Source organism: Oncorhynchus clarkii, chromosome 25 (assembly GCF_045791955.1).
Source record: "Oncorhynchus clarkii lewisi isolate Uvic-CL-2024 chromosome 25, UVic_Ocla_1.0, whole genome shotgun sequence".
Classification (NCBI taxonomy): domain Eukaryota; kingdom Metazoa; phylum Chordata; class Actinopteri; order Salmoniformes; family Salmonidae; genus Oncorhynchus; species Oncorhynchus clarkii.
The window spans coordinates 44,288,027-44,393,870 of record NC_092171.1 but is presented as its reverse complement, the minus strand read 5'-3'; the positions used below and the strand labels follow the sequence as shown (position 1 = coordinate 44,393,870).

Below are 105,844 nucleotides of genomic sequence, written 5' to 3'. Positions count from 1 at the left end.
GACCAACCAAGACCCGTGGGGCTCCAACCAAGACCCGTGGGGCTCCAACCAAGACCTGTGGGGCTCCAACCAAGACCTGTGGGGCTCTGGTCAAAAGCAGAACACTATACAGGGTATAGACCACAGGGCACAGACAGGGTACAGACAGGGTACAGGATAGGGTCTCTCAGTGTCAGTATACATCTCTGAGGGTAGTAATGGTTACATCTCTGAGGGTAATGATGGTTACATCTCTGAGGGTAGTAATGGTTACATCTCTGAGGGTAGTGATGGTTACATCTCTGAGGGTAGTGATGGTTACATCTCTGAGGGTAGTGATGGTTACATCTCTGAGGGTAGTAAGGGATACATCTCCGAGGGTAGTAATGGTTACATCTCTGAGGGTAGTGATGGTTACATCTCTGAGGGTAGTAAGGGTTACATCTCTGAGGGTAGTAAGGGTTACATCTCTGAGGGTAGTAAGGGTTACATCTCTGAGGGTAGTGATGGTTACATCTCTGTGGGTAGTAAGGGTTACATCTCTGAGGGTAGTAATGGTTACATCTCTGAGGGTAGTGATGGTTACATCTCTGAGGGTAGTAAGGGTTACATCTCTGAGGGTAGTAAGGGTTACATCTCCGAGGGTAGTAATGGTTACATCTCCGAGGGTAGTGATGGTTACATCTCTGAGGGTAGTGATGGTTACATCTCTGAGGGTAGTAATGGTTACAACTCTGAGGGTAGTAATGGTTACATCTCTGAGGGTAGTGATGGTTACATCTCTGAGGGTAGTAAGGGTTACATCTCTGAGGGTAGTAAGGGTTACATCTCCGAGGGTAGTAATGGTTACATCTCCGAGGGTAGTGATGGTTACATCTCTGAGGGTAGTGATGGTTACATCTCTGAGGGTAGTAATGGTTACAACTCTGAGGGTAGTAATGGTTACATCTCTGAGGGTAGTGATGGTTACATCTCTGAGGGTAGTAAGGGTTACATCTCTGATACTGCTCGTTCTGCTGCACCTTTGGCCTGAGAGCAGAGGACATTACGTCAGTCATATGCCCTGTCCAGAAACAACCCCGATATATTAATGACGACTCGGGTCCTTTCCACTCGACAGTCAAAGCGTTTGTAGTACACTTTGTCTCCAGTCGCAGACTTCTCATCTATGGGGCAAAGTTCTTTACGCGGAGCTCCGAGAATTCTCTCTGAACATGCTGCTTCAGTGAACGCTTTTCTCGTTGCATGTAGTGCTGAGCGGCTCGGGTCCCCCCCAACACTGCATCCGGGAGAACCATGTTGTACTCGCGCATTCTTTTGTACCGCTGTTCAAAGTCAATTATGTCCTCAGCCATTGCAACCGGAAATGTCTCTCATAACTCTGTCAAAGTTTGAATACGCCTCGTAAACACGGTCTTTCTCCTCTTTAGGAAACACCAAAATCCAGTGCTCTGGTCCAGTGGCGAACCGTCATTCCACCTGTTTGGGCCTGTTTTACATGTTATTTTGGCATTAATACGTGTCACATATCAGTTTGAAAACAATGTCAAAAATAAATAAAACATTGATTTAATAAAGCCGCGTATAAACATGAGCTGTGTTTGGATACCCATACTCACTACATACTTAATGAGTTATTATACTACATACTATTAGTTCATTTTAGTATACTGTAAACAAACGGTATCCTTTCAGTTGAGCGTACTAGCATCCTTTCAGTTGAGCGTACTAGCATCCTTTCAGTTGAGCGTACTAGCATCCTTTCAGTTGAGCGTACTAGCGCTTCATCTGTCTACTGGAAGTTGATGTTGTTGCTATTCAACCTCTTGCTAGCTTGTTAGCATAACAAATGACTAGCTAGATATTTTATGATTTCGGGTGTGTTCGTAAATTAAATGGGGAGTGCCAGAGTGCCTTCAGAGTGTGCTCTGGGTGTTTGCAAATTAAATGTGGAGTGCCAGAGTGCCTTCAGAGTGTGCTCTGGGTGTTTGCAAATTAAATGTGGAGTGCCAGATTGCCTTCAGAGTGTGCTCTGGGTGTTTGCAAATTAAATGTGGAGTGCCAGAGTGCCTTCAGAGTGTGCTCTGGGTATTTGTAAATTCAGAGCAGTATCAGATTGTCCTTTTGTAAATTCAGAGCATTTCGCTCTGGGAGCGCTCTGGCCGAGGAGTAGGGTTTATCTGAGAGTTCTGACCTAACAAGCGTTTCGCTCTCGGAGCGCTCTGGCCGAGGAGTAGGGTTTATCTGAGAGTTCTGACCTAACAAGCGTTTCGCTCTCGGAGTGCTCTGGCCGAGGAGTAGGGTTTATCTGAGAGTTCTGACCTAATGGCCGAGGAGTAGGGTTTATCTGAGAGTTCTGACCTAACAAGCGTTTCGCTCTCGGAGTGCTCTGGCCGAGGAGTAGGGTTTATCTGAGAGTTCTGACCTAATGGCCGAGGAGTAGGGTTTATCTGAGAGTTCTGACCTAACAAGCATTTCGCTCTCGGAGTGCTCTGGCCGAGGAGTAGGGTTTATCTGAGAGTTCTGACCTAACAAGCGTTTCGCTCTCGGAGCGCTCTGGCAGAGGAGTAGGGTTTATCTGAGAGTTCTGACCTAACAACGGCAGTCAAGCACCCAAGCTATCTGGCTAACTTGCTAGCTACTTCCAGACACAACACCTCACTCTGACCATTTTACTCCCCCTGTCAGAGCTGGTTAGGCTTCTTCATGTTATCCAGAGCGTTGGTGACTTGTAACTGTGCTGCTGGCAACAATTTAATTACGCTTTTTTTGCCATCGTTTTACTGACACCGGCGTATTCAACCGGTGTTGAGCGTTCGTAAATTCATCATTCTGCGCTCTGGCACACTCAGATGAGAGCGCTCTGAAATCGGAGTAGATAGCCAGAATTAACCATGTCCATTGAGAACTCACACCAACTACACCACTTAGCTAAGAATGACATGAATAATCAAGTCAATAAACATTGGGCATTTAAACAAATAAATATATATTTCACCTTTCTTTCTTTTAATTTAACCAGGGAGGCCAGTTGAGAACAAGTTCTCATTTGCAACTGCGACCTGGCCAAGATAAAGCAAAGCAGTTCGACACAAACAACAACACAGAGTTACACATGGAATTAACAAACATACAGTCAATAATACAACAGAACAAGTCTATGTACAGCATGTGCAAATGAGGTAGGATAAGAGAGGTAAGGCAATAAATAGGCCATGGTGGCAAAGTAATTACAATATAGCAATTAAACACTGGAATGGTAGGATGTACAGAAGATGAATGTGCAAATTAAGATACTGGGGGTGCAAAGGAGCAAGATAAATAAATAAATAACAGTATGGGGATGAGGTAGATTGGATGGGCTAATTACAGATGAGCTATGTACATGTGCAGTGATCTGTGTTAGTTATATTAAAGTTAATACACTGCCTGGCAAGTTAGATGTATTAGTAACCAGCTAACGTTAGGTAACTAGGTAACATAGCGGAACACACTGCTGTAATGCTATGCGGATCGTAAGGATAGCTAGCGTAGCTAACAAATTGTCAGCCAACAAAACGTGTGACGTAACTTATTTGAAAATTCATTACTTTATTATTCAATTTTCTCAACATTTTGTCACAAAGCAATGAATTTGTATCAGTTCTCGTCGGATTTCGGCTACATATTTTCCTGGCATTTTCTTCAAATCTGAAAACGTTGTGAAGCCACGCCCATTTTGTGAAGAATTGCATTAAAAGTACAGAAAGAGTGTCCTCTGTTTTTATACTTCGTATTTAGGGAACTTTTGGCACACTTACTATATCCATACTATGGCCAATAAGCCGACTACATAGTCAATTTACGTCCCACATAGTGCAGTTTAGTATGAGTATTTGAACGCAGCTACGGTCTCTCTTTGGTTGGTAATGTTCTCTAGTTGCGCCGTGATTGGCTCAGTGTCCTGTCACTCATGGGGACACTCCATCACTGCAAAATCTACGGGGAGAGCTCGAAAATTCAAGCCCCTTGGATGCTGCCATAGTTACATTAAAAGTGCCCATCCAAGGAGGCTCAATGTAATTTGATGTGAAATCACATTATACCTACAAATCACATTATATCTACCGTAGCTTTGATTGGACTGATCATGTCAACATCACACTTTCAAAATCTTAGCTAGCAAGCTAGAAGTCATTGTGAATTAAGTCGACAATCTACTGGCAAATCCTATTCAATCCATCAATCTCATACGAAGAGAAATAATGAAGAGAAATTATAGATAAAACACATTGGTGCTCTTCGGCCATTGGACATAAACATTACACAAGTTGGAAATTAGTGGAAGGACCCAGTCTCTAACTGCAAGCATTGCAAAGCAATCCCTAGCCTGCTATTCAGTGGAGTGGATGTGTGGTCCAAGTCTGGGTTTAAGGGTCTCTTTTCCAAGTTTAAAAGGATAAACATTTAACATTGGCCATGCTTTCAATCCAACATGACTTCTTCCGCACTCAAAACAACTGGAAAATCTCAGACTTCAGTGAATTCAAGACATCTGGGAACTCGGAGGAAAAAAACGAGCTCCGACTGGGAAAATACGTTTTGAACGGTCATCCAACTCGGAATTGCAAGTCGGGAACTCGGACCTCCTTCTAGAGCTCCGACCTGAAGATCACTGACGTCGTCATGATTCCAAGTCGGGAACTCGGGCCTCTTTCTAGAGCTCCAACCTGAAGATCACTGACGTCGTCATGATTCCAAGTCGGGAACTCGGGCCTCTTTCTAGAGCTCCGACCTGAAGATCACTGACGTCGTCATGATTCCAAGTCGGGAACTCGGGCCTCTTTCTAGAGCTCCAACCTGAAGATCACTGACGTCGTCATGATTCCAAGTCGGGAACTCGGGCCTCTTTCTAGAGCTCCAACCTGAAGATCACTGACGTCGTCATGATTCAACGTTGTTTTTTTTTCTTCAGAATTTGATGACAAAAATTTTCCCACAAGAAGGACCGCCGTGCCACCTTCCTGTTCAAGTAAACACAGCACAACAAGGTGAGTCCCAAAATGTATTGTATGCTGCTGCATAAGTGATGTAATATGCCAGGGAGATATGTATACTGTAGCTAAGAAAGTAATACTAAGTGTATGTTGTGTAGTAAGCTGTTAGTAGCCCATGTGCCTCACCCTAATAATTTGGTCCCTTTCCCCCTCATAATTTAGCTTACTGTTCTGACTTGGTGGTGCACATGTAGCCTATAGCATGTTTTAGAGAAACATATTCAAATATTGTAAGCGCTTTCATTGTCTGCTTATATATACCCCCTTTATTTATCCTATGGTTCTGACTTGTACAGGGAGAATACTGTAAGGGCCCAGTGGCGATTTTAGCACGTAACTCTTCGTATGGCAAAGCCACTACACAACACTAAACAATACATTATTTGAACTAAAATGGTGTGGGCCCACAAACTGTTAGGGCCTACATAAAGCTGTCCCAACACCTTACCACTGCTACACCTGGCTATCAGCAGAGACTTGTCTGGCAGCGAAACAGTTAATTCAGCCTCATTTACTGCCTTTAAAAGAAACAGAGCTGATATGGCTGACTTGCTTGAACAAATATGGGTTCTCCTGACAATTGATATGTACAAACTATGGCATAAGACAGGCCTGAGCAAAGGTCGGCCCGGGGGCCATATGCGACCCGCGACCTGATTCAATACGGCCTGCGGTCATGCTCAGAACACATAAGGAATTTGCGCTAGTAAAGTTGTGAAAAACGTATTTGTTATTCAAATTAAAAACCCAATGAATACTCTTCTTTGTGAAATGATTTTAACTCCCACCAATTGTGGGACATTTATTTTGAAAGCACGTATAAATAACAACTGTGTAGTGAATAGAGCACGGCAGGTGTTTATTTCACCTTGGCAGAAGGCAGGAATCGTGGTCACAGGCAGGCAATGGTCATACACAGGTGGACAAACAGGCAGATGAGTCACAACTAGGACTGAAGGCTATAACTGGTTTTCACAAACGAGCTAGGAAAAGGCTTTGTAGAGTCAAAACGAACAATACCTCAAAGGCACAAACAGAATGAATTGAACTAAATAAGGAGATGATGAGACCAGGTGAGTAACTAACACAGGTGAAATCAATGAACAAACATGAAAGACAGGGATACGTTCAAGAACACATAGAAACAGGGCTACGTTCCAGAACACAAAGAAACAGGGCTACGTTCCAGAACACAAAGAAACAGGGCTACGTTCCAGAACACAAAGAAACAGGGCTACGTTCCAGAACACAAAGAAACAGGGCTACGTTCCAGAACACATAGAAACAGGGCTACGTTCCAGAACACAAAGAAACAGGGCAACGTTCCAGAACACAAAGAAACAGGGCAACGTTCCAGAACACATAGAAACAGGGCTACGTTCCAGAACACAAAGAAACAGGGCAACGTTCCAGAACACAAAGAAACAGGGCAACGTTCCAGAACACAAAGAAACAGAACACAAGGTTGACTAAGACAATAAATACAGAACCTTACAAACTGCACAAGGACAGACAGTGACTGACAGGTTGACACACACACCACAGTTACAAATAGTAGCTAGCTAGAAATTCTGTAAAAAAAAATGTTTTTCAAAGATTTAAAAGAAAATGAAAGTAGATAATGAATGTAGGTTGTTCCAGCGAGAGTGGACATCAAAATATTTATTTATTTAGGTATCAGGGAAAGCTGTGTGCTTAGTGTCCAAAGAGAGCATCGCTGTCTTGAAAGACTACAACTTGTCCCGACACTTCCAGACGAGGCATGCAGAGAAATATAGGAATAGCAGAGGGCAAGTGCATCGAAAGAGTTGCTTCCTCAGTTGCAAAAGCAGCAATGACTTTTCACAAATATTCTTACGAGGTCATAACCCCAGACATTGAAATGACAGAGGAGCTTGCTTCAGTGCAGTCAATGAAGAGCACAACCACGGGGAAAGATTTATTGGAGGAGGTTAATACGTGTGTGGCAAAGCTGAGACTTTTGAGTTTTGAAATGTTATCCAGTGTGACCTCTGATGGGTGACCAAACTTGACAGGAAAAAAACCATGGCCTTTTGAAAAGGATATGAGATCAAGAAGCTGGGCTGAACCCAGATCAGAAAATTTGATCAGATCAGAAAATTATTTTCCTGCATTGCATTATTCATCAAGAGTTGCTCTGTCAATGTGTTCTAAAAATGAGCCATGTTGTGGATACAGTGGTCAACTTCATAAAGAGCAAAATCTTAAAACCACAGGCAGTTTGTCTCACTGTCGGAAGAGAGAGTCGGGTCATGCAGATCTCCCCTTACCACACAAACGTGAGAGATGGCTGAGTTTGGGGAAGGTGCTTAAAAGGGTGTGGCACCTGAAGTTGGAGATTGCTGAGTTTTTGCAAATGAAAAGAAAATTTGGATTTCCCTCAACTGCAAGATGAAGAATGGTTGGTTGGTTGATTTTGCCTTCCCAGTGGACATCATGGCCTCATGAATGAACTGAACTCCAAACTACAAGGGAAGGACCTTTTTACACATCAGATGTACAACCTTGTCAAAGCCTTCAAGGGAAAATTACTCCTCCTGACCCGCCAAGTAGAAGCCAACAATCTCACCCACCTTCCGACACTACTAGTCTGTTCCCTATCAGATGACCTTCTGACACTACTAGTCTGTTCCCTATCAGATGACCTTCTGACACTACTAGTCTGTTCCCTATCAGACGACCTTCTGACACTACTAGTCTGTTCCCTATCAGACGACCTTCTGACACTACTAGTCTGTTCCCTATCAGATGACCTTCCGACACTACTAGTCTGTTCCCTATCAGATGACCTCCCAACACTACTAGTCTGTTCCCTATCAGACGACCTTCTGACACTACTAGTCTGTTCCCTATCAGATGACCTCCCAACACTACTAGTCTGTTCCCTATCAGACGACCTTCTGACACTACTAGTCTGTTCCCTATCAGATGACCTCCCAACACTACTAGTCTGTTCCCTATCAGATGACCTCCCAACACTACTAGTCTGTTCCCTATCAGACGACCTTCTGACACTACTAGTCTGTTCCCTATCAGATGACCTCCCAACACTACTAGTCTGTTCCCTATCAGATGACCTTCTGACACTACTAGTCTGTTCCCTATCAGATGACCTTCTGACACTACTAGTCTGTTCCCTATCAGACGACCTTCTGACACTACTAGTCTGTTCCCTATCAGATGACCTTCTGACACTACTAGTCTGTTCCCTATCAGATGACCTTCTGACACTACTAGTCTGTTCCCTATCAGATGACCTTCTGACACTACTAGTCTGTTCCCTATCAGATGACCTTCTGACACTACTAGTCTGTTCCCTATCAGATGACCTTCTGACACTACTAGTCTGTTCCCTATCAGATGACCTTCTGACACTACTAGTCTGTTCCCTATCAGATGACCTTCTGACACTACTAGGTTGTTCCCTATCAGATTACCTTCTGACACTACTAGTCTGTTCCCTATTAGACGACCTTCTGACACTACTAGTCTGTTCCCTATCAGATGACCTTCTGACACTACTAGACTGTTCCCTATCAGATGACCTTCTGACACTACTAGTCTGTTCCCTATCAGATGACCTTCTGACACTACTAGTCTGTTCCCTATCAGATGACCTTCTGACACTACTAGTCTGTTCCCTATCAGATGACCTTCTGACATTACTAGTCTGTTCCCTATCAGATGACCTTCTGACACTACTAGTCTGTTTCCTATCAGATGACCTTCTGACACTACTAGTCTGTTCCCTATCAGATGACCTTCCGACACTACTAGTCTGTTCCCTATCAGATGACCTCCCAACACTACTAGTCTGTTCCCTATCAGACGACCTTCCGACACTACTAGTCTGTTCCCTATCAGACGACCAATGGGAGAAGTATACATCACTGCTGCTGAGTCTCTTTGAACGGTGAGATTTCTCGTCGTTTTGGGGATTTCAAAGTGTTGGAGAATGACATGCTGTTGGTTTCCTCTCCTTTCACCTTCAATGTGGACCACGCTCCCACTGACCTGCAACTTGAGCTTATCGATCTTCAGTCTGATGCAGTGATTGGAGAACTATTCAAAACAACGTCACTGACGAGGTTCTATGCATCTCTCGATGAACAAAACTTTCCAAAGATTAGGAGTCGAGCTCAGAAGATGTTTGTACTGTTTGGGTTAACCTATGTATGTGAACACACATTTTCAGTGATGAAATATAACAAGTCATCTCTTACCGACTCTCACCAATCCTGCGCATAGCGACGTAGGAAACTATACTTGACTTCACTGCTCTAGAGACTTCAACGCCCATCAGAGACTTCACTCCTCACATTGATTGAGTAGTTTAAATGTAATGTTGAGCTCTCTCTCTCTCGTGTTTTTGTGCATACCCGTTAACAAGAGTTCAGACAGACGTTAATTAACCGGCACAACAGCCTAGTAACGTTAATTAACCGGCACAACAGCCTAGTAACGTTAATTAACCAGTGTAACGGATGTGAAACGCTAGCTTAATAGTGTTTCACTAGTGGAGCGGTGGGTAAACAGCCTAGTAACGTTAATTAACCGGCGCTACAGCGTGATTATGCTGCGTGTCATTATTGTAACTTTTATAACGTTTCCACGTCATTATTTGACCCTTTATCTTTTTTGACACGCAAAGACCCAAACCGCGTTCGATAGATACGCGAGATGATTCTCCATCATGTTTGCCCCTCTCCATAACCCCAATGATGACAACGGACAATTGGACCCACCAATATTTAGTAAGCGTAAATAACGGGTAAATTACCCATGCCTATAATGCACGTTAAAACTAACGTTAATGCTAACGTTACTTCACAACAATGTTACCGTTATCAGGCCCGTTTCAGCAGGTTGTTCTCCGAGGAACTTGCTTTGGTCTCTCCACAGTAGTTATGCTGCCATGTTATCAATTAAACTACCTCAAGTGGCAGTTTAGAATTAATCTCCAATCTAATTTTATATATATATATATATATATATATATTTAAACTTTTTTTAATTAATTGAGCAACAGGTTTACAATTAATCTAGGTTTAAAGTGAAAACTACATTTAGAAAAGAGGAATTATTTAATTTAACTAGGGTTCATTTAAAACTAGGTTTAAAATTTGGTGCAACAAGATTAATAGATCAACCTTGATTTGACCCGGTTTAAGAATCAATCGGTGTTGGTGCAACCCACTCTGTCTGTGTTTACAGGAAGTAGTAACAACATTGACTTTAGATCATAACAACACATTCACCAAAATGGATTTCTGAAAATATGTAAAACACCACAGGAGTCCTCTTACATTTGGGAACTTTACGGTCCTATTGATCAAACAACCATGAATGAAAAGGTCGGCTATATTTCTCCATATGCACATCAACAAGATCAACAACACTAACTCAGGGCATGCCCACTCCAGCATGCATTTGTAGTCTACTTGTGTGCTGCTATAGCCCCTTGCTTTAGCTACTGTTAGAGCTTCCATATCTGTCATGTCTTAGGAGATAGAAGCAGAGCTTCCATATCTGTCATGTTTTAGGAGATAGAAGCAGAGCTTCCATATCTGTCATGTCTTAGGAGATAGAAGCAGAGCTTCCATATCTGTCATGTCTTAGGAGATAGAAGCAGAGCTTCTATATCTGTCATGTCTTAGGAGATAGTAGCAGAGCTTCCATATCTGTCATGTCTTAGGAGATAGAAGCAGAGCTTCTATATCTGTCATGTCTTAGGAGATAGAAGCAGAGCTTCTATATCTGTCATGTCTTAGGAGATAGTAGCAGAGCTTCCATGTCTGTCATGTCTTAGGAGATAGAAGCAGAGCTTCCATGTCTGTCATGTCTTAGGAGATAGTAGCAGAGCTTCCATGTCTGTCATGTCTTAGGAGATAGTAGCAGAGCTTCCATGTCTGTCATGTCTTAGGAGATAGTAGCAGAGCTTCCATATCGGTCATGTCTTAGGAGATAGAAGCAGAGCTTCCATATCGGTCATGTCTTAGGAGATAGAAGCAGAGCTTCTATATCTGTCATGTCTTAGGAGATAGTAGCAGAGCTTCCATATCTGTCATGTCTTAGGAGATAGTAGCAGCGCTTCCATATCTGTCATGTCTTAGGAGATAGAAGCAGAGCTTCCATATCTGTCATGTCTTAGGAGATAGTAGCAGCGCTTCCATATCTGTCATGTCTTAGGAGATAGAAGCAGAGCTTCCATATCGGTCATGTCTTAGGAGATAGTAGCAGAGCTTCCATATCGGTCATGTCTTAGGAGATAGTAGCAGAGCTTCCATATCGGTCAGGTCCATCTTATTCCATTTGTAATTGAAATCTTACTGGATTTCAATAACTTTACTATTTATGTATTAAAAATGATTCTTAACACTTAAAAAATTCCTCATAATGTATCATTTATATCCTGTTTTTAGAAGTTCATTGCCGTGTTCATGATAAAATGTTTCTGCATGGCAATCATTTGAGTCACAGTTTTGGTAATTGATTAAGCATTAAAGGCATCGTTGTTGTTGAGTAAAACACAGTGTGTTTGAGTGAGAGGGAAAGAGAGAGATAGTAATGACACCGTAAAATAAGTCATTTGGCTCAACCAGTGTTTTTAATGTTAAAAAAACAGCATTATTTTGTATCAGAAATGCAGAGACGCTCAGTCTATAAGAGAAAAATACATGTTTTGTTAAATTTGATACGGTTTTCATTTGTCTAGAGAAGTCGTAGTTGACAATCATTCAACATGAGAGATTGTCCAGTTCAGATGTGTTATACTGTAATTGTTTCCCTCTTTGATGTTGAATCCTTGAGACCATGAACATATTCATGTTTTACTCTTCTTTGCTTTAAATAACGGTCAGAATATTTGTATATTTTTTTTTTTTTATTCTCCCCACATTATTATTATTATTATTTTTTTTAGGAGGTACATTTTAACAGTCAAAATGTTTTAAAAAATTGGGCGACAAACACTGAATATGCATAGGGAACATACAAAAGTGTTTCAAAATTAATATTTTTCAGCTTAATTTTTTTTTACTTTTGAAAATCTTATTCATCATTGACCCATACAGAATACCGCCCAGCCTTAATCTATAATTGTGCATTTCATAGATATCATTTCTTATCTTGGGTTTTACATGTTTGCCCCTAAATCCAATCCAGTACACACACCATTAATTAAATAACGAAATAAACACATGTATTATCAGACTGCCAGCTGAAAGGTAGGACATTAGTTTTCCAACGTTGTTTCACAAAAACAAGGCATTGTGGGGATTTTCAGTGGACTTCACCACTTCGCTAAGGTACTGTTGTGACGGAGTCCCTCCTCCTCTGTTCTGTTGTGACGGAGTCCCTCCTCCTCTGTTCTGTTGTGACAGAGTCCCTCCTCCTCTGTTCTGTTGTGACAGAGTCCCTCCTCCTCTGTTCTGCTGTGACGGAGTCCCTCCTCCTCTGTTCTGTTGTGACAGAGTCCCTCCTCCTCTGTTCTGTTGTGACAGAGTCCCTCCTCCTCTGTTCTGCTGTGACGGAGTCCCTCCTCCTCTGTTCTGCTGTGACGGAGTCCCTCCTCCTCTGTTCTGCTGTGACGGAGTCCCTCCTCCTCTGTTCTGTTGTGACGGAGTCCCTCCTCCTCTGTTCTGTTGTGACGGAGTCCCTCCTCCTCTGTTCTGTTGTGACGGAGTCCCTCCTCCTCTGTTCTGTTGTGACGGAGTCCCTCCTCCTCTGTTCTGTTGTGACGGAGTCCCTCCTCCTCTGTTCTGTTGTGACGGAGTCCCTCCTCCTCTGTTCTGTTGTGACAGAGTCCCTCTTCCTCTGTTCTGCTGTGACGGAGTCCCTCCTCCTCTGTTCTGCTGTGACGGAGTCCCTCCTCCTCTGTTCTGCTGTGACGGAGTCCCTCCTCCTCTGTTCTGCTGTGACGGAGTCCCTCCTCCTCTGTTCTGCTGTGACGGAGTCCCTCCTCCTCTGTTCTGCTGTGACGGAGTCCCTCCTCCTCTGTTCTGCTGTGACGGAGTCCCTCCTCCTCTGTTCTGCTGTGACGGAGTCCCTCCTCCTCTGTTCTGCTGTGACGGAGTCCCTCCTCCTCTGTTCTGCTGTGACGGAGTCCCTCCTCCTCTGTTCTGCTGTGACGGAGTCCCTCCTCCTCTGTTCTGCTGTGACGGAGTCCCTCCTCCTCTGTTCTGCTGTGACGGAGTCCCTCCTCCTCTGTTCTGCTGTGACGGAGTCCCTCCTCCTCTGTTCTGTTGTGACGGAGTCCCTCCTCCTCTGTTCTGTTGTGACGGAGTCCCTCCTCCTCTGTTCTGTTGTGACGGAGTCCCTCCTCCTCTGTTCTGCTGTGACGGAGTCCCTCCTCCTCTGTTCTGCTGTGACGGAGTCCCTCCTCCTCTGTTCTGCTGTGACGGAGTCCCTCCTCCTCTGTTCTGTTGTGACGGAGTCCCTCCTCCTCTGTTCTGCTGTGACGGAGTCCCTCCTCCTCTGTTCTGCTGTGACGGAGTCCCTCCTCCTCTGTTCTGCTGTGACGGAGTCCCTTCTCTGTTCTGTTGTGACGGAGTCCCTCCTCCTCGGTTCTGTTGTGACGGAGTCCCTTCTCTGTTCTGTTGTGACGGAGTCCCTCCTCCTCTGTTCTGTTGTGACGGAGTCCCTCCTCCTCTGTTCTGTTGTGACGGAGTCCCTCCTCCTCTGTTCTGTTGTGACGGAGTCCCTCCTCCTCTGTTCTGTTGTGACGGAGTCCCTCCTCCTCTGTTCTGGTGCTACTGCGTATCCTAGATCTCTGTCGCCGGGTAGATTTAACATCCCAGGGCGTGTCCAGTTCTGATTGGCTTTCATCCTGCTGTGCATGTCCACCATCTAGAGTGTGTGACCGTGGTCGTCCCCTGTGTTCACGGATCTGTTGGGTGACGTCTCCTATCCCGCTCACACTCTTAGACCTTGAGGTCTTTCTGGTTGTTGTCCCTGACATAGGTCCACATTGATTTTCTCCTACAAGGTTGTTCTCAGTCCGGCAGTTCTCTCTAGCCCCATTCATTCTAGTCAATACTCTGCCATTCTGCTCTTTGGGAGCAGATTGCACCAATAGTCCTTTGATCGTGTAGTCAACCCCTTCACTGTTGTACCTGTTGGTAGGATGAGCTCCATCCCAAGGCTCCAGGTTCTGCTTCCCTGGACTAGGACTACCCCCAGAAGAGCGTGGGCTGACGAAGCCTACAAAGTCCCCAGTGGAGCTGAAGTGGAGATCCTGGACAGGTTTCCTAAGTGGGCGTCCCGTTCTGTCCTCTCTATCTGAACCACTGGTTCCCTCTCCCAGGCTCTCTGTCCCTTCCTGCTGATCTGGGGAGCCTGGGGACGGCAGGTCAGCTGGGGGCTGGTGTGTGGCGTCCCTGACTGGAGTCTGATCTCTGGAGCTTCTCCTCTCCTCTACCCGGCCTGGCCCAGTACCTCTAGAGGGCAGAGGAGCAGCCTGGAAGTCTCCTGCCGCATGGGCTGGGGCTGGCGGGGTGGGGCGGACGGCCTGGTGGCACATGGGGCAAGTCTCCTGGACGTAGAGCCACTTACGCAGGCAGTTTCCATGGAAGAAATGTCCGCAGTACGTCAGCACGGCTGAGCTCATTTCCTGCAGAGGAAGAGATGTGGTTATTACTCAAATGAACTAACAAAAACGAACCAAACTCAAAACCCTCTCCAAGCTCTAATAGAAACCTCTTTAACCAACTCTCTGAACCAGGGCTGGTCCTGGCTGTTCTGCTGCCCCAGATAAGACGACAACAACAAAAAGACGTCTAAAATACGTATTTTCTCAGACGTTGAAATTATGTTATTTTATGTTCCGAATGAAAGTTGAACAGACGTATTTTCCGGACGTTGGGAATCAGGTTCATTTTTGGTTCTGAATGAAAGTTGAAATGACGTAATTTATAGAAGTCTATGTTTGAGCCAAATCAAGGCTGGTTCCCGACCGGACTAAATCGCAACCAAACATAGACATGGAAGTCGACCTAGAAATCAAGGGTAGTCTGGACAGGACAACAACAAAAAAGACGTCGGCCCGTGCTTTCTGAGGTACAGCCTACGGTGTTGACTGAAAATACATTTTAGGAATGTCCATCTATGTGTTAGGCCGACCTTTGGTAAAACACCAAAAAAATATGTCCAAAAGACATCGGCCGTGCTTACTGGGGTACACCCGTACATGTGGCAGGCCCATCCATGTCGTAGGCCCATCCATGTGGTAGACCCATACATACATGTGGTAGACCCATACATACATGTGGTAGACCCATACATACATATGGTAGACCCATACATACATATGGTAGACCCATACATACATATGGTAACCCATACATACATATGGTAACCCATACATACATATGGTAACCCATACATACATATGGTAGACCCATACATACATGTGGTAGACCCATACATACATGTGGTAGACCCATACATACATGTGGTAGACCCATACATACATGTGGTAGGCCCGTACATGTGGTAGACCCATACATGTGGTAGACCCATACATGTGGTAGACCCATTCATATGGTAGACCCATACATACATATGGTAACCCATACATACATATGGTAACCCATACATACATATGGTAGACCCATACATACATATGGTAGACCCATACATACATGTGGTAGACCCATACATACATGTGGTAGACCCATACATACATGTGGTAGGCCCGTACATGTGGTAGGCCCGTACATGTGGTAGGCCCGTACATGTGGTAGACCCATACATGTGGTAGACCCATACATGTGGTAGACCCATACATGTGGCACTACTTTTGACCAGGGCCCATATAGAGAATAGGGTTGACATGTAGGACACATCATAGAGCGTTTTATGACTGACTGACCTGGAAGCAAATGGCACAAACGTCGTTGTGTTGCTGCAGCTGATTGGCCGTGGCCCGGGGGAGGGAGTTGATCTTCTTGGCTGCTTCCTGTCTAAGCAGGAAGCTCCTCCAGCCGGTCTGGGCTCTGAGCCACACGTTGAAGTAGCAGTGTATGATGATGATTGAGGCACCCATCCAGCTCCACTCCCCAAACAGAGATTCCCAGGTCCCGTAAGCCACCACGCAGAGAGCCACAACGAACTCCAGCACGCGGCTGACTGGGAGTCACATTTGAGTCATTTAGCAGACTCTCTTACCCAGAGGGCCTTTACATACTGTAGCTCAGTACAACAACCACATCTCAGTCACAGTAAGTCAAACTTTCCACAATAAAGCAGCTATTAGCAAAGTCAGAGCTAGTATAACAAAGACAAGTGTTAGGACAGGTACAACAGGACAGGACAGGACACTATAGGACAGGTAAGTACAGGACAGGACACTACAGGACAGGTAAGTACAGAAGGATATAGGACAGGTGACTACAGGACAGGAGAGTACAGGACAGGTCCCTACAGGACAGGTAAGTACAGGAGGGTACAGGACAGGAGGGTACAGGACAGGTGTCTACAGGACAGGAGAGTACAGGACAGGACACTATAGGACAGGTAAGTACAGGACAGGACACTACAGGACAGGTAAGTACAGGACAGGACACTATAGGACAGGTAAGTACAGGACAGGACACTACAGGACAGGTAAGTACAGGAGGGTACAAGACAGGTGACTACAGGACAGGAGAGTACAGGACAGAAGAGTACAGGACAGGAGAGTACAGGACAGGTGACTACAGGACAGGTGACTACAGGACAGGTGACTACAGGACAGGTGACTACAGGACAGGTGACTACAGGAGAGTACAGTACAGGAGAGTACAGGACAGGAGAGTACAGGACAGGAGAGTACAGGACAGTGGACTACAGGACAGGTGACTACAGGACAAGAAAGTACAGGACATGTGGTTACAGGACAGGAGGGTACAGGACAGGAGGGTACAGGACAGGAGAGTACAGGACAGGTGACTACAGGACAGGTGACTACAGGACAGGTGACTACAGGAGAGTACAGGACAGGAGAGTACAGTACAGGAGAGTACAGGACAGGAGAGTACAGGACAGGAGAGTACAGGACAGTGGACTACACGACAGGTGACTACAGGACAAGAAAGTACAGGACATGTGGTTACAGGACAGGAGGGTACAGGACAGGAGGGTACAGGACAGGTGACTACAGGACAGGAGTGTACAGGACAGGTGACTACAGGACAGGAGTGTACAGGACAGGTGACTACAGGACAGGTATTTTGTGTTACCTGCATTGACCCAATAGATGATCTCATCCAGGCTGTCTATAGGGTCGCTACAGGACAGCTCAACCATGAAGAGGGAGTAGATCAGCAAGGTACCTGTCACCTGGGAGACCAGCCAAACAACAACAAAAAGTCTAGCATTCATTTCTAGACTGAGAAAAACGCGGTTTACTTCAGAGAAAAGGAGCCTGTTAAGAGATGACTCCTACAGTTATGTGAGTTACCTGCAGAGAGGTGAGCATGCAGCTGGAGACCAGGATGAGGAGCCAGAAGTCCATGTGGAAGAACTGGGAGATTTTATATGCCATGTATCCTGGGAACACCAGCAGGACCAGACACATACTGAGACCTCTGAAGTGTTTCCATAGACTCCTACAGGGAGAGAGAGAGGTAGAGAGAGAGAGAGAGAGAGAGAGAGAGAGAGAGAGGTAGAGAGAGAGAGAGAGAGAGAGAGAGAGGTAGAGAGAGTGAGGTAGAGAAAGAGAGAGGTAGAGAGAGAGAGAGACAGAGAGAGAGGCAGAGAAAGAGACAGAGAGAGAGAGAAAGAGAGAGGGAGACAGAGAGAAAGAGAGAGGCAGAGAGAGAGGCAGAGAGAGAGAGGCAGCAAGAGAAAGAGAGAGGCAGAGAGCGAGAGAGAGAGAGAGAGAAAGAAAGGGAGAGAAAAAGAGAAAGAAAGGGAGAGTGAGGAGAGAACGGAGACGGAGAGAAAGAGGTCATCACCATAAACTCCTATAGGCACAGAGCGAGAGAGAGGAAGGGCATCACTGGTCTCTTACCATAACTACAGAGCGAGAGAGAGGAAGGGCATCACTGGTCTCTTACCATAACTACAGAGCGAGAGAGAGGAAGGGCATCACTGGTCTCTTACCATAACTACAAGGACAGCAACCCTGAGTTGGTATAGAATGGCACTTGCAGGGTTGTGGGTTCGATTCCCACGGGGGATCAGTATGAAAGATGTATCACTCACTACTGCTAAATGACTAAAAATGTGTGGATATTGACAGAAGTCACTGTTGACAGACAGGAGTCTTGATCCACTGCCGTAGGGTCAACACAGAAAACGGTATAATATGAACCTGTTGGCCGTGACTAGTTGTTCTCAAACAAATCTAATCTAAATGAGTCACATGTGCCGAATACAACAGGTGTAGTAGACCTTACAGTGAAATGCTGAATACAACAGGTGTAGTAGACCTCACAGTGAAATGCTGAATACAACAGGTGTAGTAGACCTCACAGTGAAATGCCGAATACAACAGGTGTAGTAGACCTCACAGTGAAATGCTGAATATAACAGGTGTAGTAGACCTCACAGTGAAATGCTGAATACAACAGGTGTAGTAGACCTCACAGTGAAATGCTGAATACAACAGGTGTAGTAGACCTCACAGTGAAATGCTGAATACAACAGGTGTAGTAGACCTCACAGTGAAATGCTGAATACAACAGGTGTAGTCGACCTTACAGTGAAATGCTGAATACAACAGGTGTAGTAGACCTGACAGTGAAATGCTGAATACAACAGGTGTAGTAGACCTTACAGTGAAATGCTGAATACAACAGGTGTAGTAGACCTTACAGTGAAATGCTGAATACAACAGGTGTAGTAGACCTCACAGTGAAATGCTGAATACAACAGGTGTAGTAGACCTTACAGTGAAATGCTGAATACAACAGGTGTAGTAGACCTTACAGTGAAATGCTGAATACAACAGGTGTAGTAGACCTTACAGTGAAATGCTGAATACAACAGGTGTAGTAGACCTCACAGTGAAATGCCGAATACAACAGGTGTAGTAGACCTCACAGTGAAATGCTGAATACAACAGGTGTAGTAGACCTCACAGTGAAATGTTTACTTACAAGCCTTTTAACCAACAGTGCAGTTCAAGAAATACAGTTAAGAAAATATTTCCCAACTACAGTAAAACATTCTAAAAAGTAACAGAATAAAATAACGAGGCGATATACAGGGGGTACGGAGTCAGTGTGCAAGGTTATAGGTTAGTTGAGGTAATTTGGTGAAGTAACTATGCATAGATAATAAACAGCGAGTAGCAGCAGTGTACAATGTAAATTGTCCGGTGGCCATTTGATTCATTGTTCAGCAGCCTTATGGCTTGGGGGGGTAGAGAATCAGTGTACAACGATACATACCATTTTGAGCCAGAACATGTGTGACTGCTCTTAAGCTATTGACTGTACCTGTTTCTAGACACCACCCCCCCCCCCCCCCCTGTTTCTAGATACCCCCAGGGCCAGGGGTTAGACTGTACCTGTTTCTAGATGCCCCCAGGGCCAGGGGTTAGACTGTACCTGTTTCTAGATACCCCCAGGGCCAGGGGTTAGACTGTACCGGTTTCTAGACGCCCCCAGGGCCAGGGGTTAGACTGTACCTGTTTCTAGACACCCCCCAGGGCCAGGATGATGGGGTTAGACTGTACCTGTTTCTAGACACCCCCCAGGGCCTGGGGTTAGACTGTACCTGTTTCTAGATGCCCCCCAGGGCCAGGCTGATGGGGTTAGACTGTACCTGTTTCTAGACACCCCCAGGGCCAGGGGTTAGACTGTACCTGTTTCTAGACACCCCCCAGGGCCAGGGGTCAGACTGTACCTGTTTCTTGACACCCCCAGGGCCAGAATGATGGGGTTAGACTGTACCTGTTTCTAGACGCCCCCAGGGCCAGGATGATGGGGTTAGACTGTACCTGTTTCTAGACGCCCCCAGGGCCAGGATGATGGGGTTAGACTGTACCCGTTTCTAGATGCCCCCCAGGGCCAGGGGTTAGACTGTACCTGTTTCTAGATGCCCCCCAGGGCCAGGATGATGGGGTTAGACTGTACCTGTTTCTAGACACCCCCCAGGGCCAGGATAATGGGGTTTAAACTGTACCTGTTTCTAGACACCCCCAGGGCCAGGGGTTAGACTGTACCTGTTTCTAGATGCCCCCAGGGCCAGGGGTTAGAATGTACCTGTTTCTAGACACCCCCAGGGCCAGGGGTTAGACTGTACCTGTTTCTAGATGCCCCCCAGGGCCAGGGGTTAGACTGTACCTGTTTCTAGACACCCCCAGGGCCAGGGGTTAGAATGTACCTGTTTCTAGACACCCCCAGGGCCAGGGGTTAGACTGTACCTGTTTCTAGATGCCCCCCAGGGCCAGGATGATGGGGTTAGACTGTACCTGTTTCTAGACACCCCCCAGGGCCAGGATAATGGGGTTCAAACTGTACCTGTTTCTAGACACCCCCAGGGCCAGGGGTTAGACTGTACCTGTTTCTAGATGCCCCCAGGGCCAGGATGATGGGGTTAGACTGTACCTGTTTCTAGACACCCCCCAGGGCCAGGATAATGGGGTTAGACTGTACCTGTTTCTAGACACCCCCAGGGCCAGGGGTTAGACTGTACCTGTTTCTAGATGCCCCCAGGGCCAGGATGATGGGGTTAGACTGTACCTGTTTCTAGACACCCCCCAGGGCCAGGATAATGGGGTTAGACTGTACCTGTTTCTAGACACCCCCAGGGCCAGGGGTTAGACTGTACCTGTTTCTAGATGCCCCCAGGGCCAGGATGATGGGGTTAGACTGTACCTGTTTCTAGACACCCCCAGGGCCAGGGGTTAGACTGTACCTGTTTCTAGACACCCCCAGGGCCAGGGGTTAGACTGTACCTGTTTCTAGACACCCTCAGGGCCAGGGATTAGACTGTACCTGTTTCTAGACACCCCCAGGGCCAGGATGATGGGGCTAGACTGTACCTGTTTCTAGACGCCCCCAGAGCCAGGATGATGGGGTTAGACTGTACCGGTTTCTAGACACCCCCAGGGCCAGGGGTTAGACTGTACCTGTTTCTAGACACCCCCAGGGCCAGGGGTTAGACTGTACCTGTTTCTAGATGCCCCCCAGGGTCAGGGGTTAGACTGTACCTGTTTCTAGATGCCCCCAGGGCCATGATGATGGGGTTAGACTGTACCTGTTTCTAGACACCCCCAGGGCCAGGGGTTAGACTGTACCTGTTTCTAGACACCCCCAGGGCCAGGGGTTAGACTGTACCTGTTTCTAGATGCCCCCCAGGGTCAGGGGTTAGACTGTACCTGTTTCTAGATGCCCCCAGGGCCAGGATGATGGGGTTAGACTGTACCTGTTTCTAGACACCCCCAGGGCCAGGGGTTAGACTGTACCTGTTTCTAGATGCCCCCAGGGCCAGGATGATGGGGTTAGACTGTACCTGTTTCTAGACACCCCCCAGGGCCTGGGGTTAGACTGTACCTGTTTCTAGACACCCCCAGGGCAAGGATGATGGGGTTAGACTGTACCTGTTTCTAGACGCCCCCAGGGCCAGGATGATGGGGTTAGACTGTACCTGTTTCTAGACGCCCCCAGGGCCAGGATGATGGGGTCTGTGATCTCTATCATGGACTGCAGAGTGGAGGTGACGACGATGAAGAGGATGATACTGAGGAGGAAGGTGCGTTGCAGAGCCTGCATGTCTAAAAGACCCGTCTGAAGAGCCAGCAGCAGCAACGTTACCCCTTCAGTCACACCTCTGGTGGGGAGAAACACAACGTTACCCCCTCAGTCACTCCTCTGGTGGGGAGAAACACAACGTTACCCCTTCAGTCACACCTCTGGTGGGGAGAAACACAACGTTACCCCCTCAGTCACTCCTCTGGTGGGGAGAAACACAACGTTACCCCTTCAGTCACTCCTCTGGTGGGGAGAAACACAACGTTACCCCCTCAGTCACTCCTCTGGTGGGGAGAAACACAACGTTACCCCCTCAGTCACTCCTCTGGTGGGGAGAAACACAACGTTACCCCTTCAGTCAAACCTCTGGTGGGGAGAAAAACAACGTTACCCCCTCAGTCACTCCTCTGGTGGGGAGAAACACAACGTTACCCCCTCAGTCACTCCTCTGGTGGGGAGAAACACAACGTTACCCCTTCAGTCACTCCTCTGGTGGGGAGAAACACAACGTTACCCCCTCAGTCACACCTCTGGTGGGGAGACACACAGACTCAACGTTACCCCCTCAGTCACTCCTCTGGTGGGGAGAAACACAACGTTACCCCCTCAGTCACACCTCTGGTGGGGAGACACACAGACTCAACGTTACCCCCTCAGTCACTCCTCTGGTGGGGAGAAACACAACGTTACCCCTTCAGTCACCCCTCTGGTGGGGAGAAACACAACGTTACCCCCTCAGTCACACCTCTGGTGGGGAGAAACACAACGTTACCCCCTCAGTCACTCCTCTGGTGGGGAGACACACAACGTTACCCCCTCAGTCACTCCTCTGGTGGGGAGAAACACAACGTTACCCCTTCAGTCACACCTCTGGTGGGGAGAAACACAACGTTACCCCCTCAGTCACTCCTCTGGTGGGGAGAAACACAACGTTACCCCTTCAGTCACACCTCTGGTGGGGAGACACACAGACTCAACGTTACCCCCTCAGTCACACCTCTGGTGGGGAGAAACACAACGTTACCCCCTCAGTCACTCCTCTAGTGGGGAGAAACACAACGTTACCCCCTCAGTCACACCTCTGGTGGGGAGAAACACAACGTTACCCCTTCAGTCACACCTCTGGTGGGGAGAAACACAACGTTACCCCCTCAGTCACTCCTCTAGTGGGGAGAAACACAACGTTACCCCCTCAGTCACACCTCTGGTGGGGAGAAACACAACGTTACCCCCTCAGTCACACCTCTGGTGGGGAGACACACAGACTCAACGTTACCCCCTCAGTCACTCCTCTGGTGGGGAGAAACACAACGTTACCCCCTCAGTCACACCTCTGGTGGGGAGACACACAGACTCAACGTTACCCCCTCAGTCACTCCTCTGGTGGGGAGAAACACAACGTTACCCCCTCAGTCACACCTCTGGTGGGGAGACACACAGACTCAACGTTACCCCCTCAGTCACACCTCTGGTGGGGAGAAACACAACGTTACCCCCTCAGTCACTCCTCTGGTGGGGAGAAACACAACGTTACCCCTTCAGTCACCCCTCTGGTGGGGAGAAACACAACGTTACCCCCTCAGTCACTCCTCTGGTGGGGAGAAACACAACGTTACCCCCTCAGTCACACCTCTGTTGGGGAGACACACACACACACACAACGTTACCCCCTCAGTCACACCTCTGGTGGGGAGAAACACAACGTTACCCCCTCAGTCACTCCTCTGGTGGGGAGAAACACAATGTTACCCCCTCAGTCACTCCTCTGGTGGGGAGAAACACAACGTTACCCCCTCAGTCACACCTCTGGTGGGGAGAAACACAACGTTACCCCCTCAGTCACTCCTCTGGTAGGGAGAAACACAATGTTACCCCCTCAGTCACTCCTCTGGTGGGGAGAAACACAACGTTACCCCCTCAGTCACTCCTCTAGTGGGGAGAAACACAACGTTACCCCCTCAGTCACACCTCTGGTGGGGAGAAACACAACGTTACCCCCTCAGTCACTCCTCTAGTGGGGAGAAACACAACGTTACCCCCTCAGTCACACCTCTGGTGGGGAGAAACACAACGTTACCCCCTCAGTCACACCTCTGGTGGGACACACACACACACACACAGACACACACACAATAATACTTGTAATGGTGCTCCTGAGAGAAATTCAACCACATAATGAAACAGAGTCAAGAAGTGGGGTGGCAGGGTAGCCTAGTGGTTAGAGCGTTGGACTAGTAACCGGAAGGTTGCAAGATCAAACCCTCGAGCTGACAAGGTCTGTCGTTCTGCCCCTGAACAGGCAGTTAACCCACTAGGCCGTCATTGAAAATAAGAATTTGTTCTTAACTGACTTGCCTAGTTAAATAAAGGTAAAACATTTTTTTTTTAAAGTATGGCTGATTCTGTATTCCCTCTATAGTGCACTGCAAAAGAGAATAGGGTCCTGGTCAACAGTAGTGTTCTATATAGGGTCCTGGTCTACAGTAGTGTACTATATAGGGTCCTGGTCTACAGTAGTGTTCTATATAGGGTCCTGGTCTACAGTAGTGTTCTATATAGGGTCCTGGTCTACAGTAGTGTTCTATATAGGGTCCTGGTCAACAGTAGTGTTCTATATAGGGTCCTGGTCAACAGTAGTGTTCTATATAGGGTCCTGGTCTACAGTAGTGTTCTATATAGGGAATAGGGTCCTGGTCAACAGTAGTGTACTATATAGGGTCCTGGTCTACAGTAGTGTACTATATAGGGTCCTGGTCAACAGTAGTGTTCTATATAGGGTCCTGGTCAACAGTAGTGTTCTATATAGGGTCCTGGTCTACAGTAGTGTACTATATAGGGTCCTGGTCTACAGTAGTGTTCTATATAGGGTCCTGGTCTACAGTAGTGTTCTATATAGGGTCCTGGTCTACAGTAGTGTTCTATATAGGGTCCTGGTCAACAGTAGTGTTCTATATAGGGTCCTGGTCTACAGTAGTGTTCTATATAGGGAATAGGGTCCTGGTCAACAGTAGTGTACTATATAGGGTCCTGGTCTACAGTAGTGTACTATATAGGGTCCTGGTCAACAGTAGTGTTCTATATAGGGTCCTGGTCAACAGTAGTGTTCTATATAGGGTCCTGGTCTACAGTAGTGTACTATATAGGGTCCTGGTCTACAGTAGTGTTCTATATAGGGTCCTGGTCTACAGTAGTGTTCTATATAGGGTCCTGGTCTACAGTAGTGTTCTATATAGGGTCCTGGTCTACAGTAGTGTTCTATATAGGGTCCTGGTCAACAATAGTGTTCTATATAGGGTCCTGGTCAACAGTAGTGTTCTATATAGGGTCCTGGTCTACAGTAGTGTTCTATATAGGGTCCTGGTCTACAGTAGTGTTCTATATAGGGTCCTGGTCTACAGTAGTGTTCTATATAGGGTTCTGGTCTACAGTAGTGTTCTATTTAGGGAATAGGGTCCTGGTCAACAGTAGTGTTCTATATAGGGTCCTGGTCAACAGTAGTGTACTATATAGGGTCCTGGTCAACAGTAGTGTTCTATATAGGGTCCTGGTCTACAGTAGTGTTCTATATAGGGTCCTGGTCTACATTAGTGTTCTATATAGGGTCCTGGTCAACAGTAGTGTTCTATATAGGGCCCTGGTCAACAGTAGTGTTCTATATAGGGTCCTGGTCTACATTAGTGTTCTATATAGGGTCCTGGTCAACAGTAGTGTTCTATATAGGGTCCTGGTCAACAGTAGTGTTCTATATAGGGCCCTGGTCTACAGTAGTGTTCTATATAGGGAATAGGGCCCTGGTCAACAATAGTGTTCTATATAGGGCCCTGGTCAACAGTAGTGTACTATATAGGGAATAGGGCTCTGGTCAACAGTAGTACACTATATAGGGAATAGGGTCCTGGAATAGGGTCCTAGACACCTGCCTTGTGTAACCCCACCCCCCAGCCCACCTGTGCATGACGTTGTCATTCTGTACTGCAGTGTAGCCCCCCAGGTAGAACTTGGTGAGGTTGAGCAGCCCCAGGCCCAGGTAAGACACCACCGACGTCAGGCCCAGCAGGGAGTAGGGCGTGACACAGCACTCAGAGACACTGAGGAGAGAACACAGACAGACACAGCACTCAGAGACACTGAGGAGAGAGAGAGGGCGGGCGGACAGACAGGCGATAGATAATATGTTGATCTTCTTTATCTTCAGAGCCTTCAGAAAGTATTCACACCTTTTTACACATTTGGTTGTGTTACATAGTGGGATTAAAATGGATTCAAGACATAGTGGGATTAAAATGGATTCAAGACATAGTGGGATTAAAATGGATTCAAGACATAGTGGGATTAAAATGGATTCAATACACAGTGGGATTAAAATGGATTCATACATAGTGGGATTAAAATGGATTCAAGGCATAGTGGGATTAAAATGGATTCAAGGCATACATAGTGGGATTCAAATTGATTCAATACATAGTGGGATTAAAATGGATTCAAGGCATACATAGTGGGATTAAAATTGATTCAATACATACATAGTGGGATTAAAATGGATTCAAGACATAGTGGGATTAAAATGGATTCAAGACATAGTGGGATTAAAATGGATTCAATACATAGTGGATTAAAATGGATTCAATACATAGTGGGATTAAAATGGATTCAAGACATAGTGGGATTAAAATGGATTCAAGACACAGTTGGATTAAAATGGATTCAAGACACAGTTGGATTAAAATGGATTCAAGGCATAGTGGGATTAAAATGGATTCAAGGCATACATAGTGGGATTAAAATGGATTCAAGACATAGTGGGATTAAAATGGATTCAATACATAGTGGGATTCAAATGGATTCAAGACATAGTGGGATTAAAATGGATTCAATACATAGTGGGATTAAAATGGATTCAAGGCATACATAGTGGGATTAAAATGGATTCAAGGCATACATAGTGGGATTAAAATGGATTCAAGGCATACATAGTGGGATTCAAATGGATTCAATACACAGTGGGATTAAAATTGATTCAATACACAGTGGGATTAAAATGGATTCAATACACAGTGGGATTAAAATGGATTCAATACACAGTGGGATTAAAATGGATTCAATACATAGTGGGATTAAAATGGATTCAAGACATAGTGGGATTAAAATGGATTCAAGACACAGTGGGATTAAAATGGATTCAATACACAGTGGGATTAAAATGGATTCAATACACAGTGGGATTAAAATGGATTCAATACACAGTGGGATTAAAATGGATTCAATACACAGTGGGATTAAAATGGATTCAAGACACAGTGGGATTAAAATGGATTCAATACATAGTGGGATTAAAATGGATTCAAGACACAGTGGGATTAAAATGGATTCAAGACACAGTGGGATTAAAAATGATTCAAGACACAGTGGGATTAAAATGGATTCAATACACAGTGGGATTAAAATGGATTCAAGACACAGTGGGATTAAAATGGATTCAATACATAGTGGGATTAAAATGGATTCAAGACACAGTGGGATTAAAATGGATTCAAGACACAGTGGGATTAAAAATGATTCAAGACACAGTGGGATTAAAATGGATCTCATTGTCATTTCGTGTCAACGATCTACACAAAATACTCTGTAATGTCAAAGTGGAAGAAAAATTCTAAATTTTCTAAAAGATGAAAAATAAAACACTTTCTTGATGACATAAATGTTCAACCCTGAGTCAATAGATGTTAGAAGCACCCTTGGCAGCGATTACAGCTGTGTCTCTAAGTCTCTAAGAGCTGTGAGTCTTTCTGAGTAAATCTCTAAAAGCTGTGAGTCTTTCTGGGTAAGTCTCTAAGAGCTGCGAGTCTTTCTGGGTAAGTATCTAAGAGCTGTGAGTCTTTCTGGGTAAGTCTCTAAGAGCTGTGAGTCTTTCTGGGTAAGTCTCTAAGAGCTGTGAGTCTTTCTGGGTAAGTCTCTAAGAGCTTTGCACACCTGGATTGTACAATATTTGCACTTGATTAATTTTACAATTCTTTAAGCTCTGTCAAGTTGTTTGTTGATCATTGCTAGACAGCCATTTTCAAGCCGATTTAAACCTGTAACTTTTTGGGGCGACCGGACCAAATGCACATAGAAATGTGTGTTATAGATCAGTCATTCTCATTGAAAGCCAGTCTAAGAAGCTGTAGATCTGTTCCATGTACGTTATTTCTATGCTTCCCGTTCTTAAACTTAGTTTTCATGTCTTTTACTTTCAGTTTTGTACACCAGCTTCAAAGAGCTGAAAACAAAATCTTTTTGGGGGTTATGGAAAATATATTTCACAGCGGTTTAGATGGTACACTGATTCTCTACAACATATTCGTTTATATTTGTCACATAAACTGAAATTAGGACAAACTATTTTTGGAGCAATTTAGTGCATCTCTAAGTCAAAACTGTAACTAGGCCACTAGGGAACATTCAGTGTCGTCTTGGTAAGCGACTCCAGTGTAGATTTGGCCTTGTGTTTTTAGGTTATTGTCCTGCTGAAAAGTGAATTTCTTCTCCCAATGTCTGGTGGAAAGCAGACTGAACCAGGTTTTCCTCCAGAGTTTTTTTTTTCCCCCCTCACCTTAACTCCAGTATGTTTATGTTTATCCTTAAACTCCCTAGTCAACAAACATGAATGACATCACACTTGCTCAGACCCACACGTTCCCACAATATCAACACCAAATGTTGTTTCTAATAACTTGTAAGACTCTGCCCCATATCACTTCAGATTGTGTTACGTTGTTTCTGTCGCTAGACAGATTTTTTACATTTTTATATTTCAATAAAAAATCTGTTATGTTATTAATGTTTGTTGAAATGTATGCATGTAAATGTTACATTGTCTATTGTTTTTGTCGATGTATGTTTGTGTTTATTGTAAAAATATAAGCAAAAAAACTCACTAGTCCTTGCCGTTGACAAGCATACCCATAACATGATACAGCCACCACCATGCTTGAAAATATAAAGAGTGGTACTCAGTGATGTTGTGTTGGATTTGTCCCAAACATACAGTACACGCTTTGTATTCATAAAGCCATATGTTTTTCAGTAATACTTTAGTGCCGTGTTGGAAACAGGAAGCATGTTTTGGAATATTGTTATTCTGTACAAGATTCATTCTTTTCACTCTGTCATTCAGGTTATCATTGTTGATTAATTATCGTAGCCATTAAACTCTGTAACTGTTTTAAAGTTAACATTTGTCTCATGATGAAATCCCTGAGCGGTTTCCTTCCTCTCCGGCAACTGAGTTAGGAAGGACGCCTATATATTGAGACACAGCTTAGCCTTTTGTTAATCACCCTGTCATCTCAGATTTTCAAAATATGCTTTACAGCCAAAGCTAGACAAGCATTTGTGTAAGTTTATCGATAGCCTAGCATAGCATTATGCCTTGCTAGCAGCAGGCAACCTTGTCACAAATCAGAAAAGCAATCAAATTAAATCGTTTACCTTTGATGAGCTTCGGATGTTTTCACTCACGAGACTCCCAGATAGATAGCAAATGTTCATTTTTTCCAAAAAGATTATTTTTGTAGGCGAAATAGCTCCATTTGTTCTTCACATTTGGCTGAGAAATCGCCCGGAAATTGCAGTCACGAAAACGCCGAAAAATATTCCAAATTAGCTCCATAATATTGACAGAAACATGGCAAACGTTGTTTATAATCAATCCTCAAGGTGTTTTTCAAATATCTATTCGATAATATATCCGCCGGGACAATTAGTTTTTCAGTAGGACCGATTGGAAAAATGGCTACCTCTGTATTTTAAGCGAGAGTCACTCTGGGAGCCATCAGGTGACCACTTGTGCAATGTAGCCGCTTACAGGTATTCTTCAACATAAATGCGTAAAACTACGTCACAATGCTGTAGACACCTTGGGGAATACGTAGAAAGAGTAATCTGGTTGATAGCCCATTCACTGCTCAATAGGGACGCATTGGAACGCAGCGCTTTCAAAACATGAGGCACTTCCGGATTGGATTTTTCTCAGGCTTTCGCCTGCAACATCAGTTCTTTTATACTCACAGACAATATTTGTACAGTTTTGGAAACTTTAGAGTGTTTTCTATCCTAAGCTGTCAATTATATGCATATTCTAGCATCTTGTTCTGACAAAATATCCCGTTTACTACGAGAACGTTATTTTTCCAAAAATGAAAATACTGCCCCCTAGTCACAAAAGGTTAAAGCTAACATTAGCTGACTGGCTCACTAGCTAACATTACCTGTATGATCTGTGTAGTAATATTATTTGTATCTCAGAGCCATTTGCATTGCTAGTTACAGCCTAATGTTAGCTAGTTAGCTAACATTGAACCTGTTTTGGTTAGCTACCTACAGATTCATGCAGGGTAGTAACGTTATGAGTTGGGATTATGGTTCATTGTTTAGCTAGCTAGCTACATGTCTAAACAAAAGACTCCACTATGCAAGTAACCATTTCGATAGAATGTTCATGGTGTCATTTCGACAACTGTTGATAGACGTAGCTGGTAAATTCACTCTCGTCTGAGTGCCACAGCGCAGACTAACTGACACATTTACGAACGCTCGACACCCGTTGAATACGGTCGGTGTGGGTAAACGTTGGCAAAGAAAAATGTTTTATTAAATTGTTGCCGGCAGCACAGTTACAAGTCACCAACGCTCTGGATAACATGAAAACAGCCTAACCAGCTCTGCTAGGGAGAGTAAAATGGTCAGAGTGAGGTGTTGTGTCTGGAAGTAGCTTGCAAGTTAGCCAACGTTAGCCAGTTAGCTTGGGTTCTTGACTGCTGTTGTAACTAATCCTCGGCCAGAGCGTCCAGTGTGAGCTCTGAACGCTCCGAGAGCAAAGCGCTCTGAATTTACGAATGGACAATCTGACACCGCTCTGGGTTTATGAACGCCCAGAGTGCACTCTGGCACTCCAGATTGAATTTATGAACACACCCGTAGTATAAACCAGCCTTTAGTCTTGGTTGTTTAGTACATGGCATCCGATGTGAATCCTTAAAGAGACGGGTGGGGCTAAAGCTTAAGAGGGTGTGAACGATGCTGAATGGGTGTAGACAAAGAAGAGCTCTCCAGAAAGGTGTACCAAAACATTCAAGGGCCATTTTCTCAAAAGTGTGTTTACAAGTTAATCAACTTTCAAAGCAGAATTACTTTCCCATTGTTCCTCAACTGTAGTATATGATATACCATTTTCTAGCTCTGAGTCTCTACTTTTATCCAATGTAAAAAACACAATTTCAAATGTTACTAGATGAGACCGAATCGTGCCAGTCAGTCACATGTTTACTCCTGAACTTATTTAGGCTTTGCCATAACAAAGGAGTTGAATACTTATTGACTCAAGACATTTCAGCTATTCATTAATTTGTAAAAATGTCTAAAAACATAATTCCACTTTGACATTATGGGGTATTGTGGTGACACAACATTTCAATTGAATCCATTTTAAAATTCTGTCTGTAAGATAACAAAATGTAGAAACACTTAAGGGGTATGCATACTTTCTGAAAGCACTGTAGATACACGTACTGGTATCATGGATCTACAGGAGACTCAATACACATTTCTACCCAGAGTACGAGTGGTTGAGTTAGTGTACCAGAGAATTACATGCATCTCTAATGACTGTACCAGTCAGGGGAAGTCTACAGAGACCATGGCCCAGAGAGTCTTAGGAGCCAGGCGGTGAATTACCAGTCAGGGGAAGTCTACAGAGACCATGGCCCAGAGAGTCATAGGAGCCAGGAGGTGAATTACATGCATCTCTAATGACTGTACCAGTCAGGGGAAGTCTACGGAGACCATGGTCCAGAGAGTTTTAGGAGCCAGGCGGTGAATTACCAGTCAGGGGAAGTCTACAGAGACCATGGCCCAGAGAGTCTTAGGAGCCAGGAGGTGAATTACCAGTCAGGGGAAGTCTACAGAGACCATGGTCCAGAGAGTCTTAGGAGCCAGGAGGTGAATTACCAGTCAGGGGAAGTCTACAGAGACCATGGTCCAGAGAGTTTTAGGAGCCAGGCGGTGAATTACCAGTCAGGGGAAGTCTACAGAGACCATGGCCCCGAGAGTCTCAGGAGCCAGGTGGTGAATTACCAGTCAGGGGAAGTCTACAGAGACCATGGTCCAGAGAGTTTTAGGAGCCAGGAGGTGAATTACATGCATCTCTAATGACTGTACCAGTCAGGGGAAGTCTACGGAGACCATGGTCCAGAGAGTCTTAGGAGCCAGGCGGTGAATTACCAGTCAGGGGAAGTCTACAGAGACCATGGCCCAGAGAGTTTTAGGAGCCAGGCGGTGAATTACCAGTCAGGGGAAGTCTACAGAGACCATGGCCCCGAGAGTCTCAGGAGCCAGGTGGTGAATTACCAGTCAGGGGAAGTCTACAGAGACCATGGCCCAGAGAGTCTTAGGAGCCAGGTGGTGAATTACCAGTCAGGGGAAGTCTACAGAGACCATGGCCCAGAGAGTCTTAGGAGCCAGGAGGTGAATTACATGCATCTCTAATGACTGTACCAGTCAGGGGAAGTCCATGGTGGTGGATGTGGAAACGCAGGTTTAAGTGTAGCGTCGTACATGTATCAAGGGGTTGCAGCTTTCCCAAAAAATCCCCGTTGGAGGATTCCTGAATTTCATGCTTATTGCCTTCTGATTCTATGGAATCTTCCAACCAGGATTTCTGGAAAACCTGTGAATCTTGGGAAAGTTAACTGAATTATATAACCCTTCATGTATCTCTATGGAGTGTACCTTGTGAGGAGGAAGAACAGCACCCCCTCATGGTTGCCTGTTGTATTGTTGGTCATGGAGTAAGAACACAGCTGGACCACAAACAGCACAGACCAGAACACACTGAACAACACTGGCACTGCAAACTGATTCCAGAGAGAGATAGTCACCGCTAGGAGTCTATACAGCTCTATCACCTGAGAGAGACAGAGAGAGAGAGGAAGTGGGTTAGTAATGTGTGAACAGAGACGGGTAGATGGTAGAGGGGGTTAGTAATGTGTAAACAGAGACGGGTAGATGGTAGACTGGGTTAGTCATGTGTGAACAGAGACGGGTAGATGGTAGACTGGGTTAGTCATGTGTGAACAGAGACGGGTAGATGGTAGACTGGGTTAGTCATGTGTGCACAGAGACGGGTAGATGGTAGACTGGGTTAGTCATGTGTGCACAGAGACGGGTAGATGGTAGACTGGGTTAGTCATGTGTAAACAGAGACGGGTAGATGGTAGACTGGGTTGGTCATGTGTGAACAGAGACGGGTAGATGGTAGAGGGGGTTAGTCATGTGTGAACAGAGACGGGTAGATGGTAGACTGGGTTAGTCATGTGTGAACAGAGACGGGTAGATGGTAGACTGGGTTAGTCATGTGTGAACAGAGACGGGTAGATGGTAGACTGGGTTAGTCATGTGTCAACAGAGACGGGTAGATGGTAGACTGGGTTAGTCATGTGTGAACAGAGACGGGTAGATGGTAGACTGGGTTAGTCATGTGTGAACAGAGACGGGTAGATGGTAGACTGGGTTAGTCATGTGTGAACAGAGACGGGTAGATGGTAGACTGGGTTAGTCATGTGTAAACAGAGACGGGTAGATGGTAGACTGGGTTGGTCATGTGTGAACAGAGACGGGTAGATGGTAGAGGGGGTTAGTAATGTGTGAACAGAGACGGGTAGATGGTAGACTGGGTTAGTCATGTGTGAACAGAGACGGGTAGATGGTAGACTGGGTTAGTCATGTGTGAACAGAGACGGGTAGATGGTAGACTGGGTTAGTCATGTGTAAACAGAGACGGGTAGATGGTAGACTGGGTTAGTCATGTGTGAACAGAGAGGGGGGGTTAGAGGGGATATCACTGTGGTGAGGGGGTTAGAGGGGAGGGGGTTAGAGGGGATATCACTGTGGTGAGGGGGTTAGAGGGGATATCACTGTGGTGAGGGGGTTAGAGGGGAGGGGGTTAGAGGGGATATCACTGTGGTGAGGGGGTTAGAGGGGATATCACTGTGGTGAGGGGGTTAGAGTGGAGGGGGTTAGAGGGGATATCACCTCCAGTTGAAGCAGTTCAGAGTAGGCTGCCCTGGCCAGCCGGTACGGCACGAACAGATTGGACAGGAGGAACATGGCCACACCTATTCCAGTCAGGGCCGTGGAGAAGGAGTTGACCAATAGCAGGGTGTTATGGGGCATGGCACAGAGACGGGCCAATAGGGGCAGAAGGTGGGCAGAGAACAGCCACACCTTCCTGGTCTTCATGAGGAAGGCACACAACGTACTCAATATGACCTGACCTACACACACAGGGGCACATAAACACAAACCAACGAGAGGGAGAGGGAGAGAGAGAGAGAGAGAGAGAGGGAGAGGGAGAGGGAGAGGGAGAGGGAGAGAGGGAGAGAGAGAGACAAAAAGAGAGTTAAAAAAAGAAGCTATATTATGGTTTGTACAGAGAGTTGTCATGGACAGTAGCCAGTGTTAACTATGGGAAAACAAAGGGATATAGTGCAAGTGTGTGTGACTTACTAGTCAGGGAAGAGACAAAGCGGTTGAAGGCCTGAGAGTCGAGGTACAGGGCTCCGTCATACCCATACTGCACCTCTCCATGGACATAGTCCCTGTGGAAAAAAACACATCAACGGTCACTCACCATGTCAACAACAGCAAAGGGAAAACCTCTTTCAAATCGGGTTTTATAAAGATGGACCAAAGAGGAAAAACAGCCAACTGAAGACAGGAGGGTTAGCCTCTCTATCGACATGTGTATTTAGTCATAAATAAGCTTTTATTACCAATTAAGCTCTACTAGCATTCTGGGAAGTGTAGTTGTTCTCATAAGATTGACCCAAGTCGTACAGACTATCATAGAAGACGTCACACTCCGTATAGCTATAGAAAATCTATTTGCATTCTGGGAAGTGTAGTTGTTCTCATAAGAACTGTGAAGTTATAACAGGAGCGTTAGCTGTTTTAGTACTCAGTACATGGCAGCCATTTTGGGGTTTTGTGACTAACCAGTCTCTCATAATAACAGCCTTAGCTGATTTGATTCTGTGTTGCTGAAATCTATCTGTATGGTTTTTGTGGCAATGTCTGAAAGTGTAGACACTCACTTGGAGATCTGGTGTCCCACGTAAAAGAGCAGAGTGGTGAGGATGTAGAGGTAGAGCTTGATGATGTGTCTCAATGGTAAAAGTAACATCACCACGTTGATCACGTGACCTGGAGGAGGACAGAGACTACAGCACTGATAGTGGTATTCACACACACACACACACACACAAAGGTGGGTATAATTTGTGGAACGTTCCAAAAAAACTTTGTAAAATAACAAGGTTGCCAACTAACAACGCATACAAAATAGCATGATCAATTCACCTAGCTAACTAGCTGCCGAATAGGCATCAACTCACCACCTAGCTAACTAGCTGCCGAATAGGCATCAACTCACCACCTAGCTAACTAGCTGCCGAATAGGCGTCAACTCACCACGTAGCTTATTCTTAACGTTTGTCCATAGGCTATCAGAGTGAGAAGACATTTTTCGGGAATAAACGGTGATGAGTGGGAAAACTTAATGAAATGGCCCACTCTCTACCCCGGTATCTTATTCGGCCGCTATACAACTTTTCCACAGGGTTTTCAACCGTGTTGTTCGTTGGCTACCTTGCTATTTACAACGTGTTTTTTTTTGGAACAGATTCATGTTGGAACGTTCCAACAGATTCAAACAGACCCAAGACACACGCAACAAAAAAATTTTGCAACGTAGCTACCAACAGAAAATGTTTCTCAACAAAACTTGAGTTTCTATTGGGCAAATTCAGGTAAGTCCCTCCCTGTTATGTTCCACTTGCTTCTGTTTGGTTCCTAGTGAATACATCCCTGGTTTTCCTCTACGGTGAAATGGTGTTTCAGGAAAGACAACACAAATGGTTAAAGTCACATTGGAGAAATATGTAATGATATGGTGATGGTTCTGTCTCAAATGGCACCATATTCCCTATATAGTGCACTACTGTTGACCAGGGCCCTATTCCCTATATAGAACACTACTGTTGACCAGGGCCCTATTCCCTATATAGAACACTACTGTTGACCAGGACCCTATTCCCTATATAGTGCACTACTGTTGATCAGGACCCTATTCCCTATATAGTGCACTACTATAGACCGGAGCCCTATTCCCTATATAGTGCACTACTGTTGACCAGGGCCCTATTCCCTATATAGAACACTACTGTTGACCAGGGCCCTATTCCCTATATAGTGCACTACTGTTGACCAGGACCCTATTCCCTATATAGTGCACTACTGTTGACCAGGGCCGTATTCCCTATATAGTGCACTACTGTTGACCAGGGCCCTATTCCCTATATATAGTGCACTACTGTTGACCAGGGCCCTATTCCCTATATAGTGCACTACTGTTGACCAGGGCCATATTCCCTATATAGTGCACTACTGTTGACCAGGGCCATATTCCCTATATATAGTGCACTACTGTTGACCAGGGCCCTATTCCCTATATATAGTGCACTACTGTTGACCAGGGCCATATTCCCTATATATAGTGCACTACCGTTGACCAGGGCCATATTCCCTATATATAGTGCACTACTGTTGACCAGGGCCATATTCCCTATATATAGTGCACTACTGTTGACCAGGGCCCTATGGTGCCATTTGGGACGTAGCTGACGTGTATGAATGTTACCTAGGCAATAGAGGTTCCAGATAACATATTTGTATTTGAAGAGCATGTCTTCGTTCTTCGCCCTGAGGTGCTCTGTGAAGCTATCAATGTCACATTTATAGAGCAAGTCCAGTACCAGGATGCTTGGCACTCTCAGAACAATGTTGGCGACGTCTTCCAACCGAGGCATCTTGAGATAATTCGTCCCCTTTTGGCGTGGTAGAAAAATGTTTGGTGAGCAGAATACTTTTGTCACATGGTTAGAGAAGAGAGGAAGGTCTGTCCATCTGACTGGTCCCTCTTCATGGTCGGTTATTCACCTGCCACACACACACACACACACACACACACACAATACCATTGACATTTACTGACATGATCAACATCAAAGTTGACAACAACAAAAAACTATCAATATGTCTACCAATGACCGTCGTCCTACTGGTGAAATCTATTAGTTGGCTTTGAAAGCGACGGCCTTGTTTTCTGCCACAAGTATCCACATTACATAATGGGACTATTGACATTGAAGGTGCACAACCCGAAGTGACCCCTTGATAGTTAACTGCTTTACGTTATACGTTCCTTAGTAATGACACGTTTGTCAGCAAACTACATCTCGGTCTATTTATGTCGGAGGACAACAGCTAAACCACAGCATTTAATTGTAGCTAGCTAGAACCAGATGTTATTACAACATGCTAAGACGTTAGCATTGTAGCTAGCTACTTTTGATTCTGATATCACGCTTCTGTCATAGTGACAACATTTCAAAATAAGTCGTACCGGTTGTACAACCACGAACGATATCCAACGAAACGCATATGATACTGTAAATGAAGCTAATATCCTTCTTCTGACAGCATGTTGTAAATGAAAATGGACAATTATCTAGCTAGAGTTGTTATGGTTCTCCAAACAGTCCAGTCGCTTGCGTGGCCATTTCCGGGATAAACGTCATTTGCCGATGACGCAGTAGTTTGCTGCCTTGAGATTATGGCAAATTGTTTTTTTTTATTTTTACCAAATTAGATGTGTCTCTTTCAAAATTAAAAGTCAATCATTGAAATAAAGCTATAATCAAATAAGACAGTGTGACTCGCGTGTGCTCTCTTTTTAAAAAACTTTACATATACCCGTACTGTAGGTTTTACGGTAATGTGTGCAGTTTATTGATATATTACGGTTTTATAAATACGGAGCGCTTGTGGGTTTAAGTGGACAGCTCTATGTTTCAAGCACAGAAAGAGAATGGCCAAGATATTGTGCATTTTGTCTGCAATAGTTTTTGTCGTGAAAACTGACGATGTCAGCGAATTTAATGCAACTATCACAGCCGTTAACATGACATTGAACTCTACTGTTAACAGAACGATAGCTTTTAAGACGCCCGTGTTCTCATTATTATCCACCAACACCACCACAGCCAATAAACCCGTTTTGGGAAAGAAAAATATGCGGAAAAAAAATGCAGATGACAAGCGCATCGATCAAGACGAGGATGGAAAACATGAAACCAAGAATGGCACAGCAGACGCAAAGAAAGAACCTGGTAAATGTATAACCTAGTCCTTTGCAAAGGAATTTATTCTGACATTTACATACGTCAGCATTTAACTGTATGACATTGTGCATGCCATGGAGGGATTTTCTCAACTTTTTTTTTGTTTGTGCACGGATAGATGTTCTCTACTTTAATAATGGTTTATTTAGTTCATACGTTTTTTTTTTGTGCGTGTGCGTTTCACAGTTGCACGGTAGGCTATTAGCATTCTGTAGCAGAAGGTTTTCAGCAGGATGACTGTCTCAGTAATTGGTTCTGTATGTGCAGGAGTAACCTAGTAGCCTGTAATTAATGCGTTTAATAAAAGGGTCAGACAAGGCTACAGCGGCAGTCATGTAACAGTCGGTCTAATACTGTCATTCTGCCAGATACACTACTTCCTTTCCTTCTGTATATTACACATATATATATTGATTTTACACATTCTTGTTCTTGATATAAACTTTGAAGAAAATAAAGACTTGCCGGTATCACTTAGGCTTATTAAGCTGTAATTGATGTAAAGCATGAATTTCTAGCTAAGTCCTTATAACTTAATAAGAATTAATTTGATAATATAATTATAATACTTGTGTAATATAATTATTTAAAGTAACTGCCCAGTGTTTCCAGATTTCAATGAAATAGGACCTATAATTACTTACAAACCAGTCATTAAAAATAATAACGTTAATAGATTGCTGATTGTCTCGCGCATCCTCCTCAAGACCGCTGATTGGTCAGTTTATCCTCCCGAGGAGTATTTCCATATGAGGAAATAGCAAGCATTTTTCAAACGTCTGTTTGAGATACAAGTTTGAGGTGGGGTTTTTGAAGTGGTTTTTTTTCTTCTTCTCCAATGTATGCTTTGGCCACAAATACGACTAAGGACGAGTCAACAACATTATTTGGATATGAGTTAACAGAATATGAACTTTTAAACGTGAGATTTTCACAGTGCAGTTACTTTAATAATGTAATAACATAATAATAATCATATAATTACAAACAAAAAAACATAATAATCGCTTGAATACAGCCCCTTTGGCACTCCTCCTTACAGGCTGACTACATCGCTCGCATCACGTACACTGCAGAATACATCTAGAAATCCATGTTATTCAATTATTGCACCCACACTACTCGCGCACGTCAACGAGCCTCTGCGTTGCCAAGGGCTAAAATACAAGTCCTTTCTATTTCTGACGCAGATCGTGCTGCAAGTCCTGCCTCTCCCATCTTCTCATTGGTTTATAGAAGTGGGTACCCAGGTGCCATCTCCTCATTATGTAAATCACATTTACATAAGTATTCAAACCCTTTACTCAGTACTTTGCACCTTTGGCAGTGATTACAGACTCGAGTCTTCTTGGGTATGACGCTACAAGCTTGGCACAGAACTGTATTTGGGGAGTTTCTCCCATTTCTCTCTGCAGATCCTCTCAAGCTCTGTCAGGTTGGATGGGGAGTGTCACTGCACAGCTATTTTCAGGTCTCTCAAGAGACGTTCGATTGGGTTCCAGTCCGGGCTCTGGCTTGGCCACTCAAGGACATTCAGAGACTTGTTCCTAAGCCACTTCTGCATTGTCTGAGGTCCTGAGCGCTCTGGAGCAGGTTTTCATCAAGGATCTCTCTGTACTTTGCTCCGTTCGTCTTTCCCATCGATCGTGTTTAGTCTCCCAGTTCCTACCGTTTAAAAATCCCCACAGCATGATGCTGCCACCACCATGCTTCACCGTAGGGATGGTGCCAGGTTTCCTCCAGACGCTTATCATTCAGGCCAGATAGTTCAATATTGGTTTCATCAGACCAGAGAATCTTGTTTCTAATTTTTCTGAGAGTCCTTTAGGTGTCTTTTGGTAAACTCCCAGCGGGCTGTCATGTGCCTTTTACTGAGGAGTGGCTTCCGTCTGGCCACTCTACCATAAAGGCCTTGATTGGTGAGGTACTGCAGAGATGGTTGTTCTTCTGTAAGTTTCTCCCATCTCCACAGAGGAACTCCAGAGCTCTGTCAAAGTGACGATTGGGTTCTTGGTCACCTCTCCTTATCCCCTTCTCCCCTGATTGCACAGTTTGGCTGGGCGGCCAGCTCTGGGAAGAGTCTTCGTGGTTCCAAACTTCTTCCATTTTAGAATGATGGAGGCCACTGTGTTCTTGGGGACCTTCAATGCTGCAGACATTTTTTGGTACCCTTCCCCAGATCTGTGCCTAGACACAATCCTGTCTCGGAGCTCTACGGACAATTCCTTCGACCTCATAGCTTGTTTTTTTCTCTGACATGTACTGTCAACTGTAGGACCTTATATAGACAGGTGTGTGCTTTTCCAAATCATGTCCAATCAATATCATTTACTACAAGTGGACTGCAATCAAGTTGTAGAAACTTTTCAAGGATGATCAATGGAAACAGGATGCACCTGAGCTCAATTTAGAGTCTCATAGCAGGGTGTCACGTTCTGACCTTAGTTCTTTTGTTATGTCTTTGTTTTAGTATGGTCAGGGCGTGAGTTGGGAGGGTTGTCTATGTTAGTTTTTCTATGTTGTGTTTTGTGTTTGGCCTGGTATGGTTCTCAATCAGAGGCAGGTGTCTCTGATTGAGAATCATACTTAGGTAGCCTTTTCCCACTGGTGTTTGGTGGGTGATTGTTTCCTGTTTTGTTGTTTGTGTCACCATTCAGGACTGTTTCGGTTTTCATTTCCATTCACTTTGTTATTTTTGTATTGAGTCGTGTTCAGTTATTATTAAAGTATCATGGACACTTACCATGCTGCATATTGGTCCGATCTTTGCTACTCCTCCTCAGACGAAGAGGAGGAAATCTGTTACAGAATCACTCACCACCAAAGGACCAAGCAGTGTGGTATCGGGAAGAAAGCAGAAATCTCTGGACTCATGGACATGGGAGGAGATTCTGGACGGAGAAGGACCCTGGGCACAGGCTGTGGAATATCGCCGCCCCAAGGCAGAGCTGGAGGCAGCGAAAGCTGAGCGGGGGTGGTATGAGGAGGCAGCACGGCAGTGCGGCTGGGACGAGAGGCACACGGGGAGTGTGGCTAAGTCAGGTAGGAGACCTGAGCCAACTCCCCGTGCTTACCGTGGAGAGAGGTGGACCGGGCAGGCACCGTGTTATGCCGTGAGGCACATGGTGTCCCTGGTGCGCAGGCATAGCCCGGTGCATTGCAGCGCCTCGTATCGGCCGGGCTAGAGTGGGCATCGAGCCAGGTGCCATGAAGCCGGCTCAGCGCATCTGGTCTCCAGTGCGTCTCCTTGGGCCGGGGTACATGGCACCAGCCCTACGCACGGTGTCCCCGGTTCGCCAGCACAGCCCAGTGCGGTCTGTTCCACCTCGCCACAGTGGCCTGGCGACGGGGAGTATCCAGCCAGGTAGGGTTGTGCAGGCTCGGTGCTCGAGACCTCCAGTGCGCCTCCACGGTCCGGTCTATCCGGTGCCTCCTCCACGCACCAGGCCTCCGGTGGCAGCCACACGCACCAGGCTGTCTCTCCGTCTCCTTCCTCCAGGTGCTCCCTCCTGTCCAGCACTGCCAGAGTCTCCCGTCTGTCCTGAGATGCCAGAGTCTCCCGTCTGTCCTGAGCTGCCAGAGTCGCCCGTCTGTCCTGAGCTGCCAGAGCAGCCCGTGAGTCAGGAGCTGCCAGAGCAGCCCGTCAGTCAGGAGCTGCCAGAGCAGCCCGTCAGTCAGGAGCTGCCAGAGCAGCCCGTCAGTCAGGAGCTGCCAGAGCCGTCCGTCAGCCAGGAGCTGCCAGAATCGCCCCTCACTCCGGCGCTGTCCGAGTCGCCCTTCACATCAGAGCTGCCAGAGTCTCCCGCCGGTCCGGTGCTGCCGGAGTCGCCCGGGGACCCGTTGCTAGGGTCCCCAGTCCGAGGTCGGCGGCGAGGGTCGCCGCTCAAAAGGCACCACGGAGGCGGGTTAAGAAGCGGGTAAAGACTATGATGGAGTGGGGTCCATGTCCCGCGCCAGAGCCGCCACCGCAGAGAGACACCCACCCAGACCCTACCCTATAGGTATAGCATGGCGGATGTGTTGTTACCTACCCTTAAGCATGGGGGCGGCCCGTCAGGAAGTCCAGGATTCAGTTGCAGAAGGAGGTGTTTAGTCCCAGGGTCCTTAGCTTATTGATGAGCTTTGAGGGCACTATGGTATTGAACGCTGAGCTGTAGTCAATGAATAGCATTCTCACATAGGTGTTCCTTTTGTCCAGGTGGGAAAGGGCAGTGTGGAGTGCAATAGAGATTACATCATCTGTGGATCTGTTGGTGCGGTATGCAAATTGCGTGGGTCTAGGGTTTCTGGGATGATGGTGTTAATGTGAGCCATGACCAGCCTTTCGAAGCACTTCATGGCTACCGACATGAGTGCTACAGGTCGGTAGTCATTTAGGCAGGTTATCTTAGTGTTCTTGGGCACAGGGACTATGCTGGTCTGCTTAAAACATGTTGGGAGAGGTTGAAAATGTCAGTGAAGACACTTACCAGTTGGTCAGCGCATGCTCGCAGTACACGTCCTGGTAATCCGTCTGGCCCTGTGGCCTTGTGAATGTTGATCTGTTTAAAGGTCTTACTCACATCGGCTGCGGAGAGCGTGATCACACAGTTGTCCGGAACAGCTGGTGCTCTCATGCATGTTTCAGTTTTATTTGCCTATTTGCCTCGGAGGGTATAGTTGGATTACTTCTAAGCTTCCGGGTTAAAGTCCCGCTCCTTGAAAGAGGCAGCTCTAGCCTTTAGCTTAGTACGGATGTTGCCTGTAATCGATGGCTTCTGGTTGTGGTATGTACGTACGGTCACTGTGGGGACAACATCCTCGATGCACTTATTGATAAAGCCAGTGACTGATGTGTTGTACTCCTCAATACCATCGGAGGAATCCTGGAACATATTCCTGTCTGTGATAGCAAAACAGTCCTGTAGCTTAGCATCTGCTTCATCTGATCACTTTTTTATTGACTGAGTCACTGGTGCTTCCTGCTTTAAATTTGGCTTGTAAGCAGGAATCAGGAGGATAGAATTGTGGTCAGATTTCCAAATGGAGGGCGAGGGAGAGCTTTGTACACGTCTCTGTGTGTGGAGTAAAGGTGGTCTAGAGTTTTTTTCCCTCTGGTTGCACATTTAACATGTTGATAGATATTATGTAGAACTGAATTAAGTTTCCCCTGCATTAAAGTCCCCGGCCACAAGCGCGCACCGCCTCTGGGTGAGCGTTTTCTTGTTTGCTTATGGCGGAATACAGCTCATTCAATGCTGTCTTAGTGCCTCTGACTGTGGTGGTATGTAAACAGCTACAAAGAATACAGATGAAAACTCTCTTGGTAGGTAGTGTGGTCTACAACTTATCATGAGATGCTCTACCTCAGGTGAACAAAACCTTGAGACTTCTTTAGAAGTGCACCAGCTGTTGTTTACAAATATACATTGTCCGCCTCCCCCTTGTCTAACCAGACGCCGCTGTTCTATCCTGCCGGTACATCGTATAACCAGCCTGCCATATGTTGATGATGTCGTCGTTCAGCCACGACTCTGTGAAGCATAATATATTGCAGTTTTGAATGTCCCGTTGGCAGTTTAATCTTCCGCGTAGGTCTTCGATTTTATTTTCCAATTATTTTATGTGAGCTAGTAGAACGGAAGGAAGTGGGGGTTTATTCGATCGCCTACGAATTCTCCGAAGTCAGCCCGACCCCCGTCCTCTCTTCACGCAAATGACCGGGATTTGGGCCTGTTCCCGGGAAAGCAGTATGTCCTTCACGTCGACCTCGTCACACTCGTACATTTTTTAAAATTAAAAGCTTGCGCCAGTTCGTGGTGAGTAATCTCTGTTCTGATGTCCAGAAGTTATTTTGGTCATAGGAGACGGTAGCAGTAACATTATGCACAAAAGAAGTTAAAAAGAGAAGAGAAAAAAAATAAGTTACAAACAACGGGAAAAAACGAAGAAAAAACAACCACGCTTGGTTAGGAGCACGTAAAACGTCAGCCATCTTCTCCGGCGCCGTGATACACACTAAGTCTCAGTTGACTCCCTTTTCTGCGTCTCACATGGCACCTTGTTCCCTTTCTAGTGCACTTCTTTCCTATAGGCTCTGGTCAAAAGTAGTGCACTATATACCTCCTGGGCTCTGGTCAAAAGTAGTGCACTATATAGGGAATAGGGTGCCATTTGAGATGCACTCCTGACTAACCCTGTCTGAGTCCCATATTACATCCCAGCTCTGCCCTGACTATAACCCTGTCTGAGTCTCATATTACATCCCAGCTCTGCCCTGACTATAACCCTGTCTGAGTCTCATATTACATCCCAGCTCTGCCCTGACTATAACCCTGTCTGAGTCTCATATTACATCCCAGCTCTGCCCTGACTATAACCCTGTTTGAGTCTCCTATTACATCCCAGCTCTGCCCTGACTATAACCCTGTCTGAGTCTCCTATTACATCCCAGCTCTGCCCTGACTATAACCCTGTCTAACTGAGTCTCATATTACATCCCAGCTCTGCCCTGACTAGAACCCTGTTTGAGTCTCATATTACATCCCAGCTCTGCCCTGACTATAACCCTGTCTGAGTCCCATATTACATCCCAGCTCTGCCCTGACTATAACCCTGTCTGAGTGTCATATTACATCCCAGCTCTGCCCTGACTATAACCCTGTCTGAGTCTCATATTACATCCCAGCTCTGCCCTGACTATAACCCTGTCTAACTGAGTCTCATATTACATCCCAGCTCTGCCCTAACTATAACCCTGTCTGAGTCTCATATTACATCCCAGCTCTGCCCTGACTATAAACCTGTCTGAGTCTCATATTACATCCCAGCTCTGCCCTGACTATAACCCTGTCTGAGTCTCATATTACATCCCAGCTCTGCCCTGACTATAACCCTGTCTAACTGAGTCTCATATTACATCCCAGCTCTGCCCTAACTATAACCCTGTCTGAGTCTCCTATTACATCCCAGCTCTGCCCTGACTATAACCCTGTCTGAGTCTCCTATGACATCCCAGCTCTGCCCTGACTATAACCCTGTCTGAGTCTCCTATTACATCCCAGCTCTGCCCTGACTATAACCCTGTCTAACTGAGTCTCATATTACATCCCAGCTCTGCCCTGACTATAACCCTGTCTGAGTCTCATATTACATCCCAGCTCTGCCCTGACTATAACCCTGTCTGAGTCTCCTATTACATCCCAGCTCTGCCCTGACTATAACCCTGTTTGAGTCTCCTATTACATCCCAGCTCTGCCCTGACTATAACCCTGTTTGAGTCTCCTATTACATCCCAGCTCTGCCCTGACTATAACCCTGTCTGAGTCTCCTATTACATCCCAGCTCTGCCCTGACTAGAACCCTGTTTGAGTCTCCTATTACATCCCAGCTCTGCCCTGACTATAACCCTGTTTGAGTCTCCTATTACATCCCAGCTCTGCCCTGACTATAACCCTGTCTAACTGAGTCAAGTATTATGTAACAGCTCTGCATGATGCTCTGTTCCTTCCTGGTTCACTGATATCCAGCCCAATGCTCTGCACTCCCACTACACTGACTCCCCCATACGAGGAGTGGGGTGTGTATGTGAGGGAGGGAGGGAGGGAGGGAGGAACGGGTTCTCCTCAACTTCCAGGGAAGTTTTTTTGTCACACACACACACACACACACACACACACACACACACACACACACACACACACACACACACTACAAGGGGAAGGGGGCTGTGAGTTCCTGTACACTTCCACAGAACTGACTAAGAGGAGAATTAGACATATTTCAGATCCTGGGGGGAACGTAAGGCACTCAGGAACTCAACTTCTTCTGCAACTTCACATTTCTACATTATCTCTGACAGCCGGGGGGTTTGTCTCTCAAAACATACATGACTTTCTCTCCTGCTGCCATTGAACATAACTGCCTTCTCCCGAACCCTGCAGACACACCGGGGCAAAGACACACACCGAGGCAAAGACACACACCGAGGCACAGACACACCGAGGCACACACACACACACCGAGGCACAGACACACTGAGGTACAGACACACCGAGGCACACACACACACACTGAGGCAAAGACACACCGAGGCACAGGCACACCGAGGCACAGACACACCGAGGCACAGACACACCGAGGAACACACACACCGAGGCACAGACACACTGAGACACAGACACACAGAGTCACAGACACACGGAGGCACAGACACACCGAGGCACAGGCACACCGAGGCACAGGCACACCGAGGCACACACACACACCGAGGCACAGACACACTGAGGCACAGACACACTGAGGCACAGACACACACCGAGGCACAGGCACACCGAGGCACACACACACCGAGGCACACACACACCGAGGCACAGACACACCGAGACACAGACACACGGCATCACAGACACATGGAGGCACAGACACACCGAGGCACAGACACACCGAGGCACAGACACACTGAAGCACAGGCACACCGAGGCACAGGCACACCGAGGCACACACACACCGAGGCACAGACACACCGAGGCACACACATCCTGCTTTGAGATAGTGGGTGCATTCCAGGTATTCTGTGCAGGTCTGTGCAGGTAATAGGATTGTTTGTGGTTCCTGAGATGTTAAACACTTCTCCAGTTAAGATCTGATCATCTACACGGATCAGAGACGTCTGTGTGTCTAGAACACAGCCCTGATCTAGCCTGGTCCCAGATCTAGTTGTGCTATCATTTCAACTCCATGTTTGCGGCAGGGTAGCCTATTGGTTAGAGTGTTGGACCGGTAACCGAACAGTTGCTAGATCAAATCCCCGAGCTGACAAGGTAGAAATCTGTCGTTCTGAACAAGGCAGTTAACCAACTGTTCCTAGGCTGTCATTGTAAATAAGAATTTGTTCTTAACTGAATTACCTAGTTAAATAAAGGTTAAATATATGGTTTTTTTTAAATGCCATACATGACAAGATGTGGCAAGGAGTGGCATGATGGCTATCCCTGATCCACCATGTGTTGTAACCTCTCCAGACTGTCCCCCTGCCAGCACCCCTGCTTCTCCTGGTCCCCCTGCCAGCACCCCTTCTTCTCCTGGTCCCCCTGCCAGCACACCTTCTTCTCTTAGTCCCCCTGCCTGCACCCCTTCTTCTCCTGGTTCCTCTGCCAGCACCCCTTCCACTCCTGGCCCCCCTGCCAGCACCCCTTCCACTCCTGGTCCCCCTGCCAGCATGATGGCTATCCCTGATCCACCATGTGTTGTAACCTCTCCAGACTGTCCCCCTGCCAGCACCCCTTCTACTCCTGGTCCCCCTGCCAGCACCCCTTCTTCTCCTGGTCCCCCTGCCAGCACCCCTTCTTCTCAGGTCCCCCTGCCAGCACCCCTTTTTCGCCTCGTCCCCCTGCCAGCACCCCTTTTTCTCCTGGTTGCCCTGCCAGCACCCCTTCTTCTTCTGGTCCCCCTGCCAGCACACCTTCTTCTCTTAGTCCCCCTGCCTGCACCCCTTCTTCTCCTGGTCCCCCTGCCAGCACCCCTTCCACTCCTGGTCCCCCTGCCAGCATGATGGCTATCCCTGATCCACCATGTGTTGTAACCTCTCCAGACTGTCCCCCTGCCAGCACCCCTTCTACTCCTGGTCCCCCTGCCAGCACCCCTTCTTCGCCTTGTCCCCCTGCCAGCACCCCTTCTTCTCCTGGTTGCCCTGCCAGCACCCCTTCTTCTTCTGGTCCCCCTGCCAGCACACCTTCTTCTCTTAGTCCCCCTGCCTGCACCCCTTCTTCTCCTGGTCCCCCTGCCAGCACCCCTTCTCTCCTGGTCCCCCTGCCAGCACCCCTTCCACTCCTGGTCCCCCTGCCAGCATGATGGCTATCCCTGATCCACCATGTGTTGTAACCGCTCCAGACTGTCCCCCGCTGGGTCTGAAGTCACTGAGGGTTGATGACAGCCAGTTCCAGGCTTCATCCTACCTGCGGATGGGACTTGGCCCTCACAGGGCAAGACTCAATATACAGGTGGGTCTATAGTCTAGATATTAATATATTATAGCCACCAAGTACTTAGTTGTTATTCTCCTTGTGATCTGCTTCCTAAATACAATGATACGTTTACCGGTAAGTTTATTGCAGAATGCTTCCTGAAAAACACTTTGAGCTATTTTGTGTGTGTGTGTGTGTGTGAGTCCAGTCAGGTATCGAGGACGGAGACATGTATGATGGCGCGTGGTGTGCTAAGTATGAGGACCAGCACCAGTGGCTGCAGGTGGATGCTCTGCGCCCCACGCTGTTCACAGGAGTCATCCTGCAGGGACGCAACTCCATCTGGAGGTAGGTCAGACAGGCCGGGTGCTGGGAGGGGGACCAGGAGAAGAAGGGGTGCTGGCAGGGGGACCAGGAGAAGAAGGGGTGCTGGCAGGGGGACCAGGAGAGAAGGGGTGCTGGCAGGGGGACCTGAGGAGAAGGGGTGCTGGCAGGGGGACCAGGAGAAGAAGGGGTGCTGGCAGGGGGACCAGGAGAAGAAGGGGTGCTGGCAGGGGGACCAGGAGAAGAAGGGGTGCTGGCAGAGGAACCAGGAGAAGAAGGGGTGCTGGCTGGGGGACCAGGAGAAGAAGGGGTGCTGGCAGAGGAACCAGGAGAAGAAGGGGTGCTGGCAGAGGAACCAGGAGAAGAAGGGGTGCTGGCAGAGGAACCAGGAGAAGAAGGGGTGCAGGCAGGGGGACTAAGAGAAGAAGGTGTGCTGGCAGGGGGACCTGAAGAGAAGGGGTGCTGGCAGGGGGACCAGGGGGTGCTGGCAGGGGGACCAGGAGTAGAAGGGGTGCTGGCAGGTGGACCAGGAGAAGAAGGGGTGCTGGCAGGGGGACCAGGAGAAGAAGGGGGCATCACAGGAGTCAACCTGCAGGGACGTAACTCCATCTGGACATAGGTCAGACAGTCCGGGTGCTGGGTGGGGGACCAGGAGTAGAAGGGGGCATAGCCTACACCTAGAGACACATAGTCGTGACTGGGATCTATGAATTTAGAGACGACCTAGTTAAAAAGGTCTGAATATTTATTAGGGTTATCCAGAGATATACTGTATATATATATATATATTACGGTATACTGTATATGTATATGATGGTATTGAAAATCATACCGTGAGTACAGTATGTCTAAATACTCCACTATACAGTATATCTTGTATGTCTATATACTCCACTATACCGTATATCTGGTATGTCTATATACTCCACTATACCGTATATACGGTATGTCTATATACTCCACTATACCGTATATCTGGTATGTCTATATACTCCACTATACTGTATATCTGGTATGTCTATATACTCCACTATACAGTATATCTGGTATGTCTATATACTCCACTATACCGTATATACGGTATGTCTATGTACTCCACTATACCGTATATCTGGTATGTCTATATACTCCACTATACCGTATATCTGGTATGTCTATATACTCCACTATACAGTATATCTGGTATGTCTATATACTCCACTATACCGTATATCTGGTATTTATGTATTTTCCCCCGTATTCTATTTTATCTAGATTCATAATAATTAAAGTCGGTTAAGTTGTTTTTTGACAATGTGTAAACATTAATAAAACATCAACAGAGCCTTTACAATACATTTACTATACGTTTACTATACCTTTACTATCTGTTTACTATACATTTACTATCTGTTTACAATACGTTTACTATACCTTTACTATCTGTTTACTATACATTTACTATCTGTTTACAATACGTTTACTATACCTTTACTATCTGTTTACTATACATTTACTATCTGTTTACAATACGTTTACTATACCTTCACTATACATTTACTATACATTTACTATACCTTTACTATACTATTACTATATGTTTACTATACCTTTACTATACTATTACTATATGTTTACTATACCTTTACTATACGTATACTATATGTTTACTATACCTTTACCATACGTATACTATACATTTATTATACGTATATTATACATTTACTATACATTTACTATACATGTAATATACATTTACTATACCTTTACTATACATGTAATATACATTTACTATATGTTTACTATACCTTTACTATACCTTTACTATACTATTACTATATGTTTACTAAACCTTTACTATACCTTTACTATACTATTACTATATGTTTACTATACCTTTACTATACTATTACTATATGTTTACTAAACCTTTACTATACCTTTACTATACTATTACTATATGTTTACTAAACCTTTACTATACCTTTACTATACTATTACTATATGTTTACTATACCTTTACTATACGTATACTATATGTTTACTATACCTTTACTATACGTATACTATATGTTTACTATACCTTTACTATACGTATACTATACATTTATTATACGTATACTATACATTTACTATACATTTACTATACATGTAATATACATTTACTATACCTTTACTATACATGTAATATACATTTACTATATGTTTACTATACCTTTACTATACCTTTACTATACTATTACTATATGTTTACTAAACCTTTACTATACCTTTACTATACTATTACTATATGTTTACTATACCTTTACTATACTATTACTATATGTTTACTATACCTTTACTATACTATTACTATATGTTTACTATACCTTTACTATACGTATACTATATGTTTACTATACCTTTACTATACGTATACTATACATTTACTATATCTTTACTATACCTTTACTATACTATTACTATATGTTTACTATACCTTTACTATACGTATACTATATGTTTACTATACCTTTACTATACGTATACTATACATTTATTATACGTATACTATACGTATACTATACATTTTCTATATGTATACTATACCTTTACTATAGTTTAGTATACCTTTACTGTATGTTTACTTTACATGTATTACATAGTAATAAGATTTTACAAAGCATTAATGTGTTGTGTAATCCTTGTTAATGTCTTTGTAGCTGGGACTGGGTTGAAACCTACAAAGTGCAGCTGAGTAACGACTCCGAGACCTGGAAGACCTGCATGAACGGAACAGAGGAGGCGGTGAGCCGTTCTGAAGGGTTGTGGCGTTTTGACGTTACAGATACTGGAGGGTCAAGGAAGCTGCTTAGTTAGTCCATTTGAGGAATATAAAATGTGTTCACTTTCCAAAAGTGATTGTAGGTTAAAAGAGTGATGAGTGGAATGATATGGATTCTAGCATGGCGTGTTGGCGTAGATCAGGGGAATTCAAATCCAAGCCTGAAGGGCCAGAATACCACTGGTTTTCTCTCTGTTCGCCCTCATGGTGTCCCAGGTCTAAATCAGTCCCTGATTAAAGGGGAAGAATGAAAATCAGACGACGAACTGGCTTAGAGGTCCGGACTTGATTTGGCATAGATAAATCAGCATGTGGTCCAGAAGCCCAATTGATGTCAGTCCATTTGAGAAGTAGAACAGGAGTTCATTGACTGTTGAAGGGTAGACCGGTAGGATATAGATTTAAAAAAAATGCCAAAGCACTCTTATGCCTTTATTTATTGGGCATCTCCATCTTAAAACAAGGAAAACAAGTTCAAAGGTGAAATGTGTGTGTTGTTTCTGTAGATTAAAGCTGAAACGTGTGTGTTGTTTCTGTAGATTAAAGCTGAAACGTGTGTGTTGTTTCTGTAGATTAAAGCTGAAACGTGTGTGTTGTTTCTGTAGATTAAAGCTGAAACGTGTGTGTTGTTTCTGTAGGTGTTTGTTGGATCCCGAAATGAACCTGAGACACCCTATCTGGCCCTCTTCCCTCAGCCCGCGGTGGCTCGTTGGATCCGCATCAACCCCCAGACCTGGTACTGGAACGGGACAATCTGTCTCAGAGCAGAGGTACTGGGATGCCCCCTCCCAGGTGTGTTGTAATGGAACGATTGATCTGGCACACTGGCGTATATTTAGTTCGGCCTGACTTCAGTGTCATGTAAATGCGTCAAAATTCAGAAACCTCAATGCTATGGGAGCCTGTATATGTTCTGTATATGTTCTGTATATGTTCTGTATATGTATATGTTCTGTATATGTTCTGTATATGTATATGTTCTGTATATGTTCTGTACGTGTATATGTTCTGTATATGTATATGTTCTGTATATGTTCTGTATACGTTCTGTTCTGTATATGTTCTGTATATGTATATGTTCTGTATATGTTCTGTATATGTTCTGTGCAGTAACGCTAGAGCAACGACACTACACTTGGAAGACGGGTTTACTACAAAGCAGGATCGATGATTTAGCCAGCTAACTTTTATAAACATCCAGAAATAATTATTGATTTTCTGGTTAATAAGAAAGATAAACGCGGATCTGTGTTTTTAGGTCATGCTCGTTGTGTTTTTAGGCCATGCTCATTGTGTTTTTAGGCCATGCTCATTGTGTTTTTAGGTCATGCTCATTGTGTTTTTAGGCCATGCTCATTGTGTTTTTAGGCCATGCTCATTGTGTTTTTAGGCCATGCTCATTGTGTTTTTAGGCCATGCTCGTTGTGTTTTTAGGCCATGCTCATTGTGTTTTTAGGTCATGCTCATTGTGTTTTTAGGTCATGCTCATTGTCTATTAGTTGTTCGAGTCAATTAGACCATGCTCATTGTGTTTTTAGTTGTTCGAGTCAATTAGACCATGCCCATTTCAAGATTATCTTTCAAAAAAATATTAAGTTATTTCAGAATATTTAGGCAAGTTAGTTGGCTAACTCATCAAACATGCTTTGTAGTATACCCATCCAGGTAGTGCATTCTGGTAGGATTATCCCCTTGTAAAGCAACTACTGTCATGGTATCAACAGCCTGGTAGGATTATCCCCTTGTAAAGCAACTACTGTCATGGTATCAACAGCCTGGTAGGCTTATCCCCAGGTACAACTACTGTCATGGTATCAACAGCCTGGTAGGCTTATCCCCTGGTACAACTACTGTCATGGTATCAACAGCCTGGTAGGCTTATCCCCTGGTAAAACAATTACTGTCATGGTATCAACAGCCTGGTAGGATTATCCCCTGGTTAAACAACTACTGTCATGGTATCAACAGCCTGGTAGGCTTATCCCCTGGTAAAACAACTACTGTCATGGTATCAACAGCCTATTTAAACCAGTGTGTTGTCATTTATCTCTACACACTGGGCTTGTAAAGTAGCATGTTACAGGGTTTGGGTCAATTCCATTTCAAATCCAGTCACTTCAGAATTGTAAACCATTGAAAATAATTGAAGTTGTAAGGTCAGTGTATGTCCTGAATTGACTGGTACCCCACACCCTGGCATGTCATCTTGACCCTGGTCAAGGACACACAGAGATCTTATCAACCCGGCCTTCATTCTCTTAGATCCGGACAACGTTTGGCAACACTTCTCTGAAAAACTGTCTGGCTCTAAAGATAACCTGGACTTCAGACACCACAACTACAAGGAGATGAGGAAGGTGAGATCTCACACACACGCTCTCTCTCTCACTCACTCACACACACACACACACACACAGACACACACACACACACACACACACACACACAGCTGTCCTACCTGTACCTGTCCTCTGTATGTGTAAGTGCTTATCCAATATCTCTTTATTTAAAAACACCTATTTAGTGCTTATCCAATAAAAACACATCGTTTTACTGTCCAATGAGGTCCCACCACTGATGTGTGTCTGTCTTCTCTGCAGCTGATGAAGGCTGTGAATGAAGAATGCCCTCGTATCACTCGTATCTACACCATTGGAAAGAGCTACACCGGACTGAAGCTGTACGTCATGGAGATCTCTGATAACCCAGGAAAACATGAACTAGGTCAGAAAGATGTCTTCAATGGCACCCTATTCCCTATATAGTGCACTACTTCTTCTTTTTTGTTCCCAGGGCTCATGGGACCACACTGGGACTAAACAGCTCTGGGGACAGGGCTTCATGAACAGCTCTGGGAACAGGGCTTCATGAACAGCTCTGGGTACAGAGCTTCATGAACAGCTCTGGGAACAGGGCTTCATGAACAGCTCTGGGGACAGGGCTTCATGAACAGCTCTGGGGACAGGGCTTCATAAACAGCTCTGGGAACAGGGCTTCATGAACAGCTCTGGGAACAGGGCTTCATGAACAGCTCTGGGGACAGGGCTTCATAAACAGCTCTGGGGACAGGGCTTCATGAACAGCTCTGGGGACAGGGCTTCATAAACAGCTCTGGGGACAGGGCTTCATGAACAGCTCTGGGGACAGGGCTTCATGAACAGCTCTGGGTACAGGGCTTCATAAAGGGTAGAAGTCAACCCCTCTGGCTGTGTGTGTGTGTGTGTGTGTGTGTGTGTGTGTGTGTGTGTGTGTGTGTGTGTGTGTGTGTGTGTGTTACTGTGTGTGTCTGGCATGCCTGACAAAGCTGTTTATCCTCAGACAGTCTGCCAAGTATTTCTGCAGGGTTCTGTGGGTTATTGGAGCCGTTTTCAGAGAGAAAACACACACACACTGCTGTTTTCAGAGAGAGGAGGCCTCTCTTATATCAACAAATGGATAATGATTTCAAGTGAAGACCAAGCAGCACAAGACAGATTCCTCGGTCACCATCGTTTGTATTGGTAGAAATGTCCCTCCCTAGTCAGTTCTAGTTATATTCACAGTCTCTTTTTACTTCTGCAAAAATATACAAGTGAAAAACTACTTTTTAGCTATTCTTGAAAGACGAGTTATATAAACAGATTGTTTTAGAAAAGGAAAAGCTGCTCTCTCTAGTAGCTCCGATGCTTTCGTTTATTCACCAACGTTACAGCAAGCTGTCTTCAACAGGGTTTCACGTCAACAGATTGGGAAATATCTACACTCTTAGATAAGAAAAGGATTATAGGCAGAAGCATACAGGGTTCTTCAGTTTGTCCCCATAGGGGATCCCTACATGGTGCTGGGTAGAACCCTCTTCCTAGAACCCTCTTCCTAGAACCCTCTTGCTAGAACCCTGTATAAATGGTTTTTACCACGAACCATTTTATCATCTTGAGTTCCACCAGCCTTTTTACCCTTTAAAATTGTAACTCTTTATTTAAAAGAAAGAGAGAAAAAAATACTACAAAATGTTTATTCGGATTCAGAAGAGTTGAGTTACCTTTTCCTAAGAATCATCAAAGAACCATTTCTTTAAAAAACTAAAAAAACAATTCTTACGATAAAAAAGGTTCTAGGTGGAACCCTTTACGCTACAAAGACACCTCATTTTCCAGAAAGGGTTCGTCCAATGAAAAGAGTTATTGGTAGAACCCTATCCATCTGCGAAGAGCCATTTTGGAAGAGCTGATATTGTTTTTTTTTCAGTTTGAGTTTCAAGGGTCATTTGATTCTCTACACTGGAGCCTGTTGTTTTGAATCAGGGCAGAGAAGAGAAGAGATCCTCATGTGTTTTTCATTAGAATCAGGAAGGACAGAAAATGACAGGGAGCTTTAACAATAAGTACCTTATGATAGAAGGTAGAATACGAGAGCTGATGATACTTAATAAGGAGTGTTGATCTAGGATCAAATCACTTCCTGTCAATGTAATATTAATTCATTGTTCTGAAAGCCTGAACTGATCCTTAAATGGCCTTCCAGTCTGAGACACTTGATACATACAGCCCCCTTGGTTTAGTTTCTTTAGGTCTCTCTTCTCCCATCTGTACAGGATGTGTGTTGTTCGGCCACAGTGGTCCATTTTGTACACTTTGGCAGCCATAGCTGTAGCACACTGATCACTAGGAAACACACAGTGATTTCAGGACGTTTGAAAAGATCCCCAGAACGTCAATATATGCCTTCCTCAGCACGATTAAAACTATTCCCCAGCACTGGGTGCCAACTCGTGATGCTCGCAGATGGAGAGCGCTGCTCAGACCACCGCGCTAGCCGCAGTTCACAGAATACCTCATGGTATTAGCGTGTCATTTTTTATTATTTTGTTTTAAGCCTACGCCAAACTATAGCTCTAATCTTAACCACTCAGAATGAATACCGAAACTTAACCCTTTGAGTTGTTTCTGTTTTAAACCTGTAACCAAGCAGAATTAACCCTGTAACCATGGAGAATTAACCCTGTAACCAAGCAGAATTAACCCTGTAACCATGGAGAATTAACCCTGTAACCATGCAGAATTAACCCTGTAACCATGGAGAATTAACCCTGTAACCATGGAGAATTAACCCTGTAACCAAGCAGAATTAACCCTGTAACCATGGAGAATTAACCCTGTAACCAAGCAGAATTAACCCTGTAACCATGGAGAATTAACCCTGTAACCATGCAGAATTAACCTTGTAACCATGGAGAATTAACCCTGTAACCATGCAGAATTAACCCTGTAACCATGCAGAATTAACCCTGTAACCAAGCAGAATTAACCCTGTAACCATGGAGAATTAACCCTGTAACCAAGCAGAATTAACCCTGTAACCATGCAGAATTAACCCTGTAACCATGCAGAATTAACCCTGTAACCATGGCGAATTAACCCTGTAACCAAGCAGAATTAACCCTGTAACCAAGCAGAATTAACCCTGTAACCAAGCAGAATTAACCCGGTAACCAAGCAGAATTAACCCTGTAACCAAGCAGAATTAACCCTGTAACCAAGCAGAATTAACCCTGTAACCATGGAGAATTAACCCTGTAACCATGCAGAATTAACCCTGTAACCATGGAGAATTAACCCTGTAACCATGGAGAATTAACCCTGTAACCAAGCAGAATTAACCCTGTAACCATGGAGAATTAACCCTGTAACCAAGCAGAATTAACCCTGTAACCATGGAGAATTAACCCTGTAACCATGCAGAATTAACCTTGTAACCATGGAGAATTAACCCTGTAACCATGCAGAATTAACCCTGTAACCATGCAGAATTAACCCTGTAACCAAGCAGAATTAACCCTGTAACCAAGCAGAATTAACCCTGTAACCATGGCGAATTAACCCTGTAACCATGCAGAATTAACCCTGTAACCATGGCGAATTAACCCTGTAACCATGGCGAATTAACCCTGTAACCAAGCAGAATTAACCCTGTAACCAAGCAGAATTAACCCTGTAACCAAGCAGAATTAACCCTGTAACCAAGCAGAATTAACCCGGTAACCAAGCAGAATTAACCCTGTAACCAAGCAGAATTAACCCTGTAACCAAGCAGAATTAACCCTGTAACCAAGCAGAATTAACCTTGTAACCAAGCAGAATTAACCTTGTAATTAACCCTGTAACCATGGAGAATTAACCCTGTAACCATGCAGAATTAACCCTGTAACCATGCAGAATTAACCCTGTAACCAAGCAGAATTAACCCTGTAACCATGGAGAATTAACCCTGTAACCAAGCAGAATTAACCCTGTAACCAAGCAGAATTAACCCTGTAACCATGCAGAATTAACCCTGTAACCATGGCGAATTAACCCTGTAACCAAGCAGAATTAACCCTGTAACCAAGCAGAATTAACCCTGTAACCAAGCAGAATTAACCCGGTAACCAAGCAGAATTAACCCTGTAACCAAGCAGAATTAACCCTGTAACCAAGCAGAATTAACCCTGTAACCAAGCAGAATTAACCTTGTAACCAAGCAGAATTAACCTTGTAATTAACCCTGTAACCATGGAGAATTAACCCTGTAACCATGCAGAATTAACCCTGTAACCATGCAGAATTAACCCTGTAACCAAGCAGAATTAACCCTGTAACCATGGAGAATTAACCCTGTAACCAAGCAGAATTAACCCTGTAACCAAGCAGAATTAACCCTGTAACCATGCAGAATTAACCCTGTAACCATGCAGAATTAACCCTGTAACCATGGCGAATTAACCCTGTAACCAAGCAGAATTAACCCTGTAACCAAGCAGAATTAACCCTGTAACCAAGCAGAATTAACCCGGTAACCAAGCAGAATTAACCCTGTAACCAAGCAGAATTAACCCTGTAACCAAGCAGAATTAACCCTGTAACCAAGCAGAATTAACCTTGTAACCAAGCAGAATTAACCTTGTAATTAACCCTGTAACCAAGCAGAATTAACCTTGTAACCAAGCAGAATTAACCCTCTAATCAAGCAGAATTAACCTTGTAATCATGCAGAATTAACCCTGTAACCAAGCAGAATTAACCCTGTAACCTTGCAAAATGAATGCGTCAAAAATAGACATTCATCCATAATGCGTTGAATTTTGAAGGGGAAACTATGAGATCTTGTTGAGCTGGAGTCACTGCCCAACACAATAATGAAAGCTTGGAAGCTTTATCAAGTAGAAAGAATGCATTGCTGATGTTGACATCATGACAACAAAACCCTGCCTGGAGCAGAAGGCAAATTTCCGTTGTTCACTGTAACATGGACAATAAAGTTGTATCGTATTCACATTGTAGAAACATCCCCTGTTCCCCTGCAGGTGAGCCAGAGTTCCGCTATGTGGCAGGTATGCATGGCAACGAGGTGGTTGGCAGAGAGCTGGTGCTGAACCTCATGCAGTACATCTGTCGGGAGTTTAGACGAGGCAACCCACGCATCGTCCGTCTGGTGACCACCACACGTATCCACCTACTGCCGTCTATGAACCCTGATGGATATGAAACAGCCTTTGAAAAGGTAGGATAAGGGGTGGAGCAGGGGATAAGGGATGTATTGATTGATTGAATTATTGACTGGTTAATTGACTGGCTGACTGTGTGGTAATGGGAGATGTCGAAAAACTGCATTTCCTCACTGGTTGAAATCTGCCTCAAAGGACCATGGAAAGAGCACCACCTTGTGGTCAGAGAACTCTAGAGAGAGGACTCAGAACGTCCTCGTGATGACTTCATATTAGAACTCTAGAGAGAGGGCTCAGAACCTCCTCGTGATGACTTCATATTAGAACTCTAGAGAGAGGACTCAGAACCTCCTCGTGATGACTTCATATTAGAACTCTAGAGAGAGGACTCAGAACCTCCTCGTGATGACTTCATATTAGAACTCTAGAGAGAGGACTCAGAACCTCCTCGTGATGACTTCATATTAGAACTCTAGAGAGAGGACTCAGAACCTCCTCATGATGACTTCATATTAGAATAAGGAAGGGATGTAGGACATATTGATTGATCGATCGACTGACTGATCGATCGATTGTGTGATATTGAAAATAGCTTTAAACATGCATCTCAACTTAACTTCTCTCCAGGGTTCAGAGCTGGCAGGTTGGGCTCTGGGGCGCTACAGCTACGAATGGGTCGATATGAACCACAACTTCCCCGACCTGAACAATATCATGTGGGACGCCAAGGAGAATGACACAGACATGGTTAAAACAGCCAACCACTACATCCCCATACCAGAGTACTACACTAAAGAGGATGCCTTCGTAAGTACTGTACACTACACATCAACTCCACCACAGAGTCTGACTCAACATTATGTTTTCAGTTTTATTTTTCCTGGTTTTACATTTGTTTTGTTTTTCCACTCTTAAAATTCCAATTGTGCATAGAGAAACAATGAAATTGGACGTGCTGAGTCAATGATTAAATCACACCTGAAAGGGAAAAAATAGTCCTGGCAGAAAACTGTGTAATTCCCCTCTTAAGGATCGGAACCCTTTTTTTCCAATTTCATCCTAAAATGACATACCTGAATCTAACTGCCTGTAACCCAGGACCTTGAAGCAAGGATATGCATATTCTTGATACCATTTAAAATGAAACACTTTGAAATGTGAAATGAATGTAGGAGAATATAACACATTAGATCTGGTAGAAGATAATACAAAGAAATAAACCATGCGTTTTCACATTTTCTTTTCTCCATCAGCTTTTGAAATGCCATACATTAAGATAGGATCCTAGGTGTAATTTAAATGTTGTCCACCAGATGGCAGCAGTGTGTGTACAAAGTGTCAGACTGATCCAGTGAAGAATTACATTACTACTCAATATTTCGGATAAAGTCTGCCAGGAGTTTGCCCAAATGTGCCGAATTGGTCAATATATTCATTTTCAACTACATAACTATAGAGAACATACATAAATGCTATGGTAATAAAAAATGTAAGTTTACACACTCCCAGAAATGTAATACATGATGGATCATTAGCTTATACATAAACTATCACACATCTAGATGTCCGGATGGGATGGGTTTGGAGCCAGAGACAACAGTGGGGTCAATCTGTAGAATATAAAACTGGATTTTATCAAACAAAACTATTATACATTTTATCTCTGGGAGCCTCAGGATGACACATCAGAGCCAGATTATTGAATGTAAGTACATTATTTACCTTCAGAGGTGAATGTATCAAACCAGTTACCGTGACAAAAGTGTTTTGTTCCTCAAACAATAGCACAGTATTATTTCACTGTAAAAGCTACTGTAAATTGGACAGTGCATTTACAGTAACACGAATTTAAGCTTTCTGCTCGTATAAGACATGTCTATGTCCTGGAAAGTTGGCTGTTGTATACAACATAATTCTAGTCACATTATCGCATATTGAGCAACAACCGTAGAAGTGTAAAAAGCCCGGACAATTTAAATTCTGCATAATGGCACAACATTTCATCAACTTTCCTGCTTCAGTTTGCTGCCATATGACTGGTTTCACATTTGTCTCCAGAGATTATAAGGTAAACTATAAATAAAATAATTGTCATTTATATTTACAATTCCCTTCTCCAAACAAATTACTAATTGACCTAGTTCTTATCAATAGTTCTTATCAATAGTTCTTATCAATAGTTCTTATCAATAGCTCTTATCAAGAGGTAAATGACAGTCCATGGAGAAGGGTGTTATTTCTACAGTGAAAAATGAAGTAGGTGCTTTTTCCACGTGGAACCGGAAGGTTCTCTAGACCTTATTCATGGTTTTGTTGGTCATAAAGGTGGAGGCCTTATCAGGGAATTAAGGCAAGGTCAGAATACGACGTGTCTGTAGACCAGTGGAGGCTGCTGAGGGGAGGACGGCTCATAATAATGTCTGGAATGAAGTCCATTCCTATGAGCCGTCTTCCCCTCAGCAGCCTCCACTGTTGTAGACACACCTCCATTAATACAGTGTATCAGTAGACACACCTCCATTAATACAGTGTATCTGTAGACACACCTCCATTAATACAGTGTATCAGTAGACACACCTCCATTAATCCAGTGTATCAGTAGACACACCTCCATTAATACAGTGTATCAGTAGACACACCTCCTCCACACCTCCATTAATACAGTGTATCTATAGACACACCTCCATTAATACAGTGTATCAGTAGACACACCTCCATTAATACAGTGTATCTGTAGACACACCTCCATTAATACAGTGTATCAGTAGACACACCTCCATTAATACAGTGTATCTGTAGACACACCTCCATTAATACAGTGTATCAGTAGACACACCTCCATTAATACAGTGTATCAGTAGACACACCTCCATTAATACAGTGTATCAGTAGACACACCTCCTCCACACCTCCATTAATACAGTGTATCTATAGACACACCTCCATTAATACAGTGTATCAGTAGACACACCTCCATTAATACAGTGTATCAGTAGACACACCTCCATTAATACAGTGTATCAGTAGACACACCTCCATTAATACAGTGGATCTATAGACACACCTCCTCCACACCTCCATTAATACAGTGTATCTATAGACACACCTCCATTAATACAGTGTATCAGTAGACACACCTCCATTAATACAGTGTATCAGTAGACACACCTCCATTAATACAGTGTATCAGTAGACACACCTCCATTAATACAGTGTATCAGTAGACACACCTCCTCCACACCTCCATTAATACAGTGTATCTATAGACACACCTCCATTAATACAGTGTATCAGTAGACACACCTCCATTAATACAGTGTATCAGTAGACACACCTCCATTAATACAGTGTATCAGTAGACACACCTCCATTAATACAGTGGATCTATAGACACACCTCCATTAATACAGTGTATCAGTAGACACACCTCCATTAATACAGTGTATCTGTAGACACACCTCCTCCACACCTCCATTAATACAGTGTATCAGTAGACACACCTCCATTAATACAGTGTATCAGTAGATACACCTTCACCACACCTTTGATCTCCACCCCAAACAAATACCAGGTGAATAGCAGGTGAATAACAGGTGAATAACAGGTGAATAGCAGGTGAATAGCAGGTGAATAACAGGTGAATAGCAGATGAATAGCAGGTGAATAACAGGTGAATAGCAGATGAATAGCAGGTGAATAGCGGGTGAATAACAGGTGAATAGCAGGTGAATAGCAGGTGAACAGGTGAATAGCAGGTGAATAACAGGTGAATAGCAGGTGAATAACAGGTGAATAGCAGGTGAATAGCAGGTGAATAGCAGGTGAATAGCAGGTGAATAACAGGTGTATAGCAGATTAATAACAAGTGAATAACAGCAGGTGAAGAAAAGTTCATAAAAATTGAATTAATTACAAGCACTTAACTCTGTATGGAATTGGCCCCTTGCTGAACACATTGAAAACAGAACATTCAGTGTATGAAGGACAGCTGATCTGTAGGAAGGTATGTACTTCCTCTCAGTGGGCCTCCGTCTCTCGACAGCCTAGTGGGCCTCCGTCTCTCTTCAGCCTAGTGGGCCTCCGTCTCTCGACAGCCTAGTGGGCCTCCGTCTCTCTACAGCCTAGTGGGCGTCCGTCTCTCTTCAGCCTAGTGGGCCTCCGTCTCTCTACAGCCTTGTGGGCCTCCGTCTCTCTACAGCCTTGTGGGCCTCCGTCTCTCTACAGCCTAGTGGGCCTCCGTCTCTCTACAGCCTTGTGGGCCTCCGTCTCTCTACAGCCTAGTGGGCTGTGGGCCTCCGTCTCTCTACAGCCTAGTGGGCTGTGGGCCTCCGTCTCTCTACATCCTAGTGGGCTGTGGGCCTCCGTCTCTCTACAGCCTAGTGGGCTGTGGGCCTCCGTCTCTCTACAGCCTAGTGGGCTGTGGGCCTCCGTCTCTCTACAGCCTAGTGGGCCTCCGTCTCTCTACAGCCGAGTGGGCTGTGGGCCTCCGTCTCTCTACAGCCTAGTGGGCTGTCAGTACTGTCCCAGGCTGTCTGTACTGTTCCAGGCTGTCAGTACTGTCCCAGGCTGTCTGACATGTGCGTCTGTCCCTTTCCCAGGTGACCCCAGAGACACGTGTTAGTAACATGTTATTCTGTCCCAGGTGACCCCAGAGACACATGCTACTAACATGTTCTTCTGTCCCAGGTGACCCCAGAGACACGGGTTACTAACATGTTCTTCTCTCCCAGGTGACCCCAGAGACACGTGTTACTAACATGTTCTTCTGTCCCAGGTGACCCCAGAGACACGTGTTAGTAACATGTTAGTCTGTCCCAGGTGACCCCAGAGACACGTGTTAGTAACATGTTATTCTGTCCCAGGTGACCCCAGAGACACGTGTTAGTAACATGTTCTTCTGTCCCAGGTGACCCCAGAGACACGTGTTACTAACATGTTCTTCTGTCCCAGGTGACCCCAGAGACACGTGTTAGTAACATTTTCTTCTGTCCCAGGTGACCCCAGAGACACATGTTACTAACATGTTCTTCTGTCCCAGGTGACCCCAGAGACACGTGTTACTAACATGTTCTTCTGTCCCAGGTGACCCCAGAGACACGTGCGGTCATCAGCTGGATGCAGGACATCCCCTTTGTCCTGAGTGCCAACCTCCACGGGGGGGAACTGGTGGTTACCTACCCCTTCGACTGCACCCGGGACTGGGCCCCTCAGGAAAACACCCCTACAGCTGACGATAGTTTCTTCCGCTGGCTGGCCACGGTCTACGCCTCCACCAACCTGGTCATGGCCAACCCTGATAGGAGGATCTGCCACTCTGAAGACTTCCAACAGCACAACAACATCATTAACGGAGGAGCCTGGCACACCGTCCCTGGGAGTCAGTAGTTCTCCTATATATATATATATATACAGTGGGGAGAACAAGTATTTTATTCACTGCCGATTTTGCAGGTTTTCCTACTTACAAAGCATGTAGAGGTCTGTCATTTTTATCATAGGTACACTTCAACTGTGAGAGACGGACTCTAAAACAAAAATCCAGAAAATCACATTGGATGATTTTTAAGTAATTCATTAGAATTTTATTGCATGACATAAGTATTTGATACATCAGAAAAGCAGAATTTAATATTTGGTACAGAAACCTTTGTTTTCAATTACAGAGATCATACGTTTCCTGTAGTTCTTGACCAGGTTTGCACACACTGCAGCAGGGATTTTGGCCCACTCCTCCATACAGACCTTCTCCAGATCCTTCAGGTTTCGGGGCTGTCGCTGGGCAATACGGACTTTCAGCTCCCTCCAAAGATGTTCTATTGGGTTCAGGTCTGGAGACTGGCTAGGCCACTCCAGGACCTTGAGATGCTTCACTCCTTACTTGCCCTGGCTGTGTGTTTCGGGTCATTGTCATGCTGGAAGACCCAGCCACGCCCCATTTTCAATGCTCTTAATGAGGGAAGGAGGTTGTTGGCCAAGATCTCGCGATACATGGCCCCATCCATCGTCCCCTCAATATGGTGCAGTCGTCCTGTCCCCAAAGCATCCCCAAAGAATGATGTTTCCACCTCCATGCTTCACGGTTGGGATGGTGTTCTTGGGGTTGTACTCATCCTTCTTCTTCCTCCAAACACGGCGAGTGGAGTTTAGACCAAAAAGCTCTATTTTTGTCTCATCAGACCACATGACCTTCTCCCATTCCTCCTCTGGATCATCCAGATGGTCATTGGCAAACTTCAGACGGGCCTGGACATGCGCTGGCTTGAGCAGGGGGACCTTGCGTGCGCTGCAGGATTTTAATCCATGACGGCGTAGTGTGTTACTAATGGTTTTCTTTGAGACTGGTGGTCCCAGCTCTCTTCAGGTCATTGACCAGGTCCTGCCGTGTAGTTCTGGGCTGATCCCTCACCTTCCTCATGATCCTTGATGCCCCACGAGGTGAGATCTTGCATGGAGCCCCAGACCGAGGGTGATTGACCGTCATCTTGAACGTCTTTCATTTTCTAATAATTGCGCCAACAGTTGTTGCCTTCTCACCAAGCTGCTTGCCTATTGTCCTGTAGCCCATCCCAGCCTTGTGCAGGTCTACAATTTAACCCTGATGTCCTCACACAGCTCTCTGGTCTTGGCCATTGTGGAGAGGTTGGAGTCTGTTTGATTGAGTGTGTGGACAGGTGTCTTTTATACAGGTAACGAGTTCAAACAGGTGCAGTTAATACAGGTAATGAGTGGAGAACAGGAGGGCTTCTTAAAGAAAAACTAACAGTTCTGTGAGAGCCGGAATTCTTACTGGTTGGTAGGTGATCAAATACTTATGTCATGCAATAAAATGCAAGTGAATTACATAAAAATTATACAATGTGATTTTCTGGATTTTTGTCTCTCACAATGGAAGTGTACCTATGATTAAAATGACAGACCTCTACATGCTTTGTAGGTAGGAAAACCTGCAAAATCGTCAGTGTATCAAATACAGTGCCTTGCGAAAGTATTCGGCCACCTTGAACTTTGCGACCTTTTGCCACATTTCAGGCTTCAAACATAAAGATATAAAACTGTATTTTTGTGAAGAATCAACAACAAGTGGGACACAATCATGAAGTGGAACGACATTTATTGGATATTTCAAACTTTTTTAACAAATCAAAAACTGAAAAATTGGGCGTGCAAAATTATTCAGCCCCCTTAAGTTAATACTTTGTAGCGCCACCTTTTGCTGCGATTACAGCTGTAAGTCGCTTGGGGTATGTCTCTATCAGTTTTGCACATCGAGAGACTGAAATTTTTTCCCATTCCTCCTTGCAAAACAGCTCGAGCTCAGTGAGGTTGGATGGAGAGCATTTGTGAACAGCAGTTTTCAGTTCTTTCCACAGATTCTCGATTGGATTCAGGTCTGGACTTTGACTTGGCCATTCTAACACCTGGATATGTTTATTTTTGAACCATTCCATTGTAGATTTTGCTTTATGTTTTGGATCATTGTCTTGTTGGAAGACAAATCTCCGTCCCAGTCTCAGGTCTTTTGCAGACTCCATCAGGTTTTCTTCCAGAATGGTCCTGTATTTGGCTCCATCCATCTTCCCATCAATTTTAACCATCTTCCCTGTCCCTGCTGAAGAAAAGCAGGCCCAAACCATGATGCTGCCACCACCATGTTTGACAGTGGGGGTGGTGTGTTCAGCTGTGTTGCTTTTACGCCAAACATAACGTTTTGCATTGTTGCCAAAAAGTTCAATTTTGGTTTCATCTGACCAGAGCACCTTCTTCCACATGTTTGGTGTGTCTCCCAGGTGGCTTGTGGCAAACTTTAAACGACACTTTTTATGGATATCTTTAAGAAATGTCTTTCTTCTTGCCACTCTTCCATAAAGGCCAGATTTGTGCAATATACGACTGATTGTTGTCCTATGGACAGAGTCTCCCACCTCAGCTGTAGATCTCTGCAGTTCATCCAGAGTGATCATGGGCCTCTTGGCTGCATCTCTGATCAGTCTTCTCCTAGTATGAGCTGAAAGTTTAGAGGGATGGCCAGGTCTTGGTAGATTTGCAGTGGTCTGATACTCCTTCCATTTCAATATTATCGCTTGCACAGTGCTCCTTGGGATGTTTAAAGCTTGGGAAATCTTTTTGTATCCAAATCCGGCTTTAAACTTCTTCACAACAGTATCTCGGACCTGCCTGGTGTGTTCCTTGTTCTTCATGATGCTCTCTGCGCTTTTAACGGACCTCTGAGACTATCACAGTGCAGGTGCATTTATACGGAGACCTGATTACACACAGGTGGATTGTATTTATCATCATTAGTCATTTAGGTCAACATTGGATCATTCAGAGATCCTCACTGAACTTCTGGAGAGAGTTTTCTGCACTGAAAGTAAAGGGGCTGAATAATTTTGCATGCCCAATTTTTCAGTTTTTGATTTGTTAAAAAAGTTTGAAATATCCAATAAATGTTGTTCCACTTCATGATTGTGTCCCACTTGTTGTTGATTCTTCACAAAAAAATACAGTTTTATATCTTTATGGTTGAAGCCTGAAATGTGGCAAAAGGTCGCAAAGTTCAAGGGGGCCGAATACTTTCGCAAGGCACTGTATATAATAACCAGCACCGTCCCTGGGAGTCAGTAGTTATATATATATATATATATATATATATATAAATTCAGGCCCTTATCAAAGACTATTTGTTTTTCATGTGTTTTGTTACCATATTTTTGTCCCCCAGGTATGAATGACTTCAGCTACATGCACACTAACTGCTTCGAGGTGACGGTGGAGCTGTCGTGTGACAAGTTTCCTCATGCCAGCGAGCTTCCTACAGAATGGGAGAACAACAAGGAGTCTCTGCTTGTCTACATGGAGCAGGTCTACTGTTCTTTACATGGATTATTTACCAAAGTTATACTGTATCGGAGTTATTCAAACTACTGGAAATGGCCCCAATTGGAAAGACTTCACTTGTAGAATACTGTCCTACTGCATATCCCAGCTCTCTCTTACCAGCTCTCCAATTTGTAGATATTTCCCTGATCATCTCTGTTTCTGATGTTTCCTGATCATCTCTGTTTCTGATGTTCCCTGATTATTTCTGTTTCTGATGTTCCCTGACGATCTCTGCTTCTGATGTTCCCTGACGATCTCTGCTTCTGATGTTCCCTGATTATCTCTGTTTCTGATGTTTCCTGATCATCTCTGTTTCTGATGTTCCCTGATTATCTCTGTTTCTGATGTTCCCTGACGATCTCTGCTTCTGATGTTCCCTGATCATCTCTGTTTCTGATGTTCCCTGATTATCTCTGTTTCTGATGTGCCCTGATCATCTCTGTTTCTGATGTTCCCTGGTCATCTCTGTTTCTGATGTTCCCTGATCATCTCTGTTTCTGATGTTCTGTCCTTGCCTCTACCAGGTTCACAGAGGCATCAAGGGAGTGGTGAGAGACAAGATGACGAAGAAAGGCATTGCAGACGCCATTGTGAAAGTGGAAGACCTGGACCACGACATACGATCAGGTAGACATAAGATTCTAGAACGATTTACATGATGCACTACACTACACAGAAGAAACAGAAAAATAATCAGCCATTTTTTCTGTTTACCTCGCACTGCTTGTATGTCAAATTCCTGCCAGCACCAATTTCTAACTGCTTGTAGTAGCAGACACAATGCTCCGTGCTAGGGATTTACGGTGTTACCGGCATAGCACACAAGGGGGTGCTGAAAACACAAGAAAAGCCCATTGGGCCTCTAGTAACAGAATGCTAACAAAATGTGCACAATCTAATAGCGAAATCTCAGACGCTGAGATGCTAAACTAGCGAAAACTAACATAAACAAATTGCAAAGACGGGCAAATCCAGCTCATGAAGTAATACAAGCATAGTTAGTAGCTACAGAATGTAAAGTTATACAAGCATAGTTAGTAGCTACAGAATGTAAAGTTATACAAGCATAGTTAGTAGCTACAGAATATCATTTTTTTTAGGTGTGTGTTCAATTACAAGGGAAAGTAAATGAGAGAAATTGTGCAAATGAACAAAGTTGTGATGCTTTTCTGAAGGAAGAGCAGCTTGTGTCCACGGAGCAGAGGGGAGAAGAATGGAGGGAAAACACGCTAACAGGAAGCACAGGGAAAAAATGACAACTGTACAGAACTACTGGCAGAAAGCCATTATAAGATATCTGATAACTTAATAATCATAATATAACAGTTCTGGGGAACTACGGTAAACTTCATGTTAAATAATGAGACTGGCTGAACAGTTCTGGGGAACTACAGTAAACTTTATGTTAAATAATGAGACTGGCTGAACAGTTCTGGGGAACTACGGTACGCTTCATAATGTGACAGACTCAACTGTCCTGGGGAACTACGGTAAGCTTCATAATGTGACTGTCTCAACTGTCCTGGGGAACTACGGTAAGCTTCATAATGTGACTGTCTCAACTGTCCTGGGGAACTACGGTAAGCTTCATAATGTGACTGTCTCAACTGTCCTGGGGAACTACGGTAAGCTTCATAATGTGACTGTCTCAACTGTCCTGGGGAACTACGGTAAGCTTCATAATGTGACTGGCTCAACTGAACTACGGTAAACTTCATGTAAAATAATGAGACATGAAAAACGCAATCTTCTTTACCTCCTGACGTATTGCACAAGTTGACTGCAGGTACTTAAAAAGTAGCTACAAATATTCAAATTTATTGGAAAAACATCTAAGAAATATTTGACGGTAATTGAAAAACCATCCTGTGGCCTTTTCCAAATCAAATGAAATCAAATTTTATTTGTCACATGCGCCGAATACAACAATGAAATGCTTACTAACACTCCCTAAATTAACCATCAATGCAGTTAAGAAAAAATTAGTGTTAAAGTATTTACTAAATAAACTAAATGTTAAGGGCTACTACACCTGTTGAATTTGTACGCACCGTCACTGTGGGGACGACGTCCTCGATGCTCTTATTGATTGACCAATAGACCTCCACCCTTTGTCTTACCAAACTGATGCTGGCACTAAGAGCTGTATAGATGAAATAGAGGAAACAAGAGGAAACAGGAAAACGCCGGGCAGCTGTTTTATCTTGCTGATGGAACTAAAACCCAGCCGGCTGTTATTGACCAATAGATACAGACCTCCACCCTTTGTCTTACCGGAGGCAGCTGTTATTGACCAATAGATACAGACCTCCACCCTTTGTCTTACCGGAGGCAGCTGTTATTGACCAATAGACACAGACCTCCACCCTTTGTCTTACCGGAGGCAGCTGTTATTGACCAATAGACACAGACCTCCACCCTTTGTCTTACCGGAGGCAGCTGTTATTGACCAATAGACACAGACCTCCACCCTTTGTCTTACCGGAGGGAGCTGTTTTATCTTGCCGATGCAGCATAAACCCAGCCAACTGTATATTATCCATGTCGTCGTTCAGCCACGACTCAGTGAAACATAAGATATTACAGTTTTTAATGTCCAGTTGATAGTCTTGATCGGCGCTGTTATGGTGTTATCCAATGATTGCTCGTTGGCTAATAGGACTGATGGTAGAGGAGGATTATCCACTAGCCGTCGGATTCTTACAAGGCACCCTGACCTACGACCCCTATATATCCGACTCTTCTTCATGTGAATGACGGGGATTTGAGCCTTGTCGGGTGTCTGAAGTAAATCCTTCGTGTCCTACTAGTTAACGAAAAAATCTTCTTCCAGTACGAGGCGAGGAATCGCTGTTCTGACATCCAGAAGCTCTTTTCGGTCATAACGTATGTACAAAATAAGTTACCAACAACGTGAAAAAACACACACGATAACACAATTGGTTAGGAGCCCCAGTAAAAACGGCAGCCATCTTCTCCGGATCCGTTATTACAGCAAATACGGTACATATACAATACACCGCCAAAACACAGTCCGTGCTCTCTCTCGTATCTTCATTTAATTTACCCCTGGCTTCCATTTATTTTATTCTACTCCCAAGATGCAACAGTATCTTTAAAAAAACGGATACTTTACTGTCTTTGTTACACAATTACATGTATCTCTTTAGTTTCAAGCCATGTATTTTATTCTACTGTAAACATCAGTTTGTATCAGCTAGGTCCCCATCCCCCTTTAATTGTGGTATTATCGACAAAATATTTTTGATACATTTTCTGAATGAATGATCTTGAGACTCTCCTGTGTATCTCCTTTAGCGGCTGATGGGGACTACTGGCGTCTGTTGAACCCCGGGGAATACAAAGTGACAGTGTGGGCGGAGGGATACCTTCCCTCCATGAGGCGGTGCAACGTCGGGACCGAAGCACGCCCCACCATCTGTGACTTCATCTTGATCAAGACTCCACGGCAGAGGATGAACGAGATCCTAGCTAAAGGGGGGAAGTTACCCCAGGATCTACAACTGAAGCTGAGAGCACTGAGGCTCCGGAAACTAAGAGCCTCCACCAAGGCCATCAACCAGCGGAGGGAGCACAGCCGCAAGGCCAGGGGAACACGGTTCGCTAGGGCACCACGCCCTCTCACACCCCTGGCCTGAGAGACAGGGGACAGACTGTGTCTCTAATGACACCCTATTCCCCACATGGCTCTGGTCAAAAGAAGTGCACTATAAAGGGAATAGGGTGCCATAGTCTCTGATCTAAAGTAGTGCACTATGTAGAGAATAGGGTGCCATAGGGCTCTGGTCTAAAGTAGTGCACTATATAGAGAATAGGGTGCCATTTGGGACTCAAACTTGAGGCTTTGAAACGACCGGGGTGTTTGAGATGGACTACATTGTAGTCAGCGACGACAGACAGACTGAAATACAAAACGTCAATGAGAAGTCATTTTTAGGAAGGTGATTTGTAAATCCGACTGCAATGTAGTCGATCTGAAACAAGACACAGCGGCTTCAACACAAGTCTGTATTCCCAGTGAATGTTGCCATTTCAGATTTGAATAGCAGAGTAGTACAGGGAGATTTAATGTGTTCTAACTAGCTTGTTGGGACACTGGTCAACATGTCAGTTGTTTGTTAAAAAGGTAGAGAGATAATGTAGTTGATGAGGCTGTATCTTTACATTGGTAGGAATATTTCATACCTTCATAACTAGTTGTTTGGCTTGTTGGGAAAGTGGTCAACAGTAGCTAGGTTTCCATCCAATTGGCGACAAATTTTCATGCGAATATATTTTAAAAAAAAATCTGCATAAAAAAAATCTGCATAAAAAAAATCTGCATATTTTCCCACCAGTGGTGTTTCCACCAAACTGGATTTGTTGCGGATAAAACATCAGTCCGTGATGACGTAGTGCGCACAAATAGTACTTCTTCACTTAAAAGGTTTTCACGTTACCGAATTAAAATGTTTTTTCCATCGCATTTTCAACTCGTATTGATAGTTTGTTGCGCTGAATAGCACACACGTGCGTACTCTAGCCAACAGCTCGGGTAAAGCCATCTATCTACATGATCAGATTATTATGGATCAGAGAGAAGATATGTTTGTTGTTGTCGACCCGGCAGTCAAGCATCGATCATCATGTCACCAGACCAAGGAACGTCCAGCTCACAGCATCCATTCACCACCCTGTGATGTTCATCATAAATCAGTTCATCTGTAGCCTAATAAACTACATGGTTTCCCCGTAGTGAGAGGACCACACGCCAATATCATCTCGTGACTCCCAACTTTACTTTGATACGGTTCGATAGCAATTATATCAATATTTGCGCATAAAATACGCCATTTCTCGCATAATTTAAATTTTCCCGACAAAAAAAAAAAAGATGTTTGAACGAAACAAATTGTCTGTCGACATTTATAAAATTGTACTGAAACGACCTGTTTCCATCACAGTTTCCATTTGTCCATTTTTTTGTTTTTATACGGTATGACTTTACTGAAATAGACACTGTGAATGGAAACGTGGTTAATGACAACAGGACGGCACAAATAGATCTGGGACCAGGCGTGTGAATATTCAGTTTAGTTTATCCTCGCCACTGGTCTTTAGTACAGCTGTTTTTACACTAACTATGAACAATATAGAAGAAGACCTTTTATGATGACGAGGGGAGGCCACGGCAGTATCAGCTGGCCTGATACGTTGTATATCATTGTGTGTTTTGACTATTTCATTAAAGGACAATTTGGGTAGAAAGAGTCGGGGTCAATAATGTACTTGTTCAGAACCAGGAGAACTGTGATGAAAACGTGTGTTGTTTCCTCTTTTGCCGCGTAGGACCTGCTGTCAGTTTGAGGTTAAGGTTAGTATATGTATACGCACACACACACACACACACACACACACACACACACACACACACACACACACGTGAAAGACAAACATAGAGGATTTTTTAAAAACAAGGTAAAAAGGCAGGGCAAGGGGACTTAGAACTCCAGAGAAGAACAACGTATACAAAACAGATTGTTCAATTAATGTTAAGCTTCTAATACCCCTGAAGGAGAAGGTATCACACACACACACACACACACACACAGGCTCATTCCCCTAACTAATATGATCGTGTGGAGTGAATGTGATTGAACTCAAATGCTGATATAGTGGGAAATTATTTGATTTAAAATACATTAGCAGAAGAATCAAAACTGAAAGAGCTTTGTCTTCCAGCACCACCTAGAAACACCCTGTGGGTATTACATCCTGTACCAACACCACCTAGACACCCTCTGGGTATTACATCCTGTACCAGCACCACATAGAGACATCCTCTGGGTATTACATCCTGTACCAGCACCACCTATACACCCTCTGGGTATTACATCTTGTACCAGCACCACCTAGAGACACCCTCTGGGTATTACATCTTGTACCAGCACCACCTAGACACCCTGTGGGTATTACATCTTGTACCAGCACCACCTAGAGACACCCTCTGGGTATTACATCCTGTACCAGCACCACCTAGAGACACCCTCTGGGTATTACATCCTGTACCAGCACCACCTAGACCCTCTGGGTATTACATCCTGTACCAGCACCACCTAGAGACACCCTCTGGGTATTACATCCTGTACCAGCACCACCTAGACCCTCTGGGTATTACATCCTGTACCAGCACCACCTAGACACCCTCTGGGTATTACATCCTGTACCAGCACCACCTAAAGACACCCTGTGGGTATTACATCCTGTACCAGCACCACCTAGAAACACCCTGTGGGTATTACATCTTGTACCAGCACCACCTAGAAACACCCTGTGGGTATTACATCCTGTACCAGCACCACCTAGAAACACCCTGTGGGTATTACATCCTGTACCAGCACCACCTAGAAACACCCTGTGGGTATTACATCCTGTACCAGCACCACCTAGACCCTCTGGGTATTACATCCTGTACCAGCACCACCTAGAAACACCCTGTGGGTATTACATCCTGTACCAGCACCACCTAGACCCTCTGGGTATTACATCCTGTACCAGCACCACCTAGACCCTGTGGGTATTACATCCTGTAACAGCATCACCTAGACACCCTCTGGGTATTACATCTTGTACCAGCACCACCTAGACCCTCTGGGTATTACATCCTGTAACAGCACCACCTAGACACCCTCTGGGTATTACATCTTGTACCAGCACCACCTAGACACCCTCTGGGTATTACATCCTGTAACAGCACCACCTAGAGACACCCTCTGGGTATTACATCTTGTACCAGCACCACCTAAAGACACCCTGTGGGTATTACATCTTGTACCAGCACCACCTAGATACACCCTCTGGGTATTACATCCTGTACCAGCACCACCTAGAAACACCCTGTGGGTATTACATCCTGTACCAGCACCACCTAGAGACACCCTCTGGGTATTACATCCTGTACCAGCACCACCTAGACACCCTCTGGGTATTACATCCTGTAACAGCACCACCTAGAGACACCCTGTGGGTATTACATCTTGTACCAGCACCACCTAGAGACACCCTCTGGGTATTACATCTTGTACCAGCACCACCTAAAGACACCCTGTGGGTATTACATCTTGTACCAGCACCACCTAGAGACACCCTGTGGGTATTACATCCTGTACCAGCACCCTCTGGGTGTCTCCAGGAACAGGGTTGGAGTTCAAACCTACAGGAGGGTATTTCTCCAGGGACAGGGTTGGAGTTCAAACCTACAGGAGGGTAGCTCTCCCCAGGGACAGGGTTGGAGTTCAAACCTACAGGAGGGTTTCTCTCTCCAGGGACAGGGTTGGAGTTAAAACCTACAGGAGGGTATCTCTCTCCAGGGACAGGGTTGGAGTTAAAACCTACAGGAGGGTATCTCTCTCCAGGGACAGGGTTGGAGTTCAAACCTACAGGAGGGTAGCTCTCCAGTAAAATCACTCTGGAGCAGGTTTTCATCAAGGATCTCTCTTCTCTGTACTTTGCTTCATCCATCTTTCCCTCAATCCTGACTAGTCTCCCAGTCCCTGCCACTGAAAAACATCCACACATCATGATCAAATCAAAGTTTGTCACGTGAGCCGAATACAAGAGATAGACCTTACAGTGAAATGCTTACAGATGCTGCCACCACCATGCTTCACAGTAGGGATGGTGCCAGGTTTCCTCCAGATGTGAAGCTTGACATGCAGGCCAAAGAGTTAAATCTTGGTTTCCTCATACCAGAGGATCTTGTTTCTCATGGTCTTGGAGAGTCCTTTAGTTGCTTTTTGGCAAACTCCAAGCAGGCTGTCATGTGCCTTTTACTGAGAAGTGGCTACCGTCTGGCCACTCTACCATAAAGACCTGATTGGTGGAGTGCTGCAGAGATGGTTGTCCTTCTGGAAGGTTCCCCCATTGCCACAGAGGAACTCTGGAGCTCTGTCAGAGTGACCATCGGGTTCTTGGTCACCTCCCTGACCAAGACCCTTCTTCCCTGATTGCTCAGTTCTAGGAAGAGTTTTGGTGGTTCTACATATCTTCCATTTAAGAATGATGGAGGCCACTTTGTTTTTGGGGACCTTCAATGCTGCAGAAATGTTTTGGTATCCTTCCCCAGATCTGTGCCTCGACACAATCCGGTCTCAGACCTCTACGACATTACCTTCGGTCCCACTGTCAACTTGTGGGACCTTATATAGACAGGTGTGTGCCTTTCCAAATCATGTCCCATCAATTGAATTTACCACAGGGGGACTCTAATCAAGTTGTAGAAACATCTCAAGGATGATCAATGGAAACAGGATGCACCTGAGCTCAATTTCATGTCTCATAGCAAAGGGTCTGAATACTTATGTAAATAAGGACTTTTTTTCTTTCTTTCTTTTTTGCAAAAAGATCTAAAAACCTGTTTTCGCTTTGTCATTATGGGATATTGTGATGTCATTATGGGATATTGTGATGTCATTATGTGATATTGTGATGTCATTATGTGATATTGTGATGTCATTATGGGGTATTGTGATGTCATTATGGTGTATTGTGATGTCATTATGGGATATTGTGATGTCATTATGGGATATTGTGATGTCATCATGTGATATTGTGATGTCATTATGGGGTATTGTGATGTCATTATGTGGTATTGTGATGTCATTATGGAGTATTGAGATGTCATTATGGGGTATTGTGATGTCATTATGGGGTATTGTGATGTCATTATGGGATATTGTGATGTCGTTATGGGGTATTGTGATGTCATTATGGGGTATTGTGATGTCATTATGGGATATTGTGATGTCGTTATGGGGTATTGTGATGTCATTATGGGGTATTGCGATGTCGTTATGGGGTATTGTGATGTCATTATGGGGTATTGTGATGTCATTATGGGGTATTGTGATGTCATTATGGGATATTGTGATGTCGTTATGGGGTATTGTGATGTCATTATGGGGTATTGTGATGTCGTTATGGGATATTGTGATGTCGTTATGGGGTATTGTGATGTCATTATGGGGTATTGCGATGTCGTTATGGGGTATTGTGATGTCATTATGGGGTATTGTGATGTCATTATGGGATATTGTGATGTCATCATGGGGTATTGTGATGTCGTTATGGGGTATTGTGATGTCGTTATGGGGAATTGTGATGTCATTATGGGGTATTGTGATGTCATTATGGGGTATTGGGATGTCGTTATGGGGTATTGTGATGTCATTATGGGATATTGTGTGTAGATTTTGATGAGGACATTTTTTTAATTTAATCCATTTTACAATAAGGCTGTAACATAACGAAATGTGTGGAAAAGTCAAGGGGTCTGAATACTTTCCGAATTCACTATATGTTGTGGTTGGTTTGGTAATTGGCGTGTCCTGTGGGTTACGGTACCAAAAGAGGTGCACTCAATTTACTCCGTTTGGGGCCCGTTCAGTCCTCACACACACACACACACACACACACACACACACGAGGCATCATGCCCCCTCAGATTTGTCCTGTTAAAAAAAAAATAATAATAATATGTTGTTGTTTCTCTGTCATACTATTAGCTACCCAGCACTTTGATGAAGAAGTCTTTAGCTAGCCCAGATAGGTTCCCTACCTCCCATCCTCATAACTAGTTACCCAGAAGCCATTTCAGGCCAGAGTCCAGTTAGAGTAGCTAGCTTGTCTAACTATCTTAGTTGCCTCCCCTGCTGGCAATAACTAAATGTACTAAATAAGACTCACATTCCTTTCCGCCTTTATTTTAGCAGAGAACCCCCCCACCCCTCATAATATTGAGTTGAGCGTAAAAAAAAAACGCAGCAGCATTATCAGCTCAAACCGGTGTGCCTGGCACCTACCACCGTACCCTGTTCAAAAGCACCTACCACCGTACCCTGTTCAAAAGCACCTACCACCGTACCCTGTTCAAAAGCACCTACCACCGTACCCTGTTCAAAAGCACCTACCACCGTACCCTGTTCAAAAGCACCTACCACCGTACCCTGTTCAAAAGCACCTACCACCGTACCCTGTTCAAAAGGCACCTACCACCGTACCCTGTTCAAAAGCACCTACCACCGTACCCTGTTCAAAAGCACCTACCACCGTACCCTGTTCAAAAGCACCTACCACCGTACCCTGTTCAAAAGCACCTACCACCGTACCCTGTTCAAAAGCACCTACCACCGTACCCTGTTCAAAAGCACCTACCACCGTACCCTGTTCAAAGGCACCTACCACCGTACCCTGTTCAAAAGCACCTACCACCGTACCCTGTTCAAAAGCACCTACCACCGTACCCTGTTCAAAAGCACCTACCACCGTACCCTGTTCAAAAGCACCTACCACCGTACCCTGTTCAAAAGCACCTACCACCGTACCCTGTTCAAAAGCACCTACCACCGTACCCTGTTCAAAAGGCACCTACCACTGTACCCTGTTCAAAAGCACCTACCACCGTACCCTGTTCAAAAGCACCTACCACCGTACCCTGTTCAAAAGCACCTACCACCGTACCCTGTTCAAAAGCACCTACCACCGTACCCTGTTCAAAAGGCACCTACCACCGTACCCTGTTCAAAAGGCACCTACCACCGTACCCTGTTCAAAAGCACCTACCACCGTACCCTGTTCAAAAGCACCTACCACCGTACCCTGTTCAAAGGCACCTACCACCGTACCCTGTTCAAAGGCACCTACCACCGTACCCTGTTCAAAGGCACCTACCACCGTACCCTGTTCAAAAGCACCTACCACCGTACCCTGTTCAAAAGCACCTACCACCGTACCCTGTTCAAAAGCACCTACCACCGTACCCTGTTCAAAAGCACCTACCACCGTACCCTGTTCAAAAGCACCTACCACCGTACCCTGTTCAAAAGCACCTACCACCGTACCCTGTTCAAAAGCACCTACCACCGTACCCTGTTCAAAAGCACCTACCACCGTACCCTGTTCAAAGGCACCTACCACCGTACCCTGTTCAAAGGCACCTACCACCGTACCCTGTTCAAAGGCACCTACCACCGTACCCTGTTCAAAGGCACCTACCACCGTACCCTGTTCAAAGGCACCTACCACCGTACCCTGTTCAAAGGCACCTACCACCGTACCCTGTTCAAAGGCACCTACCACCGTACCCTGTTCAAAGGCAGTACCAGGATTAAGAAACACGACTCTGGGCCTTTCTGTTTTCACTTCACTTAGTAAATACATGAAAGCACCACAAGGTGGTAGCAGAGGATAAGGAATGACTGACTGTTCAGCTGTTTGATTATTTGTTGACTACTGCGTTGGGACTTTGGGGATTGGATTGAGAGACACAAGAAATCCAGCCGGGTGAAGTGTACCCATCCACGGGTGTAAACTACATCAGCCTCTGGCCCTGACCCTGACAGACCTCCACCTCCTTGACCTGCCTCTGCCCCTTCCAGACCTCCACCTCCTTGACCTGCCCCTGCTCCTGACAGACCTCCACCTCCTTGACCTGCCCCTGACCCTGACAGAACTCCACCTCCTTGACCTTTCTCTGCCTCTGACCCTGACAGAACTCCACCTTCTTGACCTGCCCCTGACACTGACAGACCTCCACCTCCTTGACCTGCCCCTGACCCTGACAGAACTCCACCTTCTTGACCTGCCCCTGACCCTCACAGACCTCCACCTCCTTGACTTGCCTCTGCCTCTGACCCTGAGAGAACTCCACCTTCTTGACCTGCCTCTGACCCTGACAGAACTCCACCTTCTTGACCTGCCTCTGACCCTGACAGAACTCCACCTCCTTGACCTGCCTCTGACCCTGATCCTGACAGACCTCCACCTTCTTGACCTGCCTCTGACCCTGACAGACCTCCACCTCCTTGACCTGCCTCTGACCCTGACCCTGACAGACCTCCACCTCCTTGACCTGACTCTGGCCCTGACAGACCTCCACCTTCTAGACCTGCCTATGACCCTGACTCTGACAGACCTCCACCTCCTTGACCTGCCCCTGCCCCTGACAGACCTCCACCTCCTTGACCTGCCTCTGCTCCTGCCAGACCTTCACCTCCTTGACCTGCCCCTGCTCCTGACAGACCTCCACCTTCTTGACCTGCCCCTGACCCTGACAGAACTCCACCTCCTTGAACTTTCTCTGCCTCTGACCCTGACAGAACTCCACCTTCTTGACCTGTCCCTGACCCTGACAGACCTCCACCTTCTTGACCTGCCTCTGACCCTGACAGACCTCCACCTCCTTGACCTGCCTCTGGCCCTGACAGACCTTCACCTTCTTGACCTGCCTCTGACAGACCTCCACCATCTAGACCTGCCTCTGACCCTGACCGTGACAGACCTCCACCTCCTTGACCTGCCCCTGCCAGACCTCCACCTCCTTGACCTGCCCCTGCCCCTGACAGACCTCCACCTCCTTGACCTGCCTCTGACCCTGCCAGACCTCCACCTCCTTGACCTGCCTCTGACCCTGCCAGACCTCCACCTCCTTGACCTGCCTCTGCTCCTGACAGACCTCCACCTCCTTGGTCATGGGCAGGCCATGACAGACCTCCACCTCCTTGACCTGCCTCTGCCCTTGACCCTGACAGGCCTCCACCTCCTTGACCTGCCCCTGCCCCTGACAGACCTCCACCTCCTTGACCTGCCCCTGACCCTGACAGACCTCCACCTCCTTGACCTGCCTCTGACCCTGACAGACCTCCACCTTCTTGACCTGCCCCTGACAGACCTCCACCTTCTAGACCTGCCTCTGCCCCTGACAGACCTCCACCTCCTTGACCTGCCTCTGCCCCTGACAGACCTCCACCTCCTTGACCTGCCCCTGACAGAACTCCACCTTCTTGACCTGCCCCTGACCCTGACAGACCTCCACCTCCTTGACCTGCCTCTGACCCTGACAGACCTCCACCTCCTTGACCTGCCCCTGACCCTGACAGACCTCCACCTTTTGACCTGCCCCTGACCCTGACAGAACTCCACCTCCTTGACCTGCCTCTGACCCTGACCCTGACAGACCTCCAGCTCCTTGACCTGCCTCTGGCCCTGACAGACCACCTTCTTGACCTGCCTCTGACCCTGACAGACCTCCAGCTCCTTGACCTGCCTCTGGCCCTGACAGAACTCCACCTCCTTGACCTGCCTCTGACCCTGACAGACCTCCACCTCCTTGACCTGCCTCTGACCCTGACAGACCTCCAGCTCCTTGACCTGCCTCTGGCCCTGACAGACCTCCACCTTCTTGACCTGCCCCTGACAGACCTCCACCTCCTTGACCTGCCCCTGAGAGACCTCCACCTCCTTGACCTGCCCCTGACAGAACTCCACCTTCTTGACCTGCCTCTGACCCTGACAGAACTCCACCTTCTTGACCTGCCTCTGACAGAACTCCACCTTCTTGACCTGCCTCTGACTCTGACAGAACTCCACCTTCTTGACCTGCCTCTGACCCTGACAGAACTCCACCTTCTTGACCTGCCTCTGACCCTGACAGACCTCCACCTCCTTGACCTGACCCTGACAGACCTCCACCTCCTTGACCTGCCCCTGACAGAACTCCACCTTCTTGACCTGTCCCTGACCCTGACAAACCTCCACCTCCTTGACCTGCCTCTGCCTCTGGCCCTGACAGACCTCCACTTCCTTGACCTGCCTCTGGCCCTGACAGACCTCCACCTTCTTGACCTGCCTCTGACCCTGACAGATCTCCACCTCCTTGACCTGACCCTGACAGACCTCCACCTCCTTGACCTGCCTGCTGTAGATGAATCCTATGATCCAGAATGTGTCCTTTATATCCGCAACTGTTGCGTAGAAGAATAAAAAAATATATAATTATAATACTATATTATCCAGACATGACAGAAATACACACACAAGTTGGAGAGGCTGGATCAGCAGCCAAATTAACATACCTATGGGGTTGGCTTGGTTAGATGAATCTGACTATTATTTAATAACAAGCTTCATCAAGTTTTCAAGCTGATAGGTCTTTACATCAAATGATGTAGATGTTGGAGGATGTCCAACCATGTTTAAAGTTTGAGTTGGAGTGTCTGGCTTCTGTCAGTCTGCTAAACCAACTCTAGAAGGCACAGCCTGGTCGCAAGCAAACTGTCCACGTGTTACGGTTTGAGACTGTGGGGGGTTAACCGTGGTCGCATGTTACGGTTTCAGACTGTGGGGGGTTAACTGTGGCCACATGTTACGGTTTGAGACTGTGGGGGGTTAACTGTGGCCACATGTTACGGTTTGAGACTGTGGGGGGTTAACCGTGTCCACGTTACGGTTTGAGACTGTGGGGGGTTAACCGTGTCCACGTTACGGTTTGAGACTGTGGGGGGTTAACCGTGTCCGCATGTTACGGTTTGAGACTGTGGGGGGTTAACCGTGTCCGCATGTTACGGTTTGAGACTGTGGGGGGTTAACCGTGGCCGCATGTTAACAGATCTCAACATCTGGATCTGGTTAACCAGCGCCGTGGTAACCAGCGCCATTGTATTGGAGTAAACTGTTGCCATGGTATTGGGGTAAACTGTTGCCATGGTATTGGGGTAAACTGTTGCCATGGTATTGGGGTAAACTGTTGCCATGGTATTGGGGTAAACTGTTGCCATGGTATTGGGGTAAACTGTTGCTAGCTAGCTGGCTTCATAAGAAGCCTGTTTTGTGCCGTTTTGGTTGCTCTGATGAAATTAAATTAAACATCAATTCAATGTGTTATAGTTTCTCTTAGTTTTAGTTATCCCAAGAGTTTACATTGTATTTTAACATTACATAGCTTCTTTTTTTTTTTTTACCTATTCTAGCTAGCTAGCTAACATTACCCCCTATCCTGCATTCCACTTAGCGTTGCGAGTGATCAAAGTATGACTGACCATAATAAATTACCAGTGACAGTGGTGGTACTGAATGTGTGCATTAAATTCAATATCCTAACACAAATTTCTAAATGACAAGATTCTAATACAATTTCTGTTGGCACTGAAATCGTAGAAGAGAAGTGGTAAAGATTAACAATATTTAAATGGGACGTTTGCTGAAGATGAGGTGATTAGTTGAATCAAGTGTTAGTGCAAAAAATGTGCCCTAATTGGGTCGCCAGGGACCAAGATTGGGAAACACTGATTTAGGTCTGTGTGGCCCAGTAACTCACTGGTCCTGGAGGTTACAGAACTTCTACCCCATCTGACCAGACTCTGCTGTGACCAAGGAGGCTCCTCTCCCAGACTCTGCTGTGACCAAGGAGGCTCCTCTCCCAGACTCTGCTGTGACCAAGGAGGCTCCCCTCCCAGACTTTGCTGTGACCAAGGAGGCTCCTCTCCCAGACTCTGCTGTGACCAAGGAGGCTCCTCTCCCAGACTCTGCTGTGACCCAGGAGGCTCCTCTCCCAGACTCTGCTGTGACCAAGGAGGCTCCTCTCCCAGCCCTCATGCTGTGTTCATAAACAAATGGGAAGGTGGTAATTACCCGTTGTGAAGTCGTAAATACGAGTTAGATGCATTCAAGTGCTTTGAACTCGTTGAGAAACGCTGATTGGCTAATGGCAAACAAGCTGCGTCAACCATGAACTAAAAGTACAGCTATTATGCTCGCAAATAAATGATAAGTGTTCAAAAACCGTAGTATTCTATATTTATTTTTTAAATAAATGACTGTTTTGTTGTTGGAGTTGGATGACTATTAAAAAAATATGAATAATCCCAGTCGGAGCCGTTTTCCCAGTTGTTTTGAATGCAGCATTCCCAGTGGGAAACTAGTCCGTCATCCGTAGCTCCCACTTCTCCCACATGCTGACCTCTGACGTCCCCTACTAAAGCAAATGACCTCAACAGGATTTTCAGCAGTTAAAACGCAACAAAACATTTATTAAAAAAACGATCTATTAATTATTGTTTTTTTTTAACACTAAATTTTAAGTTTACGGCTTCACAACTGGTAAATTCTCAACCTCTCACTGGGTTACGAATGCAGCATAAGGGGAGGTTGATGTTACGTGGGACTGCAGGAGAGAGTTAGAGGGGAGGAGTTGCCCCTTAGGCTATAGGCCAAGGTCTCGTTCAACAGGACTCAATGGCGTGCAACTTTTAATGGAAACTGTGCTGTTCTGAACAACCAGTTGAAGAATGTTGTACTCATGGGCAGCGTTTACACAGGCAGCCCAATTCTGATCTTTTTTTTTCACTAATTGGTCTTTTGGCCATATCAGATCAGCTCTGAAAAGAGCTGATGTGAAAAAAATATTTTGCGATTAGTCAAAAGAACAATTAGTGGGGGGAAAAAAAGATGAGAATTGGGCTGCCTGTGTAAACGCAGCCACAGTGGCCCCAGAGCGTGTGTGTGTTTTGATCAGGCCACACCCCTCCACACACACCAAATTGGAGAAAACAATACCTCAAGGCTGTTGAAAAAATGGTGCGCAAAAAAAAAAAACATCACTGAATGTAGCAAAAAACGTTTATTGAACTGAACGCACCCCGGTAGACTTGCCCTCTCAGCACTAGCACTGTTTGATTGGTTCTTTTCCTTTCCATGATAAACATTTAAATTTTCAAGCTCATACAGAACACACATTAAAACCAACTACAAAATGTTCTCAATCATAAAAAAAGGAGATTTTTTTTTTTTAAACAAATTCCTATTTTTCCCTTCATATAATCTCATAATCTTCAGCCTACTTAGAAAGAATGATTTAACTGCAAAATATGAAAAGCGCATTCTGTTCTATTTGTTATTTTGTGACTTTCTAATAATCTATGCCATCACACTACTACATATAAAGCATATATTATAGTAGCTAGTCTTCCATCCATCTCAGTGGCTGGTCTTGTACACCACATCTCCAACCTGGAGTACCCCTGTCTTGCTGACGATATACATCTGTCCAAACAGTGGTGCTGCCTTATAGATGTTCTTCTGGGATGGGTCACACATTCGATAGCTGAGAAGCAAATCAAACCGTAGGAGTTAATACCTTCTATAAGCAATTACTTGTTCTAGTTGTTCTATAACAGAAGTCACATTGTGCTTGATCACAGATGGCAGTTTTTCGAGAGAATCAAATTTGTAATGCATTGTGGGTAAATTGTGACTGACTGATCTTCAAATAATAATGAGTAGTTATTTATGATGCAAGGTGATTTGTAGATCAGTCCGTCGGCAGTTACTTGCACTATCGAGCTGCAATATCGAACAAACCCAAAGACAGACAAATCCCACACTGAACAAAAAATATAAAACGCTAAGATTTTACTGAGTTACAGTTCATATAAAAGAAATCAGTTAATTGAAATAAATAAATTAGGTCCCTAATCTATGAATTTCACATGACTGGGAATACAGATATGCATCTGTTGGTCTCAGAGCTTGGGGTGTGGATCAGAAAACCAGTCAGTATCTGGTGTGACCACCATTTGCCTCATGCAGCGCGACACATCTCCTTCACATAGAGTTGATCAGCAGCCGAAACGCGTCAGATTTTTTAAAACCTTGCTTCTATTGAACATGCCATACAAATAAAGGAATTGTTATTAATTATATGAAGAGTGCCTTGGTCCTCCTTTCGTTTTGTTGATCAGGCTGTTGATTATGGCCTGTGGAATGTCGTCCCACTCCTCTTCAATGACTGTGTTTAGATCTTGGATATTGGCGGGAACTGGAACACGCTGTCGATCCAGAGCATCCCAAACATGCTCAATGGGTGACATGTCTGGTGAGTATGCAGGCCATGGGACATTTTCAGTGTCCAGGAATTGTGTACAGATAGATCCTCGCGACATGGGGCCGTGCATTATCATGCTGAAACATGAGGTGATGGCGGTGGATGAATGGCACGACAGTGGGCCTCAGGATCTTGTCACGGTATCTCTGTGCATTCAAACTGCCATCGATAAAATGCAATTATGTTTGTTGTCCATAGCTTATGTCTGCCCATACCATAACCCCACCGCCACCATGGGGCACTCTGTTCACAACGTTGACATCAGCAAATTTCTCGCCCACACAACGCCATACACGCTGTCTGCCATGTAGACAGGATGAGATGCCATCTGCTCGGTTCAGTTGAAACCGGGATTCATCCGTGAAGAGCTCACTTCTCCAGTGTGCCAGTGGCCATCGAAGGTGATCATTTGACCACTGAAGTCAATTACGATGCTGAACGGTTGGATGACCAAATTCTTTAAAAAAAAACTACGTTGGAGGCGGCTTATGGTTGAGAAATGAACATTCAACAATCTGGCAACAGCTCTGGTGGAAATTCCTGCAGCCAGCATGCCAATTGCACACTCCCTCATAATTTGACATCTGTGGCATTATTTTGTGTGACAAAACTGCACATTTTATAATGGCCTTTTATTGTACCCAGCACAAGGTGCTCCTGTGTAACGATCATGCTGTTTAATCAGCTTTTTGACATGCCACACCTGTCAGGTGGATGGATTATCTTGGCGAAGGAGAAATGCTCACTAAAGGGGATGTAAACAAATTTGTGCACAAAAGTTGAGATTAATAAGCTTTTGGTGTGTATGGAACATTTCTGGGATCTTTTTCTTTCAGCTCATGAAACACGAGACCAACACTTAACATGTTGCGTTTTATATTTTTGTTCAGTGTATATATAGTGCCAGCTACTCTTGTTACCTTTTGAGTGTGTCCAGTGGTTGTTTCCTGCTGATGACTCCTGTTTCAGGGTCAACCGTGGTGGAGATGCATCTGGTAAGGATGACAAATGAGGATGACATCCTTTACTTAACACCTTAATAGTAATTTTATATAATGTTGGGTTCTGAGGTCCTGAGAAAATGAAAATATACAGTGGGGAGAAGAATAAAATGCTAATTAATTACTTAAAATCATACAATGTGATTTTCTGGATTTTTGATTCCGTCTCTCACAGTTGAAGTGTACCTATGATAAAAATTACAGACCTCTACATGCTTTGTAAGTAGGAAAACCTGCAAAATCGTCCGTGTATCTAATACTTGTTCTCCCCACTGTACTTATTCATGTTACTGGGGGAGTGCTGAGGTTTAGAGGGTCGACACTAGAAGTTAATGGTTGTAGGAGGAAGGTAGTGCAGGGAAGCGAGTACATGTGGCAGGCATTGATAAGCGGAGAGAGCCATAGATTAGTGGTGAAGGGGGGGGGTTGAGGTCAAGTCAGGTCACGTTAAGGGAGAAATAAAAGTTTATGGCCCGTATCACTTAGTGTCCTGCCTAGCAGTAAAGATACAATGTTTGTACAGATGTGTAGGAGGAGACTCAGCCTAGGAGGAAAGGTTAAATATCAGGGCTTGTGTGAAAATGCTTTGTCTAATGGAGCTGTATTGATCCTCTGGGGATGAATAAACTTGGTTAAGCTTTCATAGTGTCTGTTGAGTTTTTACTCTGAGGAATAGAACCTAACAATAATATAGTGACCCTGTGTTTATATAATATAGTGAGTGACCCTGTGTTTATATAATATAGTGACCCTGTGTTTACATAGTTTATATAATATAGTGACCCTGTGTTTATATAATATAGTGATCCTGTGTTTATATAATATAGTGACCCTGTGTTTATATAATATAGTGACCCTGTGTTTATATAGTTTATATAATAGGGTCCCTATATTATATAAACACAGGGTCCCTATATTATATACAACTATATAAAACACAGGGTCACTATATTATATAAACACAGGGTCACTATATTATATCCATCTATATAAACACGACAATAGCAAACCTTGCTTGTGCCCGTAGCAACGGGAGGAAGTTTGTGATGATAAATGATGATCAGTAGTTAAGACCACATTACCTCCCACACGCCATCACACGGTGCAGCCGCACATTGCCAATCTGAAGATCTTCCCAAGAATCCTAACCGAGAGGAAGATTTAAATTAACGTTTTGGGAATATAATTAGTATCCTAAAACCCCAACACAATAAAACAAAGTAATGACTAAGTGGAATTACAAGAGGCCACTTTTAGCCTCAAAAGACCAGGATATTCCCCATAGAATGACATCTAGAATAACATAGAAACTCTGGATATACCAATTAAACCTCCTCAATTATAGAATTAACAAGGTTTACAAAAATGTGATATTGTTGGATGATGTTGGTTGATGTATGATGTTGGTTGATGATGTATGATGTTGGTTGATGTATGATGTTGGTTGATGATGTATGATGTTGGTTGATGTATGATGTTGGTTGATGTATGATGTTGGTTGATGTATGATGTTGGTTGATGATGTATGATGTTGGTTGATGTATGATGTTGGTTGATGATGTATGATGTTGGTTGATGTATGATGTTGGTTGATGTTGGTTGATGTATGATGTTGGTTGATGTTGGTTGATGTATGATGTTGGTTGATGTATGATGTTGGTTGATGTATGATGTTGGTTGATGTATGATGTTGGTTGATGTATGATGTTGGTTGATGTATGATGTTGGTTGATGTTGGTTGATGTATGATGTTGGTTGATGTATGATGTTGGTTGATGTTGGTTGATGTATGATGTTGGTTGATGTATGATGTTGGTTGATGTATGATGTTGGTTGATGTTGGTTGATGATGTATGATGTTGGTTGATGTATGATGTTGTTGGTTGATGTATGATGTTGGTTGATGTTGGTTGATGTTGTTGGTTGATGTATGATGTTGATTGCTGTTGGTTGATGTTTGATGTGTGTGTGATGTTTGTTGATGTGGTGTGGTGTGTTGATGCTGTTTGATGTGTGATGTTGTGTGATGTGATGTGGTGTGATGTGGTGTGTGATGTGGTGTGTGATGTGGTGTGTGATGGGTGGTGTGGTGTGTGATGTGTGGTGTGTGATGTGGTGTGATGTGATGTGATGTGGTGTGATGTGGTGTGGTGTGTGATGTGGTGTGTGATGTGGTGTGTGATGTGGTGTGTGATGGGTGGTGTGGTGTGTGATGTGTGGTGTGTGATGTGGTGTGATGTGATGTGATGTGGTGTGATGTGGTGTGGTGTGTGATCTGGTGTGGTGTGATGTGATGTGGTGTGTTGTGATGTGTGGTGTGGTGTGTGATATGATGTGGTGTGGTGTGGTGTGTGATGTTGTGTGATGTGGTGTGGTGTGATGTGGTGTGGTGTGATGTGATGTGATGTGGTGTGATGTGGTGTGGTGTGTGATCTGGTGTGGTGTGATGTGATGTGGTGTGATGTGATGTGGTGTGGTGTGATGTGTTGTGGTGTGATGTGATGTGGTGTGATGTGGTGTGGTGTGGTGTGATGTGGTGTGGTGTGGTGTGGTGTGATGTGGTGTGGTGTGATGTGATGTGGTGTGTTGTGATGTGTGGTGTGGTGTGTGATATGATGTGGTGTGGTGTGGTGTGGTGTGTGATGTTGTGTGATGTGGTGTGGTGTGATGTGGTGTGGTGTGATGTGGTGTGGTGTGGTGTGATGTGATGTGGTGTGATGTGATGTGGTGTGATGTGGTGTGGTGTGATGTGATGTGGTGTGATGTGTGTGGTGTGTTGATGTGTAATGTTGTGTGGTGTGTTGATGTGTAATGTTGTGTGGTGTGTTGATGTGTAATGTTGTGTGGTGTGTAGATGTGTAATGTGTGTGGTGTGTTGATGTGTAATGTGTGTGGTGTGTTGATGTGTAATGTTGTGTGGTGTGTTGATGTGTAATGTTGTGTGGTGTGGTGTAATGTGTGTGGTGTGTAGATGTGTAATGTGTGTTGTGTGTTGATGTGTAATGTGTGTGGTGTGTTGATGTGTAATGTTGTGTGGTGTGTGTTGATGTGTGATGTGTGTGGTGTGTTGATGTGTAATGTTGTGTGGTGTGTGTTGATGTGTGATGTGTGTTGATGTGTGTGGTGTGTTGATGTGTGATGCTGTGTAGATGCTGTGTGATGTGTGTTGATGTGTGTGGTGTGTTGATGTGTAATGTTGTGTGGTGTGGTGTAATGTGTGTGGTGTGTAGATGTGTAATGTGTGTTGTGTGTTGATGTGTAATGTGTGTGGTGTGTTGATGTGTAATGTTGTGTGGTGTGTGTTGATGTGTGATGTGTGTGGTGTGTTGATGTGTAATGTTGTGTGGTGTGTGTTGATGTGTGATGTGTGTTGATGTGTGTGGTGTGTTGATGTGTGATGTGTGATGCTGTGTAGATGCTGTGTGATGTGTGTTGATGTGTGTGGTGTGTTGATGTGTAATGTTGTGTGGTGTGTGTTGATGTGTAATGTTGTGTGGTGTGTGTTGATGTGTGATGTGTGTGGTGATGTGTAATGTTGTGTGGTGTGTGTTGATGTGTGATGTGTGTTGATGTGTGTGGTGTGTTGATGTGTGATGTGTGATGCTGTGTAGATGCTGTGTGATGTGTGATGCTGTGTGGTGTGTGCGTGTTGATAAAGCTGAAAGCAATAACACTGTACCTCGTCAAAAGCATCACAATCACTGACCACGATGCTGGGTCGGAACCGTGCCACGGTGACCTCCTTCTCCAGCCTGCTGCTCAGGTCCTTCACAGAGGCTTCAGACAGCAGCATGATAGGGCCAAGGTCATTGTACACTATCTAGACAACAACATGACAGGACCAAATGTCAGGGTACACAACAACATGACAGGACCAAATGTCAGGGTACACAACAACATGACAGGACCAAATGTCAGGGTACACAACAACATGACAGGACCAAATGTCAGGGTACACAACAACATGACAGGACCAAATGTCAGAGTACACAACAACATGCCAGGACCAAATGTCAGAGTACACAACAACATGACAGGACCAAATGTCAGAGTACACAACCTAGGGATGTAGCTGAGGTAAGTCGGACAGGCTCTCATGATGAGATAGCTCTGCCTGTGACTTAAAATGTAGTGTCACCCTTGACCTAAAAAGATAATTTCCTCTTGGCCTATTGGTTACGTCGGGTTGGTTTCCTGACTGGGAGACCAGGGTTCAGATCCTACCCGTGACAGACACAGAGTCTGACGACAATTAGGATATGTTGCACTTTGTGTTGTTGAACCCAGACTCACGAGTGAAAACAACGGAAGACTTCCATAACTTCTGAAATCAGTCGTGAGGACTAGAAAATCAGGAAAATAAAACAATTTACAGTCATGAAGTGGTTCTTATTTATATCGTAAAAAGGTGTGTTTCTTTAATCATGTAGGGAATACTGGTGACATTATAGGTGTGTGTTTAGAAAACTATGAGTCCTACTTTATTTAAACTTTTCTTATCCAGGAAGTCAAATCAATAAATTATTATTTGTGACCCACCGTCTCTTTTCAGTCTTTATGTTACATCGGATAAAAGTACAGACTCAAGAGTTTCTATATGACGTATCATACACGGTAGATGGAGGAAACTGTCACGCCCTGATCTGTTTCACCTGTCCTTGTGATTGTCTCCACCCCCTCCAGGTGTCACTTATTATCCCCAGTGTATTTATCCCTGTGTTTTCTGTGTCTCTGTACCAGTTTGTCCTGTTTCCAAGTCAACCAGCTTTTTCCCCGTTCTCCTGCTTTTTCCCCGTTCTCCTGCTTTTTCCCCGTTCTCCTGCTTTTTCCCCGTTCTCCTGCTTTTTCCCCGTTCTCCTGCTTTTTCCCCGTTCTCCTGCTTTTTTTATTCTCCTTTTTCTAGTCCTCCCGGTTTTGAGCCTTGCCTGTTTCTGGACTTTGTATCCGCCTGCCTGACCATTCTGCCTGCCTTGACCACGAGTCTGTCTGCCACTCTGTACCTCCTGGACTCTGATCTGGTTTTGACCTTTTAGTCTGTCCACGACCATTCTCTTGTCTACGCTTTTGGATGAATAAACATTGTAAGACTCCAACCATCTGCCTCCTGTGTCTCGCCTTGTGCCTTGATAGAAACATGAGGAAGTGATGCAACTTCAAAAGTTGATACACTTAGAATCTAATTCAGGACAAAAAAAAGGCATTCAAACATTTTGCTGTGATTTTCACACTTGCTCTACACTAATCCTTGGGAAATATATTTAGAAAATAAATACTTTCACTAAATTGCAAAAAAAATGGATTCTCTAAACATTATCTCAACCAAGTTGCCCCATTAGAGAAGCCATTTATGGCATTAACATGGTCTCTTGTTGTAATAATAAAGATATCCTTTCACATTGAACAGCCAGTGCTGTTCTTTGTTTACGCCCGTTGTAGCCTACAATTATATATTTTTAAAGTCAACAAACACAAAGGCTTAGGTAAAAACCCTATCGAGATCTTGGTTCGGGGCGGCAGCGTAGCCTAGTGGTTAAAGTGTGGGGGAGGCAGGTACACTAGTGGTTAGAGTGTAGAGGTGGCAGGTAGCCTAGTGGTTAGAGTGTAGAGGAGGCAGGTAGCCTAGTGGTTAGAGTGTAGAGGAGGCAGGTAGCCTAGTGGTTAGAGTGTAGAGGTGGCAGCGTAGCCTAGTGGTTAGAGTGTAGAGGTGGCAGCGTAGCCTAGTGGTTAGAGTGTAGGGGCAGTAGGTAGCCTAGTGGTTAGTGTAGAGGTGGCAGGTAGCCTAGTGGTTAGAGTGTAGAGGTGGCAGCGTAGCCTAGTGGTTAGAGTGTAGGGGCAGTAGGTAGCCTAGTGGTTAGAGTGTAGGGGTGGCAGGTACACTCGTGGTTAGAGTGTAGGGGCTGCATGTAGTCTAGTGGTTAGAGTGTAGGGGAGGCAGGTAGCCTAGTGGTTAGAGTGTAGTGGGGGCAGGTAGCCTAGTGGTTAGAGTGTAGTGGGGGCAGGTAGCCTAGTGGTTAGAGTGTAGTGGGGGCAGGTAGCCTAGTGGTTAGGGTGTAGGGGAGGCAGGTAGCCTAGTGGTTAGAGTGTAGTGGGGGCAGGTAGCCTAGTGGTTAGAGTGTAGTGGGGGCAGGTAGCCTAGTGGTTAGAGTGTAGGGGGGCAGGTAGCCTAGTGGTTAGAGTGTAGGGGGGCAGGTAGCCTAGTGGTTAGAATTTAGGGGCGGCAGGTAGCCTAGTGGTTCGAGTGTAGATCGAATCCCTGAGCTGACAAGGTACAAATCTGTCGTTCTGCCCCTGAACAAGGCAGTTAACCCACTGTTCCTAGGCCAACATTGAAAATAAGACTTGCCTAGTTAAATATAGGTAAAATAAAAAAATCTAGGCCTATATCATAAGACGCCTTGACTTCATAAAACTTTGGCTCAGTAAATCCGATGGCTCTTTCAAATATCCATGGTAACAGAGACCAGGAAGTGCCATTTGACAGAGAATCTTTGAGTGACAGAATGGACACTCTTTCTCCTGAATGTCCCAGCCCCCTTATTATCTCAACCAATCATGGCTAGGCGAGATTCTGTATTTTCTCTGTGTCTAAACAGCTTAGTGATTTTCACATATGTACAAATTACATACAGGTTTGTTATTAAGGCACATTCTGATCAAATGTTTACTTTTTTACGTTCAAATGCCTGTAAAGTAGTAACGTCCGTCACACTGAGGGGGGGAAAGGGGTTTTTGTGTCTTCTTCACGACTGTATTGGTCTGCGTGGACCATGTTAATTCCTTAGTGATGTGGACACTCAGTCGTGGGTGAACAGGGAGTAGAGGAGGGGACTGAGCCTGACACCCACGAGGTTCCCGTGTTGAGGGTCAGCGTGGCGGATGTGTTGTTGCCTACCCTCACCACCTGAGGGGGGGGGGGCGGCCCGTCAGGAAATCCAGGATCCAGTTTCAGAGGGAGGTGTTCAGGTCCTGAGATTAGTGATGAGCTTTGTGGGCACTATGGTGTTGAAAGCTGAGCTGTCGTCATTGAACAGCATTCTCACATAGGTATTCCTCTTGTCCAGGTGTGGAGTGCAATAGAGATTGCGTCATCTGTGGATCTGTGAATTGGAGTGGGTCTAGGGTTTCTGGGATAATGGTGTTGATGTGACCCATGACCAGCCTTTCAAAGCACTTCATGGCTACAGAGGTGAGTGCTACGGGGCCATAGTCATTTAGACAGGTTACCTTGGTGTTCTTGGACACAGGGACTATGGTGGTCTGCTTGAAACATGTAGGTATTACAGACTGGGTCAGGTTGAGACATGTAGGTATTACAGACTGGGTCAGGTTGAGACATGTAGGTATTACAGACTGGGTCAGGTTGAGACATGTAGGTATTACAGACTGGGTCAGGTTGAGACATGTAGGTATTACAGACTGGGTCAGGTTGAGACATGTAGGTATTACAGACTGGGTCAGGTTGAGACATGTAGGTATTACAGACTGGGTCAGGTTGAGACATGTAGGTATTACAGACTGGGTCAGGTTGAGACATGTAGGTATTACAGACTAGGTTAGGGACAGGTTGAACATGTAGGTATTACAGACTGGGTCAGGGAGAGGTTGAAAATGTCAGTGAAGACACTTGACATCTGATCAGCAGTGTATGTTCTGAGTTTGCAACCTGGTAATCCATCTGGCCCCGCGGCCTTGTGAATGTTCATCTCTTTAAAGGTTTTACTCACATCGGCTACAGAGAGCAAGATCACACAGTCGTCGGGAACAGCTGGTGCTCTGATGCATGGTTCCAGTGTTTCTTGCTTCGATGCGAGTATCGAAGGAATTTAGCTCGTCTGATAAGCTCGCGTGACTTGGCAGCTCGCGTGACTTGGCAGCTCGCGGCTGGGTTTCCATTTGTAATCCGTGATAGGGTTCAAAGCCCTGTCACATCCGACGAGCGTCAGACCCGATGTAGTATTGATCTTAGTCCTGTATTGAAGTCCCACTGAGGTCAGAAGTCCTCTTTTAAAAAAGGGAGGAAATGCAAGTGTGGAATAAGCATAACTTTACTATGTTAATCAAACCCGTCAACTAAGTCATAAAGTGATAACTAAAGGTATTAAGACAAACAAACCTTTGTCCTTTATCACTTTAATGTTTGCAATTTTCTCTCTGGCTGGAGCTGCCTACTACTTTGAATGATCAAATATATTAAAATCTATCCACCAACTGAGCTGTTACCTTTTCATTGCGAGGAAAGAGAGGCTCGCTATCCGCTGATCTCCTGTGTGTCATGTGGGGTTCAAAGTGCACCAGGCGATAGGTTTTACCTGCCCCCAGGTAGCGGGTCAGCCAGCTAGACGCCTCGTCCCCACAGTCCCTGCCCTGGATGTCTGTACTAAACACTCTGGGACACAGAGAAGAAGGGTTAAGACACTTCCTGCTGACACAGACAGAAGGGTTAAGACACTTCCTGCTGACACAGACAGAAGGGTTAAGACACTTCCTGCTGACACAGACAGAAGGGTTAAGACACTTCCTGCTGACACAGACAGAAGGGTTAAGACACTTCCTGCTGACACAGACAGAAGGGTTAAGACACTTCCTGCTGACACAGACAAAAGGGTTAAGACACTTCCTGCTGACACAGACAGAAGGGTTAAGACACTTCCTGCTGACACAGACAGAAGGGTTAAGACACTTCCTGCTGACAGAGACAGAAGGGTTAAGACACTTCCTGCTGACAGAGACAGAAGGGTTAAGACACTTCCTGCTGACACAGACAGAAGGGTTAAGACACTTCCTGCTGACACAGACAGAAGGGTTAAGACACTTCCTGCTGACACAGACAGAAGAGTTAGACACTATATAGAAAAATACACGTTTGAACATTTCGGAAAGAATAGACGACTGGTTCGACCAAGATTTATTTTAGTCGGGGACAGACCCTAATTACAATACATGTCACAAGAGATTTCACAACACATTAAGTGTGTGCCAACAGGCCCCTACTCTACAACACAAAATCCACGTGTACATGTGTGTGTGTGTATATATATGTGTACATGTTTGTAATCCATGTGTACTTGTGTGTATGTTATCCGTGTGTGTGTCTGTTATCGTGTGTCTGTACCAATGTTTGTGTTGCTTCACAGTCCCTGCTGTTCCATAAGGTGCGACAAAACTAGGGCCTGTAGGACCTGCCTTGTTGATAGTGTTGTTAAGAAGGTAGAAACTAGGGCCTGTAGGACCTGCCTTGTTGATAGTGTTGTTAAGAAGGTAGAAACTAGAGCCTGTAGGACCTGCCTTGTTGATAGTGTTGTTAAGAAGGTAGAAACTAGGGCCTGTAGGACCTGCCTTGTTGATAGTTCTGTTAAGAAGGTAGAAACTAGGGCCTGTAGGACCTGCCTTGTTGATAGTGTTGTTAAGAAGGTAGAAACTAGGGCCTGTAGGACCTGCCTTGTTGATAGTGTTGTTAAGAAGGTAGAAACTAGGGCCTGTCGGACCTGCCCTGTTGATAGTGTTGTTAAGAAGGTAGAAACTAGGGCCTGCCTTGTTGATAGTGTTGTTAAGAAGGTATAAACTAGGGCCTGTAGGACCTGCCTTGTTGATAGTGTTGTTAAGAAGGTAGAAACTAGGTCCTGTAGGACCTGCCTTGTTGATAGTGTTGTTAAGAAGGTAGAAACTAGGGCCTGTAGGACCTGCCCTGTTGATAGTGTTAAGAAGGTAGAAACTAGGGCCTGTAGGACCTGCCTTGTTGATTGTGATGTTAAGAAGGTAGAAACTAGGGCCTGTAGGACCTGCCTTGTTGATAGTGTTGTTAAGAAGGTAGAAACTAGGGCCTGTAGGACCTGCCTTGTTGATAGTGTTGTAAAGAAGGTAGAAACTAGGGCCTGTAGGACCTGCCTTGTTGATAGTGTTGTTAAGAAGGTAGAAACTAGGGCCTGTAGGACCTGCCTTGTTGATAGTGTTGTTAAGAAGGTAGAAACTAGGGCCTGTAGGACCTGCCTTGTTGATAGTGCTGTTAAGAAGGTAGAAACTAGGGCCTGTAGGATCTGCCTTGTTGATAGTGTTGTTAAGAAGGTAGAAACTAGGGCCTGTAGGACCTGCCCTGTTGATAGTGTTGTTAAGAAGGTAGAAACTAGGGCCTGTCGGACCTGCCCTGTTGATAGTGTTGTTAAGAAGGTAGAAACTAGGGCCTGCCTTGTTGATAGTGTTGTTAAGAAGGTATAAACTAGGGCCTGTAGGACCTGCCTTGTTGATAGTGTAGTTAAGAAGGTAGAAACTAGGGCCTGCCTTGTTGATAGTGTTGTTAAGAAGGTAGAAACTAGGGCCTGCCTTGTTGATAGTGTTGTTAAGAAGGTAGAAACTAGGGCCTGTAGGACCTGCCCTGTTGATAGTGTTGTTAAGAAGGTAGAAACTAGGGCCTGTAGGACCTGCCTTGTTGATAGTGCTGTTAAGAAGGTAGAAACTAGGGCCTGTAGGATCTGCCTTGTTGATAGTGTTGTTAAGAAGGTAGAAACTAGGGCCTGTAGGACCTGCCTTGTTGATAGTGTTGTTAAGAAGGTAGAAACTAGGGCCTGTAGGACCTGCCCTGTTGATAGTGTTAAGAAGGTAGAAACTAGGGCCTGTAGGACCTGCCTTGTTGATAGTGTTGTTAAGAAGGTAGAAACTAGGGCCTGTGGGACCTGCCTTGTTGATAGTGTTGTTAAGAAGGCAGAGCAGCGCTTTATTATGGACAGACTTCTCCCCATCTTAGCTACTGTTGTATCAATATGTTTTGACCATGACAGTTCAGGGTTACAATCCAGGGTTACTCCAAACAGTTTAGTCATCTCAACTTGCTCAATTTCTACATTATTCATTACAAGATTTAGTTGAGGTTTAGGGATTAGTGAGTGATTTGTCCCAAATACAACGCATTTTTAATAGTTAGGACTAACTTATTCCTTGCCACCCACTCTGAAACTAACTGCAACTCTTTGTTGAGTGTTGCAGTCATTTCAGTCGCTGTGGTAGCTGACGTGTTTAGTGTTGAGTCATCCACATACACAGACACACTGGCTTTATTCAAAGCCCAGTGGCATGTCATTAGTAAGACATACCTGCAGTCAATGACAGGGTTGTCGGGCTGCAGTAGGGGGAACCTGAGCTCCTCCATGTCTGGACCGTTCAGACACACCTGCCCCCCCTCGCTGGTCAGAGATACCAGAACAAGGCGAGGCTCCTGTCTGCCCGTCACGAAATGACCATCCTCAGTGATCACCAGCCAGTGCCTGCAGAAAAACACAGCATTATCCAGGGGGTGACTTACAGTTAGTTAGTGGGGCGACAGGGTAGCCTAGTGGTTAGAGTGTTGGACTAGTAACCGGAAGGTTGCAAGTTCAAACCCCCGAGCTGACAAATCTGTCATTCTGAACAGGCAGTTAACCCACTGTTCCTAGGCCGTCATTGAAAATAAGAATTTGTTTTTAACTGACTTGCCTAGTTAAATAAAGTTTTTTAAAAAGTGCATTTCATCTTCCAGTACTTTTTTTTGTACCTGTGTACGACAGGTACAAAACAGAGCAGCATTTTAATTTACAGGACATTGTGTAACAGGACCCATATCCACCCCACCCCCATATCCACCCCGTAGGGAATAGGGCACTACTTTAGACCAGGGCCCATAGGGAATAGGGCACTACTTTAGACCAGGACCCATATTGAATAGGGCACTACTTTAGACCAGGACCCATATGGAATAGGGCACTACTTTAGTTCAGGACCCATAGGGAATAGGGCACTACTTTAGACCAGGACCCATAGGGAATAGGGCACTACTTTAGACCAGGGCCCATAGGGAATAGGGCACTACTTTAGACCAGGGCCCATAGGGAATAGGGCACTACTTTAGACCAGGGCCCATAGGGAATAGGGCACTACTTTAGACCAGGGCCCATAGGGAATAGGGCACTACTTCAGACCAGGGCCCATAGGGAATAGGGCACTACTTTAGACCAGAATGACAGAAATCCCCTTCAGAATATGGTAATTCATCTTAACAAAACACGCAAGCTTGAAGACGTTAGAATAAGTGTCCACGGGGCCTCCCGATTGGTTAAAGCTGTCATCGAGGCAAAGGGTGGCTACTTTGAAGAATCTCAAATATATTTTGATTTGTTTAACACTTTTTTGGTTACTACATGATTCCAAATGTGTTATTTCATAGTTTTGATGTCTTCACTATTATTCTAGAATGTAGAAAATAGTAAAAATAACGAAAAACCCTGGAATGAGTAGGTGTGTCCAAACTGTTGACTGGTACTGTACACTGAATATAAACGCAACATGTAAAGTGTTGGTCCCATGTTTCACGAGCTGAAATAAAAGAACCCACAAATGTTCCATACGTACAAAAAGCTTATTTATTTCAAATTTGGTGCACAAATTTGTTTACATCCCTGTTAGTGAGCATTTCTCCTTTGCCAAGATAATCCATCCACCCTGACAGGTGTGGCATATCAAGAAGCTGATTAAACAGCATGATCATTACACGGGTGCACCTTGTGCTGGAGACAATAAAAAGGCCAGTTTAAAATGTGCAGAAGAGAGAAAGAAAAAAAAGTCAAGAAGCTTGTCGCCTTGCCTTCCCGCCTTTCGGCGGAGACATGAGCATCTGTCATTATATTCAGATCTCGGGTGTAAATGTGAAGGTGTCCAGAGGAGTGAAGGAAACGAGACCAAAAAAGACACCGTGAGAGCAAGTCGGACGTAAACGCTCAGACAAACTAAAAATAACAAAATCTTGATTCTTGTGATACAGGCATTTGGAATATCGTGTGAAAAACATACATTTGAATGAATTCAACATACGGAGCATTCGGAAAGTATTCAGACCCTATGACTTTTTCCACATTGTTACGTTACAGCCTTATTCTAAAATATATATATATTTGTTTTTTTTACCCCCATAATGACAGACTGAAAAAAAAATGTTTTTTAGAAATTTTGGCAAATGTATTAAAAATGGTAAACAGAAATACCTTATTTACATAAGTATTCAGACCCTTTGCTATGAGACTCTAAATTGAGCTCAGGTGCATCCTGTTTCCATTGATCATCCTTGAGATGTTTCTACAACTTGATTGGAGGCCACCTGAGGTAAATTCAATTGATTGGACATGATTTGGAAAGGCACACACCTGTCTATATAAGGTCCCACAGTTGACTGTGCATGTCAGAGCAAAAACCAAGCCATGAGGTCGGCAGAATTGTCGGTAGAGCTCTGAGGCAGGATTGTGTCTAGGCACAGATCTGGGGGAAGGGTGCCAAAACATTTCTACAGCATTGAAAGTCCCCAAGAACCCAGTGGTCTCCATCATTCTTAAATGGAAGAAGTATGGAACCACCAAGACTCTTCCTAGAGCTGGCCGCCAAACGGAGCAATCGGGGGAGAAGGGCCTTGGTCAGGGAGGTGACCAAGAACCCATGGTCACTCTGACAGAGCTCCAGAGTTCCTCTGTGGAGATCGGAGAACCTTCCAGAAGAACAACCATCTCTGCAGCACTCCACCAATCAGGCCTTTATGGTAGAGTGGCCAGACGGAAGCCACTCCTCAGTAAAAGGATGCTCTCAATTGTGGCATCTGTAGAAATTTGTGAGTGTTTCCGATGACAAGACAAATTTCTTCAGCCTCCTGGGATGAAGAGGCGCTGTTGCGCCTACTTCACCACACTGTCTGTATGAGTGGACCATTTCAGTTTGTCCGTGATGTCTACTGTACATCGAGGAACTTGAAACTTTCCACCTTCTCCACTGCTGTCCCGTTGATGTGGATATGGGAGTGCTCCCTCTGCTGTTTCCTGAAGTCCACGATCATCTCCTTTGTTTTGTTGACGTTGAGTGAGAGGTTGTTTTCCTGACGCCACAATCCGAGTGCCCTCACCTCCCATTATGGGCTATTGTGATGTCATTATGGGGTATTGTGATGTCATTATGGGGTATTGTGATGTCATTATGGGGTATTGTGTGTAGATTGACGAGGGGGGGAAAAACTATTTAATAAATTTTTCGAATTGAGCTTTAATGTAACAAAATGTGGAAAAAGTCAAGGGGTCTGAATACTTTCTGATTATTGCCCCGTCCAAAGCAGCACTGATGTCACAGAGACACGTCACGCTGAAGAGTAAAGCTACCGTCTGTTACTTAATACAGCTCTAATATGTTTACAGTGTAAAGCTGTTGTCTGTTACTTAATACAGCTCTAATATGTTTACAGTGTAAAGCTGTTGTCTGTTACTTAATACAGCTCCAATGTGTTTACAGTGTAAAGCTTTATTCTGGAACATTCTAATGCCTTGATTTTATCTGAAATACACAGTGAAATGATTGAAAACTTGATCGAGTTCACCTCCCAGATTGGAAACATTTGTTGTGATATTGTGTATAAAGAAAGACACAACTTTAGAATTTAAAATGACTGAAATGGTATAAAATGCTATGTATTGTTAGTTTGGGATTTTGTCTAGACCTATACAACTAAGACTATTTTCGAAGTAAGAGAACATTTATCCTTTAACATTTCATGTGTTCTCTTGAGATTAAAGTGGTATGTACAGTTTTACTACAAGATATGAATTGCCACAATGTTTGTTCTTCAAAGTATGTATTTGATTAAAATACATAATATTATTATTATTACAAAAATGAAGTTCTAAGCTAACATATGGAATTGTTTTAAGTTAGCTAAATGATCCTTGGTATGACTATTTGACTTTGAATGTTAAGACCCCTTAAGGTGTCAACGAATACAAAAACCTTATTAGATGAAACATTGAATTACATTACTGCTATTAGCCCATAGAAACACATTGAATAACAGATAGTCCTTACTGCTATTAGCCGATAGAAACACATTTAACAGATTCACTACATGAAATAACACAGTCCTTACTGCTATTAGCCCATAGAAACACATTGAATAACAGATAGTCCTTACTGCTATTAGCCCATAGAAACACATTGAATAACAGATAGTCCTTACTGCTATTAGCCAATAGAAACACATTGAATAACAGATAGTCATTACTGCTATTAGCCCATAGAAACACATTGAATAACAGATAGTCCTTACTGCTATTAGCCCATAGAAACACATTGAATAACAGATAGTCCTTACTGCTATTAGCCCATAGAAACACATTTAACAGATTCACTACATGAAATAACACAGTCCTTACTGCTATTAGCCCATAGAAACACATAGACCTTACTGCTATTAGCCCATAGAAACACATAGACCTTACTGCTATTAGCCCATAGAAACACATAGACCTTACTGCTATTAGCCCATAGAAACACATAGACCTTACTGCTATTAGCCCATAGAAACACATAGACCTTACTGCTATTAGCCCATAGAAACACATAGACCTTACTGCTATTAGCCCATAGAAACACATAGACCTTACTGCTATTAGCCCATAGAAACACATAGACCTTACTGCTATTAGCCCATAGAAACACATAGACCTTACTGCTATTAGCCCATAGAAACACATAGACCTTACTGCTATTAGCCAATAGAAACACATAGACCTTACTGCTATTAGCCCATAGAAACACATAGACCTTACTGCTATTAGCCCATAGAAACACATAGACCTTACTGCTATTAGCCCATAGAAACACATAGACCTTACTGCTATTAGCCCATAGAAACACATAGACCTTACTGCTATTAGCCCATAGAAACACATAGACCTTACTGCTATTAGCCCATAGAAACACATAGACCTTACTGCTATTAGCCCATAGAAACACATAGACCTTACTGCTATTAGCCCATAGAAACACATAGACCTTACTGCTATTAGCCCATAGAAACACATAGACCTTACTGCTATTAGCCCATAGAAACACATAGACCTTACTGCTATTAGCCAATAGAAACACATAGACCTTACTGCTATTAGCCCATAGAAACACATAGACCTTACTGCTATTAGCCCATAGAAACACATAGACCTTACTGCTATTAGCCCATAGAAACACATAGACCTTACTGCTATTAGCCCATAGAAACACATAGACCTTACTGCTATTAGCCCATAGAAACACATAGACCTTACTGCTATTAGCCCATAGAAACACATAGACCTTACTGCTATTAGCCCATAGAAACACATAGACCTTACTGCTATTAGCCCATAGAAACACATAGACCTTACTGCTATTAGCCCATAGAAACACATAGACCTTACTGCTATTAGCCCATAGAAACACATAGGCCTTACTGCTATTAGCCCATAGAAACACATAGACCTTACTGCTATTAGCCCATAGAAACACATAGACCTTACTGCTATTAGCCAATAGAAACACATAGACCTTACTGCTATTAGCCCATAGAAACACATAGACCTTACTGCTATTAGCCAATAGAAACACATTGAATAACAGATAGTCCTTACTGCTATTAGCCAATAGAAACACCTTGAATAACAGATAGTCCTTACTGCTATTAGCCAATAGAAACACATAGACCTTACTGCTATTAGCCAATAGAAACACCTTGAATAACAGATAGTCCTTACTGCTATTAGCCAATAGAAACACATAGACCTTACTGCTATTAGCCCATAGAAACACATTGAATAACAGATAGTCCTTACTGCTATTAGAAACACAATGAATAACAGATAGTCCTTACTGCTATTAGCCCATAGAAACACATTGAATAACAGATAGTCCTTACTGCTATTAGCCCATAGAAACACCTTGAATAACAGATAGTCCTTACTGCTATTAGCCCATAGAAACACCTTGAATAACAGATAGTCCTTACTGCTATTAGCCCATAGAAACACATTGAATAACAGATAATCCTTACTGATATTAGCCCATAGAAACACATTGAATAACAGATAATCCTTACTGATATTAGCCCATAGAAACACATTGAATAACAGATAATCCCAAAAGGAAGTTTGTTCTGAAGTATCTGTCCTGTTGACATGCATGCCTTATTTTAGGCACTAAACTATCTACATACAGTACCAGTCTAAAGTTTGGACACACCTGCTCATTCAAGGGTTTTTATTTATTTGTACTATTTTCTACATTGTAGAATAATAGTGAAGACATCAAAACTATGAAATAACACATATGGAATCATGTAGTAAACAAATAAGTCTTAACCAAATCTAAATATATTTTATATTTGAGATTCTTCAAAGTAGCCACCCTTTGCTTTGATGAAAGCTTTGCACAGGCTTGGCATTCTCTCAACCAGCTTCGTGAGGTAGGCACCTGGAATGCATTTCAATTAGCAGGTGTAACTTGTTAAAAGTTCACTTGTGGAATTTCTTTCCTTCTTAATGCGTTTGAGCCAATCAGTTGTGTTGTGACAAGGTAGAGGGGGTATACAGAAGATAGCCCTGTTTGGTAAAAGACCAAGTCCATATTATGGCAAGAACAGCTCAAATAAGCAAAGAGAAACAGCAGTCCATTATTACTGTTATTTATTCGTGTTGATGTTTTGACTATTATTCTACAATGTAGAAAATAGTTCAAATAAAGAAAAACCCTTGAATGAGTCGGTGTGTCCAAACTGTTGACCAGTACTGGATGTGTTTTACTATGACCTGCAGCTGACGGTCAAGCAGTGAGGCAGGCTGTTGCCGAGTGACTGAGTTGGGAGAGAGACCGGAGGGGTGTGTCTGCCGCGCTACAGCTATTGGCTGAGTCATGTGAGAGCGCCGCATGTGCACGTCGTCGTGACAACTTTTTTTTTATTTTTTTTACCCGTTTGTAGGTATGCTATTTAGATTGTTATTATGGATACTCCTGTTTCTAACCTTCCCCCCCCCCCATAAAACATGAATAAGCTCGAACTGATGCAGATCAAGCGAGTTAATGGGGACAAAGCACTGGAAAACAACATTGGGCGCACCAGAGGGCATTACATTTATTCGCCTGGAGGTGGTTTGAACTGCGTTCTAATGTTGCCTGCTTAAAGTAAACATGCTCAGTTCCTGGGTCTCGAGGGGCTGCCCCGAGTGGAAATTTAAAATGGAAGTTATGGAACTCCCTCGCGTGGTTATTTTTAATGGGGAAAAGTCCTCAATGAAACTGACATTAGGCCAAATGTGGATAATTATATATTTGTCTCTGTTGGCCATCAAATAGCCTATTCATTTAAATGGAATTGTAGGCTACCACAATAAATATGTTGAAATGACGATATCACGGAAGTTATTGCAAATCAATTTGTGACACTTGTGTAGCCTACCTGGAGCTGGAAAACCAATTGAATAAATAGCCTATAAAACTTCAGTGTATTATTGTTGTAGCCTTGTGTTACTGTGCCATTATTCATGGGCATGTTTAGTTCATTAAATTGTAAATGATCAAAGCTTAATCGCAATTGCCAATCACATAGTGACACGTATATTCAGTTCATATACATATTATTAATATTTCATTCAGGGATTTAAATGATGACCCCCCCCCTCATCCTCTGTAGCCTATTCCTGCAGGCTATTGGGGAAACAAAGCACAAACATCAAAATCGCCTCACTATTCATGTTGAATAAATTAGTCTGTCAATTTGAACTAGGCAAGCTGCTAAATCGTTCTTGTCTACATCTTGTCTAGGTTACTGTAGGTTATCTGACATTAGATGTAGACCTATCAGGGGCTATAGGCTACCTGCCTTTATCTACTCAAAACCACGGCAAAACTGAATTACAATCATAAACCCAGATTTTAGTCTGTAGCCTATGTCTATTGAAATGACAAGTCAATCTCGCAAATGGGCCATTTTATAACGGTTTGTAGTCTTAACATCTGGCACATAATAACGGCACAATTGCCAGAAAAAAAAGCCCAACATTAGTTTTTTTTTAACGTTCATCCAAGTGTTTCTTGCTCAGAGATTGAGGTCCTCTGTCCAACTTTCTTCACTCAGTCTCTCCTGTCGGATATATCTATAGCTATATATAGCAAAGGCGATTTATTTACAATTATAAACCTGGTTAGAGCCCTGAATGCTGATTGGCTGAAAGCCGTGGTATATTAGATAATATACCACAGGTATGACAAAACATTTAGTTTGACTACTAATTGCGTTGGTAACCAGTTTATAATAGCAATAAGGCACCCCGGGGGTTAGTGATATACGGCCATTATACCACCACGTAGCGTCATGCTTAAAAAAAACAGCTCTTAGCCGTGGAATATTGGCCATATACCACACCCCCCTTGTGACGTATAGCTTAATCATAGCAGTCAAACGAGTTAAACGGACATCCATTGATGGAGAATTATCTGGCGAGTTTAATTTAAATTATATTTTCTCTTGCCACATATTGAAATTCCTTTATTATGTACATTTCATAGCTTGCAATAATCATTATTTTGAGGAAACACAATATTTGCTGCTAAAGTTGTTACAAGTTACTATGATATTAATTCTTAAATGGCTCGATAACGTTGTGGAAAAAGGGGGTTTATTGTATAAAATATGGCAACTCCTCTTGCTGTGAAAATAAAATAATTGGGCTCGTTTTTATGCCTTGTGGGCAGCATTTCATTGGTCATTGGTTTTAGAAATGTTTGCTTGACCTGGCAACGCTGGGTGGTTACAGCCAACCACAACCTTCCTGACAAGTTTGGATGATGACACTTGGCGACCTCCTGATTCAAAAACGGACAAACGTGCAATTTGTTGTTGTGGTGAACATGCAATTTGTTCAA

At 44.6% G+C, this 105,844-nt stretch overlaps 4 protein-coding genes across 4 annotated transcripts in view; 1 reads left to right on the top strand and 3 right to left on the bottom strand.

Annotated features, from left to right (window-relative positions):
* Positions 1-2,237: 2,237 nt before the first annotated feature.
* LOC139383656 (RING finger protein 145-like) lies at positions 2,238-37,372 on the bottom strand. Its single transcript, XM_071128192.1, has 13 exons — positions 37,218-37,372; positions 36,453-36,751; positions 34,849-34,957; positions 34,262-34,353; positions 33,788-34,029; positions 32,486-32,661; positions 25,666-25,806; positions 21,615-21,797; positions 17,476-17,623; positions 17,255-17,354; positions 15,907-16,163; positions 13,557-14,646; positions 2,238-2,404 (listed from the first exon to the last, which is right to left on the bottom strand). The coding sequence occupies exons 2-13, from the start codon at positions 36,619-36,621 to the stop codon at positions 2,238-2,240; spliced, it is 2,874 nt and encodes a 957-aa protein (XP_070984293.1). The 5' UTR covers positions 36,622-36,751; positions 37,218-37,372.
* A 236-nt stretch (positions 37,373-37,608) lies between these two features.
* Positions 37,609-72,676, top strand: LOC139383496 (probable carboxypeptidase X1). The gene is made up of 13 exons (XM_071128054.1): positions 37,609-37,983; positions 47,866-47,975; positions 48,148-48,287; positions 50,945-51,029; positions 51,705-51,858; positions 53,329-53,423; positions 53,667-53,790; positions 58,388-58,584; positions 59,156-59,335; positions 63,611-63,905; positions 67,251-67,390; positions 67,933-68,035; positions 70,727-72,676. The coding sequence occupies exons 1-13, from the start codon at positions 37,683-37,685 to the stop codon at positions 71,065-71,067; spliced, it is 2,265 nt and encodes a 754-aa protein (XP_070984155.1). The 5' UTR covers positions 37,609-37,682; the 3' UTR covers positions 71,068-72,676.
* Positions 72,677-79,712: 7,036 nt separating this feature from the next.
* LOC139383655 (involucrin-like) lies at positions 79,713-81,763 on the bottom strand. The gene is made up of 3 exons (XM_071128191.1): positions 81,739-81,763; positions 80,360-81,207; positions 79,713-80,120 (listed from the first exon to the last, which is right to left on the bottom strand). Exons 1-3 carry the CDS (start codon positions 81,761-81,763, stop codon positions 79,713-79,715), a joined length of 1,281 nt encoding a protein of 426 aa, XP_070984292.1.
* A 2,079-nt stretch (positions 81,764-83,842) lies between these two features.
* LOC139383426 (mitochondrial amidoxime-reducing component 1-like) overlaps positions 83,843-105,844 on the bottom strand; it is a 22,908-nt gene continuing 906 nt past the window's right edge. The window contains exons 2-7 of the mRNA XM_071127969.1: positions 97,210-97,380; positions 94,346-94,511; positions 89,805-89,945; positions 87,208-87,269; positions 86,045-86,116; positions 83,843-84,344 (exon numbers count right to left, since the gene is read on the bottom strand). Of these exons, the coding sequence (XP_070984070.1) occupies positions 84,218-84,344; positions 86,045-86,116; positions 87,208-87,269; positions 89,805-89,945; positions 94,346-94,511; positions 97,210-97,380 (739 nt within the window). The 3' untranslated portion in view covers positions 83,843-84,217. The remainder of the gene's footprint in view (positions 84,345-86,044; positions 86,117-87,207; positions 87,270-89,804; positions 89,946-94,345; positions 94,512-97,209; positions 97,381-105,844) is intronic.

Bases quoted from the DNA above. Each gene is read 5' to 3' on its own strand.
- LOC139383656 (XM_071128192.1), bottom strand. From the start codon at position 36,621: ATGCCTCGGTTGGAAGACGTCGCCAACATTGTTCTGAGAGTGCCAAGC. The intron at 21,798-25,665 runs GTGGGCTGGGGG...TCTCCCCACCAG, and splicing joins AATGACAACGTCATGCACAG to AGGTGTGACTGAAGGGGTAA. The intron at 2,405-13,556 runs GTCACAGCAGAA...CTCGGCCATTAG, and splicing joins CAGAACAGAGAAGGGACTCC to GTCAGAACTCTCAGATAAAC.
- LOC139383496 (XM_071128054.1), top strand. From the start codon at position 37,683: ATGGCCAAGATATTGTGCATTTTGTCTGCAATAGTTTTTGTCGTGAAA. The intron at 48,288-50,944 runs GTAGGTCAGACA...ATGTCTTTGTAG, and splicing joins GGACGCAACTCCATCTGGAG to CTGGGACTGGGTTGAAACCT. The intron at 51,859-53,328 runs GTGTGTTGTAAT...TCATTCTCTTAG, and splicing joins ACTGGGATGCCCCCTCCCAG to ATCCGGACAACGTTTGGCAA.
- LOC139383655 (XM_071128191.1), bottom strand. From the start codon at position 81,763: ATGCGGACACGGTTAACCCCCCACA. The intron at 81,208-81,738 runs GTCTCAAACCGT...TCTACGCAACAG, and splicing joins GACACGGTTAACCCCCCACA to TTGCGGATATAAAGGACACA. The intron at 80,121-80,359 runs GTCAAAAGGTGG...TGTCAGGGGCAG, and splicing joins TCTGTCAGGGTCAGGGGCAG to GTCAAGAAGGTGGAGGTCTG.